Source organism: Prunus dulcis, chromosome 4, assembly GCF_902201215.1.
Source record: "Prunus dulcis chromosome 4, ALMONDv2, whole genome shotgun sequence".
NCBI classification, from domain to species: Eukaryota; Viridiplantae; Streptophyta; class Magnoliopsida; order Rosales; family Rosaceae; genus Prunus; species Prunus dulcis.
This window is the reverse complement of record NC_047653.1, coordinates 16,026,368-16,147,500: the sequence shown is the minus strand read 5'-3', so window position 1 is coordinate 16,147,500 and position 121,133 is coordinate 16,026,368. Positions and strand designations below refer to the sequence as shown.

General features: G+C 39.8%; 11 protein-coding genes, 1 long non-coding RNA gene and 1 pseudogene across 14 annotated transcripts in view; 9 read left to right on the top strand and 4 right to left on the bottom strand.

The window, feature by feature from the left end:
- Positions 1 to 16,057: 16,057 nt before the first annotated feature.
- On the bottom strand, positions 16,058 to 20,061 carry LOC117626715. The gene is made up of 6 exons (XM_034358529.1): positions 19,609 to 20,061; positions 18,526 to 18,868; positions 17,336 to 17,420; positions 17,120 to 17,206; positions 16,722 to 16,964; positions 16,058 to 16,627 (listed from the first exon to the last, which is right to left on the bottom strand). The coding sequence occupies exons 1-6, from the start codon at positions 19,761 to 19,763 to the stop codon at positions 16,551 to 16,553; spliced, it is 990 nt and encodes a 329-aa protein (XP_034214420.1). The 5' UTR covers positions 19,764 to 20,061; the 3' UTR covers positions 16,058 to 16,550.
- A 16,649-nt stretch (positions 20,062 to 36,710) lies between these two features.
- On the top strand, positions 36,711 to 39,242 carry LOC117625143. The gene is made up of 4 exons (XM_034356743.1): positions 36,711 to 37,067; positions 37,649 to 37,844; positions 37,924 to 38,646; positions 38,855 to 39,242. The coding sequence occupies exons 1-4, from the start codon at positions 36,910 to 36,912 to the stop codon at positions 39,044 to 39,046; spliced, it is 1,269 nt and encodes a 422-aa protein (XP_034212634.1). The 5' UTR covers positions 36,711 to 36,909; the 3' UTR covers positions 39,047 to 39,242.
- A 2,995-nt stretch (positions 39,243 to 42,237) lies between these two features.
- LOC117624817 lies at positions 42,238 to 47,599 on the top strand. 3 transcript variants are annotated; one of them, XM_034356279.1, is made up of 8 exons: positions 42,251 to 42,803; positions 42,943 to 43,003; positions 43,151 to 43,570; positions 43,970 to 44,049; positions 44,135 to 44,257; positions 44,926 to 45,744; positions 46,410 to 46,623; positions 46,722 to 47,312. In XM_034356279.1, exons 3-8 carry the CDS (start codon positions 43,276 to 43,278, stop codon positions 47,252 to 47,254), a joined length of 2,064 nt encoding a protein of 687 aa, XP_034212170.1. In that variant the 5' UTR covers positions 42,251 to 42,803; positions 42,943 to 43,003; positions 43,151 to 43,275; the 3' UTR covers positions 47,255 to 47,312. The 3 variants fall into 3 exon arrangements, with proteins under 3 accessions (XP_034212168.1, XP_034212170.1, XP_034212169.1); XM_034356278.1 differs by having other exon boundaries at positions 42,251 to 42,841; XM_034356277.1 differs by having other exon boundaries at positions 42,238 to 43,003; positions 46,722 to 47,599.
- Positions 47,600 to 49,026: 1,427 nt separating this feature from the next.
- LOC117625503 (pectinesterase QRT1) lies at positions 49,027 to 50,794 on the bottom strand. Its single transcript, XM_034357050.1, has 5 exons — positions 50,493 to 50,794; positions 49,918 to 50,113; positions 49,606 to 49,809; positions 49,290 to 49,525; positions 49,027 to 49,177 (listed from the first exon to the last, which is right to left on the bottom strand). Exons 1-5 carry the CDS (start codon positions 50,792 to 50,794, stop codon positions 49,027 to 49,029), a joined length of 1,089 nt encoding a protein of 362 aa, XP_034212941.1.
- Positions 50,795 to 55,856: 5,062 nt separating this feature from the next.
- Positions 55,857 to 59,027, top strand: LOC117624585 (30S ribosomal protein S10, chloroplastic). The gene is made up of 4 exons (XM_034355920.1): positions 55,857 to 56,173; positions 56,464 to 56,523; positions 57,676 to 58,008; positions 58,699 to 59,027. Exons 1-3 carry the CDS (start codon positions 55,946 to 55,948, stop codon positions 57,985 to 57,987), a joined length of 600 nt encoding a protein of 199 aa, XP_034211811.1. The 5' UTR covers positions 55,857 to 55,945; the 3' UTR covers positions 57,988 to 58,008; positions 58,699 to 59,027.
- Positions 59,028 to 59,497: 470 nt separating this feature from the next.
- On the top strand, positions 59,498 to 60,730 carry LOC117624584 (serine acetyltransferase 1, chloroplastic-like). Its single transcript, XM_034355919.1, has one exon. The coding sequence runs from the start codon at positions 59,568 to 59,570 to the stop codon at positions 60,636 to 60,638; it is 1,071 nt and encodes a 356-aa protein (XP_034211810.1). The 5' UTR covers positions 59,498 to 59,567; the 3' UTR covers positions 60,639 to 60,730.
- Positions 60,731 to 70,532: 9,802 nt separating this feature from the next.
- Positions 70,533 to 72,200, top strand: LOC117624345 (serine acetyltransferase 1, chloroplastic). Its single transcript, XM_034355530.1, has 2 exons — positions 70,533 to 70,660; positions 70,739 to 72,200. Exons 1-2 carry the CDS (start codon positions 70,612 to 70,614, stop codon positions 71,917 to 71,919), a joined length of 1,230 nt encoding a protein of 409 aa, XP_034211421.1. The 5' UTR covers positions 70,533 to 70,611; the 3' UTR covers positions 71,920 to 72,200.
- Positions 72,201 to 72,311: 111 nt separating this feature from the next.
- On the top strand, positions 72,312 to 74,710 carry LOC117624344 (annotated as a pseudogene).
- A 5,761-nt stretch (positions 74,711 to 80,471) lies between these two features.
- On the top strand, positions 80,472 to 82,646 carry LOC117626596. Its single transcript, XR_004585598.1, has 3 exons — positions 80,472 to 80,492; positions 81,381 to 81,444; positions 82,561 to 82,646. It is a non-coding gene; the product is annotated as an uncharacterized LOC117626596 (long non-coding RNA).
- A 4,832-nt stretch (positions 82,647 to 87,478) lies between these two features.
- Positions 87,479 to 91,782, top strand: LOC117625502 (cytochrome P450 71D11-like). The gene is made up of 3 exons (XM_034357049.1): positions 87,479 to 87,501; positions 89,362 to 90,274; positions 91,147 to 91,782. Exons 2-3 carry the CDS (start codon positions 89,369 to 89,371, stop codon positions 91,780 to 91,782), a joined length of 1,542 nt encoding a protein of 513 aa, XP_034212940.1. The 5' UTR covers positions 87,479 to 87,501; positions 89,362 to 89,368.
- A 6,736-nt stretch (positions 91,783 to 98,518) lies between these two features.
- On the top strand, positions 98,519 to 101,309 carry LOC117625501 (cytochrome P450 71D11-like). Its single transcript, XM_034357048.1, has 3 exons — positions 98,519 to 98,748; positions 98,813 to 99,801; positions 100,674 to 101,309. The coding sequence occupies exons 2-3, from the start codon at positions 98,893 to 98,895 to the stop codon at positions 101,307 to 101,309; spliced, it is 1,545 nt and encodes a 514-aa protein (XP_034212939.1). The 5' UTR covers positions 98,519 to 98,748; positions 98,813 to 98,892.
- An 11,311-nt stretch (positions 101,310 to 112,620) lies between these two features.
- LOC117625500 lies at positions 112,621 to 115,158 on the bottom strand. Its single transcript, XM_034357046.1, has 2 exons — positions 113,422 to 115,158; positions 112,621 to 113,127 (listed from the first exon to the last, which is right to left on the bottom strand). Exons 1-2 carry the CDS (start codon positions 115,156 to 115,158, stop codon positions 112,621 to 112,623), a joined length of 2,244 nt encoding a protein of 747 aa, XP_034212937.1.
- Positions 115,159 to 120,452: 5,294 nt separating this feature from the next.
- LOC117625499 (ent-kaurene synthase TSP4, chloroplastic-like) overlaps positions 120,453 to 121,133 on the bottom strand; it is a 9,261-nt gene continuing 8,580 nt past the window's right edge. Inside the window, exons 10-11 of the mRNA XM_034357045.1 lie at positions 120,844 to 121,089; positions 120,453 to 120,746 (exon numbers count right to left, since the gene is read on the bottom strand). Of these exons, the coding sequence (XP_034212936.1) occupies positions 120,453 to 120,746; positions 120,844 to 121,089 (540 nt within the window). The remainder of the gene's footprint in view (positions 120,747 to 120,843; positions 121,090 to 121,133) is intronic.

Genomic DNA, 121,133 nt, shown 5'->3' with positions numbered 1-121,133 from the left:
TATAAGGATTACATTATCTGTTATGTTGAATTGGGAATGGATTTAATTTTGTCGGCTCTTTTAATCACCCCATGTTATGTTGAATTGGGAATGGATTTATTGTTTTCATGCTTAGTTTCATGTATATGTTGGTTTCTTGCTTGGTTTCATGTATATGTTGGTTTCTTGCTTGGTTTCATGTATATGTTGGTTTCTTGCTTGGTTTCATGCATATGTTGGTTTCTTGCTTGGTTTCATATATATGTTGTGTTCTTAATGGGTTTTGTGTTCTTGAAAATAAACTGAGACACGACGAATTTTTAGGCATACGACGACGATTACACGACGATTTTTTTAAACTACCGTCGTTGTATTACTTATACACGACGGTTTTTTTAAACTACCGTCGTTGTATTACTTATACACGACGGTTTTTTCATAAACCGGCGTTTGTATTACTTATAATAGACGACGTCTGTTGAAAATCCGTCGTCTATATATGCCAAATACGTCTGTTTTTGTTTAAAACCCGTCGTCTCTATTGTGTATTACTTGCTATTAGATCTTTGTATAATCTGCTATAGTGATGGTCAAGCACATCTATATGTCTTGGAGAATACGGAGGAAGTCCTACCTTATATCGAGTACGTATGAGTTTTATTCTTTAAGTTTCCATTTTAAATTATTTCTTACGTTTATCTTATATATTTGGGACCGTAATGCTTGAATTTTTCGTGTCATGTAGGCAACATATGATCCACATCAAGACTGCTTATCCAAAATTTAGAAAGAGAACAAAGTGGCTGCAGGATAAGCACAATAGCACTTTCATTCAATGGCTACGCTTCAAGGTATATGTTGTTGAATAACATATTTCTTTTTTAATTTTCTTCTTATTTCTATGTTAGATTGAATTAAGATTTGATTAATTTGCAGGTTCAAAGTGAACTTGAGGAAGACAATAATGGCTTATCAGAAAATTTAAGGTGGCTAGCAGCTGGTCCAAACATGGCAGTGCCATTATATAGGAGCTATCTTATTAAAGGTATTAAATTCAATATCAAGGCACAAGATGATGTGCAGACAACTCAAAATAGTGGAGTTTATTTACTTGCACAAACCATGCAAGTCGCTAGTGCCAAGGATAAAAACCCAATTCTCTCAAATATGGGTTTCTATGGTGTCATTCAAGAAATTTGGGACCTTGACTACCAAAAGTTTACAATCCCAGTCTTTAGGTGTGATTGGATAGATAGTTCTGGTCTTGTAGTCGACGAACTTTGATTTACCCTTGTAGATTTGAGTAAAATTGGACATAGGAATGACCAATTTGTTTTGGCTTCTCAAGTCAAACAAATATTTTTTGTTGACGACCCGATGCATCGTGGTTGGTCGGTAGTTTTATCAATGCCTAATAGAGAATATAATGATGTTATTGGTGATGAAGTCTTAGGTGATGTGATAATTGAGTGTGAGCCATTTACTAGAGGGATGCCAAATGTTGACACATTTGATGAACCGGTGGGTGAGTTAGGTGGTCAAAATATTCGAGGTGGGTGTGAAGATATATGGATTGAATGATGCTTATGTAATTGGCAGTGTATGACATTAATTTTATAATATATTGTAATGTGATTTCTTCACTTTCATTATACAGGTTTTGGCCACAAAACAATCAGTGCAAAAAAAACTGGTTCCAGATTACATCATTATATTCTGCATAAAAAACGACGTCTGTTCAAATAAAACACGACGTTATGGTGAACCATTTATTCAGCATATTTACCGACGTCTTAAAGCAACGTAACAATGAAGAACCACGACGCTTTAGTGAAGCAATTATCCAGGATATCACGTCGGGGAAGGATTAAGAACCGCCATGTAATTCAAAATAACACGACTCCAATCCCATAATACCGACGTCTAAAAAATGGGATAAATTATCTAAACATTAATTTGGAACCGACGTTGTTTAATAAATGCGTCGTAAATAATGACGTTGTTTAGAAGTTCAACGTCGTCTACCTTAATAAGTACGTCGTGAGTAATGAATACATATAAATACAACGTCGACTATATAAATTCCACCGACGTTGTTTCGCATTTCAACGTCAACTATAAATACATACGTCGTAAATAATGACACTGGCACCTATTTCCACGTCATCTGTTTTAGAAAAATCGAAGCGGAAAATTTATTTCACGACGGTCTTTTGTAAATAAGAAACGTAGTAGTTTTCAATAACGTCGTCTTCTCATGTATTTAAAGATGTCATATTTTTTCTTGTCGTGAAAATTATATTTAACGGCGTAGTGTTTTAGTTATCGTCGTTGTATGTCTATCTTGCGGCCTTGTTCTTTTAATAAGTGTCATATTTTTCCTTTTTAACGACGGTTATTTGTTTGTGTTGGTCGTCTATTCTCATCCTCGACTATTTTTTAAAACTTATGCAGACTAAATACGTCTGTTTTTATTTTTTTTCGACGTTGTTTTATTTAACAACGTCTAATATTTACCGTCGTTGTTTGTTTCTGAAAATAGGACGTATAAATTTTGTAATACGACTTTCATATATTCGTAACTGACGTTGTTTAGTTTTTTCAACGTCTTCTCTGTAAATACATACGTCGTAAATAATGACACTGACAACTATTTCCACGTCATCTTTTATAGAAAAATCGAAGTGGAAAATGTATTTTACGACGTCTGTTTTTATATAGGCGACGTAGTAGGAATCAATAACGTCGTTTTCTAATGTATTTAAAGACGTCATATTTTTTGTTGTCGTGAAAATGATATTTAACGGCGTCTTATTTTAATGTTCGTTGTTGTATGTCTATCTTGCGGCCTTGTTCTGTTAATATGTGTCATATTTTTCCTTTTTAACGACGGTTTTTTTAGAGAGTTGGTCGTCTATTCTCATTCTCGACTGCTTTTTTAGATCTTTTTGCAGTACAAAGACGTCGTTTTGTATTTGTTGATGACGTTGTATATTTTAACAACGGCGGTGATTTAGCGTCGTGGTTTATGAGGGAAAAGATGACGGTGGATTCCACGACCATTGAAAAACTGAATACACGACGGTGATTTACCGTCGTCTTTTTGCTCTTTTGTAGTAGTGATATAATAAAGGCATGTGTGTAGTAATAAGATGTTTCTTCCCATCCGCGGCTACATGCATGCTTATTTACATACATACTCTCGTTGTCTGATTGCTAGTATTTGATGATCTTGGTGCCAGGTTCTTGAAGAAATGGCAAGGAAGAGTGATGGCACGATTACTTGTCCAAGGACAGGTTTGGTTTGCAATTAAACAAATCTGGTGAAGGCATGTGTGTGTGTATATATATATATATAAATTGCCAAGTATGTCTACAATGACCTTCCAGTTGAGCCAGCTCATCCAATTTCTCCTACTGGTTCTGTCAGATCTTCCCTCTCAGTCGAAGGAAAATCCAAAGCCGAACTACAGGAAATTGCACGCCAGTTAATCATGCAGGCTTCCCAGATGGATGACGATGAGGACAATGGGTCTCCTTCATCATCTAGCTGCCAGCCCATGCAAGCCCAAGTCAAGCCCAAATCGTGGTATGAGGATAGTCAAGATCCCTACGACGCCTATGATTTGCATTCTGACTAAGCCAAAAGTTGCCGCAATTATCACCAGACAAAGCATTTGCTTTCCACCGAAAGAAGCCACCAGTCGTCCCAGATGCTAGCTGCTCCAGCCATTGCATCTGCCTTTTGTCAAAAGTTGCCAACCGACAGACTTAAAAGATGAATCAGCATCTGCTCCTTACTTTTCGCCGAAAGTTGCCAGAAGATGCCAACCGACAAAATTGAAAGTTGAATTAGGTTGCATGTGACTCCACTGTTGCAACCCTACCATAGTTAGCCAACTATAGTTGATTAAACCCAAGTTGATTTTCTCTTTATAAGTAGGCTTCGGCCTCAGTTGAAAACAGAATGTAATTTTCCCTTTCTTTAGTTTTAAAGATTTCCTCTGATACATCCTTCGGAGAAATCACCTTTGTAAACACCTTGTGAATAGCGTGCTGTTCGAAGAATTGCAGTTGCAATCTTTTGTGAGTATAAATAAAAGTTATTTTCAAATTATCTATTTTCTGAAAGCATTATTTTAAATGCATTTTCATTATTTTGCTGCATTAGTCTGAAAGTTGTTTAGGTTGCATCCAATCTATTTATCAGTCACTCTCTCTCTTGTTTATATTCAGTTGTCTTGTTCTCTATTTCTGTTGGTCCTTCTTTTGTTGGTATCAGAGCCGTAAGTGTTGCGGTCTTTGTCTAAGTTTGCTACTCATCCCCGCCCAAGTGGCTGGTTTAAGCATCTGAGTAGAAGGTTTCATTTCTTCCTTTTCTTCCCTTTTATCCTTTAAGTCATCTGTTGGTTTTCTCTAAGGTTTGACCCGTGAGTCCTTTTTCCTAGATCAGTAAGTCCCCAGGGAGGGCGTGTGTGGTGGGCAGGAGACAGAAAACTGAGAAAATTAATAGGTTACTTAGAGTCTAAACGGTTGGTTTAGGATCCACTGTTTATCTTCTTCCTCAGATAGCCAAACCCAGTTATTTGAGTAGTCATGAGTCGTCTGTTTCGAGCAAAGTCTTGTAATTCTCCCAGTTCTAGTACCAGTATTAGTCGACTCCCAGAAATAGTTAATGAAGAACAATTTGAATATAATTCTAGTAGCAAAGAACAATTAGATTTTAGAGATTGGAACATACCTAGAGTCCCAAGTCAGAAAATCTATAAGAAACACTGGCTGCCTTCTAGTTTTAATAGCACAACACATGTCAAAACAGTTGAACAAGTGTACGCCTTAAGCAAAGAACACGAAACATGCCAGTTGCTTAATCTCGAGTCAATTGCAAAACATAAGAAAGATGGTAATAATTTCCTTCACATTGGATTAGTTCAAGTTGCAGTCAAGCCCCTAACACGATTAGGATTGAAAGCGTCAATTCTACTATGTCTTCGTGATGCTAGATTCACTGAATTCAGCGATAGCACCTTAGGAGTCATTGAGTCCAGTCTGTGTAATGGCCCTGTCCATTTTGACTGTTATCCTGACTTCACTGTAAGCCTTAGTGACCCTCATATCCTAAGAACTTTGACTCTGAATATTAAGACTGAAGGTTATAATGTTCTCCCGGGGACCCAACCTTTAGCCTTAGTCTACAGGATCTACTATAAGGTTACAGGAACAAATATGAACTTCCAAGCCCTTACCAAAAGCCCAAAGGATCAAACAGTCCTGATCCAGAGTCACACCTCAGACGCCCATATACAAGTTCCCCAAACAATCAAATGGTCCGAAGTTGCCCTTCCAAAAGATTGGACTTTAGTTACCGAGAGCCAACCAGCTCCAATCCAGCGTAGTCTAAACAATTTAGACTACATTCAACAATACCTTGACGACACAGTTAAAATCAAGTTTGATAATCATACTTTACGCAAGTCTAATGTCCAGTTACAACAGTTGCCAACCCCTGGTCAATCCCAAAGGCATGTCCCTGCTAGGCATTCCTTTGCTGCTTCTTCCTCCACTCTAGAACGAGACCTAGAGCTTGAAAAAGCCATGATTGATTTTAAACTTGAGTCCCTGAGAAAAACCTCTCAGGTCACCCAACCTTGCTACGGCCAGGTTCCAGTTCAAGAAGATAAGTCTGACTCACCTGAGTCTCCAACCCAGTCTGATTTCTTAGTTGAAAACCAATTAAGAACCCTTAATAAGAAATTTAAAATTAATTGGGTACGTCTAAATCGCCATTTAAAAGCTCTAGAAAACCAATTTAGAAGAGATAGTTATCACCAAGCTTACCCTAATAGCAAACACCGTGAAATAATCTTTAAACAATGGAAAGATTATATGCGGTCAGCCAAAGTTGAAATTTACTACCTTGATTTTGTTGAAAGCCGCTATATGTCTCCTTATGAGTTGAAAACTTTAACCACAGAAAAATGGAATTTAATAGATAAATTTGTTGTAGAAACTAGTCATCCTCCAGTAGACACTATACTAATAGATCATAAGAAATCTCTAGTACCGGCCACTCCCTTCAAAACCTTTGAAAGCAGTGATCCGAATAGAAGATTAATTGAGCAAAATAATTATACTAATCAGAGTCTAATCACAATAGGAAAACAATTAGATAAAACAATTAGATACCATTGAAACCAAGGTCGATTTGTTGAGCCCGCCTGTTGCAGACTCCAGACCTCGATCCAAAATTGAAAAGCCAATAGTCCAATTCCAAGAACTCAAGTCCAGTCCTGCCCTTAAAGTTAATTCCACAATGAAAAAGATAGAAGAAATGTTAGAACAGTTAACCCCGGCCAAGCCCGAGAAAGGTGAAAAATCTGGTATTAAAACACTAGATTCTTTTGCTACTTCTCCTTCTGAGTCTGAGACAGTCAACTCGGAAACTAGTGATATTTCAAAAATTGAAAATGCCTTCCAAAATTTAGAAGTCCAAACTAAGCCCAGAATCCAAAAGATCGACAGACATATAAGTCCTACAAGTCTAACAAAAAATTGGTATCCCAGACCAACACCTCCAGACATTCAATTTGAAGAAAGAAACTTCCAAACCCAGTTCTCAGTTTCTTCTGATAAGTTGTATGAATGGAATATTGATGGTCTTTCTGAACAAGAAATCTTAAATAAGCTGCAACATATGTCTATGGTCGCCAATAGTTATATCACCAATCACAGTTTCAGGCAGTCTGAAATTCCTCTGTTAGTCACCGGTTTCACTGGTACTCTCAGATCTTGGTGGGATAAACATCGTACCCCTGAGTCTAAAAGTCACATCATTTATGCTGTAAAACTCAATGAAGACGGTCTTCCTATCTTTGATGAACAATTAGGTCAAGGCATAGAAGATGTTGTTAACACTTTATTTTACACAATAATTGAACATTTTGTAGGAACTCCTAGTAACACCACTGCTAGGATACATGATCAGTTAAGTAATCTTAGATGTCCAAAATTGTCCGATTTCAGATGGTACAAAGATGTCTTTATTTCCAGAGTCATGCTTAGGGACGATAGTAATCAACCCTTCTGGAAAGAAAAGTTCATTAATCGCCTCCCAAACCTATTCGCCCACAAAATACGCACAACTTTGAGTAATGAACAAGGACAAATCGATTGGGATAATCTGACCTATGGAAACATTATAAGCACCATTAATCAGGTCGGAATGAAAATGTGTATTGACTTTAAAATCAATAAACAAATTCAGTCTGATAGAAAATCAGCCAAATATGAATTAGGTAATTTCTGTGAGCAGTATGGTTTTACCAGTATTCCTCCTTCTAGAAGAAATAAGCCCAGTCATCTTAGGAAACGCCATCACCTGAAGAAACAATTTTTTAGGAAAAATGAATTCTATAAGAAAAGAAAATTCTCCCCTAAGAAGAATTGGTCGAAACACCCCAAACAGAGTCGCCCTAAGAAAGATAAAAGCAAAGTTAAATGTTTTAAATGTCAAAAATTTGGTCATTATGCTTCTGAGTGTAAAGTAAAAGATGTTATTAAACAATTACAGATTACAGAAGAAGATAAGAACAAATTAATCCAAGTTTTAGAGTTGCGAGACTCTAAAATGAGTGATGGTGAGTCCTTAATATCCAGCTCCGATTCTGAGTCTATCCAGTCTTCAGAGTCACAACCCAGTTCCCCTAGAGTCCAATTTGGTTGTACAGATAAATGCTGTACTAGATTAAAGGCCGTCTCAGTTCTCACCAAACAAGAAGAACAAGAAGAACTTTTAATAGACCTAATAGGAAGAGTCCAAAACCCTGAGCTAAAAGCTGAATATTTGAAAAAATTGAAAAAAGTCTTGAGTCAAGAAAACCCAAGTTTCATCGCTCCTCCTCCCCAGACAATTACCATCAATACTACATTAGAAAAATTTAATCGCAAAAAAGAAGTCACCCTTCATGATCTCCAGTTGGAAGTCAAGAAAATCAAGCAAGAATTAGTTGAATTAAAACAAGTAAGCCAACAATTGCAAGCCGAGAACTACACGATCAAACAAGATTTATTTAGTCTTCTACCTAAAAGCCCTAGTGCGTCCAAAGCCCATTCTGATAGTCCGCATCATTCTGATGAGGAACCTACTGAAGAACAACTAGCCATCAACTTAATTAAACAAGTTCATCTTAGAAAATGGTATTCAAAAGTAACAATATTTGTTCATGATTTTGAATTTTCCACAGTTGCCTTATTTGATTCAGGAGCCGATCTTAATTGTATTCAAGAGGGTCTAATTCCCACTAAGTATTACCAGAAGTCTAGAGAGTCCCTTCGTACTACTTCAGGGAAATCTCTTCAGTTGAATTACGAATTACCAAAAGCTCATATTTGCCAAAACAAAGTTTGTTTCAAAACTTCATTTGTCCTAGTTAAAAACATAACTGATGAAATTATCTTAGGCTTGCCCTTTCTTGCCCTTTTATATCCTTTTCAGGTAGAATACGATGGTATCGTTTCCACCCATTTGGGTGAAAAGGTTAAGTTTGAGTTCCTGTCTAAACCCGAATTGCACAACTTAAAAGCCTTACAAAAGCAGTCAGTTTCTAAATCCGTTCAAGTTATTAGAAAAACAAATCAGTTGAATTTCCTTAAAGAAGAAATTAAATTTAAAAGAATTGAACACCAACTTACTGATAAAGATTTACAGTTGCAAATACAATCTTTTGAGAACAAAATAAAAGAAGAAATTTGTTCTGATTTGCCTACTGCTTTTTGGTATAGAAAACAGCATGTCGTCTGTCTTCCTTATATCAAAACCTTTAGTGAGAAAAATATCCCCACTAAAGCCCGGCCAATCCAGATGAACCAAGAATTAATGGAAGTATGTAAAAAAGAAATTCATGAGTTACTCCAAAAGAATATTATTCGCAAAAGTAAATCCCCGTGGTCGTGTCCTGCTTTTTATGTTCAGAAAAATGCTGAATTAGAAAGAGGAGTCCCCAGATTAGTAATCAATTACAAACCCCTTAATTCGGTCTTAGAATGGATTAGGTATCCCATCCCTAATAAAAGAGATCTCATTAATCGACTAGGAGAATCAGTTGTCTTCTCCAAATTTGATATGAAGAGTGGTTTCTGGCAAATCCAAATAGATGAGTCAGACAGATATAAGACTGCATTTGTTACTCCTTTCGGTCATTATGAATGGAATGTCATGCCGTTTGGTTTAAAAAATGCTCCTAGTGAATTCTAGAATATTATGAATGATATCTTCAATCCTTACAGTCATTTCTTGATTGTTTATATTGATGATGTCTTGATATTCTCTGAGTCAGTTGAACAACATTGGAAACATTTGCACACATTTCTTCACATAGTTAAACATAATGGTCTAGTTGTCTCTGCCAAGAAAATTAAGTTGTTTCAAACTAATGTAAGATTTCTTGGCTTCAATATCAGCCAATCTCAAATTTCTCCAATTGACAGTGTCATTCAATTTGCTGATAAATTTCCTGATCAGATTCTTGATAAAAGTCAACTTCAGAGGTTTTTAGGATCTCTAAATTATGTTTCTGACTTCTACCAAAATCTGCGAAAGCAATGTAAGCCTCTGTTTGATAGGTTATTGAATAATCCTCCCCCGTGGTTGAATATCCATACCGAAGTTGTCAAAAAGATCAAAACCCATGTCAAGACACTTCCCTGTCTTGGTATTCCATCGATTGATTCTTTCAAAATAGTTGAAACTGATGCCTCTGACATAGGCTATGGTGGCATTCTCAAGCAAAAAGTCAGTTCAGAATCCCCAGAGCAAATTGTTCGTTTCCACTCTGGAACCTGGACTCAGTCGCAATATAATTATAGTACTATTAAGAAAGAAATATTAGCCATTGTATTATGCATTAGTAAATTTCAAGATCATTTACTTAATCAAAAGTTTTTAATACGAGTTGATTGCAAATCTGCAAAACATGTTTTAGAAAAAGATGTTCGCAGCATTGCATCTAAATAGATTTTTGCACGATGGCAAAGTATATTAAGTATATTTGATTTTGAAATTGAATATTTGAGAGGAAGTGAGAATGCAGGATTCCCAATGGCCCCCAAAAAAGACAAACACAAAGCAACCAGTCAACCTGAGCCATCTCAGTCGCAACCCAAACCTACTCAGTTGCCACAATCCCAGTCCTCATCCATGAGTCCCAATAAGCCAGAATTGCCTAAACAGGTAGTTCCCTATCCTGGTTGCACCCCCCTTTCAGTCGTCACCCCATTATCAGTTGCCAATCGATACTCCTCTCTAGGATCCACAGTTGGCCAAATTCGACCCAGTTATCAGTCTACCTTAGTTGCTAGTTATGATCCCTTTTCAATAGAAGTCCCTGCGGGACCATCAGTTGCATACAAAAAATCATCTCCCTATTTGCCCAAAAGTAACTCCCATTTATTTTTCATTGAGCCTGTATATGATGTTCATGCCAATCCAGTTGAAATTGCCCGACACTATTTCCCTCATGGTTTTCATTATATGCCTTCCAATCCCTACAAGTCCCTCAAGTATTATAGAGATATATTACTTGAAACAAAATCAGTTGAAATTAAGCCGATAAAGGATCGGGATCATCCCGAAATCATTCTTTATCATTCTTTGTATATCCACCAGATCATAAGCCAAGAATCTTTCAGCAGTCGCCCTTATGAATTACAGTTGCTCCAGTCAAAACTGCAATATAATTATTCTGATTATATTGATGCCTGGTACACTATTTTCCTTCACCAATTTGAAGATTTTAGTCATTCCTGGTTCATCAATTTTGATAATAAGTTCAAGTGTTCTTTCCCTTACTGGTTCCTCCATTGGTGGGAAAAGCACGGCCCAGTTGATGAACTATTACCAGTATCAGTTCATGAGTTAATTCGCCACTTTACCAAGAAAGCCAAGTTCTCTAAAGTTGATTCATTCTTCCCCAAACAGTTGCTGTTCGTTGCTAGGTACAAGGTGCCATGGATCCTGAAATGGTCCTATAAGATCACCAAAGATGCCCGTATCTTTGCCCGCCAATTCTCTGTTAAATGGTGGGACAAATTTGAAGTTGAACGAATTGCCAAGTATGTCTACAATGATCTCCCAGTTGAGCCAGCTCATCCAATTTCTCCTACTGGTTCTGTCAGATCTTCCCTCTCAGTCGAAGGAAAGTCCAAATCAGAACTACAGGAAATTGCACGCCAGTTGATCATGCAAGCTTCCCAGATGGATGATGATGAAGACAATGGGTCTCCTTCGTCGTCTAGCTGCCAGCCCATACAAGCCCAAGTCAAGCCCAAATCATGGTATGAGGATAGTCAAGATCCCTACGACGCCTATGATTTGCATTCTGACTAGAAGCCAAAATTTGCCGTAATTACAGCTGAAAAAAGCATCTGCCTTTTGCTTCTCCACCGAAAGAAGCCATCAGTTGATCCAGATGACAGCTGTTGCCACTTTTGCTCCTGACAGCGCATCTGCCCTTTACTTTCCACCGAAAGTTGCCTGCAGACAAAGTTGAAAGTTGAATCAGGTTGCATGTGACTCCACTGTTGCAACCCGACCACAGTTTAAGTTAACTATAGTTGATTAAATCCGAGTTGCTTTTCTCTTTATAAGGAGGCTTCGGCCTCACTTGAAAGCAGAATGTAATTTTTTCCCTTTCAGTTTTAAAGAATCTCTCTGATACATCCTTCGGAGAATTCATCTTTGTAAACACTTTGTATATAGCGTACAGTTGTGCTTGAAGAATTGCAGTTGCAATCTTTTGTGAGTATAAATAAAAGTTATTTTCAAATTATCTATTTTTGAAAGCATTATTTTAATGCAGGAGCTTGAGTCTAATGTTATTTAAGGGTAAAAATGACTTTCTACACTCATTTACATACTTATTGTTGACTAGTTGGGAAGGAAAGAAATGAAGTGATTAAACTAATATATAATTAATCAAATTAATTTTCATTCACCTGAAGCAATATACACCACTACACGATCCTTGATGCTAAACAATGCCACAATAGGGCGCTTCCATCCGAGTTCATTGTGCTCTAAGAAGGCGGTGACTGATTTCGCAAAATGTTTGCAATCAAGGGAGCGGAAGAAGCCCAAAATCCGCCTAGTATTCTTCATGGAACCCTAGAGAAGATTTTAGCTTGGTGATAGGGTCTTTCTTCTCCCTACCACCTTCCATGGAACCTTTAAGCTTTGCATGGTATTTTTCGTTTACCTTGATTAGAATGGAGTTAGGTGCAGAGTATTGCAAGTCTTGAGCTATATGTTGAGGTTATTGCATCTTGCTGCACCTAACAACTAAGAAATTGGTGCAGAAAATGTTCTGGAAATTGAGAGAGTGAGAGAGGGAAAAGGAGAGTGAGAGGAAGAGGAAGAGGGAGGTGAGGGAGATATATAATATAAAAACATTATAAAATAAAATTAAAAAAAAAGGGATTGGTTATTATTTAGGGGTAAAAGTGACATTCTGCACTTATATGTGTACTAATTCTTAACTATTTAGGAAGGAAAGAAATGAAGTGATTATTTACTAATATATAATTAAACAAATTAATTTTCATTCACCTGAAATACACCACTACTTGATCCTTGGTGCTAAACAATGCCACGATGGGGCGCTTCCATCCAAGTGTATTGTGCTCCAAGAAGGTGGCAACTGATTCCGCAAAACCTTTGCGATAGAGGGAGCATGAAGAAGCCCAAAATCTGCCTAGTATTCTTCATGGAACCCTAGAGAAGATTTTAGCTTGGTGATATTTTATTCTCCCAACCACCTTCCATGGGACCTTCAAGCTTTGCATGGTCTTTTTTGTTTACCTTGATTAGAATGGAGCCAGGTGCAGAGTATTGCAAGTCTTGAGCTACATGTTGAGGTCATTGGGTCTTACTGCACCTAACAACCAAGAAATTGGTGCGGAAAATGTTCTGGAAATTGAGAGAGAGGAAGAGGAAGAGGAAGATGAGGGAGATACATAATATAAAAACGTAGAAAAGTGATTGGTTATTATTTAGGGGTAAAAGTGACATTTACTAATATCAAATTAATCAAATTAATTTTCATTCATTTGAAGCAACATACACCACTACACGATCATTGGTACTAAAAACGCCACGATAGGGCTCTTCCATCCCAGTTCATTGTGCTCCAAGAAGGTGACGACTGATTCCACATAACCTCTACAAGAGAGGGAACGGAAGAAGTCCAAAATCTTGTCGGTATTCTTCATGGAACCTTAGAGAAGATTTGCCACCGACAGCTTGGTGATGGGGTCTTTCTTCTCCTACCAGCTTTCGTGAAACCTTCAAGCATTGCACGGTCTTTTTCGTTTAACTTGATCATAATGGAGCCAGGGGAAAAATATTGCAAGTTTTGAGCTCCAAGTTGAGATTCTTGCACTCATGTACGTACTAATTGTTAACTAGTTGAGAATGAAAGAAATGAAGTGATTATTTGCTGATACATAATTGATCAAATTAATTTTCATTCACATGAAGCAACTTACACCACTATATGAGGACTAAAAAAGTGGCATCATTAAAACCTTGACCATAAAAAACCCCAGCAAGAGGAAAATTCGACCAAACAAAAAGGGTACCACAACACCTCCATTGGATTTCAAAAAAGTATGTACCCTTTTTTTCAGCCGCATTTTTATTTATCAACACAACAATTACCCATTTCGACTCCCCCTCTCTCTTCCCTTTATGTTAGCTACTATGTACTATTATCTACGTACAAAAAGTTACATAAAAACACCTCTTGTTAAGCCAAATGGGAAAACTTTTTCTTTTTTTCTTTTTTTCAATCAAACAAGCAGGTAAGCACATAAAGAAAATGCAAGAAAAAATAAAAGCAAATGCACCCATTGGCACAGTAGAGCAGTAAGATTAATGCAAATTTAGAGTTTAATATAAACTAAAATAATAACCTTGTTTTTTTGTTTTGTTTTTGGATCATATGCAGCAATACTTTTTTATAACACGATCCTGGCAAAGAGTCTAGAATTTGTGTTTGCTCCTCCACTCACCACAAAGGACACATCATCGACTTTGTTTTCCATGACCCCGCCTCCAGTTGTTACCAGCTCAACGAAGACGCGTCCAGCCTCATTTCGTATGTCGCCTCTAGTCGCATCTCCATTGGTCCCGTTGTCATTGTTGGGGCCATTTTTCTCATCCGAGCCATTTTGGTGGCGGAGTGCGAGGTGGAGCTTGAGTGACTCTAGTGGTAAGAATAACATTTTTCATTCCACTTGACCTTCTCCACCAGCCTCTTCATCTCATATTTCATTTCCAAGATGGCCTCACGGTGGTCGGCGCTAAACGCCATCACGGTGGGTTGTTTCTAGCCAAGGTAATTGCCTAGATGAGAAATGCTAGCAACTTTCTCTCTAACTTTCTCCTTTGGACCTTCTCTCTTTTTTTGCTTCATATGTGTCATTCTCCTTTCACTTAAAACAATGTCATTAATATATTATACAAGTTAACTTTTGCTTTCTAAGTTTACCCTTATTAAATGTATTCAATTTATCCAAAACAATTTCACTACTTTCTTACCGTCTTTTTTTTTTTAAACGTCAATTATTTTTTTAAAGAAAATGTTAGCTTTTTTCAAAAAAGAGGAAATGTTTGTTTTTTTCAAACACAAAGGACTTTTTTTTTCCTTGTGTTAAAAAAAAAATTTTAAAAAAAACCCCAAACATTTCCTCTTAAAAGTAAATATTTTAAATAAAAAAAATTTATTGACGTTAGAAAAAAATTAATAAGATGGTAAGAAAGTTGTAAATTTTTTTTTGGATAAATTGAATACATTTAATAAGGGTAAACTTGGAAAGCAAAAGTTAACTTGTATAATATATTAATGACATTGTTTTAAGTGTAAGGAGAATGACACATGTCAAGCAAAAAAGGGAGAGGGTCCAAAGGAGAAGGTTAAAGAGAAGTTGCTAGCACTCCCCTCTTTTACATATATAGATACAATAGAAAAATGTAAAAAAATAGTGATTGGTTTTTATGTAGGGGTAAAAACGACTTTCTACATTCATGTACTTACTAATTGTTAACTAGTTGGGAAGGAAATAAATGAAGTGATTATTTACTTATATATAATTAATCAAATTAATTTTGAAGAACATTGAATTGCAAAAAGGACAACTTACATGGCTAAGGTTGCATAACTCAAAGGTCCTCTTAACTCAAAGGTTCTCAGACTAATATCTAGTTATTTTTATGGCAAGCATTAAACTATATAATAACACAATTATAATAGTGTTTTCCTATTTTGAGCTGGAAGTTTGTTTGAGAAAACCAAAAAATGAAAGATAAAAAGACTTACTTAAGTATTGTTGACGTTGATATTGTTAGGAAGTTTGACGTATTAACAGTCGATGTAATAACAATGGTTAAAAGAGAGGACGTATGAACAGCGTATTAACAATGGTTTGAGAGATAGTGTATGGAAAAACAAAGGGGAATTTTATTGATGGATTGAAGGTTGAAGGAGAGTACTGAGATTTTTTCTTCCGTGATGCACTCTCTTCAGAAGTCTCTTTTATACAAAGCACCCTACGCATTGTTGTTACCACTTCTTACACCAACAAAATCCATCACATGCATACTTTACACCTTATCACACGCACACATAACACATTTACACATACACAAGCAAACAGCGAGTCACAATTCCCATGCACAACTCACATACCATGAAATAAAGAGTGCTCTAGAATGACCTCTGTCTTTGGTCATGCTAACAAAAATCTCAGAACTTGGCTGCTGGTCTTGTCTTCAGGAGAGGACTTGCATGTCTATTATTTTGCTATGTATATCCATTCTTGTCATTTTGAAATTTGGTGGGCTGGTTTGGCGTGGAGGTGCTTCATTTGGGCTTTTCTCTTTTGGTTACAAAAGAGGCCGAAGGTGGATTGTGTTTAAACTCTGGCATTATTTATTTACTTATAAATGCTCACTATCACTTGAGTTACAAGCCCACGGAATACGACGTAACTAAGCTAAAAATCCAAACATTCATTCTCAGAAGCATTCATTAGAATACCAAGTTCAATATCAAACAAACCTTAAAATTGTTCCCAGATGCACAAATACACAAGACAGGAATGGGCATAGATATGCAGTACAAAGAACACAATCAATTCAGAGTGTATTCTTTTCTTCGGTTACATGGAGGCAGAGTCAAAAACAAACTTAAGAAACAATTAATCTAGGAGAGGCCTTGCCAGCCTTGTCATCTAATAAAACAGAAATTAGGCTGCAAGGAAATTCCTCCAAAATTTGACAACCCATGTCTCTAACATTCCCTATCTTGGCTAATTCAGAAAGCATTCTTCCACTAATCACACAACCACGATGAGTAAACACCAAAGTAAAACAGTTTATTTGAAAAATTCATCGTAAAAAGTTTTTTCAAGTCTTGCTGTCAAAACTTTCATCATCACATTGTAACAAATTGTCTTGTGTATACCAGTCAACTTCGAAGCAATTGCAAAGAATACGCAAACAAGTTTATCCCCAGTGCTCAAAGTTCTGCAGGGAAAATTCTCCCAAAGCAATATGATACGATAACAGGCCCAGACAAATCCCCCACGGCACAGCCTGTCAAAACAAAATAGAAGTTATAATATGCACACTACAACAAGGTCATACAATGGGTACTAAAATATACAGACCACTTAGTTAATTCACTTACCAATCCACTGGCCAACTGACGGGCGGATAAGGGTGGCACCAATACCTGCCCCAATGGAAGCAAAAACTAGTGATGCACCACACTTGATAGTAGCACTTGAAACCTTTGTCGCAAGAAGTTTAAGTTGCTCTGGCGTATCAATGTCATCAACTTCTTCTTTAGACTTTATCATATGAGAAAAAAACCGGTAGATTTCAATGCCTACTTGGATGAGCCATGACGCTGCAACACCCAGAAAGTGCCCTGCACAAACGTATAAACATAAAGAGCACAGTGAGATTGAAAGTTCAAGCAATCAACAATAATGAGGCTATATGATTCTTTCTTCCCAACCCACCCCACGGCCCCAGGAGTCTTTTTTATTTATTTTTAATAGGACACAAGAATTGGAATTTCACCTCTGAAAGTTGTTCTGCTAACACTGAAGAAGAAAACCAAAGTAGGCAACTTTCTTCCAGCTTTCCTCATGGCTGACTTTGGAACATCTGTACAAATTGATTGCAAGTGTCAATCATATTTTCTAATTACAAATCAATTCATCCTTACTATCCTCATAAGTTTTGTTCATTCTTCTAAAATTAAACTAGATTTGAATTATTACGGAAAGAAAGTACCTTTAAGAAGTTTCCATGCCATTCTCTGTGAAACATAATGGACAGCAAGTCGTTCTAGAATCCGTCTTGTAGTTACAACAGTTGTCTGCAATGGGATGCAAAAATTAACCCAATCAACTTTGTCTCCAATAGTTACTGGATGCCTTACATACATTGATAGACTACAAATCCAATTGAACAGCAATGCAAGACGCCAAATTTTGTTGAATACAAGAATAAGTTCCAATCCTGAGAAGTACAAAATTTGGTAGGTGGCTTATTTAAGTAACTACAGTTGGGGGAAAAAAAGGAAGACAGAAAAACTCCCTGACACTGTTTCAGGTGAAGGCTAACAATCATCTGGATGATAATTAGGCCTATGAAGCTTAGGACTTTATGCCCAATTCATGCCAAAATCCCCGAAAATGGATAAAGAGAATTTAAAGCATCACCGGTCTCCAGACGTATAGCCATGTTACCCATCACAGTGTTCAAGTTCAAGAGAATAGATTTGTCCCCGATCAGTTAAGTAAGAGGGGAAGTAACCATTTGAAGTGGTGCATGGTAAGGGGAGTAACAATAAGAGGGTAGTGTAGCGATCAAAGCTTTGGAGATGATTCGACAACTAACAAACATCTGCAGTGCATTCTCAGAAACTAGCTTGTTTCATGACCAAATTGATTTCCAAAATAAATATGGGTTGTGACACACACTTCATCTCATTTATAATTTAGAGCATCAACAAGCATGGAAAAAAAGGATGAAAATCCAAGCACCTAATTCTGTTGACATTTAGTCATTTTTTCAAGAAACACAAATTCTAATAACTGCCATGGCGACTTATGATGCATAGTGCATAATGATTTACAAGTATCGTAGTTTCAGTAAGGCCTCCACAGAACTAATGCTACCAAGCACTCGCTGGATATTGATATTTCCAACGAGATATCTTAATCCTTTAATGAACCCTTCACAGAAATTTTTTTTGAGTCAAACTATCTGAAGCATATCATAGTCTGGTGTTAAGACCAACAAAGGGTAAACAGAAAAAGGCACCACGGAACTAAAGGAATTCATTGAAGGACATTCTGTATGATTGAAAGTTTTTTGGTTCGACTGTATGATTAAAAGTTTTTTGGTTCGACTGTATGATTGAAATTTGGTTAACCTAAATTCAACATAAAAACAAGAAAGCAGGAAAAACAACTTACCTCACGAACAATTTGAATTACTGATTTTTTTATTGGCACAGCATAGTCTACATGCTGCTCTTCCTCAGTGTCTGGCAGGAAGTCATCATCATCCTCTTCCAAGTTTGAACGAGGCTCCAAAAGAGGTAAAAAGAACATTAAAAATGACCTCAAAGTTGTCATAGCTAGAGCCCTCCATTCAAAAGCTGAGAACAGAGGCTTTAACTCAATTTTGTAATCCTTGGTACTGTAATTCAGAGAGTCATTCTGAAACAATCTTTGAGATGCGCTTCGTAAATTAGAAACATGGTCTTCAGACCATGCTGTTCCAGCATCACAGTAGGCAACCGGTATCCTAAAATTACTGTTGCAGAGTACTAAAATATTAGTACATGATCAAACTTCAGCCAACAACAATCCTCACAGTAATAATGAAATAAAATAATTAAACTCATTAAAGACATGCTACTGATATTAAGATTATGCAACGAGCTCAAGAAAGAATGAATGAGGACCTACACAACAGGGACATGAAACCCAATAGCAAAGAAAAGTTTTACTTTCCTGACATTTTGTATAGGGGTTACACATCAAACTAACAATCCTGAATTTATTCTTCATCTTCAACCATATAAGATACCAAGAATGCATTATACCGCATAAAGTAAATCAAACACAATCAAAAGTTTAGGACCGCCCTTAAATAGGAAACTAGAAAAATAGCTTACTGAACCTTTATCCACTTTTACAATTGTTCATATGGTAGAGGTCGATAACCAACTGATACAAAATCAACCAGAAATCAATATTTCCAAGTATCATCAAATTCCCATACTCGACATAGCCCCACACCCACTACAATATACCACCACGTAAACTAACGGGCAAATAACAAAATAATCATTACCCCAATTTCCATTGCTCACAGACAAAAGCACCCATGAGCCACACCACTTACCTAAGACATGTCTATATCTCTACTAATTTCCACACCAGACAATCCAATATCAGTATAGCCCAATATCCAATCCAAATCATCGCAACCCACTACATCATAGAACACACATATTGGAAAAAAGGACAAAGAAAAATAAGAGAGAGTACCCGAATAATATCTTGTAAACATACGGAGCTCCGGCGGCAACAGAGGCAGCAGCAGCAGCGGCTTTGGCTGAGAAAAACCCAGAAGAGTGTAATGCCTGGGCTGTTTGAGTTGGGTTTTTTCTCAGTAGATCTAACACTATAGCTATTCCCGCCATTGTTACACCCTCTAAAGCCAAAAAAAATAAAAATAAACAATCTTAACCCAGCAACACCCTCAAACCAAAACCATCAAAATAAAGCAAAACAGGCTTCTGTGATACGTTCCGGTTCTTATTTTCCCGGAAAATATTTCTGGGTCAGGTAACGTACGAGATTTAAGAAACCGAAAAGATGGGATTTTATTTAGTAGAGAAGGAGACTAGGAGGAGGAGGGACAGTGTTTGGGGTTTTGAGAGAGTGGAACAAGAGACCGCCGTTGGTGTTGTCGCTAACCAATAGCCTAGCGTCTCCTTTTAATTTATTTATTTATTTTAAAAAAAAAATTTTGTTGTCAAATAGCGTTTCCCGGTTGGGCTTTGGGCTATGAAGCTCAAACCAGAACAGCCACTGAGGCCCTAACTCACAATGAATATTGCCAAGTTCGAAGGAGTGCAAGATGGCTTATGCCACCCTTTTTATAATTTTAACTAAAAATATCACTTTTCTCTAAAAATTTTACAACTATCACATATAAATATATTTATTGACCATTTATTGCACACATATCATTTTTGCTGAAATTTTGTTATCTCTATCACGCCTCTCACTCTCTATGTTGCTCAGCTCTTTCTGTCTCCGTTGCTCAGGTCTCACTCTCTCTTCGGTCAGCTCTCACTCTCCCTTCTCTCTTTCACCGTCGCGGGAAGCTCTTGACCTCTCTTGCGCAGCTCTCTCTCTCGTGTAGCTCTCTCTCTCTCTCTCTCTCTCTCTCTCTCTCTCTCTCTCTCTCTCTCTCTCTCTAACGCAGTGGTCTTCCTCTTCCATCGTTCATCTGCAAAAGTTACTGTTCATCGTCAATTTGAATTGGTTTAGGGATTCCTCTGAAGTTGGTTTAGGGTTTATGGGTTTCTATGAAATTGGTTTAGGGTTTCTACGAAACTAGTTTAGGGTTTACGAGTATCTCTGAAATTCAATTAGGGGTTTGTCTGAAATTGGTTTAGGGGTTTCTTTGAAATTGTCTGATTCTGATGATTCCTTGTTTGAAACATTGAATGGGTTTGTTGTTTGTGGATTGATTCTTGCGTTTGATTTGGGATTCTGTTGTTTTGTTGTTATTTTGTTGTTGTTATTGATGTTTTAGTGCTGTTTTTTGCTATCTTATTGCCAATTTAGTGGTTTTGTATTGTAATTTTAGTGCTGTTGTATGCTAGTTTATTATGGTTTTATTCTCGTTCCATTATGGTTTTAATGATTTTGGTGATTTATGCAATTGAAGTCTGTGTTTCCTTTTCTTTTTTTTTCATCCAAAGAAGGAAAATTGTATGTGTCATTTATAGTCTCTACATTACCTGTTTTGTGACATCCAATGCTTAGAAATTCCAGTAGGTCATTCTTCAAGATATTGAAATATATCAGAATGACAACATATATATCTGTGTATATATATATATATATATATGTTTATTGTGAAATTACATATGGAGTAGGAAGCCATTATTTGGATATGTAAAAGTTGATAAAAGCAAGTATCAAAACATTGAGGCAGGTGGAATTTGACAGGGGCCTCAACGTTTGCACTTCATATTATGCTTATAGTATTTATGTTCCTTGCCACTGCAGTTATGGTATTCAAAGAATCTGACGAAATAGCCCAGTTGAAGCAACAACAAGTGGAAACCGGATTCGAACTATTTCGCAAGTTTGCAAAAATAGTGGATCCATAAGGAAACTGGGACAACATCACTGTGGGCGAGGTCATGAATTTCATGGGTCGCAGTCGCCGCAATTGAAGAGTATGCAACTCCGAATGTGTCAACAACAGGAAACTTATGACATTTTAATATGACTTTGGACATTGTAAAATGTAGTGGAAACTACTTGTAAAATGGAACTATCAGGTGGCCTTTTTTTGTATTATGTAACTATGGGGTGGCATCTTGTTGTATTATGTAAGTTTCGAAATTGGATTTAATGGAATTATGATGCCTCTGTTTGCATTTGTGCGTATATTATCCGTGTCCAATTCAAACAATTATAGTGGCAATAACTCCACAATATGCATGCTTCTGATGGCAATATGATAGCAATAAGAGCACAATAGAGTTACAATACGATCCTATTACAGTATATGCATCAAACTTTGTGTTTTGTTATTATTTGGTCCNAAAATTACAAATAAAAAAACAAAATAAATAAAAAATTGGAAAAATGATGAAGTATACATCCCTTAAAAGACATATGGCCTACATTACACACCTTCAATATGGACTCTATATATACAATTCATGCCTTGCACCACCATCACATCCCCCCTAAATTACAGAAACATGACACCACAAAACCTCATGCTCCTTCCTCTTTATCCATCGGATGCCCAATACTAGATGGCTGCTTGGGCTGTGGGATACCTTGCAACTCAATCTTTATGTGTTTCACTCATTCGAGGCCACCAAAACTGAGAACTTTAAGCAAACCTTGTCTTCCCTGCTGTTTGTATTACCAATCTGATGCACAAGATCCAACAGTTCAGCAAATGTGCTGGTCCGTGGAACTATTAAGCCTTTTGAGTCACCCCCTTCGTATTTGCACATCTTCTTTGAGGTTACCCATTTTCCATTGTAGCAAACTAGAATAACAATTGTCTCCATTTTTTACCATAACAAAACAACATTTCATTAACACAATACAACCACAATAACCAGGCAATACACTGGCAATATAACAGCAATATAACAGCAACATAACAGCAATACGATAGCAAAATAACATGAACACAACAGCAATACAACACTAACATAGCAGTGAACAAGGATTCATCACAATCACACTATACAAATCTACTACATCAAATGGAAAATTCCAAGTTTCAAGATTCACATATCCATAATCTAAATGCAATTGATAAAAACCCAGATGGATGAGCATGAAGATTCAAAAAAACCTAACCGAAAGCAATTAAAGCCAAAACCAATTTAACAGAAACCCAAGCAATCAAAATAAAACCAATTTCACAGAATCCCACATATATTAAGAAAATAACCATCAACACTACCTATTCGACGTAGACGATCCAGTAGAGAGAGCGAGAGAGAGCTAAGCGAGAGAGCGAATAGGGAGAGAGAGAGAGAGCAAAGAGAGAGACAGAGAGAGAGAGAGAGAGAGCAAGTGAACATAGAGAGAGTGAATAGGGAACTGAGCGAGCTAAGAGAGAACAAAATTTCAACAAAAGTGATATGTGTGCAATAAGTGGACGATAAATATATATTTAGGTGATAGTTGTAAAATTTTTGGGGAAATGTGGTATTTTCAGTTAAAATTATAAAAAAAGGTGGCATTTAGAGCTATTTCCCTTTTTTTTTTTGGGCTAACGTCAAAACAGCCCCTTTATGTTTGGGGTCATTCTCAATTGGGACTCTGAGGTTTCAATTTCATCAATTTACACCTCAATGTTTTAAAATTCGATGAATTTACACATTCCGTTACTTTGACTGTCTAGTCTTCTATTAAATGGATGATGTGGCAAGTGAGGGACCAACTGTTATGCCGATGTGTCTATAAAAATTATATAAAAAAATCCTTAAAACAATAAAACATTAATATTCTTTTTTTAAACTAATTTTCTTAAAATATAACTAAAGCAAACCACCCTTCCCAAAAAAAAAAAAAAAAAAAAAAACCAACTCTCTATCCCTCAGCCACGTTCTCCGACCCACCCCACAGATCCACCGCCGAGCCACCCCATATATCTGCCTCCGACCCACCCCAACAATCCTTTCCTGACCTTGACCCAACCCCCACATATCCGCTCTTCCCCAACCTACTTTCTCCTTCTTTCCTTCTCTTTGTCCCTCTCCCCCTCTCTTGTCAACAGTCAAGAATGAAGATCTAGTTAAACCCCAAAACAAAAAGTGGAATACAAGCAACAAACATAAATACCCAAGTCATTCACTCAAAATTTGCCATAATAAATAAAAAGGAAATCTTTACAACCACTATAGAATTGATCTAATCACACACCCATAAAACTGATCTAGCCACTAGCACCATATCAAACATGCTCTGCAAATGAAATTTCCATACCCAATAACTGAGGTTGGTTGAAGCTTGTTGAGGCCCAAAAAAGTCACGGGAAGCCTAAAGACATTTAAAACCCAATATAACATATAATGTCGGTCATGCGTTAATCCAAGCTGTATTTTGGGATTTAATTCATTAAATAAATATAGTAATAACGTACATGCTATGCCAAACTAATAATACATTTTTCCCACGCCAATCACCTGTCAAGCTCACATGGACCCAAGTCATGTGGTTTACGAGGCTTGCACGAGGGATTGTGGTGTGGAAGGTTACGAAGGTCTACAAGGCCCATGGAAGCTCTTGGATAATAGAGACTTCGGGCTAGCTACTTGGGAGCACCAAATTCCAAGCCTATTACTTGGAGTTCTCCAATGTGGGTGAGCAAATGAGATTTTTTCCAATGCCTAGCTTTACCTGCTGGAAATAAGAATGTCCTAATGCTCCCTATTACCCATTGGAAATGGACTATTCCAACACTTCCTTTTACTCATAGGAAATAGTCATTTTCTAATGCCTAGCTTTACCTGCTGGAAATAAGAATGTCCCAATACTCCTTTTTACCTATTGGAAATAGATTAGCTCCAACACTTCTTTTTATCTATCGAAAACCAAAGAGAGCCTTCACCTTCTATAAACTGGGAGGCATTGTCCAACCAAAACTAACCCTTCTTGGTTGTTGCAAGCTTCTCAACAACCATAAGCACTCACCTTTCTTCAGCTGCTGCAAGCATTCCAATAGCCACTAATTTTTCTTCATCCATCAAGCCCTCCTTATTCGGCTGCTGCAAGCAACACAACAGCCATCGACCAATTTTTCTTCAGCCATCAGGCCCTTCCTTTAGCTGATAGAGCAGCACAACAACTTTTTGCTTTGGCTGCTGCAAGTATCCCAGCAGCCATAAACCCCCATCTTCAAATCATCACACCTCCTTCCTAGTTGTTGCAAGCACCCCAGCCATAACCTCCTCTCCTTGAAACCATTCTCCCTATGAAAAACCTTACCAAGCATAACTCCAAGTTTTTCCTTCCTCCTCATACCCTTCTAAGCTATAAACACTATAGCCTTCAAGCCTCAAGCTTTTCCTTCCATCCCACTTTTTTGAAACTCTTAAATCCCCACAGCCATAGCCACAAACAACAAATTATCAACACCCAACCTCAAGCATATTCAACACCAAGCCAAGGACAAACATTCTCATTTGCTAAACTTGTGGGTCTTTAGCTCCTACACTCCAAGCTCTCATGCCAAGCTCACACAATCTCAGTTCAACATCAGCAAGTCATCTTAACAATCCAGAGCATGACCAAGCAATCGTCATGCTGTTGGAAATCTACTCAAGCCACCCATCCTTTTTATCTATCTCTATTTCTTTCTTTCTTTCTCTCTCTCTCTCTCTAAAAAAAGCTCCATCCCAAATCTAAAACACTCATCCTCTCAAGCTAAGTTGAAACCATAGCCATTACCTTTTTGGTAGAAAACACAGACATCATGAGCTATTCGTCTAGTTGCCGAAAACACATAAAATCTCAAGCCTTAATTATTTCCTTGTGCTCATTTTCTATTGCTCCCACACCACAAGCATCTCATACCAAACCTAGTAGTATCTTGATTTACCAAAGCAAACTCTCATGTCAAGCCTGTGCAACATCAATGCACCATCTCCAACTCTTTGTCTAGCTACCGAAAACATCAGCACAAAACACGCAGTCGTTGGAAGAAGAACAGAGTACTCCCCTCGGACTTGCTTCTCCCTCGAGACGCTTTGGGGCTAGTTCTCACTAACTCAGACAAAGGGGCAACGAAGGCTTCATTCATCACTCTATGGCGATCCAAGAATCAACAAGCCCGGATGAGCCTTCAGACGAAAAAGACCCCAACAAAGCCTTTGTTGGTAAAAATATAAAGATTTGTTATATTTACAAAATTTTGAAAATAAAACTTCACTATAAATTCGAAATAAATACAAGAAAATAACGACAGGGTAAATGTTAAGAATACTTTACAAATGATCGAGTCTAGAACTTGGTTCTATCTCCTTAAGACGAAATTGCATCCCCGCAAATGCTTTTAGGATTTTCTTGGCAAACGTCTCCCAAGATACAACGATCGACTTTTTGTTGAAGTAGCACTACAATCCCCAAGAAAAGCGAACTCAAACTTGTGTATGAATTCTCTCTTACTAACTCACTATATTTCTAAAAATACAATGCTATGAATGGTCTAAAAACTACTATTGTTGGATGGCAATTGGATCAATGAAATGTTGTAGGATCTTCTCTATTTATAGGCAATAAGGCCTCTATTCAAAAAAGATGTGACTAAAAAATATCAACAAATGTGTCTTTTCATGTTGCAATCATAAGCCAAGAATTGCAATGTTTCATTTATTATGAAACAATGCAACTTAAGCCAGAAGTGCAATGTTTCAATTTCTATGAAACAATGCAACTTTTCATATATGAAACCATGCAACTTATCACATAAAGTATTATTATTTTATAAACAAAATAAATAATATTTTATTTTTCCTCAGTTAAGAACATGACTATTCCCAATAGATACTTACCAAAAAGTCATGTACTTAAAGTCACGAGTCCCACAATTTAATTTCCATTCAATTATTAAAAAATTAAATATAAATATTATAATTTTCTACCAGCCGTTACTTATTCTGTCCGTACTCCATACAAATGACTACATAAGTCAACCAAATCCAACCCAGAAAGACAAATAGAATGTGATCCATTCTTGTAGCATCCAATTCCATCACAATATACACAAAAAACCCACTTCGTCAACAGTCGAGTTTCCACAACTCTCGAACCCATTCCCTCTTGCATCCTCATCAACCAAACCCCACACTCCCAAACCCCTTTTTTCCTTCACCATTCCAAGCCACCAACTCGGAAACACCCCCTTGGAGAACTCGTCTAAGCTAGGTCCGACATAGTTACTACAACAAAACCTGTAAGAAAGCAGAGCTCTGGAAGACCATGAAGTTGGAAAGCAAGTATGGGTCCTCATCCGGGTCCAATTTCCATCTTCCACATGTGCCGCTTAAGGAGCTGGTGTTGAGTAGGTTGAAGGTGGATTTCAGATTCAGTTTGTATAGCAAAATGGTGAATAATCTCACCGCAATTCTGGGTTTAACAATCAAAAGCCTCATGAATGTTGGGCTATTGACGAAGAGAGGGGGAGAGGGAGGAAGAGAAGGAGAGGAGAGAAGAAGAGAGTGGGTAGGGAAGGGCTGTGGGTCGGAGAAGGTGGCTGGAGCAAAGAGGTTTTTAAAATTAATATTGTGTTTTAAGGATTTTTTTTTTTTTTTAATTTTTATTGACACATCGACACAAAAGTGAGTCTCTCACTTGCCACGTCATCCATTTAATAGAAGATTAGAAGGTCAAAGTAATGGAATGTGCAAATTAATCTAATCTTAAAACATTAGGGTGTAAATTGATGAAATTGAAACCCCATAGTCCAAATTGAGAATGACCCCAAACATGAAGGGGGTGTTTTGATGTTATTAACTAGATTTTACTCCGTTTAGGTTTAAGGTTATTATCGAAATGGGCCCTGAGGTTTCATCAACATGATACCCAACGTTTTTAAATATGAGTAAAATATGTATTCCTTCAACTTCATTGTTTGATTTTATGTTAAATTGGTGATGTGATATGTAGAATAGTCATTTTTATGTTGATGTGTTAAAGAAAACAATAAAGAAAATGACAATGGTGTGCATAATTTGACAACAATTTAACAGAAAATCAAACAGTGAAGTTGACGGAGTGCATAATTTAGTCATATTTAAAAACGTTGGGTTTCATATTGATGAAATTGAAACCTCGAGACTCATTTTGATAATGACCCTATCCTGCAGGGAGTAAAATGTAGTTAATTCTTTTTTTCTTTTCTTCTAGTAATAACATCTCTCTTGATTTTTTTAAAACTAACTTGCTACTATTGTTTATAAAGACATTGAATTACACATTGAATAACATTGTCACATGTTTATATCATAAGAGCACCTCCACCCTAAAAGGCAAGGGCAGACAATATTCACGTGAATAGTGTTAGCCTTGCCTTTTTTAGTTCCACCCCAAAAGGCAAGGGCAAGGGCAAATACTATTCACTTTACTTTATTTTCTATTTTTTTTATACTTAAATCATTAATTTTGACAAGCTTTTCAGATAAGATTTTTGGTTGCCACTTGTCAATATTTATTATAAAATTCTCACCTAAAAATTAGATAACATTTTCATATAAAATTTTCAAATTAAATTTTCTGTTGCCACGTGTCTATATTCATTATAAAATTCACATATCACTCATCATACAATTGAAATACCTACTCACTCATCATACAATTGAAATACTCGCAGTCCTCATAGTTCGACACAATGGAGTACAAGGACGGCTTAATCATTGGCAGAGGCGGCTCCCTCGGATTACGACGTGGGGGAGTATTTTCCTTCGAATGACGTAATAGTGCCATTATTTCCGACATGGAACGCACCACTGGAATCGACTACCGGCATTGTTCACTTGAGGAGCCATGAGTAATGGTTTTCCTCTTTTTTGTTTTCCCTTGAATAATCTATTAAAAAAAATGAAATTGAAAATGAAAGAAATATATAAAATAAAAAAATGACATCAAATTGAATAAAACGAAAAAAATTTCAATTTTTTTTTTTTTTTTAACCTCATTGCCAAGATTTTGACCTCTTCGAACATTTGTCCACGACCCTTCGGCTTCGATGAAAGAGGCCATTTGTAGTTTTGCACAAATAGAATTTTGTAATAGAAAATTTGATGTGGAAAGTGAAAAATATTGGAAGGAGAAGAGTTTGTATGAAGATTTGGTGTGGAAAGTGAATAAAATTGTTAGGTATTTATAGGGAAAAAATCCAGAATTTTTTAGTATATTTTTTTACAAAAAAATTTCAATTTTTTTTTTTTGAAGCCGTCAAATTTTTGGAAAAAAATCCATCGCAGCGTCCTGGAAGCGTCACGTGGTGCTTTCCCGTTGGGTTCTATCAGGGCTGACGTCAGCCCCTTCGGACTTGAACCCAGTCAAGATTTGCCTATGGACTTGCTCGGGCTGGATTCTTTGTGCTGGAGGCCTTTTTTTTCTGGCAAGGGGGCTTGTTGCCCTGGCAGGGCCTGCGCACTGCATATGCTCTAACTGACCGAGCACAATCAGTAAAAAGCAAACCATAAAGCAACGATCATGCATGTCAAGGACCCTTCATGCGCAAACCGCCAAGCATGCCCCTTGCCAATCCAAATGGCCACACCGTCTAGCCTTCAGAAAGGGAGATGGCACACATCTTTGACTAAGGGATGAATAAAGCTCTTCCTTCAATAAGTCACTTCTTGTGCCACTTTTACCAAAGCACATGTCGTGCTGCTAAACCTTAGGGATATGTTTTGGCATGTCAATAGTCCCACATTGAAGAAATCACAAGAGATGTCTCCCACTTAGTGCATCAGGTAATCATTAATTCGCACATGTAATGTACTATGTCGAAATAATTTCCTAATTTATATTTGTGCTAACTTAAGCATCAAAGTGTTTTCGTCCTGTACCACACTAGTGCCAAGGTTATTATCGAGCTTGTCCCTTTTACAGGTCTTAGTATCATCTGTCGAAGGGCTCCATTTTTGGACATCAACATCACCATTGAGCAAAGACTAAGATAAAAATCACTGAACAAAACCTTTGGCCCAAAAAAGAAAAAGTTTTAAAGCGTTTGATAATCTAGGTCATAATGTAAAATTGTTTTAAAATTTATAGAAGCCATTTTAATAAGGGGGCTGATTTTCCCCCTCTCGTTTTGTCCACTTATACTCCCTTTTGATTTTTAATACCTTTTAATTAATTTTGTTCTTTATCTTTTCTATTCTACCCTTATCTTGAATTAAGGTTTATTTGTGGTTATAGCTTTTGTCTGCACTTGTATGGTTGAATTTTCTTAGCCACCAAACATGTTTTTTTTTTTTTGGCAACTCATGTTGTGATGGTTTATGACAGGACCCGATTCAAATTCCACTTTGGAATCTAAGCCGAATCGTGTGCATGACCGACCGAGCACAAATGACCTAGTTGCCCCTCTAGTTAAAATTTAAACTTATTATATTGAAAATTCGGCAGAGTCTCCCCTGTAATTTGTTTATTCCCCAAAATTTTCACCTGTTAAACAAGCACAAAAACAAACAACCCAATAGATAGTGTGCAAATATTCATAAACAACAGTAAAGTTTGGGTCTAAGGGCAATATCAGAGCGTCTATACAGATCAATTTACAAGGAAGGAAACAAATTGTGGACCAAGAAACCCTATATCAAATTGAGGAAATGCGGGAAGCGGAAACTACCCTGCGGTGGCTCACAGATGCACGTCTACAGCCTGGGGGAGCAAAACATTGAAAATGTGAGTGGACCAAAAACAAAGTTTAGAAAATATATATATACCAATCATACTCATGGTCAATATTAATCTCTTAAAAGTATTGATGTAATGATCCAAACCTAAAATTCATAATTAATGAATAATTTATTTTGAGGAAAGATAATTTTGCCATTGGAATATTTTATTAAGAAAAAGTTGACTTTTTGACCGAAAAGGAATTTGACAATTCCACTTACGCCATTGCGCAGAGCACGACGAAACGAGTCCGTAGACACGGAGTGGACTCGAATCGGAGCTGTAACGAAGAAAATACGGTTAAAATACCATGAAGGGCAAAACGGTAATTTGGACAAAAATCAGATTTTTATCTCTTCTCTCTCTCTCTCTTCTCCCTCAGTTTCCTTCTCTCTCTCTCTCTCTCTCCTCTCCTGTTCCAGCCACTCCGTCGCCTTCCAGGGATCGCCGGCACCGCCACAGGGCACCACCGGCCACGGGACCAGTCGCGTTCGAACCGCCGCTGTCTCCCCTTCCTTCCCCGACCATTCCCCGCCTGTGACACGACCGGCGCTGGCCGAAAAATGCGAAAAATCGACCGACGTTCACTGAAAATTCAACTCGCTCGTTCTCCCTCAATTCTTCTCCAAATTTGTCGAATAAGGTATGGATTCCTACCTATTTTCCATGCTCTAGCTGATGGTTGGGTGGGTTTGCATCAATTTTGATCGCAGATAACCCAGTTTTCAAATTGAAAATTCAGCCGAGTTTCAGCCTCCGTGATCGGCCACTTTCGGTCAGTTTTTGGGGTAGGTCCAAGAACAAAAGTGGTTCCAAATATGGTGTTTTACCTAGGGTAGGAGTTTGGAGCCGTGGTTTTAAGTTTTTCCGGCGAGGTGTAATCGCTTTGGACACCCACGCCGGCGGCGCGTGGGTGAGGGTAGTGCAGTGGCACTGTGCCTTGTTGCGATCCTCAGGTTGTCACGAGCGCATAGGATTTCGCGGATCTCAATTTGGATGCCGTTTGAACCTTGAACGGATTTTCTATATTGTGCGATTTCTGGGTTCAATACTGTTGAGCCGTTGGATCGTACTCAATTTCAGATATGTTGTTCTAAATAATATCAGAATTGTGTAGGATTCAACGGATTGTGAATCGGAGTCCCGGATACTCCGAAATCGCGAACCCTGGGGCTAGGGTTTAGAAATTTTGCGATTACACGATCGTGGTCAATTCGATCGTCTGATTCAGACCAGACTAGTAGGACATGGTTACTTAAATGTGAGGAACCTATAGGAATTCTCATATTGGTAATCGGAGGTCGTGGACCTCACGAGATTCCATATTGACCAGTATGGCAGTTTATCGCTTAGTAAAGTCTCTGGTCTTTTCAGGCAGTTCTAAACATCTGAAATGCCTAAATGGGCAGAAAAATGACTTTAAAGTTAGCGCATGCACTTCTAGGAGCCGGGGGTCAGGGTTTGTAATTAAATACTTATACCGAGCTGTTTATTTAATTAAATATTCATGGTGGTTTAATCAGGCACCTGGAGCCAGGCAGACCCGCAGGAGGGACCTTCAGGAGGTCTAGCTAGCTCGGACCAGGAGTGAGTGGACTTTTCTTTTATAAATGGTTTTATGCAAATGAATTTCATTATTTGATCTTGAATAAGTCTTATTGAGTATGAATTTCCTAGCATGATTTGTTGAATTTAAATATCCTTATTCATATGCTGCTTAGTGGAATATGCTAAAGAGATATGAAAAGCAGAGATTGAGATTTATATCAGATAAAATGACAGCATAGTTCCAGACTTAACAAAATTCAGTTATTTATCAGATTTTTCAGAAACCTTATATTTTCTTATGGCAGCAGAGTTCCAGATTTAATAAAAATGCAGTTATTTATCAGAAATTTTCAGAAATTTAGATTTTCCCAGAAATTTTATATTTTCTTAGAACCACCATGGGTACCCAGTACAGAAACAGTTTGTTTTCAGCATCTGTTGCCTTCAGATATGACGATGTCTACAGACATGCAGTTTACCTTCAGTTTTGTCAGTGCACTTGACATTTGCCTCACGAGTTTCGAGGACGCCCGGACCGTGAGAGCCAGGATTGCGGATCAAGCTGACTACGGTCCCCTGAATCCTGCCAGTTTGCGGCTCGGGTTGACTTTGTGTCACCGAGACCTGCCAGGGGAATTGACGGATATTAGGAATTGACGGAAATGAAGGGGTACACCTAGGTGGTAGTTTTAAATTGATTACAGTGCTTTTATGCGAGTTTTATGGATCTCGAATATGATTTTGCATATATGTATATAAATACGTGAATGCCGTGATTTTAGATGATTCAAATGCAGTTTACATATTCAGTTTTACATAATTATTTTTCTTACAGTGGGGGTTAGTATATTCTTATGCTATCTTCTGAACCTTTATTTTTGTCCACTCACATTTTCGAATGTTTTGCGCCCCAGGGCTGTAGCGTGCACAGGAAATCCACCACCGGGCCACTTTGTCTTCCGCGCCTTTCTTGTTACAAAAGTGTTGTTTTGTAAAAGGATTAACTCATCTGTAAACTAGTAGAATTGCTCTAATATTTGCCCTAGATTGAGAACTGGACTGTGAAATGTATCTTTAAATATGCTAGCAGTTGGTTGTGTAGATATTTATGCTCGTTTTGACAGGTGTAAATTTTGGGATTGAGTAAATTACAGGGGAGACTCTGCCGAATTTTAGATAGGAGTCAAGGTTAAAGTTACAATTAGAAGGGCAAAAAGGTCAATTGTGCCCGACATTCGCCAAGTGTCGGACACGCACAGGGTCCGACTCGAATTCCAAAGCGGAAATTGGATCGGGTCCTATCAATTGAAATCAATTTAAAACTACCACCTAGGTGTACCCCTTTATTTCAGTCAATTCCTGATATCCGTCAATTCCTCGTATCACCATTGGTGACACGCCCTCGCAAATCTCGGTGACACAAGGTCAATCGCAATCCTCGCAAGATTTAGGGGACATTTGTCAGCCTGATCCGCATTCCTCGCTCCGCATGAGTCCGGGTACCACTAGGACTCGCGGGGCAACTGTCAAGCATGCTGACTAAACCGAAGGCAACCAATATAATCCGAAGGCAACATATTTACCGAAGGCAATCAATTTATCTGAAGGCAACTTAAATACCGAAGGCAACATATTTATATTTGGGTACCTAAGGTGGCTTAAGAAAGTATAAAATTCTGAAAGATCTGATGAATAATTGAATTTCTGTTAAACCTAGAACTCTGCTGCCATCTATCTGATATTTAGCTAGAATTTCTTTTTTCCTATAACCTTAAAGGATATCCCACTCGGCATCATATAAATTAAAACATTTAAAAGTGCATATCAAATTATAAAAGCACTAATCTTTGAATAAAATTTATTCAAGATCAAATAATGGAATTGAATTGCATAAATCATTTATAAAACAAAGAGTCCACTCATTGTTGGTCTGTGCTCTCTGGACCTTCTGAAGGTCCCTACTGCGGGTTAACTGGTGCCCGGTGCCTGATTCAATTACCATAATTTTATATTAATACAATTACTCAATATAATATTAAATTAAAAATCCTAACCCCGGCTCCTAGAAGTGCCTGCACTAACTTTAAGATCATCCCTATGCCCACAAAATCTTTCCTTACCCTCAGAATGGTTTAGAAGTGCCTCGGGACTCAAAAAGCGTTAAAGTCAAAAAAAGTCAACCTGGGACCCCGTGGGGTCCACGAACTCAAAATTCTGATCCATAAGTTCCTAAAGATTCCAATATACATAGGACACAAGTCCCGTGAGTTTGGTCTTGATCGGACGGTTGGATTGATCACGATCGAACGGTTCCTAAAATCTTAACCCTAGGGTTCGTGATTTCAGAGTATTCGGGACTCCGATTCACTATCCGTTGAATCCTAAACAATCCTAGAATTTTCTAGGTTAACATATCTAAAAATGACTTCAATCCAATGACTCAAATGGATTGAATCCGGAAATCACACAATATGTGAGATCCTATCGGGGTCCAAACGTTGTCCGAACTGATATCCGCGAATTCCTACGTGCTTGTGACCACACGAGGATCATTCTAGGATTGAATATGGTCCCTAACAGGCTGCCCACGCACCACCACACGCATTGACAGTGCGTGAGTGGCTTGATCAATTTCGATGATCGGCAAACTTCAAGGTTTTAAGCCCAGCTTCCTATCCTAGGTTCATAACATAATTTGGAACCACTTTTGTTCTTAGACCTACCCCAAAAACTAGCCGGAAGTGGCCGGAATTGCGATTCCAAAACCTGCCAAACCTTAACTCAAAAATCGAGGTGTCTACGCTAGAAATTTCTGAAATCCTACCCAACCAGCAGCTAGGGCTCGAGGAATAGATGGATTTCCATATATGGATCACCAGAAATGGTAGTCGGATGATGAAGAATGAAATCAGCGAAGTTTCTGTCAAAACTGGCGACTTTCCTTCGAATTTTTCTGCAGTTTCACGGCGGCTGGCGTCGGAGCTTGCTAGGGGAAGGGTGCCGGGTGGCGGTGGAACGATCCAGTGGGTTGGGTTGCAGGTTGGTGGTGGCTAGGTGGTGATGGAGGTTTGGCTGGGGGAGGACGCACAGGGAAGGGGCAGCGGGGAGAGAAAAGAGAGACTAAGGGAGAAGAGAAAGAAAAGGGGGTTTTAAACTTCTGACTTTGAAAATTACCAATTTGCCCCTCATTGTAGTTCGATTGTAATTTCTTCGTTATAACTCCAATTCGAGCCCACTACGTGTCTACTGACTCATTTCATCGCGCTCTACGCAACGGTGCAAGTGGAAATGCCAAATTCTTTCTCAGTTCAAAAATCAACTTTTTCTTTAATAGATTAATCCAAGAGCAAAATTGTCCCTTCCTCTTAATAATTAAATATTAATTAAGGTTTGGGTTATTATAGTTTAAGTGGAATGATACAGTTTGGTTAAATTAAATCCTCTTTTGTATTTGTTACTGAAGTTGTGATTTTAATTTGAGGTTTAGTATTGAGTATGAGGGTTTTGTTCAATCTAATTACTCTTTCTTTGTTTTATGTTTCTTTGTGGCTACCTTGGACATCTCTATATTTTATTGTCTTTTGCATTAAAAATTGTTTCCTTTTCAAAAAACAAAAAGAAGCCATGGTTGCAATTATTCCTAGGGCATGAGTTTTTGCAGCAAGTGGACCATATAATTTTGCCTAGACAAATATACAGTGTTAATTATTTCTTACTCGATGAATTTTTTTTTTTATACTAAAAATGGAGTGCAAGTTAGAAATTTAAGTATAAAGAAAAATAAATAATATAAAAGTGAAGTAAAAAAAAATTAATGTAGGATAAGGGTACAATAAGAAAGAGAGAGAATAAAATTGATTAAAAAGTATTAAAAAAATAAATGGGGGTGTAAGAGTATCACTAGTGGGGGGCTGTAAAGCCAGATGTAAGCTAAATATACACACTTTGTCTTCGGAATCACCTACAATTGGCAGGTATAAATGGTTGTAAAAATGCATCACATCTGTGGAGATGCAAAATTAGATGCTCATGTGCATTCTTTTTTACATCCTACGCAAGCGGGACCCGCATGAGAAAAAGGGAGAGAGAATGTTGCAATCACTCTTAAGCCTCCATACAAAATGATGTAGAGGGCCCAACTTGACGTCAGCACACAAAGTGGTGCGTTGCAATACCCAATAGCTCTATGATGAAAAACTGAGATGGATTGGAATTCAAAACGAAAGGCCCATATTTCATGCAATTTGCATTGCACTTCCAATGGTCTGAAATATTTTTTATTTTATTTAAAAACACGTTAAAATGTTCAAAATAAATTATAATTGTCTACATATATATTTTGGGTAAATTACTCAAACGGAACTCAAACTTATACCTGATTTATATTTTGGTCCCTCAACTAAATTATTAATTCAAATGATCCATCAACTCTATATTATTCGCTCAAGTGGTCCTACCGTCTAATTTTCTGTTAGATTTAATCTCATTTTAGGGTAGATAATGACCAATTTGCCCTCATATTTAACATAAATATTGGCAAAATGTAACGGTATGACCAATGAAGCGAATAATATAGAGTTGATGGAACATTTGAACAAATAATTTAATTGAGGGACTAAAATGTAAATCGAGTATAAGTTTGAGGACAATTTGAGTAATTTACCCTATATATCTTTTATGTTAGTTTGTAGGTAAAATCATATGTTCTCCAAATTTAAATTATTTTAGGTCCATTTATTTAGAAAAATAAAATAAATCTAACACACACAAAATTAATTTTAAAAAGTTAAAACTGAAAAAAAAACACAAAAATGAATTATCGCAAACAAATCAAATATACATCTTTAAATTTACATATTTCTCCATTGAAGCTAAAAAAGGCCTTTACACCTCCGCGGGTGCAGAGGAGATGTAAAAGTAGACAACGAAATATCTGTATCCAAACAGACACACGTGCGATATATTCGAAATCCCGCCACCCTCGAACGGGACAAAATCGCAGTGTATTCAAATTCCAAGTTCTAACCCCATCAAACGATTCAATTGCTAGGGTTCATATTCGAAGAGAAGGGTGTTTGTCAAATTTTCGATTAGTTTCAGAAAAATATGAATTTGGGGGACCTAAACAAGGTCTGGGAAATCAAAACCCTGAAAAGAAAGGATCAGGAAGCGGAAGCCAGGAAGATTCTCGACAAAATTGCCAAACAGGTCCAGCCCATTATGCGCAAACACAAATGGCGCGTCAAGCTTCTCTCTGAATTCTGGTACTTCATCTTCTTATTGCGTTTTTTTTTTCCCTTAAAAAAATTCATTTTGCGCTGTTTGGTTGCCGAGAATGCGGTGGACGGTAGGCAGCACAATGTTTTTTGGATTTTTTTTTCTTGGGTATTCTTAAGATGATGGAAATGTATTATTCACTATGCGAACTAATCACACTGCCATTAATTGAATCGACTTTTTTTTTTTCCTTTTTTTTATTTCTTTCTGTGTTTATTAATTCACAATATTGGGCAAATATTGCTGCTTAAAAATTTGGATGTAGTTATTTTGCTCCTTGCATTTTGCATCATTTTGATCGGCAATAGCGGGGGTTATTGCCAGTGACAATGCTTTATTTATGTTTCTCTCATGCCGTTTTCAATGGAAATCTTAAGTTCTCCTGCTGTTGGCATGTTGCATTGTCTTTAGAGTTTTAAGTTTACTGCAAATTTTTATTTAGCAGCGATTATATGGAGTTGGAGTGCCTTTATATGAATTTTTCACCGATAAAGTGTTTTTTTAACCCCCAAATTGGTCTTCTTTTTTGTGGGCAAAAAGTGATGAAAGTTATTTGATGACATTACAGCCCAAACAACCATCGTCTTCTAGGGTTGAATGTGAACCGCGGGGTGCATGTGAAACTGAGGCTGCGTAGGCCAAACAGGGATTGGGATTTCTATCCCATTGATCAAGTCCTTGATACAATGCTTCACGAACTTTGTCACAATGTTCATGGCCCTCATGATGCCAAGTTCTACAAGCTCTGGGATGAACTTAGAAAGGTGTTTTTATGTTGACCTTTCATAAATTTTTGTGTTTACAAAGATGTGTTGAATTTTCTAAGACTTCATTTCTTTGTAGGAATGTGAGGAGCTGATGTCTAAGGGAATAACTGGCAGTGCTCAGGGGTTTGATCTTCCAGGAAGACGTTTGGGGAGTTTTTCACGTCAACCCCCTCTTTCTTCTCTCTGCAAAACTGCACTTGCTGCTGCAGAAAAGAGAGTTCTTTTAGGATCTATAATGCCATCTGGACCTAAGCGTCTTGGTGGTGATAGCAATATTATGGTTGCACTTAGTCCAGTGCAAGCTGCTGCGATGGCTGCAGAGAGGAGATTGCAGGATGATATCTGGTGTGGTTCGGTGTCAGCTGAAGCTTCCACAGATGGAGAATGTAGCTATGATAAATCAGAGGACCATCAAAGTATAGGGCCAAATGCAGGAAGTTCAAGGCCTCCCAATGGTGCAAAAGCACATTCCTCAGATACGTTATTGCAAAAAAGAAGTCGTGAACTGAATACCAATGGTTTTTCTAAATCTACCAAATGCAATTTAGGATCTGAGTTGGTAGATTTATCCATGGATGAGTCAATATCTGGGTCCATGATTGATTGTGATATCAAATCCCAAAAGAGAAGTCGAGGATCAGAAAATAGTTCATTCTCTCGTTCCAATTGCCATCTAGAATCTAGTGTTAGGCATCAGTCAGGTGTTTCATCTTCCGGGTCCATGTCTAATAATGATGGAACACATAATCCAGAGGAAACTGCTCCTTGGCAGTGCAAAACGTGCACTTTGCTGAATCCCGTAAGTGTCTCTATTGCTAGGTGATAGTTTTATGTCTTTACAAGTGCATCCTTTTTTTTTAAAAGTTCTATATCAAATTATTTCCTTTTGAGTATCTCTAAAGAATAATATTTCCTTTTTTTCTCTTAATGTTGCAAATTTTCTCTCTATCTTAATGTTACTTGAAATATACTTGTTTTGCATGTGAATGATGGGTGGAACGCTGCAGCCATTAGCTCCAATATGTGAGCTCTGTAACACAAAGAAACCAAAAGATGTTGGTACAAATTACAAAATTTGGTCCTGTAGATTCTGCACTTTGGAAAACTGTGTGAAGTTGGATAAATGCTCAGCATGTGGTCAGTGGAGATACTCACATGGCCCACCAATAGCAAGCCAGGCACCAAATCTGGGCACTTGAAAGGGACACCAGTAATAATCATTGGCCTTTAACGTGTAGTTTTTGAAATCAGTTACCTGATTACTTTTCTTTTTGGACCTGCCATTTAAGTCGTTAACTTGTTATTATCTATCTTATTTTTTCTTACTTGGCAAGACTCTTTGCATCGTTGTGAATTTTGGTATAGATTGAATGAAAAATTAATTGTTACATCTCAGCGAAGCAGATGCGGAACACTCTCTCTCTCTCTCTCTCTCTCTCTCTCTCTCTCTCTCTCTCTCTCTTTTATAATGTTGGGTATTGCACATGAATTGGCAGCTTAATGAAAAGAGGTAAGATGTTAAAGTGGAAGCATGGTTAGAAGAGATTATGATAGTGCTGTCATTGACATGATATCCCATACATACATGCAACTTGAAAATAGAATTGTCTGAAGTTTAAACCAGTCATTGTGAACTTCATAATATATTTTTTCCTGTCAAAACTCAGAGATTAGAGAGATCACGTTCAGTTATGAGGCAAATTTGTGAATGAAAACATAGGGTAACACAGATAACAGTATTCTTGTTCTGGATTCTTTAATGCATCGTAGAAAAAAAATTGTATGTGTGTAAGTGTATATCATATATTTGTCTATCCGTCAATGTATCTAACAGAGATAATAGAACTACTGTTGGGACGCATGTTATTAAGCAGTGAGAGAAGTCCTGTCTGGTCATGTTTTGTCCTTGTGGTTCAAGGAATGGGCAAAGGAAAGTTGGCATTTCATGGTGGGAGAACTCGAGTATATCTGGCAACACTTTTCTGATGCTGTAGGTTTTGCTCCCTTTTGCGTACAAAATGCAGGGGAAGAATTCAATCAGTTTTGGCTCACACTGTAACAGTGGTAAGCCAGAAATAGAGTGAACGATTTCATACATGATGCAAAGGAAGACATTGATGGAGCAGAATTTGAAAGTTTGGTAAGTATGTTTTGGGGCTTCAAGGATTTGATGTGCGGACTTGGACAGTTGTATTGGTGCCTATATTAAGTTGGGCATGGACTCTATAACTCTTGAAAATAGAATGCAGCAATCTGATTTCTACATTTACTATCAAACACAGCAAGACACCCAAAGCTTTATGTTCTATCAAATAAGCTTAGGCAGCCAGCTCCTTTTCTAGGGCTAAAATCCTAAACGCCTAGACAAAATATTTCCTAACCCCTGAGCTCAAGGAGAAAAAAAAGTCATATAAACCCTACTCTTAATAAACTTCCTCGCAACAAGGGGCTTATAGCTCAAGCAGTTAATAGCATTTACTCATACATTTGAGGTCATAGGTTCGATTCCCCTCTCCCTCAATATCACTTGTATAAAAAATTAAAATAAATAAATAAACTCCCTCATACTGTTAAGGTTCTTTGTAAATAAATAAAGATAATAAATCCCAAATTTTTGCAAACCCCATTAAAATTTAAACCACTTATTCATAAAAATAATAAAGACAAATAAAACAAAATAGAGTCGGCCTGGCCTAGAGACCAATAAGATTCAGAGGCTTATACTGCCAACTAGTTAAACGTCCGACCTCCCCACTAGTTAATCTTACAGCAGCTTGAGCTGTTGCTGCCAACTATACCTAATCTTCTTGTCTTGTGATCAATGGCGGATCTAAGAATTTTTATTCCGGGGATCAACGTGTAAAAGGTTAAAAAAAATTCTATGTAAAATAGACCCATTGAAATGAAACGATAATACTCATGTTCATTATCAAAGAGAACTGCATCAACTTAAAAAAATAGACATACATTGCAAAGCACCAGAAATATCTCTAAGAATGTGATAATAAACCAAAAAATTAGTGCAATCCTTATCGCCCCCAAGGCGTCTTGTCTTATTCGACATAAGAACTGGCATATCTTACCTGCTCATTTTAGGGCATTTATGTCATTTTTTAGGTCTGTCGTAGTTTTGATTTGGGGCTTTATCTACATTTATTTTTGGTTCTAGCTCTCAAATTTTGAACGCTTATGAGTACTGTCTTAGGGGGAGCTTATTCAAGCAAATATTTCTTCAATATGTAAGAGTTAGGTTATTCTTGTAAAACTCTGTGGATTGAACATCTAAGGCTTTTTACCTAGATTGACCTTAGGTTCCTTCATGCATTCATATCATACCTGAAAAATTGTTTTAAGTAAAAATATTGGCTAAGTATGAAAAATGGTTTTTCAGAATAATCATTTTCTCAAGATAATTTTTGGCGGCTTTTATTCCTTACACATAAAATAAGAAAAATTGATTTTATCAGATTTTAGTATGAAGTATATATTGACTTAATGAGTCATCATTTTTAGCCTAAATTGTATTTTGTACTAAAACCGATTTTTCATATTTTGATTTGGTGGGAATTAGATTTAGTATTTTTATTTAAATCCAAATGGGGGATACTTCCTTATTTACATTGTAAACTCAAGTAAATTGAAATTTACTTAAATGTTGAAAATGGAAATAAGGTAATTTGCCTGTTGTGCTGGTGTACTGAGCCCTCTGGAGCATTTCATCAAGCAATTTAAGGGCAATTTGCAAGGGTCAACATCTTCTCATCCAATGGTGGATTCTGGGCTTGCAGGGGGTCAATTGACCCCTCTTACCCTTATGTGAATCCGCCCCTACCTGTGATACAGCTGCAATAACTTTAAGCACAATATTAACTCCTATAATGTGATGCTAATTCTTCTAATTGAAAACATATATTTTTACCTAACTTCAAGTGGGACTCTTATTAATTAGTGTGGTTTCTTTTTCTTTTCATTTTTTTTTTGGAGTTATTTATTCAAATAGTCTTCAAATTTATACCCGATTTATATTTAAGTCCCTCGATTAAATTATTCGTTTAAATGGTCCATCAACTCTATATTATTCGGTCCATCGGTCCAGCCGTCTAATTTTCTGTTAGATTTAACCAAATTTTAGGGTAAATATGACTTTTCATAATTAACAAATAAAAATAGGCTTAAATTAAATATAAAATTGGAAAAAATTGAAGAAAAAGAGGGGGGAAAAAAAAGGACTCGGGCCCAATGAACAAATGGACTCGGCCCAATGGGGTTGTTAGCCCCAACGCAACAGTTGTTTGTCGTAGTAAATAATCCAACCCTTCCTCCCCTTCCTACCTTCCACCAAGAAAAAAGAAATGGAAAGAAAGCAAACAAGTAAATTATAATTTCTATTAATTTAACAAATAGTTCCTTTATTTCTTGTTCAACCAGTCCCTCTCTGTTCCATAGCTGCACATACATTTCCAAAGCTCTGCAACTCTCCCCACTTTTCATGTCCATGGCCTTTTCAAGAAATCTTCTTTTCTCTCCTTCTCTTCCTTCATCTTCTCCTCCTCTTGTCCCTCTCTTTCTCTACTCTCCCTTGTACCCACCAAGACAAGCACAAAGTTTTCTCTTCTCTCCCTTCTCTTAAAACCCTCCAACACCTGCATCACCTAGTCGGTTCTACCAACTAGGCTTGCGTCTTTCCAGTTCCTTTTTCGTGAGCTTTTGCTTTTGTGGTCTTAATTATAGATGCCCATTTCAAATTTGTTCCAATTCTCTTGGAAAAAGCAGTCAAGGCAATGTCTTTGATGCTCTTTGGGCTTTCACGCTGATACCGAGTTCTATTGAGTATAGGGTGTTCTGATCTGCCTTTAGGCCATCAAAATGCAGGTTTTTGTGGCTTCCATGAAGGTTTTTGACATCCGCAGTTCTTGTTTGGTGTAGTTCTTCCAAGTCTCAGTGGAAAATTTCATGGTAGAGTTACTAGTGATCAAATTGTGCATTGTTTGAAGGTATAGTCCTCCTGATTATGTATGGTTGCTGATCCTGAAGATTATTGAACAAATTTGATTGTTATTTGAACCTTTTGCTACGTATTTGGGGGCCTTTTCAGCTGTAAAGTCAAGACTTTTGATCTGCTTAGGTTTCCATGCCCTAAGCTCTCTTATTTTCAGGTCAGTTTTATAATATACCCATTTCTCGTTTGCTTGAGTTGTTCCAGCTTGAGCAAGATATATTATATTTATTCCGAGGGTTAAGGTAATAAATAATTGCAAGATTGTAGCTTTTGACCTGAAAATTACTCCATTGTTACTTTTTAGGCAGCCAAGTCATGGAGGTTTGAACCCTTTTGCTATCTTTCATTTTGCGCATCTTCAGCTATGTGATTAGAACTTCAAGTGGGTTTCTGGTGTTTTGTCAACCCCTCTTTGTGCGTTCTGTCAAAATGTCTGGAAATGGTCACTGTTTTGTGGAGTGGAAAGAGCACTTTGTTTCACAGGAGAGGGGCAACCGTGTGGTTCACTATTTCTTGAAGGATTCTGCTGGAGAATCCATTCTTGCAGTTGTGGGTACTGAGAGGAGTGTTAGGCACATGTTCTATGTTGTTTCTGAGGAATTTTTGTATGTGCACGGAAAGGAAAGCTCCACTAATGCTAACTTTAAATGGAGGTCAAGAAGAGAGGTTGTGGATTGGCTTACATCTATGCTGTCAAAGCAGCATATACATGCAGATCTATCCGGTATGAGTTGCCACTTCGTAATTTCTAGTTCCTTATATTGTCGATAAAATTTAGGTTTATGTGTGCCATTTTTAAGAGAATGCTTTAATTACTCTGGAGATGTAAGAACCTTGAAAGATATTGTAAGGCAAAGATTTTGACTTTCCCCTACATCCCAGATTGAATTATTAGTTTAAGTGACTGGTGGACAAATATTATATAAGTTCTACCACGTATAAATATCTGTATAAAGTTAGTTATTAAGAGATTCAATGTCATACCTAATAGCGTATAAAGTTAGTTATTAAGAGATTCAATGTCATACCTAATAGTTTCTTCCCTTTTACTAAAACTGCAATAAATGAGGGGGGGTCTGTATAACTGGAATCTTATGACTTTAATACTTTTTTTTTATGACAGAATCACCCCAACATGATTCGTCACAAGCTTCGGGGACTCCTGAATATCCAATGAATGGAGTTAGTGCCCCCCAGACCCATGTAACCAACGACTCTTTATTGATTTTGTTCTTAATTATGCTTTCAATTTTTGCCTGAAATACTGACTCGAAAACCTGTGTATCAGGGCCGTCTTTCAAAGAACTTCAAGGGACAGAGTCCAGACATTGTTTGGTCAGGTGTTGCATGGACATGTGGTAAACAGCTCAAGCATTTTCCTGCATTCTATAGGGATGGGATTACAATAGCGGTAAGGATTTACCAGTCAAAGTAGGAATGCATTTGTGAGGTGATTGGGCTTGAAGTGCATGAGGTGGAACTGTGGAATGCATAGCTCTCCTTGCTTAAACTCTCAAACATTAATCCCACATTAATTTTTAGAGTGATATTATGCAAGAAATGGTGCAGGGAAAATTAAGTACTCCAGAAATAATTGCTCTGACATTACTTATCAAAAAATGATTACTCTGGCATTAGTATGAGCTAAGATAAAGTATATCCTCTGCATGGGTACTTCAAAGACATTACATTGAATAAATGAAGCATTTGTCTCAAGTTCAAAGATTCTATAGAAGATAACGAAAATATTGTCTTTATTTTGGTACATTGCACTATTGTTGCTTTGAATGAAAACACATGAGCATGAGTCACAATTATGTACTAGTAACACTATGCCTTGTAGTATTACATGTCTCGTATGCCTTATAGTTGATATATTGATGCATAAACTTCTGGGTACTTAGTTCAAGGACTATGCATCAAGGCATTTTGTTGAAGATTTCCTCGATGTGTACTTCTTGGTCAAACACTAATGACCATTTGTATTCTGTGAATGATGGAATTGACATGCTACTCCAATTTTTACTGTCAACCGTAATTCTTTTCCTCTGATTGCGTTTCCTTTCCCTTTGCATCCAGATTAAGTCCTTTGTCTTTGTCATGGCAAAGGGAGAAAATCACTATGTTGCTTATATTGAAGATATGTACGAAGACAAGAGAGGTCAAAGAAAGGTTAAAGTGAGGTGGTTTCATCATAGCCAGGAAGTCAAGGGGGTAACTCCTCTAAGAAATCCTCACCCAAAGGAAGTTTTCATCACACCATATGTGCAGGTCATTAGTGCAGAATGTGTTGATGGTCCTGCAACAGTCTTAACTCGTGAACATTATGAAAAATGCTTAGCTGTGTTTCCTAGGGCTTTATTGGCCAGAGTACATCTTTGTTGTAGGCAGTTTAAAAGTAACAAGGTGAAGCCATTTGATTTGAGTAAAATGCATGGCTATTTCGATCAGCCAATTCTCTCTTGTTTGGGTCCCAACTTTTCAGCAAAATCTGAGTTTATAAGTGATAGCCTGATTGGGGAAGAAGATGAATTGGGTCCAAGTGAGTATTTAAAATTAGGATCTAAGAGGACTAGAAGTGGAAGGCCATGCCCGAGGTTTGCAGCTAATCATTCAAGAGCAAGAAGTTCTACAAGAGATAGCCAGATGATGGCATATAGACCTCTTCAGAAATCAAATTATGGTTCGCTAGACAGGAGACTGTTTTCCATGAAGCTTGTTGATTATCAGCCTTGGTATACCCCACTCTTTAAGGTTGCTGAAAAGATAGAATTGCTATGCCAAGATAGTGGCATACGAGGCTGCTGGTTTAGGTGTACAGTCTTGCAGATATCACGAAAACAGGTGAAAGTCCAATATGATGATTTGCAAGATGAGGAAGGATGTGGCAATCTTGAGGTATGCTTAGCCACTTGTATATGTTCTTTATTTAATATTTGTTTTGATCTCTAAGTTGTGGTGTAAAAATGCTGACGTCATGTTTAAGTTAAGTGCACAAAATTTCCATTCAAGATTCTCTTTTAATCATCCCTTCATTGTAATTCCAATTCAAAATACAGTTTTTCTCTTCTTTCTTCAGTACTTTCCCTCATTAGGAGATGTAATCTAGCATGTTGAGATTTTACATTAACTCCTCAGCATCTGTATTTATTTATTTATTTGTTTATTTATAAAAAAAGTGTGAACTCTTACCCCGAAAAGCATGTCAACCTTCACTCTTTTATGAGGTGTCTTGAACACTATTCGTTGCACTGTCATCCTCCAGATTGATGGGATTTACCTGTTTGCCCCAGTCACTTTTATCTAAGCTCGTGTTTATAGTTTAGGGTTATCGTTTAGAAGATGGTCCTATGTTTAGGTGTAAAAGGCTTTTCGTTATGACTTATGAGAGAGATGGAGCAGCCTTTGTATTGTGATTTTCTTCATCATTATCTGTAAGCATTTGGTTAGATCGGACCACATAAACAATTGTGTCCTCTTGAGTGATTATTCTGTGTTTCCTTGATTTCCTTTGGGCTTTGAACTGTATTCTGGCGGCATGACCCTCTCTCTCTAACTTGTAGGAATGGATCCCAGCTTTTAGACTGGCTATGCCTGATAAGCTTGGCATAAGGCATCTAGGCCGTCCAATGATCCGACCAGCCCCTCCTAAGGAACAAATGGACCTTGCTCTTGAGGTTGGGGCTGCAATTGATGCATGGTGGAGTGATGGCTGGTGGGAAGGGATTATCACTGGAGTTGGCAGCTGTGGTGATAACTTTCAAGTTTTCTTTCCTGGTATGCATAATAGAAATTGTATCTAGTTTTCTCCCCTGTTTCTTCCCTAAATTTTCCTTCGTTCCTTTGTTATAATGTAATTACTGTGGTGGTATCAGGTGAAAGCTTACTCTTGAACATGCACAAAAAGGATCTGAGAATATCAAGAGATTGGTTGGGGGACCAGTGGGTTGATGTTGAGGCAAAGCCTGATGTACTTTCAGCCATATCTTCAAAAATTAGCTCATGCACTCGTCCCTTTGCATCGTCCACTGTTGCCAAACATGTCAACACCGATGGTTTAGCTTTGTCGTATATCGAAGTTCCTTCCAGTACTAAACATGTTGAAGAGGAAAAACTGAACTTGGATGCATCTTCCAGTTATGATGCTCCTGAAAATATGGACTTGGTCAATGATAAGAAGTCCCCATCATTAAAAGACATTGGTACTGAAGGTGTTGATGTCAATGACAGTTGTGGTGATGCACAGGATGCCCAAGGTAATGATGATGATGATAACAAAGATGACAACAATGGTGAGGATGACAAAGGTGAAAACAATGGTGATGATGAGGGCCGAGAAGGCATGGAGGTGTTTGAAACTCCAGGGCAAAGCCCCAAAGCAGTAGAAATCATGGAAGTGACATCATAAGATGTCTAACTCGAGTCGGATAGCCTTAAATTGTGGCAATTAAGGATGCAAGTGTTGTTCCCTTGTGTTGAAAAAGGGTGTCAGTTAGGATGTCTGTAAATAGTTACACAGATGTGTTGGAGAAGCTCACTGCTTTGTTTGGAGTTGGTGGCCTTCGTGGGTGTACAGTTGGAGTTTTATGATAATTGTTACTATTTTTACTGGGGTTTTCAATGATTGTAATTCTGATTCCTTAGATTAGCACGGTTCTTCCAGTTTAGTGACCTTGCTCGTGTTCTTCCCCCTTGTAACTCGTATCAAACATTCAGCAGTCTCTTGTATGTCAGCAAATTTTTCTTTGCTCCATGTAGTTTAGAACTCGTTTTTTCAAATTAGAAAAAAGGGTTAAAAATATTTTGATCACTGCAGTTAGGATCGAAAATGATTTTGGTCACCATAATTTTGATTTTTCGAATTTGGTCGACGCATTTGCAGCACATAGCGAATCAGGTCACATTCTTCATTTACATCAGTTTCATTAATTAAAAAATATAAAGAAATAAAAAAATCTACCCCATGTTCCCCTGTTACGCCGTCAGCCCCCTTCCCCACCTAACCAATAGGCCAATAGTACCCAGCCCCGCCATCCCTACTCCCTGCGCCTACCACCACAGCCGCACCTCTCTTTGCCCGTCGGCGGCTAAGCCCCTTTCCCACGTCATTAGAGACCTCGTTCCCTGCCTCTCTCTTTCTCTCTGTGTTTCTCTTCTCTTTGCTTCTTCAAAATTCAAATCAGAGAGAGCAAAGCTTTATCTGAAGCAAAAACACAAACACCTTGCATGCAGAGACTGTGCTTTACAATCTCCCTCAGTTCTTCATTTCCTAAAAAAACCTTACAATCAGGCCAATTATTACCTAGGAGGCCACTTCTCCAAACCCCAACAGCACCCATCATCATCACCAACCTCCACAGTGGAATTTTCTACAGAGAGCGGCAGCCATTGACATAGACATGGCCGAAGGCGCCTTGTCCTCCAGCGAGCGCAACACACAGAGGACACACCCCCCTCCCCACCCATCATCAGCTGCTCGAAAATTATAAATTTTGTTCAGCAATTCTGTTTCCCTTTCAATTTTGATCGGTACCCATCTCAGTTTAAAGCATGCCCACTTGAAATTCGCTCTTGATTATGTGGTTTTAATCAAATAATAACAGGGGCGGTGGCTGGTGGTTGGAGAGAGAGAGAGAGGTGGTGGCTTGGTGGGTTGGAGTGGCAGGGTCGATGGCTGGTATACAGGGCACGGACTGGGTTTTCAATTTTTTTTCCAAAGCTTCTTTTGTATTTTAATCTTATTTTCTAATTTTAAGTAACAGAAGTTAAAATTTTGACTTAAATTGCTCACAGAGAGAAATTTAGTGACAAATTTGGTAAAATTCAAATTTCGGTGACCAAATGTGTTTTCGGGCCTAAACACAGTGACAAAAATTGTGTTTTCAAATAATTATCCATTTTGTACTTATGATAATGCTAACAGGCACTGATTTGAACAAATTTAGGTCACCCTGACCATTTACACTTCAGTAGTATCAGTACAGAGGTTGGAGTAAAAAAGAAAAAATTGTACAGACTGGAAAACAAAAAGAAAAATATACATACAGTCAGAATTTGCTTCACTTATACATGTCCCATGATCTTAGTCCCCTATATATATATATACTTGGCCTATTTGCATTTCCATAGTGGTGGAGGAAAAAATGAGGATAGGAAATAATAATACAATAATGAACAGAACTACAGTTTAAGCCATTGGTCTCCATATATGAATTTGGTATCCAGAAAAGGCCTTATCTCCTCAAAGCTGAAAGACTTCAACCATGGCACCCTCCCTCTTCTCTCTGCTGCTCCTCTGCCCCTGCAGTGGTATTCTCCAAATTCCGCAGTCCTGTAAATGCAAAGTTCTCTCCTCTGTTAGAAGTTTAAAAGTTTCCATATTTTGAGAAACAAAAAGAGATAATCTAAGATGTTAAGTTTTCTGCAAGAGAGGTTATACATACTTCTGTCTCTCTGGGTGGTTCCAGTCACTCCACCCCGAGGGAGTTATTATGTCGTCGAAATGACAGTAGGAATACACTGCTCTTGAATAAGCTCCCCAAGCTCTTCCCAATAAGATACTGCCAGTTCCAATGATTTTGCAGTTCATAAAAGAGAACCCTGTATCTTCATATGGTGAGTCCCTGTGATGAGCTGCTATTGCTCCCGAGCTCGTTGCCGTTGATTGAAGAACACAGTCCTGGTAGCAAGGCCCAAATTCAAATATCAGAATAATGAAGAAACATGAAGAGGCAGCTATTAAAATGCTAGCCATTGTACCTGGTAGAGTGATCTTGATCTACCAAATATGAAGTCTACACTTCCTTGAATGTGACTATGGTAGAAGTAGTGTGATCCAGTCTCATCCAAGAGTGTATCTTGTGTCCCCAACACCTTTACTTTGAAGAACATGGCTTTATCACCTGCAACTCTAAGAGCCACTGCTTGCATTCCATATCCTCCAGGTACTGCAACCACTGAGTTCTGAAATTGCAGACCAATTACTTACTGTTAGTGAATGCTGTAATTTACATAATTTCAATTTTAATCTTTTCTCCTTATATTGCATCCGAGTTCGTTATTAGCCGTTACCTCGAAAGTGATCCCAGTTGCACAGAAGTAATCAGCCTCTATAGCTACAGAAGCAGTTCTGTATGTTCCAAGTTCAGAACCGGTATCGTCCTTGTCAGATGCTTTGTTGTTCCAAGTAATTACAGTATCAGAAGTTTGATTCTGGTTCCCAATGAATGATATGTATGGCTTGGAAATCGGTACAAGTACCTTCTCTCTGCATCAATTTACAACAGAGAAAATATAAAAATTATTTTTTGTTCTCAGATAAAGCACATTAACATTATACAGGTAGTTTTTTCTTCTTTTTTCTTCTTTTTGGGGAAACCCATTTTAAGGGAGAGGCCCCCACTTAAAGCACATGTAACTTCCACTACCCCACGTAGCTCAGTTGGGTTTAAACTCAACCCTCAAGAACACTAGAAACTGTCAAAAGCTTCAAGACCTGAAAATTCTTTGAGGTTCTGTTGACGTGAGGCACATAAACAATCTAGCATTGTTAGGAGTTTGACTGATAATAATTCAAGAAACAATTTTGACTCAGAATTTTCATTGCCTGAATGAAAGCTTGATATATTATAGTAACTCAGACAGACCTGTAAATTCCAGGAAGAATGTAAATTTTGACTCTGTCTGTATTCTGTTCTGGAACCATATCAACTGCTCCTTGAACTGTAAGAGAATCTCCTCCTCCATTCTTGTCCACCACAATGACCCGGCTTCCGTTAACTAATTCATTTCTGGAGTTCAGCCCCTCCTTCTGCTCATCTACCTTCAAATCAGCCCAGCTAATATAATTCTTTGCATATGCTCCACTTTGCGAGAAGCCCACTTCAACACCACCCAAGAAAACAAGTACTGAAGCACCAACAAAAACACTAAAAACACCCAATTCCATGACCCTCTCTTTCTGGGTGTCACTAACTATGTGTCTCAAAGTCCTTTCAAACTAAGAAGTACATGAAAAACCAGAAAGTCCTAAGATGTTGTTGTGCACTCTCAGTGTTTTGGAGGTTAAGAGGAGTGAAAGAGGTGAAGATAATAAATGAGGGAGCGTGGGGTGTTGCCTCTTGTGTTCCTTGTGAGACTTCTCAAACGTTGAGAGTAGCACAAGAAGAATCATAGTACATAGAAAAGAAAGATGAGGTACAAGTATGGAATTTAAGGATCACACATTGCATATATATATATATATATATATATATATATATATATATATAGAGAGAGAGAGAGAGAGAGAGAGAGATATGGGACATATGAGAAATTAAGCTTGAAGGAATTTAATGAGATTTGGGTCAGTCATCAAACTTGTGCTAAAAGCAGGACAAAAAAAAAAAACTTATATGCTTAAATGGGGGAGTTAATATTTTTCATTGATCAAGTAGGAGAGAAGCATGGAATGTAGGTTTATAATTAGCTTAGAAGTTAAAACGATGTGGAAAAGCCAAAGAGCGGTTATGGTTTTTCTGAGCTGATACTGAAAATTTGTAACTGACAAAATGAAGAAGAAAAAACCCATTTGGAGTTTTCAAATGGGATTTTGGTTATAAATACATAGAGGTAGCTGCAGCCTCTTTGCATGAACATTTGAGCAAATGGTTAAGGATTTTCAGAAAATGGTCACACGCACAGGGCAGTTCACACCCGTTATGCACCCACGTCAAATTATTGAGTCTCCACTTGAGGGAAAACTAGATAATTTCTTTTTTTGCTTTCTTATTTTATTGAAAAAGATGGGTCTCTTTCTTTACCAAAAAAAGAAAAATGGGTCTCTATTGAAAAGGAGTTACAGTCTTGTTAATTACTTCATATTTCATAATCAATGTCGAAATCTGAAAGCGAAGCCCTTTCAAGACTAGGTTCTAGGTTTCAAGTTTTACCTAGCTATAGTAGTAAATCCCCCTCCCTTAATCGCTTGTACTAAAAGATTTTTTTTTTTTTTTTTAAAGTAATGATAGAGACATCCAAATGAGAATAATTTGAGGATCGCCATTATTCTAACTTTTAAAATTCCGCAAAGGACCCACTAGTGTAGTGGTATGGAGTATTTACTCCCTCAAAGAAGGTCCTGGGTTCGAGTCCTAGTATCCGTGTTGTGTGTGTGAATTTAGTATGATATCGCCCTTCTCAATAGGAAATGTCCTAAAAAAAAACTTTGTTATACAAGAAATATTGGGGGACGGGGGAATCAAACCTAAGACCTCGAATGCAAGAGTAAATACTCTTAACCACTTGAGCTATAAGTCCCTTGCTAAATCTAGACATTTTAAATTCCAATTCATGATGCAGTTTTCCTCTATGTTCATATTTGGTTACACACTAACCTTCTTTTGTTTCTTGTAGTAAGATAAATATGAACGAAAGTTGCATATCAATTGTGATTATTTTACGGATGAATTAGGGTGTTGATACGATACACCATGTTCTATGAAGATGCATCTACAAATTATTACACGTGTACCCTTTTTATAAAAATATTATTATTTAGAAGGGAGATTCACTATATGTGATATAATTTGAGTGGGTTTGATACACCACATCAGTATGTCATGAGTATATTGAATACACTAGAATAATTATCTACTAATCATTTGATTTAATGACACTTAATTTTCACTTTGTCCAATAGTGGAACCAAAAATATGAGCTTTTATAATAAGGACCTCAACTTGAACGTCTAACAAATAGCTAGGCAACCCTCATTACAGTTTCTCTGAAAGGGGACTAGGCTGGAAATTTGGGTTGGCCTGTTGGGCTGGAGGAAGGTTTGCGCTAAGATGGGATTAACACAGGTAAATACAGAAAGGAAACGTTTTAATGAACAACTTGAACTGACTAGAGTCCGTTCCACCCTTCAAGTAGTTCCGCACATGAATTCAAATCTCATGCACGACTGTAGGTGAATAGAAGTAAATTAGGGAAGACTTTTGGTGACCATAGTGGAGAAGTAAGGATTGCTTACTCCATAAATGGAAATTGGGAGTACTTCACCTAGCATTTACTGCGACTTTGTCCCTGTAGCAAGTAAAAAGTAGGAGTAGATGGTTCTTCCATGTTTTGCTCTCAGTCCCATGCTGAATCATTTTTACTTGCCTCAGTTCAGTTCCCTGGTGAGACTGCAGGCCTTGTAGCAATGTAAGATAAATGGCAATGGACTCCAAAGTCATCATTGTGATTGAGTAGCTCTCTCTCTCTCTCTCTCTCTCTCTCTCTCTCTCTCACGAGTAAATTTGCTAATTTAGAGTCAATTTGGAGTGCTGTTGTTTGTTACTTGTTAGAGCTGATGACTTTGTTGGTAATTTGGTCAAGTATGCACGTGGGCTGATGACCATAATTATATGTGTACAACTTCAATGACTTTCACCACTAAAATGATAAATATAGCTATGTATACCACCGTCCTGTAATACAATTTGAAATTTCAATTCCATTTTCAAGCAATATAGGTACCATGAGATCTCTAAACTAACCTACTTATAGGACACGAAAACCTTTTACCGTGGTAGAAAGTTAATGGCAACACCTACAGAATCACGTGATTTTTATGTTCAATTCTTGGCCAACACCCTTTGGCCACTAATTTTCTATAATGAACAAGAATATAAGCCACAGGTGTATCAGTAGCCTATATATAATGAGGTTTTCTAGTAGTGCTCTATAATTAGATTTTTTTTTTGTTGTTGAGAAATTCTAGGATTGCATTCATAATTCAACCAAAAAAGTCACTAACCGCAAATGGCCATTACAATAACGTAGCGGTCTAACATCAAAATTAAGACAATCCGGTGCGCCTCCACTAAGGATCACGCAGGATCGAAGAACTAACATAGGCATCCCAACTAAGATTGCAAACTCAGAATTTAAAATTTTTAAAAAAAAAGAAAAAAAAGATAAAGATCAAGCTTGAAAAAAACCAAGCCATAACTATACAAATAAAACTTCCACAAGGAAGAGATGAAAAGCTCTCATAAATGAGAAATGAAAAGCTCGCACAAAGGAAATATGAAAAGCTCTCACAAAAAGAGAGGTGAAAACTAAACAGAACCCAATGAGTCTTTGTGACTTATTCTGAACATAAATAAACCGCTAAAAGGATGGTGGTGGAGATCCAACGCTGAAATGCAGGTGGAGATCCAACGCCAAGAAGCAGCCGCCTGTGATGGTTGGAGGAAAATCATAACAAAACAAAGACAAATAGGGAAAACCTTTTGTCTCTGAAAATAAGGGGAGAAGTAAGGGAGGAAGAGAAGAGGGAAGAAGGGAGAAAGGACAATGGCTTCCTTCTCCCTCAAAATAAAAACGGCTCTAAAAGAGTTGTTTGGGAGAGAGGGGGCTAGGTTTAGAAGCCATATATTGCAATACTTGAAGATCATATGTGCTTGTTTATTAGTATTTTGATTGACCTTCATTTAAGGTCAGTATCAAAGAGTAGTTACCCTTATACTAACTGTCATATCCTCTTTTTTTTTTTCTTATTAAAAAAAAATAAAATTAGATAAGACTTACAAACATGAAGGTTTGTAGAATTTGCACCTAAGTTGGCCAGTTGGCGAAGGCAATAAATCAGCCCTTTGCATCTAAGCTCGAAGACCTTTTTCCATAAATTAGATTTATGTTTATATTAAAAAATAAACAAACAAACAAACATGAAGATTCAAGAATGCATGCCCCGCATTTTTTTAAAAAATGTGCTTTTTTGGCTTGAGGTTCAATAATTAGATCATCCATGTCTTCAGACTTTTTCAAGAATTGTTCTCATAAAAAGTAGATCAGTCAAAAAAAAAAAAAAGGTTTAATAATTTAATTACCATCGTAATCATTTTTATTGGACGAATTGTGTTTTATTTTTTCAACATTTCAATTTACAATGAAAAAGAGCACCAATATCTTATGCATAAAATACATTGCAATGAAAAGGAGTACCAATATCTTATGCCATAAATTGTATTTTATGAGATTTTAGTAGAGTGCTGTTCAACGAACTTTAAAATTAATTGAGTCCACCCTATGGTTTAAGTACACCATAATATTTTAATTAAAATGTAAAATTAACTAAGTATACCCTATAAAACTACCAAAAATACCCCTAATACACCCTAATACTTGTAGCATTATTTTTATAGTTGATTTTCAGCTTGATTTTTTAAATAGTGTTTATAAATATTTGACTTTTCATATGGATTTATGCTTCTACTAAAACTATTGACATTTTTTTTTTGCAATTCCAAGTTCTTACAATCACCACCTCTTTCGTTAAAAACACAATAGGACAAGCAATCTCTTGATTAGGGTTGAATATGTTTAGTAGGGTGTACTTATTAAAATTATATTTGTTTCACAATTTCATATATCATTTTTGGTCATTTTATATTAGAGTAAATAAGTAATTCAATATATACTTTTATAGTAGGGTGTATTCCGTTAATTTTAGGGTTCTTTTAGTAGCACTCTTTTAGTATTACGTATACATTGATTTATTGAGGTATCAATATTGGTATAAACTTTATCTTATGTTAAAACTTTATCTTGTACATTGATTCATATTTTGATTTGTTGGGAATTTGATTTTCTTGTGTTTTTAATTGAATCCAAATGGGGGTATTTCTTTATTTATATTGTAAACATAAGTAAATGGAGTAATATAAAAATAAATTAAAGTAAAAAGACAAGATATTTACTTAAATATTTGGGATGGAAATAAGGCAAGATAAGACAATGGGCGGGCCTAGTCGAGCTGGACCGGGACTTTCAAATCCTAAGTCCAAGACCTATTCAACTTTAGAACAGGCCAGTTTGAGCGGGCCTAATCATCTTGCCAAGCCGGACTTTATCCTATTCGGCCTCCGGCTACAACTTCGGCCCGTGGGTACAATCCCACTTATATCACAATTAGGGCTGGGCTTCCGACCTACAATTGGGTTGGCATTTTATTTTTGTCAAATAAAAAGAAAATAAAAAAATAGTTTGGATAATTCTACAGGCACAGAGTGAGCAAAACAAGGCCCTCTTCTAAACACGGAGGGAGAAGGAGAAAGAGAGCTTCACTTCAATGGCAGTTTCTTCAATGTCTGCAATCCTAATCCCTTCGCTTCCACTCACCAATTCTTCTCCATTTCCTTCGTCTAAACTCAATGTCTCTTCCTTCGCTCTTCCCTCTGCTAACAATGCCTTAAAGCTTAGAGCTTTAAGACCCTCACAGTCATCAACTAGGGTTTATGCTGCTCCTGAAGTCTTAGAGTCCCAAGAGAGCCTAGTCCCACCTCCAGAAACCATTGAGGTTTATTTTCCTTTCTCATTTTTTTATTATTTTCCTTCTCTTTAATTCTGCAATTTGGTAATGCTATGTTTGTCTGCTGAGAAAATGTGGAAAGAGAAGAATTATTTTCAATTCTTTTTCTTTCTCATTTTAGGATGTAAAACCAGTTGGAGTAGTGGGTTTTGATTTTCATACTCTTCTTTATATTGTATGGCGCATCTTCTAAGCTATCAAATGAAGCTCAAGTACCATACCATTATATTTATGCTCGTTTCTTTACCTTTCTTAAGTGTTTATTATCTATGTTTTAGGTTGGAAGTTCTGAGACTCCTAGTACTTCATCACTCAATGTTGGTGGAGATGCAGATAAGGTAACATATTACTCGCGAGTATTTGATCAAAGGGAAAAGGAAAATCTAAATTGTGAAGTTTTTATATTTTTATAATTTGAACTGTTGTATTTTCTTCCTTAGTCCACATTCTAAATTTATCTGTAGATTAATTTTGGAAATGTAATTGAAGTACCATCCGTTAAGGATTTGTATAGAGCAGGAATATATTTCTTTCCGTCGTGGAGTTTTGGTGTAATATATGAAACCATGTTCAAATCTGCTCCTATTGGACATGTGATGCAGAACGGAGATATGTCAGTAGTCTTTCCGAATTTGTATATTGTTGCCAAGTAAGAAGCTTAGTGTTTAATCTTTTAGTAAGTAATTTGGGGGATATTGACCCAAGTGTGCTTCCATAATAGAATGATGGAGAGCAAATGTTCCAAGTAAATAGAGTTCTTACTGCTGAGAACTTGGTGAGGAGGTAAAGATTTATCGTTAGCTGGTAATATATGTCTAACTTGGATGGGAAACACCCAATCGTTTGCTTTTACATTGATATTTTGTTCGAGTCATCTTTGGCTTTCTTGTTGTCTGGTATGACCTAAGTTGTGCCTTAGTCCCGGATTGAAGTTTTGAGTAGTTGGTGCTTTGATCTTCTCCGAAGTTCTTTGTCAACTTTGCCATTGCATAGAGTAGAGTGCCGTATTTCTTATAACTTTTGGTCATACTCCTGACCTGGGAATGGACCTCTGTAAGTAATTAGTACTTGGGTAGTGTATTGGGTATGTAGGTTCTGCTGTTCAATCTTACTAAAATACAGAAAGATTGTTGAGGGACATTTTCATCCAGCATGGTAAGTTTTTTGGCTTGTGGCAAGCAGATCTTCATAGTCGATTCCTTACAGATTTGATGAACATGGATTCCATGTAGGTGTGGGGGTATTTGGCTATAATGATTTATTACTCATGTAACTGGGACAGTTTGGAATGGCAGAAAGTAACTAAGTGGTTGAGGACCAGCTAGATGACTGTTGAGAGTAATTCTTGATTTGTCTAATCGTACTGTAGATTGTCAAAATTAAAGCAGCAAGGTCTTATTTGAGCATGCTTTTTATAAGTTAATTGTTCCCCCTATTTTTCTAACAGCGTCACATGTATTCTGATTATCTAAAGGTGTTTCTGTTTTCAGGCCTCACCCAAACAGAAAATCAGGATTAAGCTTAGGTCTTACTTTGTGCCTCTGATAGAGGATTCTTGCAAGCAGATAATGGATGCTGCGAGGAACACTAACGCAAAAACAATGGGCCCGGTACCCTTACCAACCAAGAAGCGAATCTACTGTGTTCTCAAATCACCCCATGTCCACAAGGATGCGAGGTTCCATTTTGAGATCCGTACCCACCAGCGCCTCATTGATATTCTTTACCCAACTGCACAAACAATAGATTCCTTGATGCAACTGGACCTTCCTGCTGGAGTTGATGTGGAGGTCAAGCTGTGAAAAAACAGGGCAGCAACTTAGGTAAATTTTACTCAGCTTCTGAAGTTTTGCTTCCTTTTATTACTATTATCATTTCACGTTTGAATAAACAATTTTCACAGAAATGAAGTGCTTGATTTTGGAATGTAGGTTCATATAAGAAAATTAAATTGATGTCCATCCCAAAAGAATCTGCACCTTTATAAATTCTGTATTGTTTTCTGCTCATGCATTATACTGGAATGGGTGTACTCAATACTCGTTGACTTTTTTCAACCATTGGTAGAGGGTTTTAATTGTTTTCGCATAACCTGTTTTAGGTCAAGCTTGAACAAGTATCTTTAATGCTGTAGCTCTGTTTTACATGGCATTCTGTCAGAATCACTCTTCATGGTGTTGCTCCATTAATTCACTATGGTCCAAGTTCAATGATCCTTTCAAAGTAATTCTTGCATTGCTACAATTAATAGTTCCTGCTTCATTTGCTATTCATTTCTGCATCAATTATCCTTGTTGACTATTTTCATTTCAAGTTTGTTGTTTTTACAATCTTCAAGACAACATTCCTTGTGATTCGTATCCTTAATGCTTCTCATCCTGCTATCCTTGTGGCTAACTTAACCAATTGTTTGTTTTTATCATATGGGGGTCAAATATGTGCCATTCTTATCTTCATGCGATTGATTGTTTTTTTTTTTTTTTTTGGCTGCTAATTGTACTTTGCCATGTTAGGTGCTGGATTTCTTTGAAGAACAAATATGTGAAAGAGAATACAGTGGTTCACGTTCATTTTGTGGAGGGTTAATGACAGTAAGATTAAGTTCCGTGAATACATTTGACCCTTTCCTGAAATTCTTCTGTTTTGCATATGCTGTAAGTTTTGAGCCCGCCTTGGATTGGAGTTGAAGAATAGAGATATGGTGTTCCTCCAGTGGCAGCTTGTTATATGCTTGTAGTTTCTTTACTTTTCTCTTTGATGTAATCATGCTAGAACTTTATAAACTTCTTAAACATGAAATGTCTTTACCAGATTGATTCAGTCAGTTTTTTCGTATTGTATATTTTCTTAGGTCTGTTGAGAAATTCTGTTGGTAATGTGTCAATTAGAGAAGAAAACTAAAAGGAAAAGAGCAAAAGTAAAAAATTTTGGGTTTGTGGATAATAAAGCTTTTTAATTCGAGAATCTCAACCCTCCGAAAGCACATGAAAGGAGAACAAAGTTTGGTATCCATTCCAATAAAATTGTGCTGTTGATTCTGGCAATTTTTTTACAAGTTTTATCCTCCTAATGCGATCTTATCTGCCAAATTCTCATCCTACTTTTCTTAATGTGATTGGAACGCTACTCCCTTGTTCGTCAGTAGTGAGAGGTAATATACTAATATGCCATTTGGAGTGAAGAAGAAGACTCATGGCATTTTCACAACTTGAGATATGAGATTCATTTGTATGTGGACTCTCATACAGACAGTGCATTTCACAGCCAATTCCAAGGAAATCATTTCCCTGTCAAATATTTTCAACTCCCACTGCCACTCCTTATATATTTTCACTTTTATAACATACCCCAACCAAAGTAGACATACAACATACCCCAACCAATGTCTACTTTGGTTGGTTCATCTTTATTTGCAACTGTCAACACAAAGTATCCCAACAAAACATACAAAACAATGGCCACCTGTGTGGACAACTCAAGAACATCCCAACCCACTCCAAGCCATCATCTCTCAGTCTCAGATCAACCCCAATTCTACAATCCCGTTTCCAAGTTATTGAAGTTTTACAGACCATGTTTGACAGATTTTGTTTCACAAACAGCTACTAACCTGAACCTCGAACAACTCCCTCAGCCTCGGAGAACTTTCATTGAAGATACCAAAGGAGAAGAAGCGAAGAAAGATTACATATGGATGAAAATGAGAGAGGAGTCTTATATGGATGTTGAACGGGAGCCTATCTTGTCTAGCTATTATTTTGCTTCAATTTTGGCTCATAATTCTTTAGAAAACGCGCTGGCGAATCATCTTGCAAATAAACTGAGCAACTCTACCCTGCCTGTGCATACCCTTTACGATATATTTTCTGGTGTTCTTTATGAAGATCAGGAAATTTTGGAAGCCATAAAAGAAGATTTGAAGGGAGTGAAAGAGAGAGACCCAGCATGCACAAGTTATGTGCACTGTTTCTTGAACTACAAAGGCTTCCTTGCATGTGAAGCTCATAGGGTGGCACATAATCTATGGTTGCGAGGCAGAGAGGCCTTGGCACTATTGATTCAGAATAGGGTGTCTGAGGTGCTTGCAGTGGATATCCATCCCGGGGCCAAGATCGGATGTGGCATATTGCTCGATCATGGCACCGGGGTAGTGATAGGAGAGACGGTGGTGATAGGAAACAATGTGTCAATTCTGCATAATGTGACTTTGGGAGGAACAGGCAAGGAGTGTGGGGATAGGCACCCAAAGATTGGAGATGGGGTACTAATAGGGGCAGGGACCAATGTGTTAGGGAATGTAAGGATTGGTGAAGGTGCTAAGATTGGGGCTGGTGCTGTTGTGTTAAAAGATGTACTTCCAAGAACTACTGCAGTTGGGAACCCAGCAAGATTGGTTGGGAGGAATGACCTGTTTAGGCTTGACACAGTCCAAGCACTTAACCATGTTATCTAGTACTTTAACACTTCAGTCTCTTACCATTTACCATCTGTATTCACCTTACAATGTTTTATGTTACCAAGCAATTATTATGGCAAACAATCTGACAAGAGAACATTAAGATAGAATAAGAGGCGGATCTAGACCTTTTTACCTAGGCGGCTGCCTGACCAAGAATTTTTAGTAAAAAAAAGGTACATATGTTACCCCCAAAAAAAAAAAGTGTTCCTATCTTTAGCTGCCAGCTAGCCAGCAATATATTCTCTTCTCCTTGTTACTCGTTTGTCCCTCTCATTAAGTCTGATGCCTATTAATGGGTCGGGTAATGGGTTGGGTTATTTAGTTCTTGTGTTAAAGGGTTTGGTTGTCAATGTATTATTTATCAATTTTTTATAGGCTTTTTTGTTTTGTTATGGGTTGGGTTGTCAATAATTTTATTTATCAAGTCGTTAATAGGCTTTTAATGTGTTTTGCCCAACCGAATTTTAAACCCTGAAGCCACCATTAGTTGAAAGTTATTCTAATTATAGATTTCACTTTAATCAACAAACTTTTTTAGGCACATGAAGCCCTTGCTCTTTTTCAAAATTTATATTGTTATTATTATTATTTTAATATTTGTCCTTTTTATTATTTCTCAGTTCCTCTCATCCCTCCTCTCATATTCTAACCTTAAAGAATTAATTCCAATCACACGAACCCACTTCTCTTTGTTCCTCGACCTCTCACTCAAAAACTCACACATTGTTTTTTTTTTTTTCTTTCTGAATTTTATCTCTGTAAGCTCTGAAAGTCCAAACTGTCAAGTCTGTTTATTTATATTTCCTAATTTTTTGATATGGGTACTGATTGTTTTATATAATTTTTAGGTTTTTAATTGTGATGAAGGGATTAGAGGTCTCCGTTCCTTTTCGAAATCTGTCAATATTCATTAGTAGTTTATGTTTTTGGGATAGCATCCCTGTTTTGATTTAGTTGCTCTGCCATTTGGCTTCTCTGTTCTAATGCTGGGTTTTGGCTCTCCTTTGCCAAATAAAAACTTACATGTAACGGGAATAAGTAGCAAAAAAATGTTATTCCCGTTACATGAGAGTTTCTCTCTCCCTTTGGGTCTCTGCATATTGATTCTTTTTTATTGAATACCTTTGTATAATTTTTTTAAAACCTTCATTTTAAGTTGTATACAAAAGAAAAGGGCTCATTTTATTTTATGGCCCCGTTACATATTGCTGCCAGGCGCATAACAAAATCTCTAAGAATTGTTGTCATCCCCATCCTATTCGTGTTTTTCTTACTGCTAAGCATGCGGGCAGGAGTTTTTACAGAGCTAATGTCAAGGGCATGGGTCAGACAAAGGGGAGGGGCTTGCTACAAACTTAACTTGGATGGTTTTGTGATTGGGATCTCATCAAAACATTGTTGGATGGACTGAAGTTTGCTGCAAAGAGGAAGAGTTAGGAGGATCAAAATACTGGGGACACTGATATGAACAAGAGGAGGGAATGGCATTTTGAAAACTAGTATTTTTGGATTCATTTGGCAACTAGAGAGACAAGCGCATATCTCATAGAATATGCCACTTGAAACGAAAGCATGGCAGTTGATATGATATGGTAATCAAGTTCATCCAAAAGAATGGATATGGTAATGGACTATGTTGGGCCACCCTCTTTTTGAGAGTTTTTTTTTTTTTTTTGGTTTTTGGTCTTTGGTTTTTTTTGGGGTCAATTTTTGAGAGGCTTATCATTGAAATAGAAAATGTGTTTCATAAACATTATCATAACGCTAATTTTTTTTATTTATTTTAAAACATAAAGTAGAAATTGAACCATTAGGGGAGGTTGTTAACTTTTTTTTGGCGTGTTAATAATGTTTCTCGATACATAAACACACTCGGCACAAAATTAATATGTTTGAGTTGATCATTATTTGCACAAATAATATGACATGACTTACTAACACATGGTAAATATGCCGGACTAGTGTCAAGCGTTAACCTAGATTTTGACACGTTAAACTCATTTAATTAGTATTATATATGTAAAATGACTAAGTTTCTTTGTTGTTAGTATGTCTTTTATGAATCATTATCCAATTATAAGATCATTTGTAGTTCTATTAGTATCTTCGTCAAATACGTTTGTACTTTGTAATGCATAGACGATGAGATTGGCTAAGAAAAGAAAAAGAAAAGGTAAAACTATTCACTCTCGTGAATGGGCAGTCCGCAGGCTTTACTTGGCTTTTTCTGAGGAGAAACTTATCTCTTAGCCAATAATATTATGTTACGCGAAAATATTATTACATGTCTCATAACGTTATTGTTCGGAAGTCAAAATCTTTCTCCAGATTGAGACGTCGCACTGTTTTATCTTTCTTTTTTTCAAAAGAGACGTCGATTGTTGGGTCCCACCGTTTTGATGAAATAGTTTGACGTCTGGAGTGGTTCCACATCAGCTAACTGCTGACCCACATTTCCCAAGGACCAAGTGTGGCTCACGAGTCATGCCTCTAATCTCTATCGACTCAATATTACAAGTGTGGCTCACAAGCCTAAATTATATTTTTGGTTTTTGTAGATAATACCAATTTATGAGACGTTTGGGTGTTCCTTCTATTTTGCATATGCTTGAAGGGAAATGTAATATAGTTGCTTATGTATTGGCTCGTTTTGTTTTGAGAGAAAGGAAAATATAAAATAAAAGATAAAAGATAAAAGAATCTGACATATTTTTATTTTCACTCTATTTTAAGGTTCTTTTCTCTTGTTTACAATATTGATTTCACTAAGAAAATAACATGATCAACAACTCATTATGCTAAAAAAAAAAAAATTTCTACGTATATATTTAATCATAATTTGCTATTGATCCAAAACTTCTAGTCGATAGAACTATCAATTCTTAATTTATAGGAATAAGGGAACGAGAGGAATTTTAAGACAATTAGAGAAACAAAAAGAAGAAGCTAAGGAACTGCTTTTGAGTTCTACTTTTAGAATTGCTTGATTCATTTCAATGAATAACATTACGAATTTATACAAGGTTTGGTTGCTAAAATTAACTAAACTAAAATAGTACATTATTTTAAGCCATAAAGAATGAATGGCCTAAAATCTCACTCATTTTTTTATGGTTTATAACAATTCGTTATAAACCATTAGTTTTTATGGTTTCAAATAATTTAATTATTATATTATATTATATTATATTTATTTTTGTTCGTAGATCCTCCTAGATCATGGCTCCCCCATTTGAGATGCTTGAGCTCCTTGTCAAGCTAAATTGTGAGATGAGAAAACTCTGTTATTTCCTTGTCTCGAATGTACGATTTCGACTTGCTAGGAAGTTGACCTTTTTGGCCGATACGAAAATACTCATACTTTCCATGTCGAGTCTCACGAACCTTCTGTTCCATGATACAATCCTCCTGCAAAGTATCTTCTCATTCAATCTTTAAGTCATCAACTGATGGAAGGAATGTGTCTTCGTCGAGATCATCATCAAGTAGAGATGGCTCAAAAAGTTTAAGATTCTCGGCATTGATGACCGAGTACATATGCATGTATGGTGGTAATTCAAGTTGAAAGGCATTATCACCAATTTGTTTGAGGATCTTGAACGGTCCATAATGAATAGACTTCAGTTTCTTACCTTCACCGGTTAGCCGCTCCTTTTCAAGGTGTAACCATACTAGGTCACCTTCTTTGAAGTTACATGGCACATGATGCTTATTATGACGAGCTTTATATCGTTGCTGAGAACGTTTCAGTTGTGCCTCCACTTGAGTATGAATCTTTCTGACTCGTTCGAGAAATTTTTGTGCTCGAATATGTTCTTCTTTTTTCCCACTTAATGGCTGGCCACTCATAGTGAATGTTAAATCAAAAGGACTCTGGGGTAAATAACCCAAACAACCTCAAATGGAGATTGGAGTGTGGAGCCCTGAATTGCTCGGTTAAAAGCAAACTGTAAGTAAGGGAGACTTTCATCCCAAGTCTTCGGATGCTTGGAATTGTAACCCCTCAATAAGTGTATCATAGTTTGGTTTACTACCTTCGTTTGCCCATCTGTCTGTGGATGAAATGCAGTGCTTCTATTCAATATGGTATCCATCATTCCCCATAAGTACCTCCAGAAATGGCCTAAGAATCGACTGTCTCTATCAGAAATAATCGATGTAGGTAAGCCAAAATGCTTCCAAACATATTGGAAAAATAACTTAGCAGCTTCTTCTCCAATAATGGTCTTCTTGTATGGAATGAGAATCATCATCTTATTGAAACGATCTACCACCACAAACAAGTAGTTGTTTCCAGACTTGGTTTTAGGCAATCCACCTAAGAAATCCATCGAGATACTCTCTCAAGGTCGGCTAGGTATTGGCAATGGAAGATACAGTCCTAACTTTCTGTTGGAATATGTTGCATAGAACACAACCTCGAATGTATTGTGAAACATCGAGATGCATCTTTGGCCAATAAACATAGCGACGAAGGTTCAATAAAGTCTTCTCAACTCCAAAATGTCTTACTACTTTGGAAGTATGAGCCTCAGGAATCCACTGCAATTTGTCGCCATTTTTTGGAATGCACAATTGTGTTCCCTTGTACATTATTCCATTCTTCAATTGGAACTCACTAGTTTTTCTTTGTTGCAGCTTGACATAGGCTGAGCTGAAATCAGTATCTGTGTCGTACCCTTTGGCATATTCAGAAGGAATAATGGGTTGGATTTTCATAGCCACCAGCAATGCGGAACTCCTAGTATGGGTGGTCTAGATAACATATCTGCTAACTTATTAGTTGCCCCCTTCTTGTACTCTATCATAATATTGAATTATTGTAGGTAAGACATCCATTTCATATGGCGAACTTTCTATAACTTAGACTATGTAGTTAAAAACTGAAGAGGTTTATGATCTAAGTGAACTACGACTTCTTTTCCCAACAAGTAAGCTCTCCAATGCTTCACTGCGTGATGCATTGCATACAGCTCCTTGTCATTAGTCGTATAGTTCAATACTGGTCCACTAAACGTCTCAGAATGGTATGCCACTGGTTTCCCATCCTAAAATAATATGGCTCCCATGACATAGTTCAATGCATCTGCTTCCACTTCAAATGCTTTATGCAAATTCTATAATGCTAGTACTAGGGCCTCTATAATCTTTCGTTTCAACAACTAGAAAGATTCTTCATGGTTTTTTGACCATTCAAACTTTTGATTGGCCTTTGTAAAAGAATGTAAGAGTGCTGCAATTTGTGAAAAGTGTTGAATAAACTTCCTCAAATACTGACATGCACCTATAAAACTCCAAATTTCAGTTACTGAATGGGGCGTAGGCCATTGAGAAATCACATGTACTTTCTCTAGGTCCATTTTCAGTTCTCCTGCACCAACAATGAATCCCAGGTATACAAGGTGTTGTTTCCCAAATTACTATTTAACTGTTACTGATTTGTTTGCAAGACCTCCAAAACTTAAGCAATATGATGAGGATGGTCTTCCCATGTGACACTAAATATGAGAATGCCATCTAAGTATACAATGACGAAGTCGTTAATGAAAGGGCGGAGCACCTCATTCATCAATCGCATGAAGGTAGCTGGAGCATTACATAACCTAGCATGAAGGGGACGCTAACAAAAAGACAGTGAATGAAGGGGGCACCTAGCATGTCCAAAGCTGGAGGAAGCCATTGGGGGGGGTTCTTTGAAGATGAATGTGGATGGGGCTTGGACTCCAGGAAATTCATAGGGGGGCTTGGGCGTGGTGGTGAGAGATTCTTCCGGCACCTTTGTGGCTAGGTAGGCCATCTATTGTGATGAAGTCTCTTCTACCTTTCATATTAAGGCCATCGCAGTCAGGTCGGGTGCAGCATTAGCGGTGGAAAGGGGATTTGCTAATATTATTTTTGAGAACGATTCCCACCAGATATTCTCAACACTTCGTCATTCTTCGGTTGATATGTCCATAGTTGGACCTATTATGGAGGATACGAAGTCGCTGCTAAGTCAGATCACTGGGGATGGTTTTACCCATATCTGCCGTACTGAAACGAGGTGGCTCATTGTATAGCATGATTTGCTTAACACATTGGATCAACTACTACTTGATTTGAAGAACCACCAGATTTAATTATTGATGCTTTGTATGAGGATTGTAGCAAGTAATTTTTTCATGGGTATGATCTTAGGGGGACCGAGGGCCGCTCTAAAGGTGACAAGGTTACTTTTCCTGCTTGCGGCTGAGAATGTAGGCTACCTTGGTAGTTTGATGACCACTACGCCCTTATGTGTGAAGATGCTCACCTAATCTTTTAGGACATAGCCTTATTTTGTTTGTATTTGTTTTTATCTTGTATTATTAATAAAATTCTATCGCCTTCGGCTACAATAAATAAATAAATTATAATATTGCATTAAATACAGTCTTTATATGTATATATATGTATTTATTTAGTTCATATTTCTATATGGGTATAAGTTATAACTAGTCACTCCTTGACCTCGTCTAAACTTCGGGTTTGTAGTCTTTTGATTTCGGTTGTGAACTCAATTTACCTGGACTTTTTTGGGCTTGCGTGCACTCAGGGTTCTAAATTCTGTTAGTTTATTTCCACATTAAAAAAAAAAGTTATAACTGAAAAATTAAATAAAAATTTGTTATAAGTCATATTTCTACACGGGTATAGTTCATATTTCATAACTCATATATACATGAACCAGGTATTAAAAATTCATAAACTTAACCTAACATTCATAAGCATGAATGAATCACACTCACATGCATAATGGTCAACTCTAAATTACATTTCAACCAAACCAAAAAAAGAAAATAAAGATAGTAATAACACATTAGCAATTATATATTCTTCCTGTAAAAAAAGCTTATGCATTATTCTTCTTGAATTATATCCTCTTTCTCTCTCTTCCTCGTGTAAGGGAGTGATTAGTGAGAGAGAGAGAGAGAGAGAGAGAGAGACAGAGGGATGGGTGTTCCCATAAACAATTCCAAAATAAAAGAAAAGCAAAACAAAACAATAGCGCGTGCAAATCTTGTGGTTGATTTTCTTCGAAATGCTAATCATAGGTCTGGATAAGGACACGTGGTGTCTTGCTAGAGGAAGTGGTGTAAAAGTGATTGAAGGAGACTATGACGTGTGGGATGAAGTGGCGCTTCACAAAAGCAAGTTGGCTTAGGACTTTCAAGGCTGCGTTTGACCGTACGTGATTCGTCGGTCCTGGGTCTCCTTTACTTCCACGGCAGGAGGAATCATTCATCTACCTTTCTTCAATACTTCTTCACTGTTTATGGTTATGTAACCCATTACGTATGAAAAATTCCTTTTTTTTTATATATTTATTTCTTTTTCGTGTACAACTCTGACGACGACATAATTATATTCTTATTAATTCAGACTAAAGCTAGTTGGATTAACATCTAATTAATTCTCTTAGCCAACTAAAGAGATGATAACTGGAAAAGGAAGAAAAAAGGAATGCAGAATAAATGCTCTTAATTATTATATTTACAAATGCTAACCATAGCTTACAAAATGAATAACTTTTCTTTATAACTATAATTTTTGACGCTGTGGTACTAATTCATGTGTTTCAAAATGAGTGTTCGGGAAGTTTATACTTTTAAATATAGCAATAAAAAATATACTTCAATATGTGAGTGTATCAATAATATCATGTGCATGTATTACAATCAGTGGCGGAATCACATTGAACAAGGTGGTTAATTGGTTCAAAATTGGTAAAATCCTAAGATTTTAGGATTTTTATGTTTTCTATTTAAGCTAAATTCATTTTATTAATAAAATCATTGAGATTATTTACTCTTTTATGCAGTGGTGGACCCAGACTTTCGTTCATCTGGGGGCTTTAAAAAATTCAACCAATATATAATCAAACAAAAAATATTTCAAACTTTGAATATTAATAACATTGTCTAATAAGTGAATTTACAATTGTCCTTGACAACTTTTCATATTCTGAAAACATTGCATATAAATAAGAATATAATGAATTTAGTTTGTAAAAAACAATTTAGTACTAACTTGTAAAATCAATTGAAGTAGCGAGTTTGATTCATTGGGCTGCAGACTTTTGTCAAATAATAAGTTTGGCAACTGGGTTCTCCACAAAATTACAGAATGAGTGAACTTGGTGGTTTTTCTATTCTTCTTTTTTAATATAGGGTTTAGGATTTTTCTTCTTTAATATAAGCTTTGGGCTTAAAGTGTATGTATAGAATTGGCCATGCGGGGGGCTTTCACTTGAGAAGAATCTAAAAATAATTAAAAATTGAGAATTTAGGTGGGATTATACGGCGGAAGCTTTTTTTGAAAGTGTGGGCAGCTGCCCACAGTTGTCTTTGATTGGGTCCGCCAGTGCTTTTATGGTGGATTCCAATTTATCAATTTTAGGGTTCACGTTTGTTTTCCATTTATCAATATTCTGATTAATGTTTGTTTTTGTTTTGGCTCTAATACCACTTGATGTGGTACGGAAGCACGAAAGAATGTAAATGGAAAAAAAAAAAAAAAAAACTTTAACCTTAAGATTGATAAACTGAAATTCACCAAAAAATAGATAAAAATATCAATGACTTTATTATAGGCTTATGAGTTGTTTAAAGGTTTTGGTTGTTTTTGGTTTTGTGGGATTGAGTTGGGATCATGCTTAGTTTTATTGAAGGATTTTATAGTAGTTTGTGCGGCTTTTATTCGTCTTTTTGAGGTTGTTGGTTTTGTTGTCTTTACCAGCTTGGTTTTTTTGGATGTGTTGGTTGCAATTATAAAACTTATCTAATGAATTTGCATTTTTGATAAAGAAAAAAGAAGTTACAGATAATAAAATGGGTAGGTTCATGATATTTGTATGTGCATATGAATCATTTCAAGCTAAACCTGTTTATCGAAAAAAAAAAAAAAAATTCCGTCAGGCTCAATAAGAGTCTATTATCCGTTCAAACCATGCACTAATATTGTCCCCACCTTAATTACTTAGAAAGGATAGACTTTTAGGTGTGGGGTTGTATCACAAAAGGCTTCAATGCAATTAGGATGAATCACCTATATTTGAACTGTAGATTATTGTTGTATTCTCCAATGTGGGATTTACACATAATGACTTGTATCGAGCCATATACACTAACAATCTCCACCTTGGCGAGATCCAAGCCAAGATAACCATCTCGCTAAGGTAACCAGCCTGTTCACAACACCTGTACTTTTCTAGAGTGAGCCCCCACCTCAGCAAGATCCAAACTAAGGTAAACAGTCCGTTCACAGCACCTATACTTTTCAAGAGTGAGCCCCTGCAACTCCACCTCTTCCGACAATGATTATTTGAGCCTCGCTAGGAGCCCTTGTTCCACCTAGTTAACTACCACAAGGATTTCCTTGAGTCATAAACCCTAAATTAATGGAGGATGAGGGTAGAATAGGAAAAAGAAAGAACAAAAAGAACAAAATTGATTAAAAAGCAAAAAAGAGTGTAAGTGGAGAAAATAGAGGTGAAAAAATAAGCTCTTTATTTATTTATTTCAAAATATAACTTACCCCTCCCATTATACAAACTACATCTCACGTATTTTGATCAATACAACTATTTGCTCTTATTGATGGTACCCAAATTGGAAGAATCATAAATAAAAAGCAGATAACCTTGTGGTGCAAAAACTAGAATTTTATGACTAATTTTCTCCATAGAATCATATTTGTACGATCACCTTTGATCTTTTCATTTTTAATTTCTAGCCGTTAGGACTTTTTCTTGCAATTTCGTCCTTGTTAGATTTAAAAAAAAAAAAAAAAAAACTTGGACCCAACCAAAATGAAAAAGTAATGATCCACTACCAACAGAAAGAAAGAAAAAAGACAGTACACAAGATTAGATGTATGTGAGATTGCAAGCCATACACGAATGACCTGACGTGTTCTGCAGAGACAGTGACTCTATAAATTATAGAGAATGCTGCCTTACGACCAGGCCTTCTCCACGGAGCCTCCACACAATCCAGGTATTTCTTTCATTTTGATTTATCTGTTTATTAATTTCTTCCGACTTTCGCGATAAAATCTCTGATTTTCCATGAAAGGTCTGGCCGTAGCTCGAAGCCTATATAAGGCTTCCCCTTTTCTCTCCAACCAGAAACTTCTCTCACCCAACTCCTCTGTCCACACAAATTTTCAATTCCTTTCACCCATTTCCTCACTTCCCAAACAGCAAGCAATCCTGAATCCCATGGCTGCCTGTATTGACACTTCAAGAACTGGCTCACCCCAAAACAAGCCACTTTCTCGGGATCCAAACAGGTCCAAAACGGACGAAGATCCGTACCAGTTCATGAGATTCTGCCGTGGCAATTTCTCAGATCAAGTTTCTTGCCTACCCATTTGCCAGAATCGCACAAAAACCACACATACACGCAGAATCCTGGATGATCTTGAGCAAGATGAAGACAAGGGCGATGGGCTATGGCTGAAAATGCAAGATGAAGCTCGGGCAGATATTAATCAAGAACCCATGTTGTCAAATTTCATTTACGCTTCAATTTTGGCACATGCATCTCTAGAAAGTGCCTTAGCCAATCATCTGTCTGTCAAACTGAGCAATTCTAGTCTCTCTCTTGGTACTCTAGTTGATATTTTCATGGGGGTGCTCACAGAGGATCAAGAAGTCATCAAGGCCGTGAAGGATGATCTAAGGGCAGTGAAAGAGAGGGACCCAGCTTGCGTAAGCTATACTCACTGTTTCTTGAATTTCAAGGGCTTCCTTGCATGCCAATCGCATAGGATTGCACATAAATTGTGGTCACAGGGCAGGACGGTCTTGGCCTTGTTGATCCAGAACAGGGTATCTGAGGTTTTTGCGGTGGATATTCATCCCGGGGCGAAAATCGGACATGGGATTTTGCTCGATCACGCTACTGGAGTTGTTGTCGGCGAGACGGCGGTGATCGGAAACAATGTGTCAATTTTGCACAATGTGACCTTGGGAGGGACTGGAAAGGCCTCAGGGGACAGGCACCCAAAGATTGGGGATGGCGTGCTTATTGGGGCAGGGACTTGTATTTTGGGGAACATCAAAATTGGTGAAGGGGCAAAGATTGGGGCTTGTTCTGTGGTTCTAAAGGAAGTGCCTCCAAGGACTACTGCAGTTGGGAACCCAGCTAGGCTGCTTGGAGGGAAAGAAAATCCAATCAAGCACGACAAGATTCCTAGCTACACCATGGACCATACTTACAACATGTCTGAGTGGTCTGATTATGTTATTTAGAGGCCTGTTTCTTCTCATTTTAGGTTGTTGGGCCTGTTGAATTTTCAGTGAGTTGGTTTTGTGTATTTTGGGGCTTGTTTCTGTTTGTGCTTTAAGTGAGAACTCAAGTTCTCCTAATAAGCAAACAGAGTGCGTTGAAGCTGGTAAGTTATGTTGAAGCAGCTGTTGGTTTGTGTTGCTGGGCTTCTTGTGATTTTATGTACTCTTTGTATCATGTTAAGATGTTGAGACTATTATCTGTTATGGATATGAAGGTTTGAAGTAGTATTTTTACTTGTGAATCTGTGATGGCTGGTTTGATCTTTACAACAACATCTGTGTTCTATAGATATAACAACAACATATGTGTTTTGGGACAATGTGGTTTCTATTTTTTTTTTTCTTCTTCAAATGTGCCAGCTATAGACATAACAAAATCTGTGTTTTAATTTCCCAGTAAAAGACTAACATTCAGAAAGAATATGTTTGAGAAACCAAATGTGTTGGCCTTAAGTATGCAAGTGGCCAAGAGATGAGAAGGAGCTGCAAGTTCCTCCCCATCACATTTTACTGTTTGGAGTTTTATTGCTCATTTCACACACCATTATCCAAAAAAGTAAAAAAATGGTTATCAGCCGTAGGTTTTTATTTTTATTTTACCTTCTGTCCATTTTCAATCACACAGCCAAAGTACAGAACTAAAAGTCAAAACAGAATCTTGCATGAAACATCTTCTATAATCCTGAACATGTATAAAACATTAGTTGCAGAGTCACGTTTGATAAATTCTCTCTTTTCTCTACATTTTCTACATGGAGTTTCAATTTCCCACTGGATCCTTCCCTACCCTCTTCACCATCTTCCTCTTTATCTTCATGGTATTGAAGATATGCAAGAGACACAGAACCAAGAATTCCAATTTAAAGCTACCTCCAGGGAAATATGCACCAACTTGTTGGTTCTCTACCCCATCACACCTTGAGAGACTTGGCTGAGATCTATGGACCCCCATATGCACTTGCAATTGGGAGAAGTTTCAGCTATTGTGATCTCTGCACCAGAAGCTGCCAAGGAGATTATGAGAACTCATGACAGCATCTTTTCTTACAGGCCGCTCCTCCTTGCTACGGATGTCATCTCTTATGGTGGTTCTGGCATTGCTTTTGCACCTTATGGAGATTACTGGAGACAGATGAGGAAAATTTGCGGATCTGTGCTGCTAAACTCGAAACAGGTAGACTCATTCCAATCAATCAGGGATGAAGAGGTATCTGATTTACTCAAATTTATTTCTTCAAACATCGGATAGCCTATAAACCTTGGCGAGAAAATCTTTTCCATGACATATGGCATTACTGCTAGAGTGGCCTTTGATAACAAATGCAAAGACCACGTCCAAGAAGAGCTCATAACAGCTGTCAGGGAAGGTGCAGAGGCAACTGGAGGTTTCAAGGTTGCAGATGTATTCCCTTCTATAAAAATACTTCAAGTGATCAGTGGGATTGAGGCCTAAACTTGAGAAGATTCATAGGAAAATTGACATGATACTTGACAACATTGTCAAAGAGCATAAAGCCAGCAAGGAGGAAGCTGAGAATACAGGCAAGGACAAAGCAAATGATCTATTAGGTGTCCTTTTGGATCTGCAGGAGCATGGTGAGCTTGAAGTTCCTTTAACAATGAACAATATCAAAGCGGTTCTCCTGGTTAGTATGTTTATGTTATGTTTATGTATTTATCATCAAGTTTTTCATACTTCCACTAACGAAGTTTACTTAGGCACCCAATAATGCACTTCTCTATGTATTCACTTCACTCTATGTATTCTTCACTCAATCTACTTCATACACACATTCCCCTCAGTTGCTGTTGAAAGAATGGGCATGACATCGGTTTAGAAAGAACCTAACGAGGAGGAACTGGTTTAAACTAAAATTGTTTGCAACATGTACAAGAAATGATGTTTGGTCCTACTACTGAAATACATGTATTCTATTTCAGGACATTTTCACAGCTTGGAGTGAAACATCATCATCGACAGTGGAATGGGCAATGTCAGAAATGCTGAAAACACCAAAGAGTGATGAGAAAGGCACAAGCAGAGGTGAGGCAGGTCTTTTGTACAAAAGGCAATGTCGAGGAAAACCGTCTTCAGGAATTGAAATTCTTAAAGGCAGTAATCAAAGAGACTTTGAGAGTACACCCTCCTATTCCTTTGTTGCTTCCAAAAGAATTTAGTGAAAGTTGTGAGATTGATGGATATGGGATACCTGTTTAAACCAAAGTCATTGTAAATGCATGGGCAATTGGAAGAGATTCTAAGTATTTGACTGAAGCGGAAACATTTTGTCCAGAGAGATTCCTTGATAGTTCAGTTGATTTCAGGGGAACTAATTTTGAATTTATCCATTTAGGAGGATATGTCCGCGCATAACGTTTGCTATACCAAATATTGAGCTTCCAGTTGCACAACTGCTGTACCATTTTGATTGGAAACTCCCCAATGGAATGAAGCAAGAGGGTCTGGACATGACCGAGACTTTCGGCGTCACAGTTAGAAAAAAGGAAGAACTACACTTGATTCCTACTCCTTATCATCCGGAGCCAAGTGCTTAAGAACATAACCCCGTTTGGTTCATGGGAAAGGAGACTTGGGAATAGGAAATCAATTGCTTTCCCATGTTTGGTAAGTCTAGGTATGAGAAATCGTTGCCTGGCTCATGGGAAAGTAGGGGGGAAAGTGAAGCCATCCTCCCAACTTGGGTTTTGTTTTCCCTCATCATGGGAAAGTTTGGGAAAATGAGCTAACATTAAATACATATTTTTAATGACCAATTTATCCCCATCAATAATTTAGAATTACAATATATCATTAAATGCATTTTTTATTTATTTGATTTAATATGGGTATAATTGAAAATTTATGCAAACTTTGTTTTTCATTCCTACTCAAAACAAACATGGAAAAGGAAATAAAGTGATATTTTCTGATTACTTTCCCAACATTACCAAACGTTGGTAAGGAATCTTCCATTTCCATTCCTTGGGGAATGACATGGGGAATGATTTCCCCTCAAATTCATTCCATGAATCAAACGGGGCCTAAAGGAACATTGTAACAACCCGGTCCTTAAATAATATTTAATTATTAGTTTATTAGAAGGAAAGACAATTTTGCCCCTAGAATGGTTTATTGGAGAAAAGTTGACTTTTTGATCGGGAAGGAATATGGGAATTTCGATTTCACCATTGCATAGAGCATGTCGAGATGAGTCCATAGACATGTAGCGAGCTCAAATCGGAGTTGTAACAAAGAAGATATGGTCTACAGAAGTCTAGTGGCATAATTGTAAATGTTTCGAAGTTCAGATTTCTTAAACCCAGATTTTTCTTCTCCTTTGGGAATATCACGAACAGCCATTTTCAAACTCAATTTTCTCCTCCGTCCAGCCACCAAATCGAGTGCCACAACTTGCAAACTCTTCATCTCTCTCTCCTATTTTCATATATAGCCGTATCTAGCCATGATTCTAAGCAATTAAACCAAGAAATCGATCGAAAACAGAGCCAAAATCCAGCCATTTCTGGCTGTTTCGAAACAGCAACTCCTGACGCCAATTTCGGCCATCTCCGGCCGCCACAACTCAGGTTTTCAAGAGACAGAAAGCTTCGTTCGAGGGCTTTAGAGGTGGAATTGATTGTCGAGCCAAGGCACCCGGGGCCAGGTAGACTCGCAAGAGGGACCTTCAAGAGGTCCAGCTAGCTTGGACTAGGAGCAGTAGACGTGCATCTGTGAGCCACTATAGCGCAGTTTCCGCTTCCCGCACTACCTCAGTTTGATGTAGGGTTCTTGGTTCACAAGTTGTTACCTTCCTTGTAAATTGATTTGTATAGTTGCTCTGATATTGCCCTAGGATGTATTTAACTGTCAGAACGTATTTATATATGTATACTGGCAGTTGGTGTATATATTTAAGTGCTTGTTGACATGTGTAAATTTTGGAGAAAGAACAAATTACAAGGGAGACTCTGCCGAATTTTTGGTAGGAGTCAAACCTAATATGAAGTTAAGTTTTGAAAAGAAGGGCAATTAGGTCATTTGTTCCCAACACTCGCCAGGTGTCAGACACGCACAGGGTTCGGCTCAGATTCCAAAGTGGAATTTGAGTGGGGTCCTATCAAACATGGCATCGGCATAGAGGGCATGCTTTTATTTACACCAGAAACAGAAGTAACTAGATCCTGTAGGTAAATAATAAGTTCTAGAATTTGATCATGGTTCACATGTATCCAATGTTCTGAATATGGTTTAGTAGGCCATTCAGACTCGTTCTTTGCCAGCCCTCCGTGTCGTCTGCTTCGCTATGTGTTTTAGTTTTAATTAAAGATATAGAAGGGAAAAGGGTGAGGAACGTGAAAAAGATGGTAGATCAAGGTGTTCTGAGAAGAAGGGAAAAAAAAATAATACAGAAAACTGTATATATATAGAGGGCGGATCCGTGGCACCATATTTTTGAGACAAGTTTTGACACAATTTTTGGGCCATTAGATTACTCTACTTTTGTTTTTGTTTTGTTTTTTTTTTTTGAGGACATTTCCTATTGAAAGGGGCGATAGCATATTAAACTCACACACACAACACGGGTGCTAGGACTCGAACCCAGAACCTTGCCTGAGGGAGTAAATACTCCAAACCACTACACTAGTGGGTCCTTTGCTATATTACTCTACTTTTAATGGTTGAGATTAAATCTGACATGACAAATAGTTTTAATGTTTTAAATAAATAATCATTAATTTTATTTTCTCTCTCATAAAAATAAAATAAAATAATTTTCTCTCTCCTCCCTTTTTTCTTGGAAACATAATCTCTTTTCTTGGTAGTAATCTAATGGCCCAAAAATTGTGTCAAAACTTGTGTCAAAAATATGATGCCACGGATCCAGCCCCTATATATATATAAGGCACATGTATCTTTGGGACATAATGTGGTTTCTATGTTTGGTTTTTTTAGCAGAAAATTATTCTCCATGTCTACGAGATATCCCTTCTGGATGAGCTAGTCGATGCTTAAAATATTGCTCTTCATTCTTTGTATATAGTAAACATCAGAGGCGTATTCTTTTACCATCCTTTTGAATGATCTTTGTTAAATGGATCATGTAATAACCCAAAACAAAAAATCCTTAATTAATTATTAATTTATTTTGAAGAAAGACGATTTTGCCCTCACCATATTTTATTGAAAAAAAGTTGACTTTTTGACCGAGAAGGAATTTGACAATTTCACTTATACCGTTGCGTATAGCACGACAAAACGAGTCCGTAGACACGGAGTGGACTCGAATTGGAGTTGTATCGAAGAAAATACGGTCAAAATACCGTGAAGGGCAAAACGGTAATTTGGACAAAAAAAATCAGATTTTTATCCCTTCTCTCTCTCTTCCCCCTCAGTTTCTCTCTCCTCTCTCTCTCTCCTCCCTTCCGCGCCAGCTGCCCCTTTCGATTGACCCAGCCACCGCCACAGGCCACCCCGAGCCACGGCGCCGGTACCAACTGGACCGCCTCGCCCTCGCCGTCACGTCCCGACCGTTCTTCCCCCACTAACCGACCGGCGCTGGCCGGAAAAAGAGGAAATCCGACCAGTTTTGGCTAAACTTCCAACCCTTCGATCTCCTTCAATTCTCCTCCAAATCTGTCGAGTAAGGTATGGATTCTTACCTATTTTTCGTGCTCTAGCTGATGGTTGGATAGGTTTGCATCAATTTTAACAGTAGATTGCCCAGTTTTCAATTTGAAATTTGGCCGAGTTTCGGCCTCCGTGATCGCCGTTTCCGGCCAGTTTTTGGGGTAGGTCCAAGAACAAAAGTGGCTCCAAATGTGGTGTTATACCTAGGATAGGAGTTTGGAGCTGTGGTTTTGAGTTTTTCCGACGAGACGTTATCGCTTTGGACACCCAATGCTGCCGGCGCATGTGGCGGCGCGTGAGTGAGGGTAGTGCAGTGACCTTATGTATTGTTGCGATCCTCATGTTGTCACGAGCGCGTAGGATTTCGCGGATGTCAATTTGGATACCGTTTGAGCCTTGGACGGATTTTCCATATTATGCGACTTCCGGGTTCAGTACTGTTGAACCGTTGGATCGCACTCAATTTCAGATATGTTATTGTACATAAATTCAGAATCGTGTAGGATTCAACGGATTTTGAATCGGAGTCCCGGATACTCCGAAATCGCGAACCTTGGGGCTAAGATTTGGAAATTACGCGATTACACGATTGTGGTCAATCCGACCATCCATTTTGGACCAGATTAGCAGGATATGGATATTTCTCTGTGAGGAACCTGTAGGGAATCCCAGATTGGAAATTGAAGGTCGTGGACCCCACAGGGTTCCGTATCGACCGGTTTGGCAGTTTATCGCTTAGTGAAGCCTCAGGTCTTTTAAGACCGTTTTAAACGTCTGAAATGCTAAAGTGGGTATAGGATTGACTTTAGAGTTAGTGCACACATTTCTAGGAGCCGGGGGTCAGGGTTTTAATTTAACACTTTTATTGAGCAGTTTTATTAATTTAATATTCATGGTTTAATCAGGCACCCGGGGCCAGACGGACCCGCGGGAGGGACCTTCAAGAGGTCCAGCTAACTCGGACCAGAAGTGAGTGGACTTTTCTTTTATAAATGATTTTATATAAATGAATTTCATTATTTAATCTTGAATAAGTTTTATTAATCATGATTTTTCCTAGCATGCTTTATGAAGTTAAATATCTTACTTATATGTTGCTTAGTTGATTATGCTAAAGAGTTATAGAAAACAAAGTTTGAGATTTATATCAGATAAAATAGCAGCATAATTCAGATTTGCCAAAATACAATTATTTGTCAGACTTTTCAAAGATTTTTTATTTTAAACCACCATGAGTACCCAGCTACAGTTATTGCCTTCAGATAGGCCGATGTCTACAGACATCCAGTTTACTTTCAGTTTTGTCAGTGCACTTGACATTTGCCTCATGAGTTTCGGGGACGCCCGGACCGTGAGTGCCAGGATTGCAGCTCGGTTTAACTTGGTGTCGCTGAGGTCTGCCAGGATTGCAGCTCGGTTTGACTTGGTGTCGCCGTGGTCTGCCAGGATTGCAGATCAGGCTGACTACGGTCCCCTGAATCCTGTCAGCTGCAGCTCGGGTTGACTTTGTGTCACCGAGACCTGTCAGCGGATCAGGCTGACTACGGTCCCATGAATCCTGCCAGTTTGCGGCTCGGATAAACTGTGTCGCCGGGACCCGCCAGGGAAATTGACGGAATTACAGGGGTACACTTAGGTGGTAGTTTTAAAGTGATTACAGTATTTTCATGCAAGTTTTATTGATCTTGAATGTGATTGTATATATGTATATAAATCTGTGAATGCTTTGTATTTGAATACAGTCGAACATTCAGATTTTCATATCTATTTTTCTACAGTGGGGGTTATTATGTTCACATATTATTTTATGGAACTTTATTTTTGTCCACTCATACTTTCAAATGTTTTGCGCCCCCAGGCAGTAGACGTGCACAGGAATCCAACACCGGGCCTTCTCCTAGCTCTCGCGCCACCTACGAAATGTAGGACTTTGTTGTAAAACGCTTAATTTCTTGTATATATTAGTAACTGCTCTGATATCTGGTTATAGTTGAGAACCAGAACTGTTGGATAACTTGTTTACTTATTCTGGCAGTTGGATGTAAATATTTGCAGTAGGAGTCCAGGGAAGTTTTAAATCGTAGTTTGTAACTGGAAGGGTAAAAAGATCTTTTGTGCCCGACATTCGCCAAGTGTCGGACACGCACAGGGTCCGACTCGAATTCCAAAGTGGAATTAGGATCGGGTCCTGTCAGTTCATACCACCATTGTGAGCCGAGCCTAGTGGCCATTTCATGGCTGGGTTGCCCTTATACTGACCCGATCAGACATGATGCCCCGAGTATCGATAAAAGGCCTCCTAACCAAGGTCTGACGGGACAAAGTGCGAATAAGTGCTTTGGCATTCAAACATTGACCCGACCACCGTGGTGCCTTGTGTAACACCCCGACTCCAAATTTAATTATTTAAGTGAATTTATGAATTTACCCTTAGGGTGGGGGTAAATTGGTCATTTTCTTACCCGAAAAATGTTTGGGGCAGTAACTGGTATTTTTGGGAAGATTGTATTGAGACGAATTCGTAGACACGCGGTGGGCTTAATTCGGAGTTGTAACGAAGAAGTTACGATCAAAACATCGACAATAGCAAAACTGTAATTATTTCAAAATTTGGGTTTAAAAATATCTGACTTCTCTCTCTCTCTCTCTCCCCGCGGCTGAACCCCCGTCCCCGACACTATTTTTCGCTGGAATTTTGGACGGCAAGAACTTCGCCGTTCGACCTCCATTTCAGGTGCCGTTTCTTGCAAAAGCTTCCTTTCTTCCTCCTCTACCCAGCCCACCCCTTTTCTCAGATCGAAAATCCAGCAAATGGCGGTGGCAACGATGTGAAAAACCAGCCAAAACTGACGACGTCACCGGCGACGTTTTCGGCCATCGCGAGCTTCGCCGTCGCTTGGAACAGGTAGCTCTCCTCTCCTTCTGGCTATTTCCTAGGTTGTGCGACGACAATGGTGACGGTGGTCGCCGGATCGAGGCCGTGAAGTTCCGGGTTAAACCGTGAGTTTTCGACGCCGATTTCGGCCACTTGCCATTCGAATTGGACTTGGGTGTAGTTGAATAAAGTGTTCCACTCGTCGAGTAGAACCTGTAGCCGGGAGGGTGGCTTGTAATTTGGAGATTTTCCTACGAAGCTTTATCGCTTTGGACACCCGAGCGCTGCCGGCGCTTGTGGCGGAGCGTGGGCACTGTAGCAGAGGGGCATTATTGTCCCAATGTGATCTCCTGGTTGTCACGAGTGCGTAGGATTTTGCGGATCTCAATTCGGACATCGTTTGACTATCGAAAGGATTTTCGCATATTGTGCGTTATCCGGGTTCGATAGGTTCTGACCGTTGGATCGTTTCCCAATTAAAATATGTTACTCTAGACTTTCCTAGAATCGTGTAGGAATTCGCGGATCGTGAATCGGAGTCCCGGATGTTCCGATTCAATAACTTAAAGTTTGCATTTTATAATAACCGTCCGATCGTGCGATCGTAAGCGATCTAACCGTCCGTTTCGGACCAAACTTGCGAGACGGGTATCTTAGATCTTGTGAAACCTTTAGGAACTTTCGGATTGTAAAACGGAGGTCGTGGGTCCCGTGGGCCCGGTTGACCCGAATTGGGAAGTTTGACCGTCGGTTGACCGAGTGTCTCCCGAAGCTGTTCCATCGTCCAAATTGGGTAGTTGGACCTTAGAACGTTGCGTTCCTAGTACACTTACTAGAAACCTGGGAAATTAGGATATTTAATTCAAAGTACTCGTTCGAAACGCTTCGTATTAATCTCGTATACGTATTCTGAAATAGGTACTCCGACCACGCATACGCAGCAGGCGGGACCCTCTCAGGGTCAAGCAGCGTGGGACTACTTGTGAGTGGACTTTGTTTTCAAATCTTATGCATGGTTTTATTGATGAAAGATTTATGCATAATGTTTTTAATGATTTATTGAATATATTATATTCATGAGTTGAACTTGATGTTTGTATAGCGCTTTGGCATAGTTGGGTATTGAAAGTATATTTTATATGGATTTTGGGAAATATTATGCATGATGTTTTAAATGGTATTTTGGATATATTATTTATGAAATTGTTGAAAGTGATATTTTTATGAGGCATTGAAAATATATTTTGGGTTTTGACATATTTGAGTATCTTGAGTATGAATATATGGATTTTGAGGATTTCTATATATATTTGGCTATGTGTGAGGTACTTGGGTTGTTGAGATGAGATTGTGGAAAGTGGTGAGTATAGAATGTCAGTTTGGAGTGCTATAAGCACTACCCTATGTACCTCCCCGGATTTGGAACTTGGATACGGAGACTTGAGATACTTGGAATTGTCGAAACCCGGGGCATCCTTGACGGGATGTTGCTGTAGACCCTTGATTGGGTAGTCTGCGCGCGTAGGACTGATCACAGACGTACGGGTTTTGAGGTTATCGACGGTACGTGCTGGCTGAGAGTTGGTCCCCAGTTGAACGGCTCGTTCCCTAGTCACATGGTGGATTGAGGACTCTTCATGAGGACTCTGCCAGGGTGACTAGTCAAACAATCCCCCGGTTGGATTGTTTCCCCGGTACAACTAGGTGATGGTCATATTTATATTATATATATATATCTCTTATATTATATATTTATATATATATATATAATTCATTCATTCTTGTTTTTCGGTGGGGATACTTCCTTGCCTGTCGTGCCAATGGGTATGCTTTCGAGAGTTTAGTTGTGGGATTTATAAGTTTTGGATGGTGGGTTTTGTAAAGCGTTCTTTATGGATTTTGGACTTGGCATCTGGTATTGATTTGTTTTGATATATATATATATATATTTATATATATACATACTTGAGTATGAAGGTTTTGAGATGCATGGGATTTCTTGCATGGTTTTCTAAACGGTGGGGGTTATATTACGTTGGTTTACACTGAACTGAATTTATTTTTGTCCACTCACAATTTTCTGTTTTGCGCCCCCCAGCCAGTAGTTGACTGAGCTCCGCAGCAGAGCCGGATCGTGCGCTTCCGAGCCTTGAGCCTTCGTAGGACTCTTTCTTCATGTTATTCCCTTTGAACTCTGTTTTGTTGAAATTGAAGTTCTTAGACATGCTCTGTTATCGCCCCTGTTAGGGTTTGATTTGTGAGGCCGGAGGCCATTTTGTTGTAAACTGTTTATTTGCTTTAAAGCATGCTGCTGGTTGGGATTATTTTGTATTTTTATGCAGGTTGAATTTTGTTGGGTTTGTTCAATTCACAGGGGAGACTCTACCAAATTTTGGTAGAGAGTCTCGGTTTTTAGTAAGTGGGCCCGGCATCGGGGTGATGTTGGAACAAAGACGGGATTCGCTCCGATTTCTGGGAAATTCTGGGACGGGTCCTGTCACCTTGTATGACTAGAGGTGCATTAATGATGTACATGCATGTTCAGGCCCCTGTCAAGTCAGTCGTTCCATCCGTCTGATCGCCTGGCAATGGAGATGGATCATTTAATGTGCCTCCCATCCAAAGCCACGTGTCGCTTTGCCACATGATCCCTGTCAGATAGCATGGTGATCAGAACATGCCATTTAATGTAATCTAGTCCCACCAGGAGGAAGGAAGATAAATATCTCCTCCTTTAAGTATCTTTGTCCCTCCTTCTCCCCCTATAAATACCCCTCACCTATCTCTGGACAAAGGTAATAATTATTCTCACCTGATAAACCCTACATCCTTTTCTCCATCCCTAAATAGCATCTGAGTTACCCATCAGAGGGGGCTCAATTGGGCTTAGCCTAGTTCGCTCATACTTTGATAACTGCTCAAAGTGTGCAGGTCTCCTCCTGAAGGCATTATTACCGAAAGATCAGATGTAGGCCTTAACCTTGACTCAGGTCCTAGCCATATACTATACGAGAAGCATACGCAGTTTACAATCTTGATTTTTCCTTTTCCTTCAACTGTAACATTTGACATTCTTCTTTCCTCTAATATATGCATTTCTCCTTTCCTAGGATGCAGCACGATTATAAAAAAACCTCTTCCTAGGCCTTGACCATGTCCATGACCACCTTTTGGTTTGGCAAATTCAGCCTTGACTCCAAAGCTTGCTCTATGCATTCTGAATGCGTTGTTCATAAACTTGGACGGATCCGAGCAGCTCCTTTGCACTTACAATGTCCAGTCCCTTGATATTGATCACTCACATAAGATGGTTTTAAAAATTGGAAGCGAGTTGGTAAGGGGAAAAATGTGGTTTCCTTGCTCATGCAGACAATATAAATTTCCTACATCATCTTGTTACACAAGAGTGGATGGATTTTAGCAATCATACTCAACATATTGACGAAGTGGTGGTGCAATCACCCCAATATGTTACAAAAAATTGGATTAGACTTACAACCACAATAGAGGCCATTAGATATGTAGCAAATCAAGAAATGACTTTAAAAGGTAGTAAATTCATTGAGTTTATAAAACTTTTTAAAAAAATGAATGTACAAGTTGAAAAAGCAGTTTTAGAGAATGCTCTTTGTGGGAACATGAATTTTGGCAACCAATTAGAAGGTGGCACGTGGATAAAGGAATATTCTATAGGTCAAATAATTGTGCTAATTAAATCCTATTTAATTAGCCAATTATCCTGAATTTAAGATTTGAATATCTTCCTAAATCAAGGATTTGATTCCTAGCAAATCTCCTTGATATTATCCTTGGTGCCACACTCACAGTCACAAATAATATGACTACCTAAAGGGCCTTATTTATAGTGCATAAGTCCTAGGTTAGATGACTACCTAAAGGGCCTTTTATCAAAGAAAAACTACACTAGATAAACTTCAATAGTACAATTAAAGACATCAACATGATGTCTAAAGTACTAATCCCAAAAGGGCAACAAAATAACATATTTAAAAAAAAAAAAAAAAAACTAAACTGGACAAAAAGGGCACTAAAATATTAGCCCACATCACCACAATTAACCATAAGCCCAAACAAAGCCTACATACCCAACATAACTGAAACCTTAAAGCAACCTATGAGCCTAACCACTGCCACCTAAAGAAGCACCATTGCGGCCATACCCACCACTGCATTCGCAATAGATATGGGGATAACATGATTTCCAGCGATCTACGTGTGCATAAGAGCAAACAAATAAATGAAAACAACTACCTTGACAAAGAAAAATTGGGTGATGTGCAACAACCTTCATCGAAGATGATGTAGATCTAAATTTAGAGAACATGAGCAGTGTTAGGGAGCAGATTTGTTTGAGAACGCCTAAAAAAATGTGATGAAGAACTTCAATATGAGAATAACTTAGAAGAAATCACCACAAATGGACTTAATCACTAACCTAATGAAAAAAGGACTAGGAGAAAACAATAACTTCTTGCTTACATCATTGTGTTGATGACAGAAGAAATTTCTTTTAATTGTTGTCTCCATATGTCATGCAAGAAGGAAAAACAAAAAGGAACCCTTATATTAAAATTAGCAAAGGGCCCAAGACTGGGCTTTTATGATTATCAGCCTTGCTCATTAGGGGTTGGGCTTTTATGAGTATCAGCCTTGCTTATTAGGGGGTTGGGCTTTGATGGAGCTATACCTTTTCTTTCTTTTTTTGTTTTGTGTGTTTCTCAAGAAACATAAGATTGAAAATCGGTCCATTTTGTTTTCTGCTCCTTTCTACTAAATGGTTCCTAAAGATTTATTTCAAGCCTAATGAGTGTTCTAAAGTTGCCAACGGGGTCTAGCCCAATAGAAAATGACTTTGAGTTGTAGACAAGGGGTCTCAAGTGCCCATGACACCATAGTTGTGTGTGTTTTCTAAAAATCCCCCTATGTTGTAGTTTAGACTCTAAAGTTCCTCAATAAAGTTCTAATACCTTGGATATGTTTGTGTTGAAGTTAGCTCACCAAAAGATGCAAGGAAGAAGAAGGAAGCAAGCGGAAAGCAGTAGGAAGAGTTGCTGCAGTGTTGCTGGCGCTCAGGAGGACGCATGAGGTGCTTGAGGTGAGGCAGAAGGCACTCGAGAGGTGGAGAGATATTTTTGGCCCTGATACGGGAGCTCGAGCTGAATTAAGGTGACAGGACCCGCCCCGGAATTTCTCGGAAATCGAAGCGAACCCCGTCTTTATTCCGACATCTTCCCGATGCCGGGCCCACTTACAAAGAAACTGAGACTCTCTACCAAAATTTTGGCAGTCTCCCCTGTAATTTAAGCAAACCCGACAAAAAATTGAACCTGCAACATACATAAAATAAAAAAATTCCCAACCAGCAGCATGCTTTCATAATTCAACAAGTCATACTAAATGGCCTCCGGCCTCACAAGTAAAATCTACCATGGGCGATAACAGAGCATCTACTGAATTTAGATTACAAGAACAATTGAGTAGAAGAAATTACTCAAATCTTAACTAGGAAGGTTCACAATTCGAGCCTCATACACCACTTGCACGCTTTCTGGAGCGACTACTGGCTGGGGGGCGCAAAAACAGAAAACATGTGAGTGGACAAAAACTAGATTTGCAGTTAAAAAATAATATAGTAACCCCACCGTGTAAAAATAATGCTCAAGTCATGCAGGTTCACAATTCAATATTTAATTACTCAAAACATAATTCATTTAAAACTCTTCAAAACACAAGTCATCTCCTTCGTAAACCCCATTCTCTCAATCTTGCAACTCCTGCCAAACCACTGAAAAACTCTGATTCTTCACTCACTCAACTATACATATACATATAAATATACATATAGATATATAACTATACATAGCTATATAATATACTCATCACACTACCTAGGTACCGGGGAAACAATCCAACTAGGAGATCGTTTGACTAGTCCGCAGGATTTCCAGGTGTTATCCTGCGTCTAGGGATGAGCGGTCCAACCGGGGGACGAAACTCCAAAGCTCACACACTGGAACATCCAACGCCATGTGTAGCTCCCAAACTATGTCCTACGCACGCAGACTGGATCATCACACACCGGAACATCCAACGCCATAAGTGATGACCCTAAACACTATACAGAGTCTTTCCATACGCCGGAACATCCAACGCCGCATATGGAAAGTGTCTCACACGCCGGAATATCCAACGCCGCGAGTAAGACGGATAACCTATTCTTCCCACACGCCGGAACATCCAACGCCGCGTGTGGAAAGTCTAATAACTGGGGAAGGTACTTACATAGTGTAATCATACAACTTCTCTCAACAACCCCTCATAATCAAGTTCTTCCACAACACACTTCAACAACCCAAGTATCTCGCCTATAGAGAATATATATATATATATATATATATATATATACTTCCCCAAAATCCTTATAAAATACACTCTCAATACCCAAAATGCCCAACTCACAATATATTGCCAAAGCGCTATACAAACATCAAATTCAACTCATGAATATAATATATTCAATAAACCATTAAAAACATTATGCATAAATCTTTCATCAATAAAACCATGCATATGATTGAAAACAAAGTCCACTCACAAATATTCCCACGCTGCTTGACCACGTGAGGGTCCTGCCTGCTGAGTACGTGCAGTCGAAACACCTATTTCGAGATACGAACCGTTAATTAATATAAAATTACGTCGAAGCGGAAATCACAAATTAAATGCTTAAATCCCCAAATTCCCAATACGTGCACGTTGAAGAAGGTATCCTAAGGTCCGATTACAGGTTTAGGAATCGTTCACGATTGTACGGTTATCGCTAACCCGCAAACTTTGCATTATTGAATCGGAACATCCGGGGCTCCGATTCATAATCCGTGAAGTCCCATACGGTCCTAGGAATACCTAGAACAACATATTTTAATTTGGATAAGATCTAACAGTCAGAACCTATCGAACCCGGATAACGCACAATATGCGAAAATTCGTTCGATAGTCAAACGACGTCCAAATTGAGATCCGCAAATTCCTATGCACTCGTGACAACCTAAGGATCTCATCAGGTCAAATTGAAGCTTCACCAGCCTTGCCCACACGCCGCCACAATCGCCGGCAGCGTGTGGGTGTGTAGAGTAAATTTCGGTGACGGAAAAACTCCACGACCGAGCTCACCCTTCCTATCCTAGCTAGTACTCGAAGTCAGGATCACTTTATTCAAGTATGGGGAGGTCCAAATCGGACAGCAACTGGCCGGAATTTCACTTTGAAATCCGGCCAAAACCTAGGTTTTCAAATCGAAATTCTAAACTCAAAATCGATCCAATCGTACCCCAGAAACAGCTAGAGCATATAAAAAGAGGAAGAACCCTCACCTGTTTCACCGGGTTTGGGCGGCAGAGATGGTGGCGCTACGATGGCAAAATCTCCTATTGAACCAGTCAATATTGCCAGCGAGATTCGAGGTTTCCGGCGGGGAAAACGGACTAGCCTTGATCGGGGCATCGAGACGAAGCTAATGGTATCGGTCTCGTGTCCTGCCGTGGCCGGAGCTGAGAGAACCGAAAAGAGAGAGAGTCGGTGTCGGGGAGAGAGAGAGACTGAGGAGAGAGAGAGAGAGAGAGAGAGAGAGAGAGAGAGAGAGCTGAGCACGCATGAGGAGAGAGAGAGCTTAGGTGAAAAAAATCTGATTTTTACCAAATTTTTTGAAATATTTACAAGTTTGCCACTGATGATGTTTTGCTCGTAACTTTTTCGTTACAACTCCGATTCAAGCCTACCGCGTGTCTACAAATTTGTCTCATTACAACCTACCCAAAAATACCAGTCGTGGTCCCAAAATCCTTATGGATAAGAAAATGACCAATTTACCCCTATTTCTAGGGTAAATTCGTAATTCATTTTAAATCAATTAAAATAGACATTAAATTTGGAGTCGGCTATTATTTTTGGTTTTCTAGCCTAATTTAATATGGTTTTGGTTTCTTATTCCTAGTTAACTTGTAACCCAAGTCCTATACATTATAAATAGGACTTTTAGGGCTAGGTTAATGGGAAGAGAGGTAGACGGGAGAAAACTCAAGATTGAGAGTTTTCCAAGAAAATTCAAGAGGGTGAATTCTTGGGTGTTTACAAGGGCATCAGAGGATTTAAGCAAGGTTGAGTGAAAAGAGAGCTAGGGTTCTTGTGAGAGCTAAGAGGGTTCTTGATTGTAACCAAAAGTGTTCTTACATACTAGTGAATTTCTCGGGAGGATCACCAAGAGGACGTAGGCACGAGGCCGAACCACTATAAATCTTTGTGTTCTTATGTGTTTGCTTTACTCTCTTCATTGTGTGTGTGATTTATTCTCAAGGAGTTTGTGTGTGTGTGTCGTCGCATAGGCATCAACGACAAAGTCTTGGAGTATTTGTGCACAACAGTTTGCTAGCCGGCTGCCAGCGGCTGATTTCTATATTATATTATGCTATTTTCTAATTCTTTTATTAGAGTAATAAAACAGTTGGTGGAGCCTAGATCCATTTCATTTTCTAGGGCTTTGGATGAGTTGTTAGCAAGGTATGACAATTATGAACACTACCATACAACTGATGAAGCAATGATATCGTAGCTTATGACAGTTGATGTTAAGAATATATACAAACATTAAGAAAAGAAGATTCATAGCTTAGAGAAACTTCCAAGTTACCCATTAAAAAAATAAATATAAAAAAACAGAAACTGATTAATCTTGGGTAATTAAGCAACTCTTAATTATTGATTGCCGGAAAGAAATGCCGACCAGGTTGAGAGAATATTCCCATCAGGAAAAAGACATGGCTCTACATCCTGTGTTATACATAGATGTAAAATGCCTGCTATAATCTGAACTCACCTTTACTTTCCTCATGGAGCTTCAATGGCCTTCTTTCCAGGTCCTGTTTACTTTTTCTCTATTTATGATTATGGCACTGAAAATAGTGAAGAGAGGCAAAACCAAAGACTCCGCTATAAATCTACCCCCGGGGCCATGGAAGCTGCCTTTTATAGGAAACATACACCAGCTCGTTGGCTCTCAACCCCATCATGCACTACGAAACTTGGCGAACAGATATGGACCTCTCATGCATCTAAGGCTGGGAGAAGTTTCGACCATAGTTGTTTCATCGGCGGAGTATGCTAAAGAAGTGATGAAAACCCATGATGTTATGTTTGCATCAAGGCCCCCTCTCCTTGCTTCAACGATCATGTCTTATGGTTCTACAAACATTGGCTTTGCTCCATATGGTGATTACTGGAGACAACTGCGAAAAATTTGCACACTAGAGCTTTTAAGCCCAAAGCGTGTTCAAGGGTTCCGGCCTATTAGGGAAGAAGAGGCAATGAATCTCATGGAATGGATTGCTTTGAGAGAAGGATCACCTATTAATCTCACTGAGGAAATTTACTCATCCACATATACCGTCACTTCCCGAGCAGCCTTTGGTAAAAAAAACAAAGATCATGAAAAATTCATATATGCTGTAAAGGAATCTATAAAGGTGGCAGCAGGCTTTGATCTTGCAGATGTTTTTCCTTCTGTCAAACTGCTTAATCTGATAGGTGGAATTAGGCCTAAACTTGAGAGGCTACATAAAGAAACTGACAGGATAATGGAAGACATCATCAAAGAACATAAAAAAGATAGAGCAACATCAGATTGTGGTGAAGGTGAAGCAGAGGAAGACCTGGTAGATGTTCTCCTAAAATTTCACGAGCGTGGCAATGGCTTTGAGTTTTCCCTAACTACTGGCAACATCAAAGCTGTAATCTTGGTAAGTATATGCACTTTCTTTTCATATCATGCTTTAATAAGTCTAACCAGTTTTCAACTATACTTACTCAAACAATAAATTTCCATTCTTGTTCTAAACATGAAACCTTAGTTCATTATTATCCATGCCGAGAACATTACAAAGAGATCACCGCCAATTCAAAACCTGCAAACAAACTTCCTACATGTACGTATATGAGATGTTTCAAGTAAGAAAACATCAACTTCCAAGTTTCAACACACTTAGCAAATACTATGTGTGCAGACGTACCTCTTTCGCTGTTTTGGGATCCCAAAAATCATATCCCGAAACACCTTTCTCAACACCAAAAAATACACACTTCCTTGACAGCTAATTTGGTCTTCTCATCTCTTAAGTATGGCACCTAAGCACAAGAATCAAAAATCTGTAAAACAAAAATGTTGGCAATGATGTCAACAAAATATAGCTTGGTCTTTCCCATCAATTTGACCTCTACGTACACTAAAATTGGATCATAATCTTGATATAGTTATATAGCTGAAAAAGTTGCCAACGCCAATTTGGATTCGAATTGTACATTATTAACTTGAAGTGTTGATTGACACCCTGAGGTCTGTTTTTATTATGTGTGATTGACTGAAGTGAGCATACCACATTTGTCTATTGTTTTCATCCATGTCAACAGACAATCTTCATGAAACTTGAGAAACTCTTAAAGCCTAAAAGTCAACATCATAACATTAACTTGTAAGTCTACTTGGGTTAAGAACAAAGGTTTTTTCTTTAATTAAGATGATAAATATAGTTTATTTTTTCTTTAATTAGAATGGTTTGCAGTTTGTAGAAGAAATTAGTCTTTAGTATTTTTTTTACTAATTAATCATTTTCAGGACATTTTTGGTGCTGGGAGTGAGACATCAGCTACAGCTGTAGATTGGGCAATGTCAGAAATGATAAAGAATCCCAGAATAATGAAAATAGCACAGGATGAGGTGAGGGAAGTGTTCAATACAAAAGGTCGGGTAGATGAAACATGCATTAGAGAGATGAAATATTTAAACTCAGTGATTAAAGAGACCCTGAGGTTACATCCTCCTGGTCCCCTCTTACTTCCAAGAGAATGCAGAGAAAGTTGTGAGATTAATGGATATGAAATACCTGTCAAAACCAAGGTCATTGTCAATGGATGGGCAATTGGTAGAGATCCCAATTACTGGACTGAACCTGAGATATTTTATCCAGAGAGGTTCCTTGATAGCTCCATTGACTACAAGGGAACCAACTTTGAGTATATCCCATTTGGTTCTGGAAGGAGAATATGCCCTGGCATATCATATGGCCTGGCCAACGTTGAGCTCCCGCTTGCATTTTTGTTATACCATTTTGATTGGAAACTCCCAAATGGAAAAAATCATGAAGATCTGGACATGACCGAGGCTTTTGGTATTACAGTCCGAAGGAAAGAAGATCTGCACTTGATTCCCATTCCTTATCATCCTCCACCTACTGAAAAATCGCACGAATAAAACAAAGTAGAGTCTGTTTGTTTATGTTTTCCCATGCTATAAGGATTACAATGCGTTGTAGTCCCATTATAACAATCAAAGAATTGAGAACCATATCAATTCATCTATTATAATCATGAGCAAATTTGAAGGGCTGCATATATACTTTTTAGTCCTGGATTTGAAAACACTAGGGTCTTTTTGCTGATTTCCTGATGTTTAACTAAATACCAAAAATTATAGTCCATAGAACAGAGAGTAATGGACCGGACCAAACCACCAAAATCATTATGCTGCACCACGTCTACAAGCAGTAATGCTATGAGCTCCAAATTATTTTTGGTCAAATGAACTGGCTTTTCTCTTCTCCGATATAGAGAGGAAAAAAGAAAAAAAAAAGAAAAAAAAGAAAAAAAAGCTGTAGGCACCCAAAACGATCAAAAAAGTCAGCAAGTAGGAATAGGGAGAGATCGAAAGATAACTCTACAAGTAACACGCCGGAATCCCCCAGAGAAATTATGCAATAGGTCTTTTAATTTATAAATTTTAAATTAAAAACTTTCGTAGGGACCATTTGTGATAGTACGTGAACCACGACAGCAAACTAACGGAGTTTTTGAAGGAACCTAATGGTAGGCACCATTTGTGATCACACATACAAACCTTGAGGGCCACGAATCATACGAAAAAATATTAAGGTTGCAATCTGATAGTTTTGTAAACCTTAGGGATGTTTTGTGATATTAATCCTTTAGGGATTACATCTCATTACACCCCCATAAGTTGATGAGGCGGGAGAGCACATGCAACTTGGATTGAAGTAAAGAAAACCAAGCAAGAGATAGACCCTTGGTGAAGACAACAGTAATCTGATCAGCAGTAAAACAATAAGCAACAAGCAACTCATTGCCCGCCACCTTTTCACGAACAAAATGATAATCAACCTCAACATGGCAAGTGCGAGTGTGAAACACCAAATTAGATGAGAGAGAGAGAGAGAGAGAGAGAGAGAGAGAGAGAGAGTAACACCCCGACCCCAAATTTCCCCAAATTTAACCTGTATTTAATTATTTAATTATTTAAGGGTATTTTAGTCATATTTTTAGCCGGAGAGAGTTTAGGACCGTGACTTGTATTTTTGGATAGGTCGTGCTGAGACGAGTTCATAGACACGTAGTGGGCTCGAATCGGAGTTGTAACGAGAGAGATATGGTCAAAAGAAACCCAGTGGCACAACCGTAAATATTTCAAAATGGGATTTTTTATAAAAATCTGGTTCTCTCTCTCTCTCTCTCTCTCTCTCTCTCTCTCTCTCTCTCTCTCCCGCGACTTCTCTCTCTCTCTCTCTTCGTATCTCCGGCCACCGGCCGCGGCTGCGGTCGGGACCGGTGCCAAAAGGACCGGCTCGGCCTCGGCGTCACGACCCAGCCCTCCCCCGAGATCAGCCGCCGCTCCAGCCGCCGGAAAATGGTGATTTTCGCCTGAAACTTCGCCGGCTCCGATCTCCCTCCTCCGGCCGCCATTTTTGGCAATCAAGGTATGGAAATTCATCCCCTCTGCATGTTCTAGCTGATGGTTGGGTAGGAATTGATCGATTCGTAGCGTAGGCAATTCGATTTTCGAATTGAAAATCAGCCGAACTTCGGCCGCCGTAATCGACCGTTTCCGGCCACTTTTTGGGGGTTGCCCAAGAACAAAAGTGACTCCAAATGGGGTGTTTTACCTAGGGTAGGAGTTTGGAGTCTTGGTTCCAAGATTTTTCGACGGACCGTAATCGCTTTGGACACCCGGTCTGCCCGCGCGTGTGACGGCGCGTGGGCCAGGGTGGTGGCGTGTCTCTGGGCAGTTTTGAGGTCCTCGTGCCGTCACGAGCGCGTAGGATTTCGCGGATCTCAATTCGGACGTCGTTTGATTATCGAACGGATATCGCCTATCGGGCGTTATCCGGGTTCGATAGGATGGGACCGTCGGATGGTCCCAAATTTAATATATGTTAATCTGGGTAATTCTAGGATCGTGTAGGAATTCACGGATCGTGAATCGGAGCCCCGGATGTTCCGATTCAATAATTTAAAGTTTATATTTTATATTAACCGTTAGATCGGACGATCGTGAGCGATTCAACCGTCCGATCTGATCCAAACTTGCAGGACAAGTGTCCTATACCTTATAGAACCCATAGGAACTTTCGGATCGGAGTTTGGAGGTCGTGGTCCTCGTGGGCCCGTTTGACTAGGGTTAGGGTAGTTTGACCTTTGGTTGACCGTGAGTCTCCCAGAGTAATCTCACCGTCCCAGGGGGATTATCTGGTGCTAGACTATTGTTGGGGTTTACGCAATATTAGAATATTTGTTTATATAAATATAATTATATATATGTTTGTACTAGGGTACAAAAGAGTCTAGAATGTCAGTTTGGAGTGCTATACGCACTACCTTAAGTACCTTCCCGGATTTTGGATTCACTACGAGTACCACCAAGTGAAAGTTAGGTCCCACGTGGCGTAGGTTATCCGGCGTGTGGATAGACCCCATACGTGGCGTTGGTTGTACCAGCATATGGGGAGATTTGTGATATGATACTCAGGTCTCACGTGGCGTAGGTTATCCGGCGTTGAGACAGGCCCCATACGTGGCGTTGGTTGTACCGGCGTATGGGGAGATTGTGAGATATTGTGTTGAGGTCCCGCGTGGCGTAGGTTATCCGGCGTTGGGACAGGCCCATACGTGGCGTTGGTTGTACCGGCGTATGGGGAGTTATGTGATATGACGTGTAGGTCTCACGTGGCGTAGGTTATCCGGCGTTGAGACAGTCCCCATACGTGGCGTTGGTTGTACCGGCGTATGGGGAGATATGTGATAGCATGGCATGGTCGCACGTGGCGTAGGTTATCCGGCGTGTTGACAGACCCCATACGTGGCGTTGGTTGTACCAGCGTATGGGGAGATTAGGTGGAATACAGAGAAATGAAATGAGGTATCACCTAAGTGTGGAATTAGGTTTTACGGGAGAACTACGTGTGGCTTGATCCCTCAAGGAGGGTACGTAGGCAGCCTAAGGTTATTAGGTGCAGCCGCAGACTAAATGTTAGTCTTAATTTGTATTTGAATCGTTTGGTAGTTGATTGAGAATTTTTGGAAGGCCGAAGGCCATTTATGTAAATTGCATGAATTTATATTGTGCATGCTGCCAGTTGGGAATATAAATTATGTTTTTATGCAGGTATAAATTTTGGGAAATGTCCAATTTATAGGGGAGACTCTGCCGAAATTTCGGCAGAAAGTCTCGGTCTTTAGTAAGTGGGCCCGGCATCAGGGTGATGTCAGGAATTTCAAAGGGTTCGTCCCGGGTTTTGGAAAAATTCGGGGCGGGTCCTTTCAGAGAGAGAGAGAGAGAACTTAGAAGGAAAACGATGAATTAAATAAACAACGATTTGCATTGCCTAAGCCCCATATGGAAGAGGCATAGAGGCACGGGCTAAAAGAGTGAGCCCGGCGTCAACAATGTGACAATGCTTACGTTCGGCTAAGCCATGTTGCTTAGGATGATGTGGACAAGAATGACAATGATGAATGCCATGATGAGATATAAAAAATCCCTAAATTGATGACTAACGTATTCCCCACCCCCATCGAATTGAAAGGCCTTAAGTCGTAGTAGAAAATAGATTTTCAACCAAAGCTTTAAATTTAACAAAGTGAGAGAAAACCTTTGATTTCAATTTCATCAGAAAAATCCAAGAACAACGAGAAAAATCATCGAAAAATAAAACGTAATAATTAAAATCAGCAATAGATTTATTTGAAGAACTCTACACATCATAGTGAATAAGTTTCATGGGAGAATAAGAGATAGAAAAAGACGGTCTAAAGGGTAATTTAATACTTTTACCCAATGGACATGATTGACAAAAAGAACTAAACCTATAGCCAGAAGATGACAATTTATTATGTGATAACAAACATTGTAAAGTAGATGAAGCAAGATGACCAAGGCGAGAGTGCCACACGGAGCAGTCAACACGGACACTTAATAAAGCAACATGATCAGGCAAAACTTGAAAAGACTCATTTGCTATAAAAGAAAATGGACGTAGGCCATTGCTACTCTTGCCCTAGACAAGCTTCTTCCCCATCGCCAAATATTCCTCGATAAAATAACAATCAATAAAAAAAAAAATGAAGAAACAATGGTTGTTAGTAGCAAATTTATGAATAGATAAAAAAGGAAGAAATCGAAAATGAAGAACATCATTAAGGTGGAAAGAAGAATTAAGGTGAGAGAAACGAGAGTGACCAATATTTTTAATAGGCAAACCTGTTCCACCAAGCACACCTCCAACATTGTGGGAACCAGGATACTCTCTAGCAAGGGATAAATGTCTCAATTCGTTGGGAATATGAGTGCTAGCACAGGTATCAAAAACCCATTGTTGGTGGCCATTATGCAGAGGATGTTGAGCAGTCATGCCTTGAAGACGAGATGGAGGTGAAGGTACAGAAGAAGCCTTGGAGGGACAGATAGCAGCGATGCGGCCAAAACCATGACAATTGAAACATTGAATAGGCCCACGGGTAGGAGGCCCAAAAGAGGAAGGAGTAGAGCTAGAAGGCAGCGGGCCAATAACACCAGACCCAAAAACACTGCGAAGGCGCTTCTGATGTGGAGTTGAGTGAGGAGCATTGTTAGGTGCACCATAAAAACTATAACCTGAGGAAAAGCCAGAGTGCAAGGGAACAAAAAAACCACCACGACTAGCAAATCCGTTGTGATCGCGATAACCACGACTGCCATGGGAAGCCATAATGGTTGTCGCACCCCAGAAGAACTAACAGGAGAAGAAAAAGCCTGATCAACTTTCCGCAGAGTGAAGGAATGCTTCAAAAGACATACTGATGGGTGTCTCATGAGCTTGAGCAGCAGCAACAATGTTTTCATAAAGGGGACCAACGTTGTTCATAACCACAACAAGGAGATCAGAATCAGAAACGGGAGCACTAGCAAAAGCCAAGTTATTGACAATAGAGTTAATGCGATCAAGAAAATCGATGATGAAAGAATCACCACGGGTAGTGCGAAGCAAATCACTGCGTAGTTGAAGAAGACTATTTTGATTTGGAGAAGTGAAACAAGTCTCAAGCACCACCCAAGTGTCACGACTAGTGGTTTTGGTAGCACTGGTGGTGAGGACCTTATGGTGAAGAGAACCATTTATGAGAGTTAGAACAAGCTGATCTTTCTGGACCCAGTCATCATATTCGGGTTTGGGGATGAGAGACAGAGGAGAAGAATCATCTTTCTTAGCCTTGGGATCGAGAATGGTAGGAGGACGAGACAGGTTGCTACCATCAACAAAGCAGAGCAAGCGATGGCTACGAAGAATAGGAACAATCTACGCTAGCCATGTTGGATAGTTATCATGCTCGAGACGAACAGAGATAACGTGATTGATAAGTCATAACAACATCTCCATGAAAACTGAAGCTTATAATAAGAAGGGTCAATAATATTTGTAGAAAGTCAAACTATTTCTAGGCTTTCCACTTTAGCATAAACACAAAAAATGAAGATGTAAACCATAATTTGCCACAGCAGTAGCATCTTTTCTAATGTGGTAAGTCATAACACGCATCAGTAAAATTATTTAGCATCAGTGACAATATATTCTCTAATGTTGTTAGAGGTTTAGGCATCCGAGGTCAATGCTCTTTTGGCACATGGTAACAACTTATGCATCGGAGATTATGTAAATAGTGATGCCATAAATAATCTTTAGCAACGGATAATATCCGAAGCGTATGACTATATCATACACATCGGTTCCCAATACTTCGGTTCTTAGGTACCTTTAGCAACGGATATTATCCTTTGCTAAAAGTCAATTTTCAAATTGTGACTCGTGAGGTCAAGAACGGAGAAGAAGAAGCCATGGGCGTCGGGGAAAAAAAAAAAGAAGGAACAAGAAAAAAAAAAAAAAAAAAGAGGATCGAGGACTATGAGTCTTAGGCTCTGATACCATGAAAGGTTTTGAATATTCTCAATGCTTTTCATTGAACAATCATATGATAATTATATACAAAGCTTTACTTGGTATCTACACAAAGAATTTCCTATTATAGGTAAAAATTAAGTTCTCGAGAGACAAGGAATATATACAGCAAATCTAGGAAATAAATACAAATAAATAGGAAACTAAATCCTTTAGGGATTATAGCTCATTGAGTTCTTCTACCTCCACCTATGTGGGGGCAGAGGTTTGAAATTGCTAGGCACCCAATGACTATTTTTATAAACCACCCTCCCTGAATCGGTTGTACTAAAAAAAAATTAAAAATGAAAAGTGCATGCAATTCCACTAGGAAGCCACTATAATCCAACTCTCCTGTATTTTCCTCATGGACCTTCAATGGCCTTCCTTCCAAGTCATGGGGAAGAGAGGCAAAACCAAGTACTCTGCTTCAAACCTATCCCCCCCCTTATAGGAAATGACTAAAACATCTGACTTCCCTTGCGCTTACCAAAATGTAAGAGAAATAATTGATTCAATTCAAATTCTTAACTCCACTGTTATTAGGTTATACTCTTGGCAATGTACTATATTTTGGACTAATCAAACACTTGGCCGAGCCCTTTGAAAATAGAGATTTATATATCCTTGAGATTCCAAGTTATCCTTTGAAAATAAAGAAAATAGAAAATGTGGAACGATCTCACCTTTGTTAATTGAGGTTGTTAATTTTTAAGTACCGCTGGAAAAGGATGCCAATCAGTTTTGTTTTTGTTTTTTGTTTTTTTTAAAAAACCTATCAGATTTAGAACGCGTGCAATCTGACCAAAGCATTGACATTTTGTTTTATTTCAAGTAAATTGATTGCTCCAAAGCTACCTCTGATAAAATATTTATTTCAAGCAATAATACTAGACCTTAAGACAACTATCGAAGAGCAACAGCTCTTAAATATTATCAATTAAAAGAAAAAGATGCTAATCAGTTGAGAGAATCTTTGCATTAGACAAAATAATAATAATAATTTAGGAAGAAGGTTGCTACATCATTTCTTATACATAGACGTCAAATGCATGAAGGTTCACCAAAAGCCACTATAATCCGAAGTAACCTTTGTTTTCCTCATGGAGATTCAGTGCCCTTCCTTCCAAGTCCTGTTAGCCTTCTTGCTCTTTATGATCATGGTACTGAAAATAGGGAAGATCAGAGGCAAAACCAATTACTCAGCCTCAAATCTACCCCCAGGCCCATGGAAGCTACCTTTTATAGGAAACTTGCACCAGCTCGCTGGCTCTCTACCACATCATGGACTAAGAGACTTGGCCAAGAAATACGGACCACTTATGCATCTAAGGCTGGGAGAAGTTTCGACTATAGTTGTTTCGTCGGCGGAGTATGCTAAAGAAGTTTTGAAAACCCATGATGTTATGTTTGCATCAAGGCCCCCTCTCCTTGTTTCAACGATCATGTCTTATGGCTCTACAAACATTGCCTTTGCACCATATGGTGATTACTGGAGACAACTGCGAAAAATTTGCACACTAGAGCTTTTAAGCCCAAAGCGTGTTCAAGGGTTCCGACCTATCAGGGAAGAAGAGGCAATGAATCTTATTGAATGGATTGCTTTGAGAGAAGGATCATCTATTAATCTCACTGAGGAAATTTACTCATCCACATATACCGTCACTTCCCGAGCAGCCTTTGGTAAGAAAAACAAAGATCATGAAAAATTCATATATGCTGTTAAGGAAACTATAAAGGTGGCAGCAGGCTTTGATCTTGCAGATGTTTTTCCTTCTGTCAAACTGCTTAATCTGATAGGTGGAATTAGGCCTAAACTTGAGAGGCTACATAAAGAAACTGACAGGATAATGGAAGACATCATCAAAGAACATAAAAAAGATAGAGCAACATCAGATTGTGGTGAAGGTGAAGCAGAGGAAGACCTGATAGATGTTCTCCTAAAATTTCGCGAGCGTGGCAATGGCTTTGAGTTTTCCCTAACTACTGACAACATCAAAGCTGTAATCTTGGTAAGTATATGCACTTTCTTTTCATATCATGCTTTAATAAGTCTAACCAGTTTTCAACTATACTTACTCAAACAATAAATTTCCATTCTTGTTCTAAACATGAAACCTTAGGTCATTATTATCCATGCCGAGAACATTACAAAGAGATCACCGCCAATTCAAAACCTGCAAACAAACTTCCTACATGTACGTATATGAGATGTTTCAAGTAAGAAAACATCAACTTCCAAGTTTCAACACACTTAGCAAATACTATGTGTGCAGACGTACCTCTTTCGCTGTTTTGGGATCCCAAAAATCATATCCCGAAACACCTTTCTCAACACCAAAAAATACACACTTCCTTGACAGCTAATTTGGTCTTCTCATCTCTTAAGTATGGCACCTAAGCACAAGAATCAAAAATCTGTAAAACAAAAATGTTGGCAATGATGTCAACAAAATATAGCTTGGTCTTTCCCATCAATTTGACCTCTACGTACACTAAAATTGGATCATAATCTTGATATAGTTATATAGCTGAAAAAGTTGCCAACGCCAATTTGGATTCGAATTGTACATTATTAACTTGAAGTGTTGATTGACACCCTGAGGTCTGTTTTTATTATGTGTGATTGACTGAAGTGAGCATACCACATTTGTCTATTGTTTTCATCCATGTCAACAGACAATCTTCATGAAACTTGAGAAACTCTTAAAGCCTAAAAGTCAACATCATAACATTAACTTGTAAGTCTACTTGGGTTAAGAACAAAGGTTTTTTCTTTAATTAAGATGATAAATATAGTTTATTTTTTCTTTAATTAGAATGGTTTGCAGTTTGTAGAAGAAATTAGTCTTTAGTATTTTTTTTACTAATTAATCATTTTCAGGACATTTTTGGTGCTGGGAGTGAGACATCAGCTACAGCTGTAGATTGGGCAATGTCAGAAATGATAAAGAATCCCAGAATAATGAAAATAGCACAGGATGAGGTGAGGGAAGTGTTCAATACAAAAGGTCGGGTAGATGAAACATGCATTAGAGAGATGAAATATTTAAACTCAGTGATTAAAGAGACCCTGAGGTTACATCCTCCTGGTCCCCTCTTACTTCCAAGAGAATGCAGAGAAAGTTGTGAGATTAATGGATATGAAATACCTGTCAAAACCAAGGTCATTGTCAATGGATGGGCAATTGGTAGAGATCCCAATTACTGGACTGAACCTGAGATATTTTATCCAGAGAGGTTCCTTGATAGCTCCATTGACTACAAGGGAACCAACTTTGAGTATATCCCATTTGGTTCTGGAAGGAGAATATGCCCTGGCATATCATATGGCCTGGCCAACGTTGAGCTCCCGCTTGCATTTTTGTTATACCATTTTGATTGGAAACTCCCAAATGGAAAAAATCATGAAGATCTGGACATGACCGAGGCTTTTGGTGTTACAGTCCGAAGGAAAGAAGATCTGCACTTGATTCCCATTCCTTATCATCCTCCGCCTACTGAAAAATCGCACGAATAAAACAAAGTCAAGTCTGTTTGTTTATGTTTTCCTATGCTATAAGGATTACAATGCGTTGTAGTCCCATTATAACAATCAAAGAATTGAGAACCATATCAATTCATCTATTTATAATCATGAGCAAATTTGAAGAGCTACATATATACTTTTTAGTCCTGGATTTGAAAACACTAGGGTCTTTTTGCTGATTTCCTGATGTTTAACTAAATATCAAAAATTATAGTCCATAGAACAGAAAGTAATGGACCGGACCAAACCACCAAATTCATTATGCTGCACCACGTCTACAAGCAGTAATGCTATGAGCTCCAAATTATTTTTTGTCAAATGAACTGGCTTTTCTCTTCTCCGATATATATATATATATATATATATATAGAGAGAGAGAGAGAGAGAGAGAGAGAGAGAGAGAGAGAGAGAGAGAGAGAGAGAGAGAACAAAAAAACAAAAAAACAAAATCAGAAGCCATAGGCACCCAAAACGATCAAAAAGTCAGCTGATAGGAATAGGGAGAGATTGAAAGATAACCATACAAGTAACACGCCGGAATCCCCCAGAGTGTAACACCCCGACCCCAAATTTAACCCTTATTTAAATTATTTATTTATTAAGGGCATTTTGGTCATATTCTTAACCGGAGAGAGTTTGGGGTAGTGACTGGTATTTTTGGATAGGTAGTACTGAGACGAGTTCATAGACACGTAGTGGGCTCGAATCGGAGTTGTAACGAGAGAGATATGGTCAAAAGAAACCCAGTGGCACAATCGTAAATATTTCGAAATGGGATTTTTTATAAAAATCAGATTTTTCCCTCTCTCTCTCTCTCCTCCCTGCGCAGAAACAGCCCCCCCCCCGAGTTACTGTTCACAGCGGCGGTTTTTGGGCCGCCGCCGCCACATCCGGCCACCACTTGGGGTGGCACCGGTCCCAAAAGAACCGTGCCATCCTCCTCTTTCCATCCCGACCATTCCCAGCCACCGGGACCACCTGTGCTCGCCGGAAAATACAAAAATCCGACCGAATTTAACCCAAAATTCAAGGAGCTCGATCTCCCTCCTCCGGCCGCCATTTCTGGCGATCAAGGTATGGAAATTCATCCCTTCTGCATGCTCTAGCTGATGGTTGGGTAGGAATTGATCGATTTGTAGCGTAGGCAATTCGATTTTCGAATTGAAAATCGGACAAACTTCGGCCGCCGTAATCGGCCATTTCCGGCCACTTTTTGGGGGTGGTCCAAGAACAAAAGTGGCTCCAAATAGGGTGTTTTTCCTAGGGTAGGAGTTTGGAGTCTCGGTTCCAAGATTTTTCGACGGACCGTAATCGCTTTGGACACCCGGTCTGCCCGCGCGTGTGGCGGCGCGTGGGCGAGGGTGGCGGCGTGTCTCTGGGCAGTTTTGAGGTCCTCGTGCCGTCACGAGCGCGTAGGATTTCGTGGATCTCAATTCGGACATCGTTTGACTATCGAACGGATATCGCCTATCGGGCGTTATCCGGGTTCGATAGGTTGGGACCGTCGGATGGTCCCAAATTTAATATATGTTAATTTGGGTAATTCTAGGATCGTGTAGGAAGTCACGGATCGTGAATCGGAGCCCCGGATGTTCCGATTCAATAATTTAAAGTTTATATTTTATATTAACCGTTAGATCGTACGATCGTGAGTGATCCGACCGTCCGATCAGAACCAAACTTGCAGGACGAGTGTCCTATACGTTATAGAACCCATAGGAACTTCCGGATCGGAGTTTGGAGGTCGTGGTCCCCGTGGGCCCGTTTGACCAGGGTTAGGGTAGTTTGACCCTTGATTGATCGTGAGTCTTCCGGAGTAATCTCACCTTTCTAGGGGGATTATCGGGTGCTAGACTCTTGTGAAGGGTTACACAATATTAGAATTAATATTTATTATTATAATTATAATAAGTTGGTACAAGAGTACAAAAGAGTCTAGAATGTCAGTTCAGAGTGCTATACGCACTACCTTAGGTACCTCCCCGGATTTTTGGGATTTACTATAAGCACCACCAAGTGAAAGTTAGGTCCCACGTGGCGTAGGTTATCCGGCGTGTGGACAGACCCCATACGTGGCGTTGGTTGTACCGGCGTATGGGGAGATATTGTAGTATTGTGTTGAGGTCGCACGTGGCGTAGGTTATCCGGCGTGTCGAAAGGCCCCATACGTGGCGTTGGTTGTACCGGCGTATGGGGAGATTTGTGATATGATGTTGAGGTCCCGCGTGGCGTAGGTTATCCGGCGTTGGGACAGGCCCCATACGTGGCGTTGGTTGTACCGGCGTATGGGGAGTTATTTGATATGACGTGTAGGTCTCACGTGGCGTAGGTTATCCGGCGTTGAGACAGACCCCATACGTGGCGTTGGTTGTACCGGCGTATGGGGAGATATGTGATAGCATGACATGGTCGCACGTGGCGTAGGTTATCCGGCGTGTTGACAGACCCCATACGTGGCGTTGGTTGTACCGGCGTATGGGGAGATTAGGTGGAATACAGAGAAATGAAATGAGGTATCACCTAAGTGTGGAATTAGGTTTTATGAGAGAACTACGTGTGGCTTGATCCCTCAAGGAGGGTACGTAGGCAGCCTAAGGTTATTAGGTGCAGCCGCAGACTAAATGTTAGTCTTAATTTGTATTTGAATCGTTTGGTAGTTGGTTGAGAATTTTTGGAAGGACGAAGGCCATTTATGTAAATTGCATGAATTTATATTGTGCATGCTGCCAGTTGGGAATATAAATTGTGTTTTCATGCAGGTATAAATTTTGGGAAATGTCCAATTTATAGGGAAGACTCTGCCGAAATTTCGGCAGAAAGTCTCGGTCTTTAGTAAGTGGGCCCGGCATCGGGGTGATGTCAGGAATTTCAAAGGGTTCGTCCCGGGTTTTGGAAAAATTCGGGGCGGGTCCTTTCACAGAGAAATTAAGTAAACCTCAAATATATTGATTGAAAATAAGATGAATAATTCAGGATGTTCCAACGCATTCCTTTTATACAAGAGAAACTCTAGACTTGCTTGGAAAGCTAATGAGAAACCCTAGACTTGCTAGGAAATTTAATTAGAAAACAAAAAGGAAAATAATAAAAGTTTTCCAAAATATTCTAAAAACTTTAAACACTGAAAAGTCAAAATAAACGATAGTATTTGACTAAAATAGCCCATACTTCACAATAAAATAGTGAGTTACACTTGTCACGCCATTCTCTTCGAAACAATAGGTCATGTGCCCAATTCTGAGCTCAAGGGCACAAATTGGGCTTTTCTGCCGCGACGACTTGCCAACCTATCTAGCTGTGTTCTACATCAGTCCCTTCCACTTTGGAAGAACTCGACCCCGAGTTATGTTCAGAATAGAGCAGATCATCTTCATAGAATGCATATAGGTTAGCAACATTAAAAGTGCTTGAAATCTCCATGGTGCATAAGGGGTCCATATGTCTTGGTGAAGTCTCTTAGTTTATGATGGGGTACAGAGCAAATGAGCTTATGTATGCAGGGCCCTGGTGGTAGATTTGAAACGGAGTCTTTGCTTTTGCCTCTGTTCCCTATTTTCAGTACCAAAAAGATAAAGAGCATTTACATCTATGCATATATAACATAGGATGTAGCTGTGCCTTTTTCTGATGTAAAGATTCTGCAAACTTGATTGGTATCTATTTCCTTTTTATAATAATTACTATTGTTATTCTTCATGTGCATCGTTTCAGTTCTGTTTACTAATAAGTCCAAGCCCACTAGAAATAAAGGGCTCTGGCAAGTGTGTTATTAGTCCAACAGATAGTACACAGAAAAAATATAGAATTCAACAATTGGCCAATCCGAGGTATTAAAATTTAATCGAGGGTGTTGCCATGTGTTTTTCCTGGTGCTAAGATTCTCTCAACTCTCTATATACTGCAAATCTAGGAAATAAATACAAATGAACAGGTAAATAAATCCTTTAGGGATTACATCTCATTACACTCCTGTAAGTTGACGAGGAGAGGGAGCACATGCATCTTGGACTAAATTTAAAAATTTAAAAAAAAAAAAAAAAAAAAACCGAGCAAGAGATAGACCCTTAGTGAAGATATCAGCAATCTGATCAGTGGTAAAACAATAAGCAACGAGCAACTCATTCCTCACCACCTTTTCAAGAACAAAATGATAATCAACCTCGACATGGCAAGTGCGAGTGTGAAACACCGAATTAGATGAGAGAGAGAGAGAGAGAGAGAGAGAGAGAGAACACTAATATTATCACACCAAAGCTTAGGACAAGGAATTGGAAGATGAAGATCAATAAACAAAGCGTGTAACCAAGACAGAGTGGTAGCAGTGTAGGCAAGCTGGCAGTACTCGCATACACCTCTGTGCTTGCGTCTGCCCCTGTTCTAGCAGCTCTGAACCTCCCAATTCCAGCAGCTCCGAACTCCCCAGTTCCAGCAGCTCCGAACCCCCAAGTTCCAACAGCTCCGAACCCCCAAGTTCCAGCAGCTTCTTAATCTCCCATTCCTGCCCCTGTTCCTCACATGCGCACCCACCTTCAGAATGGCGTTCAAAAGCCCAAGCTTCATACCGATGTCACTGTTAAATACCCCATTACCCGTGCCTTATTAGCTATTGTTGATCATACTGAACCTACTTTTTTTTTTTCCAGAGGCCACTAAGCATCCTGAATGGCGTGACGCCATGACTGAAGAGATCAATGCACTACTCAAAAATCATGGTTTTTGGTTCCTTCCTCTCCTTCTCAGAATTTGGTTGGGTGTAAGTGGATTTTTTGGATTAAGCGTCACTCTGACAGCTCCATTGAATGCTACAAAGCTCGTCTAATTGCCAAGGGTTTTCATCAACGTCTAGACATAGATTATGCTGAAACCTTCAGTCCTGTTGTCAAGCCTGCCACCATTCGCACTATTCTCAGTCTTTCAGTTTCTCGTGGTTGGTCCCTTCATCAACTTGATGTCAAAAATGCCTTTCTCCATGGATTTCTTCAAGAAAATATCTACATGGCTCAACCCCTTGGTTTCATTGATCCCACTCATCCTTCTTATGTGTGCAAGCTCCACAAAGCACTCCCTGGCCTCAAACAAGCACCTCGTGCTTGGTTCCATCGTATCAGTACTTTCCTTCTCTCTATGGGCTTTACACGAAGCCAAGTTGACACTTCATTATTTATTTTTCAACAAGCCTCCCATACCATCTCTCTTCTTATATATGTCGACGACATCGTGGTAACTAGCAGTGATTCCACTCATCTCTAACAATTCATCTCTCTTTTAGGTGGCCACTATGACATCAAAGACCTTGGTCCGCTCAGCTATTTCTTAGGTTTACAGATTCTTCATAAGGATGGTACTCTCCACATCAATCAACTCAAATATGCACATGATCTTTTATAGAAAGCCAATCTTCTCAACTCCAAACATGCATCTACTCCATTGGTTGCCAAGGTTCTCCTCTCTGTCTCTGATGGTGCTCTCATCTCCAACCCAACCGAGTATCGCCAGCTTGTTGGAAGTTTACAGTATTTCACTCTTACTCGCACTAACATTTCTTTTGCTGCAACATTGTTGCTTAATTCATGAGTGCCCCTCGCACCTCTCATATTGTTGCCGCCAAATGGATACTTAGATACATCAAGGGCACTATTGATCTAGGCCTCACCTTTACTCTGCAAATTGCCGCAGCTTGCCTTTCCGCCTACTCTGATGCGGACTAGGCTGGGAGCCCTGATTCTCATCAGTGGACCACTGGATATGTGATTACTCTTGGAACAAACCTCATTTCATGGTGTTCCAAGAAACAACCCACAATCTCGCGCTCTAGTACAGAATCGGAATATCCTGCCCTCTCTCATGCTTATGCTGAAACCACTTGGCTCTGCTTCCTTCTTCATGAATTGGGTGTGCGTCTTCGGTTCCCGGTCCAACTCTTTTATAACAATCTCATCACCACGTACATGGCTGTCAATCCAGTTTTCAATGCACGCAGGTCATTTTGAGTTGGACTATCACTTTGTCCGTGAAAAGGTTGCTCTTGGAAGTCATGAAGTTTGCTTTGATCCTTCTGTCAACCAACCTGCAGACTTGTTCACCAAAGCCCTTCACAAACCACGCCATCAGCGTATGTCTTCCAAACTTGTGCATCCTATGACGCACAATTTGCTAGGGGGGTAGCACACGCGGAAGTCAACTTCACAATCTCCTCCTAGCAATTAGTCTTTCCTGCTGTAAATCGGATTGTATTCATGTTTATATTATTTCCTACCTTAAGTAGATATCCTGTATTAGTATAAATAGGCACTTTGTGTAATCTGTTTAATACTAGGAAATATATTTTCTACATTTTCTATTAAACACTTCTCTCACCTTATCCTGAGCCATTTTCATAATTTTTTGGACTTTTTATCATTTCTGACATTGCCCAATCTACAGTTGTAGATGATGTCTCTCCGCCACCAGCAAAACTCTCCTGAAAAAAATTAGTTTTTAACAGATCTCTTATTAAAGGGTTTAGGGCTTATTATTCTGTCAGCTTCTCTCTGCAGCCTCTCAAGTTTAGGCCTCATCCCGCTTACAAGATGAAGCAAATGAGCAGAAGGAAACACATCAACAAGATCAAAGCCTCCTGCCACATGTTGTGAATGAAAACTCACTCACTCTCCTTTAGAACTTGTTGTTGATGGACTTTGGACAAACTCAATGATGGATGAGTATCACACACAGAGAAAATTAACCAAGCACAAATGACACAAGTTTATATAGAGGTTCAGCAATTTGCCTACATCCTCTTTGGTTTACAAAAGGAAACCCCCTTAGAACACTACACAATCTGTTTCTCCCACACCCTTGCTCAACACCTTGATACACTTGAGAACTCCCTCTTTCCCTTGGTATTTCCTAGACTCACTAATTTCCAGCTACTTCACCAATTCTGCTCCAACTCTTATTTGCTGTCTTGCTTCTTCTTCCCATTTATACAAAGACCTTTGGACTTGGGAGGAGGCTTTATCTTCCTCTGCACGTTCCTACTTTAGTCACTCAGCCTAGACCATAGGGTAGGCAAGTCACATCAAGTAATCAGTGCATGCACACCCAGCCACCTTCTTTAGAACCAAAGGAGGAACACTTTGAAACAAGTCAACAATTAGCAATAAATGCTCTCCCAACTTTCCAGTAGATTGCCAACCTTCATTTAACTCAGAAGTGACCCAAAAAGTCCTTGCAATCAAGTGGAAAGCGATAGCACCTGAAAAGAGGAGTTGAAATGCGTAGGAAATCAAAACTGCACTACTGGAGCGACTGGTCGCCCGAACAAAGCGACTGGTCTCTTTCTAGAGACCGGTCGCTTTTAGGCAGATTCATCAGCGACCGGTCACTTAAAGCTGGCGACCAGTCGCTCGCTGTTTGGTTTCCGAAGCTACACTCTGCTTCAAAATGACCAGTCGCAAATGTACAGCGACCAGTCGCTTTCCCTGAGCCTTGTATCCTTAGGTGTGCCAATTTTCCCAACACCACATTCATAGCTTCCTTCACAACATATATGAATCCTTCATGAGCATGGCGCGTGTCCTAGGTCAAAACCGTCATGAAGTGTAGGATTCGGTAGGGGACGTGCCGAAGGGCCTGTGATGTCAAGCTGTCGTTTCCGTCCACGTGTTAGGTGGTCATTGGTCGTTAATATACGGTATAAACAGTAGTCCCCCAAGTTCTCTTCCGAAGGTTCTTCGGAAGGGAATTTGGTTCCATCCTGAGGGTTCATAGATGCCCTGCCGTTCGGCAAGTTTGTTTGTGGAAGGTTCCCCTGAGATCTGAAGGGTCGCCGATGCTGAGAGAGGTGAAGGCAGGGACGCTTCGTTTCCCGTGCCTGGCGCGTGGAGACGCTTCGCCTTCTGCACCCGGCGTGAAAAGACGCTTCGTCTTCTGTACCAGGCGTGCAGCTGACATCACCATCCACCGGGCGACACGTGGCCAATGAAGCGACGTCTGACGGCTGTAATTATGAGCCGTTTGGTTTCCCGAGGCGTACCGTTGCAGCCATCTCCCTATAAATAGAGGTTGCTCCAGGCGCAAAACTCACTTTGCATTTGAGAACTGAAGCGAGAGCTCTGCGTAGGCGATTTCCGAAGAGTGTTAACGGCAAACAAGGCGATTTTCGCGCGAATCATCGGTAATCAGGGCGATTTCCGAAGCGTTCGAACGGCAACCAAGGCTACCATACTACACGAGGTAAAATACCGTTCGGTACCCTCAATTTTCTTTTAATTCTCGTATTTCGTGCATGCCTTCGTAGTATAGGCCCGGCCGATCGTCTTAGGAGCTTTCGTCCGGTAGTCTAGCGGACTATAGGTAGCGGCTTAGACATCGGTAGGGTAGTTCATTACCGAACCTTAGCCACCCTTTTTCCTTTTTCTTGTAGATGTCTTCTAGCGAGTCCTCCTTCGGCAGTGAGCCCAACGCATTCGATGAAGAGTTATCATCGGGCTGGGACACATCTAGTTTGGCCGTGAGCTTTGATGCCGAGGGGCAAGAGGACACCGATGTTCGAAATATCGGTGAGGAGGTGAACTCCGTTCCTGCTCATGGCGTCGGCAAGGGGCTGATGACGGGGCAGCCGCTTCCGCTAGCCGCAGTCTTCAAAGACGATACCCGATTTGGTACCCCCGATCCCCTGCCGGAGGCTTCTATCTCTGGTCGTGATGAGATCATTGCTGGTCCCTCTCGGCCGAGGATAACAATCGTCCACCGGGAGCGGTCTAGGATACCGGTAGGCGTGCCGAAGAGAGCTCTATTCGGGGTCGACTATTTAGAGCCGAATAAGATTACCGAACGGGAGCTCCAAAAGATTAGGGCCGAATACCTCATTCCAGATTCGGTGAAGATGAGGATTCCGAGCCCTACGGAATGCCTTAGCGAACTCGGGGACGGTGAAGTCGCCTTCTTCACCGATATGCTGGTGCAAGGGGTCAGGTTGCCGTTGCAGCCTGCCGTTCAGAAGATCCTAGCCCAGATCGGGTACGCCCCGGGCCAATACAACCCCAACTTCTGGGTGGCCCTGATGGGGGTGATAACGGCATTTGGGATTGCCGGGGAGGGGGAGCCCTCCTACGAGCAATTCTCCCATCTCTACAGCATCACCAAATCAAAGAGTGCCGACCATGGTGGCTGGGTTCAGGCGAACTGCCTGAAGGCTTCCGAGCGGGGGCACTTCATCAGCTCGGTGCCGACTTCCCAGAAGTCGTGGAGGAATCGGCGGGTTCTACTCTCCGGGGATTGGGAATCGCCGTCGGGAGTACGCCCGCAGTTCCCTGTGCCCACGACTTTCCAAACCGCCGGTAGGGTTCCTAGTTGCCGATCGGTAGGCTGTCTTACTTTTTATTCCTTTTTATATCTGCTACTGATTCATTCTTCGGACAGGCAAACTCAAGCAGCCGACTCCTACACAAGGTCAGATTCGGCAGATCGACAGGGTGAGGCTGAAGGTACCGGCTGCCGAGCGAGTGTATCCGCGTTTCCTCTTCACCGACAATCTCATCAGAGCCGGACTTGTCAACCCTGCCGAGAGTAAGTATACTAGTTGGGTTTTCCATCTCTCCCTTTTTTTTTTGTATGCACGCTGATTGATTGGTTGCATTTAACCAGTGACGGACTCGAGGAAGGCTGCCGAGGCCAAGAAGATGAACGAATCTTCGAGGCGGCGCCTTATGATGGGCCTCGAGAGGAAGAAGAAGAAACAGCTCGAGGCCCCTGCCGTTCGGCAAGAGACGGATCCCGAGGACGTGGTCCTCTCGGAGCGTCTGCGGCAGTTGAGCTCCGAACCGCTGCCCTGCCTACTGCCGAGGGTCAAGTCCCAAGGCAGCCGGATGCAGAAGCTGCCGCTTCAAAGGCCGCCGGCAAACGGCCGGTGACGGTGGACTTGGAGGCCTCGCCAGCTTCCAAACGGAGCCGCCCTTCGGAGGCTTCAAGGGCTGTCTTCGCGGCCGAGGACGAGGACGGGCCTACCGAGGCCGTCACGATCGCCTGTCCGTCGAAGACGGTACAATTCGTCAACCATATGATCCTCGGATCTCAAATGGAGCTGCCCGAGGTTGACGAGTTGCCGAAGAAGCTTCTGCGGGAGCAGGCTGGACGCGCCTTCCGACTGCAAGCGGCGGTAAGGATCTCACCCTTGGTTGTCATTTCTTAATTCTTTTACTTGAGTGGGGTTTCTAACTATCTGCTGTGTGCAGGCGTCCATGGAGATGTGGCTCTGCGTCAAGCGGGCCATCTCCGCTGCCGAAAAGGCGAAGAGGGCCTATGATGACGGCAGGGCAAAGGTCGCCGAAGCTGGCAAGGCTATCCAGGCCCACGCCCAGCTACTAAAGGAGAAAGAGGCTGCCGAAAGGCGTGCCCTTGCTTCGGAAGCGATGGCGGGCGAGGCGCGGGCTGAGCTGGAGGCAGTGCGGGCGGCTCTGGAGGCTGCGCGGGCAGCAGCGCGTGATGCCGAGGCCGTTTCTGAGGCGATACAGGACGCCATGCAAGAATCCGAGCGGACCAAAGCCGCGGAGGTTGAGGCTGCCGTTAAAACGGCAATCCAGGGATACCGTTCGTCGGAGGAGTTCGCTGCCCTGCTGGACGGGGAAGTTGGCTCTGAGATGGCGGATATGTTGTACCGATTCAAGCGGTACAACCCTGGCCAGAAGCTGAACCTCAATTTTGCTGCCGATCCCCCTCCCCTTCCCGAAGGACTAACAGAGGAAATGATCGAGAACTACGATGGGGAGGAGGCTGCTGAGGGGCCCGGGTCTGCCGAGGCTGCTGCCGGAGACGAAGCTGCCGCTTGAGGGCGTTCTTTTTTGCATCTTTGTAATAGCTTAGCTTTCATTTTCTGTTTGTCCCGAACACATTGATGCCGAGGGCATCTTCTAATTCAAATTTATGCTTTTTTTTTTTTTTAATTCAACCATCAATTGTCCAAATCTTATAATTGCTAATTGCCGTGGGCTAATTGCCGGTAGATCATTTAGAATCAATTTTCGAAAATTATAACTGCTAGTTGTCGTAGGCTAACTGCTGGTCTAAAGTTACTTATTGCCGTAGGCTAATAAGGACGTTATTGAATTTTGACAAGTCCCGAAGGGATCTGTAGGGTAAGATTTGAACAGTCATTCGTTGCCGTAGGCTAGTATAGAAGCCGTGGGATGTTAACATTTAGTTGCCGTGGGCAAAAATGATAATCAAAGGAAGGCTTAAGTAATAGTGCCGAGGGCTTTCTATTAATTCCAATAAAATAAATACATCGAGTAATTACAGTTCCAACCTGCCGTAGGCTAGGTCACTTGTAGTAGTACTTGAGATGTTCTACGTTCCAAGGATGGCCGAGGGCCTTGCCGTTGGAGCCTCTCAATCGGTAGGTTCCCGAGCGAAGGATACCGATGACTTCATAAGGTCCTTCCCAGGAAGGTCCGAGGGTTCCTTCCGTGGTATCCTTCGTCGCAAGCGACACCTTGCGCATGACCCAGTCCCCGATTCGGAAAGAGCGGGGTCTGACCCTAGAGTCGTAATACCGAGACACACGCTGTTTGTAGGCTTCATTCCGAAGGTTGGCCTGTGCTCGGTGCTCCTCGAGTAGATCAAGGCTTAGAGACATGGCCTCCTCGTTCTCCTTCGGTGCGAAGGATTCCGTTCGGTAGGAAGGTTCGCCGATTTCCACGGGTACCACTGCTTCCGATCCAAAGGCCATAGAAAAAGGGGTTTCTCCAGTGGACGTTCGGTAAGACGTTCGAATGGCCCACAGTGCTTCGGGAAGCTTTTCCGGCCAGGCTCCCTTTGCCTTGTCCAACTGCCGTTTCAGCAGTTTCTTCACTATTTTGTTTATTGCTTCGACCTGACCGTTCGACTGGGGATGGGCCGGCGATGCAAAAAACAAGTTGATTTTCAAACGGGTGCAAAATTGCCTGAAGAGTTCCGAATCGAATTGCCTGCCGTTATCGGTAATGATAGCATATGGGATACCGAATCGGCAACATATGTGAGTCCAGACGAAATCTTCAATCTTTGCTGCCGTTATGGTTGCAAGAGGTTCGGCTTCTACCCATTTGGTGAAGTAGTCAACGGCAACCACTGCATATTTTACCTGCCCCTTGCCTTGCGGCATTGGGCCAATCAGGTCCAGTCCCCATTGTGCGAAAGGCCAAGGACTTACAATCGGCGTGAGGGGTTCGGCAGGGATATGTGGGACATTACCGAAGCGCTGGCATTTGTCACACCTCTTCACCAGTGTATTGGCGTCCTGATGCATGGTTGGCCAAAAGTATCCCTGCCGAAAGACTTTGTAGGCGAGAGATCGGGACCCGGAATGGTCGCCACACACACCGCTGTGAATCTCCCGAAGGATGTACTCCCCTTGCTCTGCCGTGAGGCATTTGAGATACGGGGTAGTGTAGCCGCGCTTGTAGAGTACATCGTTGATAACTGTGTATCTTGCTGATCGGTATCTCAGCTTCCGGGCCTGGGCTTTATCCTCAGGAAGGGTGCCGTTCGTCAGGTATAAGTAGATGGGAGACATCCATGTATCCTCATACCGTACGGCACACGCTTCGGAGGTTACCGTGCTCGGTTGGGCAAGGATCTCCACTGGTACCTTTCTTCCGACTTTGTCGTTTATCGCCGAAGCGAGTCTTGCCAAAGCATCGGCATGGCTGTTTTCGCCTCTGGGGATCTGTTTGATCTCGTATGCTTGGAAACTTCGGAGTAGCTGATGGGCGGTTGAAAGGTAGGCGTACATGGAGGCATCCTTGGCGGCGAAGTCTGCCGTTACCTGGTTCACAATGAGCTGGGAGTCGCTGTGAATTCGGATTTGCTTTGCATTCATGCTCTTGGCTAACCGAAGGCCGGCCAAGAGGGCTTCGTATTCCGCTTCATTGTTGGAGGTCCGGAAGTCGAATCGGAGGGCGTATTCGATCTTCTGTCCGTCCGGTGTTGTCAGCACCAAGCCCGCTCCGCATCCTTGCTGGTTTGCCGAGCCATCGACGTGCAAACCCCAGACGGGAGTTGATGTGTCGAGGCGTTCGGCGCCTGGTTGATCCGGCAAGATGGTCTCGGTAATTGCCTCAGATGTCGGTTGTACTGTTGCTGGGGTAAGCTCGGAGATAAAATCGGCAACAGCCTGGCCCTTCTCCGCGGGCCTCGGAACGAACTGTATGTCGAATTCCCCGAGTTCGATCGCCCATTTGATCAATCGGCCCGAAATTTCTGGTTTTTGGAGGACTTGCCGGAGGGGTTGGTTGGTCAGGACTTTGATCCCGTGTGCCTGGAAGTATGGCCGAAGTCTTCGTGCCGAGACAACAAGGGCTAGAGCCAGCTGCTCTAATGGTGGATACCGAAGTTCCGCACTCTGGAGTGCCTTGCTGACATAGAAGATTGGTAATTCTGCCTTCTCTGGTTTCCGAATTAGTACCGAGCTGACGGCAGTTCCGGATACCGAGAGGTAGAGGTAGAGAATTTCCCCAGGCAGCGGTTTTGACAAAAGGGGGGCTTTGCTCATGTAGTTCTTCAGGGCTTGAAATGCGTTATCACATTCGGCAGTCCATGTGATATCCCGTTTGCCCCCTTTCAAGGCTTTGAAGAACGGTACACATTTATCGGTAGCCTTCGATATGAAGCGGGTCAGGGCGGCCACGCGTCCGGTAAGGCTCTGAATGTCCTTCGTCGTCTTCGGCCTCTCCATATCGATGATTGCCTTTATTTTCTCGGGATTCGCCTCAATCCCCCTCTGACTGATCATGAATCCGAGGAATTTCCCGGAAGATACACCGAAGGCGCATTTCTTCGGGTTCAGCCTCATCCTGTACTCTTTGAGTATGCCGAACATGATCGATAAGTTCTGCAGGTGATCTTCGGCAGTTCTGCTTTTTACCAACATGTCGTCAACATAAACCTCCATGATGTTGCCGATGTAACCGGCGAAGATTTTGTTGACGAGCCTTTGATAAGTTGCCCCCGCGTTCTTCAGACCGAACGGCATGACATTATAACAGTACAACCCTTTGTCCGTTATGAATGCGGTATGTTCGCTGTCGGGAGGGTGCATGAATATCTGGTTATAGCCGGAGTAGGCATCCATAAAGCTCAGCAGTTCGTGGCCGGCAGTGGCGTCCACGAGCTGGTCTATCCGTGGTAACGGAAAGCTGTCCTTCGGGCAGGCCTTGTTGAGGTCGGTATAGTCTTGGCACATCCGCCACCCGCCCGTGGACTTTCTTACCATGACGGAGTTGCAAGCCATACCGGATACGTTGCTTCCCGGATGAAACCGATGGTTTGAAGTTTCTCGACTTCCGTGCGCATCGCCTCATACCGTTCGGCATCGTATGATCGGCGCTTCTGCCTTACGGGCTTATAGGCGGAGGAGATGGTGAGTTTATGGCTAATCACGTCCGGGGCGATGCCGGGCATGTCCTCGTAAGACCATGCGAAAACTTCCGAATGATGCCGCAAGAAGTCTATGAATTGCGTTCGGAGGTTCGCAGTGAGTCTAGTGCCGATCCTAACCTGTCGGTCGGGCTGTTCATCGCTCAAGGTTATGGTTTCCAATTCTTCGGCAGGTTGTGTGTGAGGGGTGGGAGATTCATCTCTAGGGTCGTCAACCGGTCCAGTACCGTTCGGTAAACCTTGCACCGTCATGGTCTCGTTGGGGAGTATGAACGAGGTTGCCTTGAGCGCCGTAGCGTAGCAAGTCCGCGCGCTGAATTGATTTCCCCGGATTGCCCCCGTGCCGTTCGGGGTAGGGAACTTCATCAACAGCATGTGGGGCGAAAGATGCGCCTTGATCCTCGTCAGTGCCGTTCGGCCAACGATAACGTTGTATGCCGTCGGGCAGTCGACGATGAGGAACTGATCGTACGTTGTTGTTTTTCTCGGCGCCGTGCCAAATGTAATTGGCAGTCTGACACTACCGATCGGTTGGACCAGGTCTCCAGAGAAGCTTAACAGAGGTGTCAACTGCCGGTCGACTTGGTTGTCATTGATTCCCATCTCTCTGAAAGCTTCAGCAAAGATTACGCTCACGGAGCTCCCGGTATCGATCAGCACTCGCCCTACATCGTAATCGGCAATTTCAGCTCGGATGATCATTGGGTCGTCGTGGGGATAGAGGATTCCCTCTTCTTCCTCTTGGCAAAATGTGATCGGCTCCCAACGAACTTTTGGTGTTTCCTGGAACCGATTCATCTCTATTCCGAGCACCTGAGGGAACTGTGCGGCACGCACATACTGTTTCATCGAACGGTGGCTCGTCCCCGCAACGGTAGGTCCTCCGCTGATAGTGCTGATCATGTTTATCTGCCGAGGAGGGTTCGGCACCGGCGCCGTTGGCGGCCGGGCGATATACTGGTCCAGTTTCCCTTCTCGGATCAGCCGCTCCACAATCTTTCTCAAACTTATACAATCTTCCGTGTTGTGGCTGTTGTGCTGATGGTATCGGCAGAATTTACCGGTCTCCCGGTTGTCTTGCCGATTGGGTCTTCTAACATTCGGCTTCGGTATGGCCTCCTGTTCGTTCATCAGAACGGTTTCATACGTGGTATTCAGCAGGGTGAAGACCTCGTTGCCGTGGTCACGGTTGGGCAGGGGTCCTCGGTTGTCGTTGTGACCATACCGACCTTTCCCTTTCTTTGGCTGATCTCTCCGATCGTCACGGTTATCTTTCCGCTTATGGCCCGCCGAATATGAGTCGGTCCTATCGTAGGATGGCGCCTTCGCAGGGTAAGCGCTTGGCTTGGCATCCTCTCGGCGTGCCGAAGCGCTTGGTTTTGAGTTGAAGTACTCGGCCTTGGCGTGCACCGCCGCCTGCTTCATCAGCTCATCATACGTGCGCCAGTTGCTGCTGTGTACTAGGTATCGGAAATGCGAGGACCGAAGGCCACTCTTGAAGGCGCCGTAGGCTGCCCTATCATCTGTTTCCGGACACCTTGAGTACTCGTGACTGAAACGCGCCGCGTACTCCCTCAATGGCTCGTCCTCCCTCTGCCGAATTGTGTACAGATCATCGGCAGAGTAAAGACGGTCCGTTTGGATCATGAAGTGATTGAGGAAAATCTGCTTCAGCTCGTCAAAAGAATCTACCGTTTCCGGCTCCAAACGGTAGAACCAATTCAGGGCTGCCTCGGTAAGTGAAGATGGGAATAACAGACACTGCCCCTCGTCGCTCAGACCCTTGCATCCGATGGCGGATTGAAACGAATGAAGGTGGGTTAAGGGGTCCTCGGTCCCAGTATAGAACGGTATGCGCAGTGGTTGTACTTCCCGATCCTGCCGAGAGCGACGGATGCGTCCCGTGAACGGCCCGGGCCGAAGCTTTCCCCACTCAGGTTCCTGGGAGCGAGCCTTGTCGTTTTCCATTTTCTGGACCTTCTGAAAAAGGAGTCGGACAACAGGGTCGCGGCTTGGGATTCCTCCGGCATCATAGTCTTCTAAGCGCCTTCGCGGGCTTACGGAGTTGTCCCCCAAGTATTGAGTTGATACCGAACGGTAGGTGGACGTTTGCGCATCGGAAGGGATATATTCGGATGCAGACTCCGTGGAGTTCAATCCTTGGACCTTCCGAATGGGTGACTTACTTCCCCGGCGTTCATCCGGGATTCCCGTAGTCGAGCGCTAATCCTGATCGGGGATTTCTGTCTCTCTGCCTCCCGATCGTTAAGCCTGTGTCGGCAATCAGAGTAGACCTTCTTCGGTATGTGTGGTTGGTCCCTAGGTGTCGGCACCACCAGTTGTTTGGAGGGTGCGGGCGTTGCCCTTGCTGCCCTTCGGTGCCTCCTCCTATGAGGGGTTCCCAAGCTTTCGGAAGAGTGAGTCGTCTGGATGTTCTGCGGTTGCTGCTGGTGCAGCTGCCGTTGGGTTTCGTCCACTTTGGACGAAAGGTGGTGGTTGTGCTCCTGAAGCCTAGCCATGTCCTTTCGCAGAGATGCGATTTGGGCTACTAGCTCGGCCTCGGCGGCTGTTTGGGTTGATGGGGCGTTTCCGTAGGGAGTGCATGGGGGTAGCGCTGGGCTAGCCCCAGCTTGCCTTCCGAACGGTGCCCCGTCCTCCGGTAGAAAAGTGGGTATTGAAGTGGTCCCCATGTGTTTAGGGGATAGTGGGTTAATTGTTTTTCGTTTCCCACAGACGGCGCCAAACTGTTGATGCGAAAAAGTGGTTTGACACGTGGTTCGCCCAACTTAGTGATATTGTGTCTTCGGAAGGTAGTTAGTCTTCGGAAGATCAAGTTCCTGCAAAAGGAACGTTCGGTAAGACCTTGGGGGTACCGGTGTGGTACCGGCCGAAGGCTCTCCGATGCTTAAGTAAGTACGGATTTAGTAAAGATTAGACTACAGATCAAGCGATAGCGTACCGTTGATCGTTCTGTCCCCTCCTTTTGGGAATAGGGGTCTCCTTATATAGGCCTGGGGAGGCGTGCATTATGTTCATATTTCCGATGTGGGACTGTGGGAGCTGGTCTAGAGCATGACGCGTGTCCTAGGTCAAAACCGTCATGAAGTGTAGGATTCGGTAGGGGACGTGCCGAAGGGCCTGTGATGTTAAGCTGTCGTTTCCGTCCACGTGTTAGGTGGTCATTGGTCGTTAATATACGGTATAAACAAGTTCCTTTCTAGAAGAGCTCCTGTGTGGTTTTGTTAGGTTGTATGTGAACTCAATGTTATTGGGTGCTCTTGTTGTTGTAGTCTATCATACTTTGGTTCTCTACCAATTGCCCATGCATTGACTTTAGTACCTCCTCTATCTTGTTTGTTTTCTTTTCAAGGATTTGGAAAGCATCTCCAAGCAATAGGTTACTGCTTAATTTTACTTGTAACTTGCACCTCACTGTCTTTACAACAATTTATAATTTCCTATAATAGTTGTTGTGTCATGATAATGTTTATTTAGCGGATGCTTAATGTTTTTTATTTTATGATTTGAAGGTGGTTTCGAAGTGTAACACAAAATCCTTAGGTACTGTCTGGTGGGCAAGACTGGATGGGACTTTTTCAATTAAAATGAACATATGGGTCTAGTCTGTTGTTTGGTGGACTTAATTACACCATACACTGGACTTAAATTTTTGTTTAGGATATATATGCTGGATATCAAAACCCACTTCCAGACATGGGTTTCGAAGACTCTCTTCGTCAGCTACCACTTGCCAAACGTGAAGTCTCCCTCTTCAAGTCGTCTCCATGGCTCGTCTCCCACTTCAGGTCGTCTCCCTTGCGTCTTCCCTCTCGCATCGTCTCCCTCAACCGCTTCACGTCTTCTCTATTGTCTCTCCTCTCCTCTCTCATCTCTCTTCTTCTCTCCTCTCTTCTGATTTTTATTTATTTATTAAAAAAACTGATTTCTCTGTTCTTGTTTCTTTGGATCTCTCTTTTTTTTTTTTTTTGGGGTTAAATATTGAGTGCCGTGGTTTTTTGGGTTTGATTTATTTTGCTATCTTTTTTTTTTAATAAAAAAATTATTCATTCAGCTTTCTGTTTCCCAGAATTGAAGATCTGGGATAGATGTTGAATACATTTTATTTTATTATTTTTCACTTAATTTTCGGCATTTGTGATGATTTAAGAGAACTTGTGTAAAATTGGTGTATTGGGGTTTTTCTAGGGACAAATGGTTTTTGATGGTTGAAAGGTTGAGTTTGATCTTTGATGCATTGATCAACTGGAATTTGAGAAGTGGGTGTTTATGATTTTTGTATGCAAACCCCAAAAAAAAAAAAACAAAAAACAAAAATTGTTATGCTTTGTGAATTTGAGAAGTGGTTGATTAGATCTTTTCATATGCAGATGGATAGAAATTGTAAGGGTATCTAGCATTTCTGGGTAGTTTGGTTTGAGAAGTGGTTATTCGAATTTTGCATCTGATTATTGTTAATCAAGTCTGTTGTTTGGTGCAAAAATGAATAAGACTGGACTCAAAGCCTAGCCAATTCAAGCAAGCCCAATTCAATGTTTCAAAGCCCATTCTAATCAGTCCAAGCTAGCCGACCAAACAAGGCCTTAATGGAGTATTTTTCACAAATAAATGTTAGAAAAATCCAAGAAAACAATGATGGTTTGTCCTCACTCACACTTCTATATATTTCCATGTACTTGCCAAACCAGCGTAGAGGGTGATCTCCACAATGGCTGATAATCATACGAGGAGTTCATCAATTACTTCATTTACATCTTTCATCATCTCATTTCCAGACAACCCATCATCCTTCCAATAAAACAGGTGGATCACTTTGTTCATGTTCCAAAACAAATTCTTGCATTCTCTTGGAACTATGCTGCCCTTCTTCAGCACAACTAATCTTAGCAGTTCTTTCGTCTTACGGTTTATAACACTCTTAATCTCATTAATGGCATCTTCCTCAGTAACAATACCACCGCCATGAATCACGGCCAATGACACAGAATTTAGCTTCCCTTGCTCTAACTCCCTCTGCAAATAGCGCAGAGTTATCGATATTAGATGATGGCCGGTTATTAGTTCGTTTCTTTTGTTTTTGTTTTAAAGAGAAGGGGTGGAGGTTCTGTACCTTACAGCTTTGGATATCATTGAGAAGACGGCCACAAGTGCTCATAAGCATAAACAAGCGCTGGAGTTCTGAATTTCCTAAAACGTCCTCTGAAAGCTTGGGCCCAACAAAATAGAGAGCTGGGAGGACGATTGGTCCCAAGGCAAGTGATACATATGCATTTGCCATGTATTCTTCCATTGTTGGCTCCAACTTGTTTCTCGACCAGCCAGCTTCCTTCAACATAGACTTGAGGCACTCCAACCACTAAAATCGAACATCGATTAGTGCTAATTGTTCAATGCATTGGC

Excerpts from the sequence above, each read along its gene's own strand:
- LOC117626715 (XM_034358529.1), bottom strand. The coding sequence starts at position 19,763 with ATGGCGGGAATAGCTATAGTGTTAGATCTACTGAGAAAAAACCCAACT. Across the intron at positions 18,869-19,608 it reads GTTTACAAGATATTATTCGG|TAATTTTAGGATACCGGTTG; the intron begins GTACTCTCTCTT and ends ACTCTGCAACAG. Across the intron at positions 17,421-18,525 it reads TAATTCAAATTGTTCGTGAG|ACAACTGTTGTAACTACAAG; the intron begins GTAAGTTGTTTT and ends ATCCCATTGCAG.
- LOC117625143 (XM_034356743.1), top strand. The coding sequence starts at position 36,910 with ATGAATTTGGGGGACCTAAACAAGGTCTGGGAAATCAAAACCCTGAAA. Across the intron at positions 37,068-37,648 it reads AAGCTTCTCTCTGAATTCTG|CCCAAACAACCATCGTCTTC; the intron begins GTACTTCATCTT and ends ATGACATTACAG. Across the intron at positions 37,845-37,923 it reads TCTGGGATGAACTTAGAAAG|GAATGTGAGGAGCTGATGTC; the intron begins GTGTTTTTATGT and ends ATTTCTTTGTAG.
- LOC117624817 (XM_034356277.1), top strand. The coding sequence starts at position 43,276 with ATGTCTGGAAATGGTCACTGTTTTGTGGAGTGGAAAGAGCACTTTGTT. Across the intron at positions 44,258-44,925 it reads GGGATGGGATTACAATAGCG|ATTAAGTCCTTTGTCTTTGT; the intron begins GTAAGGATTTAC and ends CTTTGCATCCAG. Across the intron at positions 45,745-46,409 it reads AAGGATGTGGCAATCTTGAG|GAATGGATCCCAGCTTTTAG; the intron begins GTATGCTTAGCC and ends TCTAACTTGTAG.
- LOC117625503 (XM_034357050.1), bottom strand. The coding sequence starts at position 50,794 with ATGGAATTGGGTGTTTTTAGTGTTTTTGTTGGTGCTTCAGTACTTGTT. Across the intron at positions 50,114-50,492 it reads ATTCTTCCTGGAATTTACAG|AGAGAAGGTACTTGTACCGA; the intron begins GTCTGTCTGAGT and ends AAATTGATGCAG. Across the intron at positions 49,810-49,917 it reads CAACTGGGATCACTTTCGAG|AACTCAGTGGTTGCAGTACC; the intron begins GTAACGGCTAAT and ends CTGCAATTTCAG.
- LOC117624585 (XM_034355920.1), top strand. The coding sequence starts at position 55,946 with ATGGCAGTTTCTTCAATGTCTGCAATCCTAATCCCTTCGCTTCCACTC. Across the intron at positions 56,174-56,463 it reads CACCTCCAGAAACCATTGAG|GTTGGAAGTTCTGAGACTCC; the intron begins GTTTATTTTCCT and ends TCTATGTTTTAG. Across the intron at positions 56,524-57,675 it reads TTGGTGGAGATGCAGATAAG|GCCTCACCCAAACAGAAAAT; the intron begins GTAACATATTAC and ends TTCTGTTTTCAG.
- LOC117624584 (XM_034355919.1), top strand. The coding sequence starts at position 59,568 with ATGTCTACTTTGGTTGGTTCATCTTTATTTGCAACTGTCAACACAAAG.
- LOC117624345 (XM_034355530.1), top strand. The coding sequence starts at position 70,612 with ATGCTGCCTTACGACCAGGCCTTCTCCACGGAGCCTCCACACAATCCA. Across the intron at positions 70,661-70,738 it reads GGAGCCTCCACACAATCCAG|GTCTGGCCGTAGCTCGAAGC; the intron begins GTATTTCTTTCA and ends TTTCCATGAAAG.
- LOC117625502 (XM_034357049.1), top strand. The coding sequence starts at position 89,369 with ATGGAGCTTCAATGGCCTTCTTTCCAGGTCCTGTTTACTTTTTCTCTA. Across the intron at positions 90,275-91,146 it reads ACATCAAAGCTGTAATCTTG|GACATTTTTGGTGCTGGGAG; the intron begins GTAAGTATATGC and ends AATCATTTTCAG.
- LOC117625501 (XM_034357048.1), top strand. The coding sequence starts at position 98,893 with ATGGAGATTCAGTGCCCTTCCTTCCAAGTCCTGTTAGCCTTCTTGCTC. Across the intron at positions 99,802-100,673 it reads ACATCAAAGCTGTAATCTTG|GACATTTTTGGTGCTGGGAG; the intron begins GTAAGTATATGC and ends AATCATTTTCAG.
- LOC117625500 (XM_034357046.1), bottom strand. The coding sequence starts at position 115,158 with ATGTTCGGCATACTCAAAGAGTACAGGATGAGGCTGAACCCGAAGAAA. Across the intron at positions 113,128-113,421 it reads TGCCGCAAGGCAAGGGGCAG|TTGGACAAGGCAAAGGGAGC; the intron begins GTAAAATATGCA and ends CTGAAACGGCAG.